The 129,365-nt window shown below is 43.6% G+C and overlaps 1 protein-coding gene across 6 annotated transcripts; it reads left to right on the forward strand.

Moving 5' to 3' along the window:
• Positions 1–2,350: 2,350 nt before the first annotated feature.
• On the forward strand, positions 2,351–119,801 carry MLPH (melanophilin). 6 transcript variants are annotated; one of them, XM_068245334.1, is made up of 18 exons: positions 2,351–2,393; positions 25,564–25,718; positions 39,132–39,353; positions 49,104–49,246; positions 66,076–66,114; positions 68,620–68,711; positions 70,951–71,076; positions 71,266–71,464; positions 77,720–77,865; positions 90,188–90,271; positions 90,354–90,524; positions 100,323–100,499; positions 103,422–103,577; positions 103,677–103,769; positions 107,539–107,631; positions 110,229–110,280; positions 115,842–115,930; positions 116,647–119,801. In XM_068245334.1, the coding sequence occupies exons 2-18, from the start codon at positions 25,609–25,611 to the stop codon at positions 116,668–116,670; spliced, it is 2,016 nt and encodes a 671-aa protein (XP_068101435.1). In that variant the 5' UTR covers positions 2,351–2,393; positions 25,564–25,608; the 3' UTR covers positions 116,671–119,801. The 6 variants fall into 6 exon arrangements, with proteins under 6 accessions (XP_068101435.1, XP_068101434.1, XP_068101437.1 ...); XM_068245333.1 differs by having other exon boundaries at positions 49,104–49,240; positions 77,639–77,865; XM_068245336.1 differs by lacking the exon at positions 90,188–90,271.
• The last annotated feature ends 9,564 nt before the right edge of the window (positions 119,802–129,365 follow it).

Genomic DNA, 129,365 nt, shown 5'->3' on the forward strand with positions numbered 1-129,365 from the left:
CAGATGCAGAATTTCTGCATTTTACATTACAGCAGAGGCGGGACAAGGTCCTTCAGCACCCAAGGCTGAGACACCAAAGTGCGCCCCCCCATCCCTCCCACCCCAGCCTTCACACACTGATTGCTATTAGACTAATAGGTGCCAAAAGGCCCCCAACCTCCCCAACACCTTAATCTCTAGTTATCTGGCTTGCAGTCACTGTCATGTATCCCCTTTTCTTATTTCTTTCTGCTTCAAACACAATTGGGAATGACAGCTGAATGAATTGTGCGCCCCCTCCTACACTGCGCCCTGAGGCTGGAGCCTCTCCAGCCTATGCCTCGGCCCGGCCCTGCATTACAGTAAAAATCCACCGACGTTAATAGCAAAGCCCCTGTAAATTTTCAGGGTTTATTAAACTGAATCTTGTGAACAAAAGTTTTCAAAAAGACATTATAGTTTTTGAGAAAATCGATGTTAATTAATGTCGGGTGAAATTTCCTTGATTTCTGGCGGAAATCCGCCTAACGCACTTGCATTACCGATTTCCGCATTCCGATGCAGAAATGCAATTTCCGATCGGAATTTCGGAAATTGCATTTCCGCGAATTCCGAATGAGCACCCCTAGTTTTAGAGCACTTTAGGCTTGCACTTTAGCATGCAATGTGATTTCTGCCCTTAAAACGCTGCTTTGCGTCAAATGCAGATTTTTTCCCAGGACTTTTGGCGTCTATCCCACTCATCCATACAAAAACTCAGATGCTAGACCCCTTGAAACAACTTTACCATCACTTTTGTGGCCAGCATAAGTGTTTCTAGTTTTCAAAGTTCGCCTCCCCATTGAAATCTATTGTCGTTTGCGCGAATCGAACTTTTGCGGAAGTTCGCAAACCCGCTTCGCAAACCTAAAATCGGAGGTTTGGGTCATCTCTACTCTCTAACCAGCTCCTGTCATCTCAGTTCAAAAATATATTTCACATCCAACCTTCTCTCACTCAGGACACTACTAAACTGTTAGTACTTGCTTTCATAATATTTTGTTTGGGCTATTTTAATATACTGCTTTGTGGAATACCAACTAACAGACTGACACCCCTTCAATCTGTTCTGAACTCCGCTGCTCGACCGGTCTTTCTTCTTGCTCCTCCTCTGCTGCTCCTCTATTTCAAGCTCTTCATTGGCTGCCAATTAACCAGAGGATCCATTTCAAGCTCTTAACCCTAACCTACAATGCTCTCTACAATCTCTCTCCCATGTACATCTCCTCACAAGTTTCCAGATACCACCCCAACCGCAATCTCAGATCTGCACGTAACCTTCTTTTGTGCCCTTCTAGAATCACCCCCTCACTTTCTCTCCTCTAGAATCCCCTTCCAAAGCTCTCCAGCCTTTTAAATCTTGCATTCCCTCAAAACTCACTTTTTTGAAGTTAGGCCATTCCCCATTCAGCCTGAGGCCAAGTTGTACTTATTAAGAAATATAATCTAAAAATAACTGCTGTCAACCCCAGACCCCACGGCGTTCCCCGCCCCGGCCTGATTGTTCACGTGCCATGGCCATGGTGATCTATAAGCGGTGATTGATTTATATGGTTGTTATATACGATATGAGGTACAGTATATACAGTATATATGATTAGGGGATATATATATATATGTGATTCCTGGGGGGGGGGGTGGGCGCGGTGGCACATCCTCCAATGTTTTCTTCACGCAGCAGAAAGTCTAGAACCGACCCTGCTTGTGTTACTTTTGCCACTGTAATTACTATGCCTACCAATTCCATATTATGTACCAGTGCCTATATTTTATGTACCATTGTCTGTATTATGCACCCCATGTTTTACAAATGAATAATAATGATAATAATATCCTGGGATGAACAGACAACGCGTATAATCTGGTAAATAGCATCTGAATTCAGGACCCTTGTGCTACAAGCAGGGTGCTGACCAGTAACCAAACAGCCACTATAGTGCAATGACTATGTAACACAACATGTGAATATCATTACATTTAACTGCTCATTTGCAAAACTCAATTAGTATTGTTGCTTAGTGGCTTGCTAATTTGGAGCAGGATGCAATAATTATTGAGAAGATATGTACTATGAATGATCAAACAGTTGTAAACAGCTGGAGTGTTTGCAGAAATCTATCCTGCAGGCGGTGTAACATAAATCCTGTCAGTTCGCTCCTGTTTTGTATAGAAAAGAATTTCTATACCCACATTGTGCCCATCCCTGCGCTCATGTGATTAGTGGAACAGATTAGAGAGCTGCCTGTGGCTACAGGAGGTGACAGGGAGGGAGGGAGCATGTGACACTCAGGGAAGGTCCTGCCCTCCTGCTTTTAACTCACAGTCTAGTTTCACAGTGTCCAGCCCAGACATTGCTCTCTGCAGCCAGTGGACAGGTAACGTTGCCCTAAACTGAGTGAGCCTATTGCTGGTTTACATGCTTTATGGAATCACTGTACTTTTGTACCTTTCTTTACACTCTACACTATGCAATGCTTTTAATAGAGCAAATGAGAACATTCAATCAATGAAACATCTGTTGGGAGTTAAGTCATTTTTCTATCATCTTTTTTATCAACTTTTCTTAAAAACTTATCAGACATCGAGAAAGGCTTGTTTATCGATAGGGCAGGGGTGACGCAGTGAGCGATTAATGGCTGCATAGAATTGCACTGCATTCATTTATAGCCGCGTTCCAAACTATTTTCAACAAGATTTCTACAAAAATCTCATTGAGGCCCCCTGCACACTGCAAATACGATTTGCAATTCTGATTTATGATTCCGATTTGCGATTCTGATTTTCACTGAATGCTAGAAACAAAAGAAAAAAAACGCAGTGGCAGCATGCAGCCCCTTGCACACTACATGCGATTCCAATTTGCGATTTTGAATCGTTCCTGCATGCTGCATTTTTACTGCATTCCTTCTTGTGTTGATGGCATCCAGGGAAAATCAGAATCGGATTTGCGATTTGCAGTGTGTAAGAGCCCTGCAGGACTTTTTTTAAACGCATCAAAAATCTAAATTGCATGTTAAATTGCATCGGAATTGCATGTAGTGTAAAAGAGACCTGTTGCCTAGTGGTGCAATGCAATGAATGGATCTGTATTCACCAGTCAATTTTCGATCAGGGAAATATTGCTTGTTTATGGATCGAGGATCCGTTGTTTAGTGGATACCTAACTTCAGCCATAGTTGTGTGTCAATGGTGATATATTGTTTCTGTGAACTCCTCTTATAGTGAATCTGGATAGATGGCAGGTCTTTGCATCTTTTGACGTTCATAGTCAGAATGAGGGGAGGATGGAGGACAGAAGGGATAGCATGAAATGTACTGTATGTATATGGTGAGCAGCTGCCTTGGCTGAGATAGTTCAGATGCTGTGTGTCAAACTCAGTGGCTTGACTGTTGCAAAGACAACATGAACGAGATAGACTGCATTCTAGCTTTGTATGTGAAGCAGAGAATGAAACCTTGCTAACTGTCAAAGAATAAATAGTGAGGGAAATTACTGTTTACTGGGAATAACCTCATAGGGGTTTATTTACTAAGGTTGGAGAACATTGGAAAGGGTTAAAGGTCAACTGAAGTGGAAAAAAAATATGGATACTGCCATATTGTTTCCATTTAAAGTGGACCTGTAATCAGAATTTCAAAACAGACCAACGCAATGCTTGTTAAAAATTGTAGGCAAACACAATACAATAATACTAGTTGCCTGGCTGCCTTGGGGGCTGCAGTAGTGTCTGAATTACACCAGAAACAAGCATGCAACTAATCTTGTCAGTTCTCACAATGTCAGAAACACCTGATCTGCATATGCTTGTTCAGGGTCTATAGCTAAAGGTATTAGAGGCAGAGGATCAGCAGGATAGCCAGGCAACTGGTATTGCTTAAAAGGAAATAAATAATGCAGCCTCAGGGGCATTGCTAGCCCCAAACATCAGTGGCAGGTGCACCGAATCTATTCTGGGGTGCCCTGGATGTCCCTCAGGCAGAGTCAGGCAGCGGGCGGCAGTACTCACCTCCAGCCACTTGGTCTCCAGATTCTGCAGACATCTACTCTTCTGGGCATCTCCCCCACAACACCCAGCATGCCCAATAGAGGCACCACAGCACCCAGCATGGCACAACACAGGGCATCTATGTGGGCATACTAGGTGCTGTGGTGTTATGCTTGGTGCTGTGATGCATTTATGGGGACATGCAGGGAGCTGTGGTTTTACTATGGGGCATGCTGGGAGCTGTGGTGTTTCAATGGGAGGCCCGTAGGAACATGGGAGTGACTTCACTAAAAGGTCAGGGAATGCTATGAGGGAACTGCCAGATAACCTGGCGGCAGGCCAGCGCGCCCATCAGAAAGCCAGACCAGCCAGCACATAAGCCAGGTAATTTTGCTTAGTTATGTTTAACCTTCTTACGACTGCGTCACGCCGATGGTCGTGAACGCGGCGGCTCCCCCAGGACCACAGAATGCCAATTGGTGTCAAATCCTGGGGGTGTGATTTGCTAGGGATCATGCATGCCGATGCACGCCCATCCCCGCTTTAATGACGGAGCTCCACTCCATTATCTGTCTCCAAGTGGCAATTGCCGCTAGGAGACTGTTAGATGGCGAAACCGCCGTCTATTTACATGGTACAGCTCTACGATCTATGGCAGCGCTGTACTGGGGACAGCCGCGCCACTCTGCTGTCCCCTGGAGAGGCTTACAAAGTGATTGGCTCTCATGGGCTGATGTCTATGAGAGCCGATCACTGTAAATGGCTGACGGGGGGAAGGAGGGATCTGGCAAAGAAAAATAATAATATTTATTACACAAAAATTTTTATAAAATTAATAAAAAAATAACCACTGCCCACAGAAAGCTCTGTTGGTGGGCAGAAAAGGGGGGATTCATTTGTGTGCACGTAAGTGTGGCTCTGCAGCAAGCCATTAAAGCTGCAGAGCCCTAATTTGTAAAAAATAGCCTGGTCACTAGGGGGTAAAGCCTGTGGTCCTTAAGAGGTTAAGCGACGCTGCCTATTTATGTGATATGCTGTATTTAAAGAAAAAAATTTGGATCAATAGAGAGGCGGACTTCATTTAACATTTTACAGGGCAGGTTTACTTAGACTGCTGTTAAGTTCATGTAAATTTGGCTCCATTCATGACCACACGCATATTCTGGTGCATGGCCACACCCATTTTTTGTCTGGAGCGCCCAAAAGTGCCCCGAATCTCTTAAGGTGGCCATACACTGGTCGATTTACCATCAGATCGACCAACAGATAGATCCCTCTCTGATCGAATCTGATCAGAGAGGGATCGCATGGCTACCTTTACTGCAAACAGATTGTGAATCGACTTCAGCATGAAACCGATCACAATCTGTGGAGCTGCCGCCGCCGCCCGCGGCCCGCCCGCCTGCATACATTACCTTATCTGGCCGGCGCGAGTCCGCCGGTCTCCGCAGTCTTCTTCTCCGCGCTCGGCTCCAGCTTCACTGAACTTCCTGCCGGGGAAGTTTAGACAGTAGAGGGTGCTCTACTGTTTAAACTTCCTGCCGGGACAGAAAGAAGTGAAGCCTGCCGGACTCGGAGCCCAGCAGAGAAGTAGCAGCGGTGACAGCGGGGACACGCGCCGGCGGAACAGGTAATGTATTGCCTCTGTATTGCATCGGTCGGCGGGCATTCGAACGCCGCTATCGACGCACTCCTGACCCGCCAGCGATCGAGCGAAATCTTCCGCACGGACAGGAACGACGGGAATCAACGGGAACGATCGATCACGGTCGGAATTTTGCGCAACGATTTCACAGCACATTCGATCACAGTGATCGAATCTGCTGTATATCGTTAGGTGTATGGGCCCCTTTAGGATCCTGATGGCAGCCTTCATATCCCTCTCACTCCAAGTATCCTTTATGTGATGCAGCAAGTCTTCACTGTATGTTTTTCAAAAGTTTGGTGACAGATGTTTGCACTCACACCTGGGTCTTAATATTATTATGTATTTATATAGTATTAACATATTTCACTACACTTAGAGTACACAGTCATGTCACTTAATGTCCCAAGCCAGACCTCACAATCTAATCCTTACAGTAATTTAGTGATGAGCACAAATTACGCATGATTGTAATTTCGCATCCTAATTCACAATTATGATGCAAAATCGTAATGCTAAATTTCAGGTAAATTAGTAATTTCATTTATAAATCAGGAACCGTAATTTAGCAATTTTGCATCATTTTCGCGTAATTTTGTGCCGACACGCTATCATGAAAAGGAATAATAATTTTTAAATAGTAATTTTTCTGAGTTTTCTCTAAAACTACAAGGTCTTTTTGAAAAAATAAATTGTCTTGTCCCTTCTCCTTAACGTACGTAGCAATTTTAGCCATGATAGTATGTATATATATATATATATATATATATATATATATATATATATATATATATATATATATATATGTATATATAGGGGCTTTGCTATTAACCGGTACTAAATTACACGGAAATGACATAAAAATTAGCAAAATTACAAATGGATTACACTAAATCAGTTAAATGTCCAAATCGTAATTATGAATGGCCGTAATTGGAAAAAATTAATCAAACTTTAGCGTAATCGTAATTAGCAGATTACGATCATCGCTACATTAGTTTCATGTCCTTATCATAGAGATCATAGACCAAAGGTAGCCATTCACAATTCAATCAAAACATTTTATTTTCCCAAAAAAGGTCAATTGTATATAATTCAAGATAATTTTCTTTTCCATAAAAAAAGGAATCGATGTAAAAAATTCTACGGATTTTACCACATTTTTGATTTATTGGCCATGGAGAAAGAGTCTCATAAAATTTTAAAATTTTTGAAAAACTAGTGCATTGCCTTAAAAGGAACCCGAGGTGTGAGACTTGTGGAAGCTGCCATATTTATTTCCATTTAGACAATACCAGTTGACTGACAGTCCTGCTGATCGTCTTCATCTCTTCACACCCATAACCAGTGTATCCCCAAAAACACCTGATCTGAAGGATTGATCCCTTTAGAAGTAACAGTCCGGCGCGCTCTGCAGCTCTGCCCCTCCCCCTCTCCCCCTGCAGGTGCTGCTCCCCTGTAGTTACTCCCCTGTTAGGCTGCAGGAAGTTTGTGCCTGCAAATCCAACAGCCCTCACATGCACAAAACACAATTTACATTTTATAATCCTTTTGATTTGGTGTAAATATGGTAATCAAAAGAGTTTTTAAACTAAATTATTATTTTAATGTAGCGAAGAGATGTTTAGTTTAATAGATTCATTGATATACCTCTTTAAATATTCAGTAAAACTCACATAACATCTGAAGTCTAATGTATTGTCTGATGGAGTGGGGAGATTAGACCTGACCCCGTTCAGGATTAATAGTTTGTTCTCCGTAGATCAGAAAAAGGGGTTACACACCTCTATTAAGGAAGGCGCTAAAAGGATAAAAGTAGCTAAACATTTTAAAAATAGTGGAGGTAGCGGTGCACTTACCTCCTCCAAGTAGACACAAGATTTTATTGATGTTATTCAACAAAGCAGTTTTATTTACATACTCCAAAGTGCAGTGCAACGCGTTTCACAGGATGACCCCATTTCATCAGGCAGTTAGACGGATGCAGGTCTAGATCAGAGCCAAGCGCCTCTGAGACACAGAATTGCTGGAGTGCTGTGACTTGCTCCTTGATTCAATAAACTTTCTGCCTGAGCTTTGCCACAGGAGATGTTTTCTCCTCCTATCCACACATGCGTTCAGAAACCAGCAAGTTGAAAAACAAAACCTTAAATGTAGCTAAGAAAAGTAAAATGAAACCCAATTAAGTTTGGAACAGCTAAACTAAATGGAAAACCTGCTCTAAGATGGTCAAAAGTTATGGTTAGATTAGTTGTATCCTCTTAAAGGACACATCCAAGTAAAAAAAAATAATATATACTTACCCGAGGCTTCCTCCAGCCCCTGGCAGCCGTTATGTCCCTCGCCGCAGCTCCAGTGTCCCTCCGTTGCAGATGCCCACCCTGCCAGGTCAGCATCTTCTACGCCTGCGCAAGAGCCTGGCCTCACTGCTCGTGGTCATGCTCCAGTGGCCAGGAGTGTTCTGCACAGGCACAGTAGTTCTCAACTTCGCAGAAGACTCCAGGCCACGTGAGCACGATCGTGAGCAGCACGACTGCACTTTCGTGCAGGCGCAGAAGATGCCGACCTGGCGAGGTTGCCACCTGCAACGGTGGGGACACCGGAGCTGCGGGGAGGGAAATATCGGCTGCCAGGGGCTGGTGGAAGCCCTGGGTAAGTAGATCTTGTTTTTTTTTACTCGGATGTGTCCTTTAAGGACCATAGCGAGTAGTGTGACATTCTGGTAGCCCTAACATCATTCAATAGTTATAGTAGTATATTAAAATCCTCAATAAACATATCTCAAAAATGGTCCAAAAAATTTACAGGCCTTGATCTCTCATTTAGACTGCTATCGGGTGCAATGGATCCCCTCTTCTCTTAGGCAGTATTTCCCAACCCTGACCTGAAAGCTCACCAACAGTGAAATCAGACATATTCACAGATGAGGTAATTAGTGTCTCCACATTGCTGCCTCTGTGGATTTCCTCAAACCATGCACTGTTGGGGGTACTTAAAGGGGCCCTTTAAGTCAAACAAAAAAATGAGTTTTACTTACCCAGGGCTTCCAATAGCCCCCTGCAGCTGTCCGGTGCCCTCCCCGTCTCCCTCCGATCCTCCTGGCCCCGCCGGCAGCCACTTCCTGTTTCTGTGACAGGAGCTAACAGGCTGGGGACGCGAGTGATTCTTCGCGTTCCCAGACACATTCGCACCCTCTATGCTGCTATATGGTATATGATATATGCTATAGCAGCATAGATGGCGCTATTGTGGCCAGGAACGCGAAGAATCACTCGCGTCCCCAGCCTGTCAGCTCCTGTCACCGAAACAGGAAGTGGCTTAAGTGTCCCTTTAAAGTGGAACTCCACTGAAAATAATGTAATAAAAAAAAGTGCTTCATTTTTACAATAATTACGTATAAATGATTTAGTCAGTGTCTGTTTGTCCATTGAAAAATCTTTTAAATCCCAGATTTACATTCTGACATTTATCACATGGTGACATTTTTACTTCTGGCAGGTGATGTAGCTGCTGCTTGCTGTTTTAGCAGTTGGAAACAGCTGTAAACAGCTATTTCCCACAATGCAACAAGGTTGACAGACAGGAAACTGCCAGGAGTACCATGGTTCTCAGAGTTTTTCGTGGGAGGGGTTTCACCACAATATCAGCCATACAGAGCCCCCTGATGATCCGTTTGTGAAAAGGAATAGATTTCTCATGTGAAAGGGGGTATCAGCTACAGGTTGGGATGAAGTTAAATTCTTGGTCACGGTTTCTCTTTAACCTTCTTGGCGGTAACCCCGAACGTAGTTCGGGGTAAGCCGCCGGAGGGTGCCGCTCAGGCCCTGCTGGGCCGATTTGTTTAATTTTTTTTTTGCTGGACGCAGCTATCACTTTGCTAGCTGCGCCAGCACCCTGATCGCCGCCGCCGCGCGCCCGATCGCCGCTATACGGTGCGGCGCGCGGCCCCCCCCCCCCAGACCCCGTGCGCTGCCTGGCCAATCAGTGCCAGGCAGCGCCGAGGGGTGGCCCGGGACTCCCAATGACGACCCGACGTCAGTGACGTCGGTGACGTCATTCCGCCCCGTCGCCATGGCGACGGGGGAAGCCCTCCAGGAAATCCCGTTCTTTGAACGGGATTTCCTGATCGGAGATCGCCGAAGGCGATCGAAGAGGGCGGGGGGATGCCGCTGAGCAGCGGCTATCATGTAGCGAGCCCTGGGCTCGCTACATGATATAGAAAAAAAATTTAAAAAAAAAAACTGCCGCGCTGCCTCCTGGCGTATTTTTTTATACCGCCAGGAGGGTTAAGGACTGGGTTGGAAAGCACTGCTAGGGATATATTTATTACTATTAAACTTTATTTAAAAAGTGCCAACATATTATGAAGCACTGTCCAATAAATATTGGAGACAATACAACATCAAACAATTTAACACATTACAACATTAAACAATGGTACACAAAATCATTAAACAATGGTGCACAGATTGCGAGTTAGGGATAAATATAGAAGATGAGTCACTGAGTACAAAAGCGCACATGGGGAAGAGGGCCCTGCCGAATATCAAACAATTTCACCTCAGGAAGCTCAATCCGTGCATGGAGAGCTGAAGCCAGTGCCAATCCTCCAGGCAAGTACACCAATCCTGCCGCCACACAGTGCAGAAATTTATCTCACAGAAGGAAGCACGCCGCTGGATTGAACGTGCGTCAATTTATTGCATTTCACGCACACTACATGTTACGGGAAGAGCCCTTCATCAGGTGTGACTTCCTACACCACCAGCAGCTATTTTACCATTTTCACGTGGGTTGTACAGGTGCTGACCACACCCAAGGGCAGGGTCCTGTATCTTAACTCCTAAATGTCTAAACACCCCAGTGTATCTTACATGAAACATTATGGCTTTATATCCAGGTACATCATCAATTTTCAAATAGGCTCACAATCTAAGGAGTGGAGAAGTAGGACACATTGGGTGCGGGTTGGGTGGCAGTTCAATGGAGGGGATTGGAGCTATGAATACATTTGGTATGCCATTGTAAATAGATGGGTCTTTAAGGCCTGTTTGATTGAGTTGAAGTTGGGGATGAGCCTGATGGGTGTCTGAAGGTAGTTCCGTAGAGTAGGGGCTGCTCTGGGGAAGTGCTGGAGCCTCGAGAGAGAGCAAGCAAATGGTGCAAGGGGCAGACATCCTTAGAGTGTTGGAGAAGCAGAGAGAGCAGGTTGGGGACTATCTCTGGATGAGATCTGAGATGCATGAAGCGGGGAGGTGTGGTGCATTGATCTGTATGGCAGGTAGACCAGTTTAAATTTAATTCTGAGGGGGACAGGGAGCCAGTGACGGGACCTGTGAAATGGGGCAGCTGAAGAGGAGAGAAAGGTGGAGTGAATGAGCCCGGCAGCTGCATTCAACAAGTAATTAAAAAAATGTTTTTACATACCACACTGCTGCACATGACAGTGGGTGTATGTATGTTATAAAACTCCAACCTATTTATAATGTAGCAGAGGGTTTTTTAGTGAGAAGCTCTGCTGTAATGTGTAGCTGTGTTCTGCTTCCTCATGGTTTGTATTGCTTGTGTTGGGGTTTCGGAATCAAATGATGTTTGAAATGGCACTGGAAACATTATGTTGTTTCTTCATTAGCCAGTATTTGGAAAACTTTGCTGTAACATTGTTTCAAGAGGAACTTTAACCAAGGATTGAACTTCATTCCAACCAGTAGCCGATACCCCCTTTTCCATGACAAATCTTAACCTTTTCTCGAATAGATCATCGGGGGGCTCTGTATGGCTAATAATGTGGTGGAACCACTCCCATAGTGTGATGTCATCACCATGGTCCTGACAGTTTGCTGTCTGTGAAACTCGTTGCATTGTGGGAGATAACAGATGTTTTCAACTGTCAAGCAAGCAGTATCTCCCTATGTGCATAGAACTCTCAGTAATTAACATTCCGCACATATCACTTGGCAGAAAAAAAGGTTCTCTCCACCAATTATAAATTTCAGAAATGTAAATCAGGGAGAGGAAAGATTGTACAATGGGCAAACAGTGACTAAATAATGTATAAGTGAATATTGTAAAATATAAGCAATTTTATTAATTATGTTATTTTTACTACAGTTCCTCTTTAACCATTTATGCCACGCGGACATGAGCTTCACAGCTGCTACAGCTGCAGAGATGCGCTAGGCATGTCCCTGAAGTTTGGGGGGCTGTGCAGGCGATCGTGCGGGCAGATGCCCGTGATCGCGATGTTGCCCGAAACAAGGGGGATTGGCACAAAAGTCCCCTGTGCCAATACGTACATTTCCACCAAGAATAAACACTGTTTTTGTTCGAAAACTGTTTATTCTTAAATAGAGCCGCCGCGCTATCCGCCGCTTTTTCCACCGCCGATCGTTAGATTTATGAATGGGAATAAGGTTTCCATTCATTAATCTCCCCACAGGCCACCCGTGATGCAGGCTTCCATTGAAGCCTGCGTCACTTCCCTAGTTACAATGTAGCAACACATTGTGCTTGATTCACAAAGCGGTGCTAACCCAGTTAGCACGCCTAAAAGACTTTGGGCGTGATAACTAGGGTGCTAACTGGGTTAACACCATTTTGCAAATCTGATCGCGCGGGACTTTGCGCGGTGTGAACGAAATGTTGCGGTGCGATGAAACCGGTGCACCCGATGCGTCTATAAGGTCGCATGGGGTGCGAATTTGTTAAAGTCGCACCCATGCGACCTTATAGGCGCAGCGGATGCGCCGTTTTCGTCGTACCGCGATGCGACATTTCACGCGCCGCGCGCAAAGTTTTGCACATGGGACTTTGCGCACGATCTCTACTTATCACGCACAAACTGTCTTTAGGCGTGATAAGGGGCTTTTCAAAAGAATGCTAACCGTTAGCACCACTTTGTGAATCAATCCCATTGTTTCCTATGTAGCTTAAAATTACATCTACTGACTTTAGGGAATAAAAAAAATGAATATGAATGTCAAGAGGGCATATTATTATACATTATGGGTTAAAAATTAGCGATGGATGTAAAACTGAAAAAATGTACCTTTATTTCCAAATAAAATATTGTCACCATACAGTATACTAGGGATATCATTTTAATGTTGCAATAACTGGGACAAATGGGCAAATAAAATGTGTGTATTTTAATTACAGTAGCATGTGGTATTTTAAAACTATAATGGCCGAAAACTGAGAAATAATGATTTTTTCCATTTTTACTTGATTATTCCCATTAAAATGCATTTAGAATAAAATAATTCTAAACATAATGTACCACCCAAAGAAAGCCTAATTGGTGGCAGAAAAAACAAGGTATAGATAATTTCTTTGTGATAAGTAGTGATAAAGTTATTGGGAATGAATGAAAGGGAGGTGCACTGAAATGGGAAAATTCCTCTCAACCATAAGGTTGAGATATGTTTGAATACGCAGTCATTTTTCTAGCACCTACATTGCTTAGAATGCTTTGTCATCTCAAGATTCTAGGCAGCTTCAAATTATCTTCCCTTATTAACCACTTCAGCCTATGGATGTTTTCACCTCAAGGACAGAAGCATTTTCCCCGTCAGCACTTCTCCCATTCATTCGCCAATAAATGTATCACTACTGATCATACGTAAATGATCTATGTCTTGTTTTTTTGCCACAAATTAGGGTTTTTGGGGATGATACTTGTTTTAAGTAATTACTTTATTTTCTATGCTTTTTATAGGGAAATACAAGAAAAAAAACACAATTCCTCCAATTCCATCCCCTATAGCTTTAAAATAAGCACTGTTTCTATAAATAAAACCCACACATTGTATTTGCCCGTTAATCCAAGCTATCACAACATTTAAATTAAATTCCTAGTACAATATATGGCGACGATATATTGTTTGGAAATAATGGTGTCTTTTTTTTGTCTTGTGTGAATTGTATCAGGTCAATAATTACAAGCCCTTATTCGCTAACATAACAATAATACAACAGTTATATCCTTTCATGACATACATAGTGAAAAAGCTGAGTCCCTAAGGGTCCTTTTATACTTAATATGTTGGTATGCATTAGTGTGCGTTAGTATGCCTTAGTATGTGCTAGTATGCATTATTCCTTAGCAGTGCATTGGGAAAAAGCTTTTAGTTAAAACGAGTTTAGTGGGAACTGAGCCATAGGAAAACATGGACATTACTTTGAAAATCAGTTTTCTTTCAGTTATACTGTAAATGAGAGCAACTGATTAAGTGTAAAAGGGCCCCAAGACAAATATTTATGGGTTGTTTTTTTTAATTGTTTGTATTTTTTTACTGTGATCGTTTGGTAATGGGGGATAGAGGGAGGGTTAGAAGGGTGTAACACCCGCAGTAATGGCGGCTGCGGACACTCAGGGTGTTTCCGCAGCCGCCTTGCCTTCATGTTCAGGGACCTCGCCCGTGCCTCTGGCGTCTAGTACGCCGACGACGGGTCTGTCGTTTGCACATAGAGTTGCCGTATCGCGCGGAGACAGGACCTTTATGCAGGGAGGAGGCGCGTCAGCTGACCAGCCGGTGGGCTGACGTCAGAGGAGGCTCACGGCACTCCGGATTGGTTGATTGTTGTGGGCGTGGCAGTGGAGTCTCCTCTGCTTCTTAAGTCTTCTCTGTTTACTCGTAACTTGTCTGCTTTTGCGAATACTTATGTGCTAGCGCTCAGACCTTAGATAGTATCCGGTGTGCTTTGATCTGGGAGGAAACCAGGGATTTCACACAAGACTAGGATTGTATACTGTTATTGATAGTCTATGTATGACTCTTGCTACCCTCTGACTCTGCTCTTGCTTATCGTTCCTGTACATCTGCCTATTTGACTCTGTTGCTGAACCCTGCCTGATATCTTACTATTCTCTTGCCTGTCGATTCTGTACTGTGCCTGCTCGCTCATTACTGATCATAGCCTGTCTGACCTCTCTACTCAGAAGTGAATCCTTGTCACTGGTGAGGTGATCTACTGATAGTACCCACCAGCTCCTCTGGTGGGGTGAAGCCAAACTATCAGTTACTGTGTTCTAATAGTACCCACCAGCTCCTCTGGTGAGGTTAAGCCAAACTAATCAGTTACTGTGTTCTAATAGTACCCACCAGCTCCTCTGGTGAGGTTAAGTCTAACTACTCAGGTACACTGTTCTATAAGGACCCACCAGCTCCTCTGGTGAGGTTTAGCTACTATTCTGTTACTGTTGCACCAAGCACTACATACCTCGTTGCTTACCTGCTATACTTGTATAATTGGTGATACTGCAGATCACCACATAATCAGGTATAACGTCTGTATTATGTGTGATTCTGCAGATCACACATAATCAGACATCTGTGTTGCTACACCAATCGTTACAAAGGGATTCACTTTATTAATTTTGTATTAAAATTTATCGATTGTATTTTTACTTTTTCGCAATCAGGTGGCGCTACAAACACTATCCTGGGATACCAGGAAATGTTCCTATTATGAATGGACATGGTCCCTGATCAGGGTTATGTCCATTCAGTCCAGGCACTGCAAATGGATCAGGGATCATTAGTTCCCCTTCACCAGTTGCCACTGCGTAAATGCCGCCGGTAACAAGTGGAGGGCGTGCTTGTGCACACACCTGCCGTGGAAACACTAGACGCGTATATGCCTCCAGATAGACCAGAGCGGCCCCTACCTGGACTACTATGTTCGTCCAGATAGGATTAAGTGGTTAATATAACTCTTTTATCCTTTTGTTATGTGTTTTATTTTATCTGATTTTGTCTAGGTCACTACTGCTTCACTGTGTAGATTTCTATTTTCAAAGTAACAAAAACATTTTGTTAAATATACAAAAATACTCTATAAAATAAGTAACAGTGTTTTAGTTAGCGCTGTTTTAGCAGTCCACTTGACTACTAATAGTATATACTTTTTAAATAGACCTACTTTGGTCGCACCCCAAGTACCAATATGGTGGTTCAGTATAGATCTCCTTCTTCCTGGCAAAATTGGCAGGTCTATGGGAGTTTAGAATTGATGATTTGTATATTCGAATATTGATATCAAAAAGTCAGAGTCATTCATCAGTAAAGCCTCAATTTTATTTAAACATTTCAAAAAAACTAAAACAAACTGTAACTACAACACAATGGGGTTCATCTCCTGAAATGAATATTGGGGAGCCTGAACGAGACATGATATTAGTTTAATTATTCTTTACTGACACAGAACAAACTGCTGACGTCCACAGCATGTAAGCAGTTATAAATAGAACAATTCTTATTATGTTTCATGTAATCAATTAAAATACTTTTCTTACAGTGTTACCTTTCCCGGCTGTTGTTAGGATGGTAGTTCTGGTGTTTAGCGAGAAACGCATATGTTCTGGCTTTATCCCCACCCTTACCAAATTACATAAATGACATGGCTGGGCATTTAGCCACTATTTAGTTATCTGGTAAAACAAACTGGCTTAGGCAAACACTGTGTGCTATTTGAGGAAAAGCTGAAAAACAATATTCACATTACAGCTACATAATGAAGAATTCACTGCATTAGACTCAAGCACATCTGCTCACGCTTGCCAGTCTAAAAGTTGAAATTAAAGGGTACCTGAAGTGAGATGTGACATGATGAGATAAAAGTGTGTTAATGTACCAATGCTGCTTAGAACTATGCTGTGTACCTTATTTTCTTTTGTTCTCACTGTAAGAGTTACGAATACAGCACTTTAAATGACAGTTCCACTGCAGGCAACAAATGACTAATTAGAAGTCCTAAAGCTACTTTGCAGCTAAAAGTGCATACACACGCTATACTAAACTCAGGCGTCTGTGACCACCTCATTTGAGAGTCAAGCCTCCAAACTGTCTCTCAAGAGATCAAGTCCCAATCCCTCTGGAGAACTATTGTGTCTATTTACTTAAGAAACAAAAGTTGAGTGTGGAGGAACAGATAACAAGTTCAATATATGTCACTCTCATGTGAGCTGAATTAGATTACAATTTTGACTGCCTCAGGTAAAGGATGAGGGTAGTTTCTTTAACCTCTTGAGGACCCTGGGCTTAAACCCCCCTAGTGACCAGGCCATGTTTTACAAAAAAGGCCACTGCAGCTTTAAGGCCTTGTTGCAGGGCCGCTCAACTCAGCACACAAGTGATCCCCACCCTTTTCTCCCCACCAACAGAGCTCTCTGTTGTTGGGGTCTGACCGCTCCCCCAGTGTTTTTTTCTTAATATAAATATTTATTTAAAAATAAATGTAGCTATTTTTTTTACTATTTATTCCCCAGCCCTCCCCCCGCCAGCCAATCACTGTGATCAGCTGTCATAGGCTTCAGCTAATGACAGCCGATCACTGCAATGCCTCCCAGGGGGACAGCCGTGTCACACGGTTTTCCCCAGTACAGCGCTGCCTTAGATCGCAGCGCTGTACTAAGTAAATAGACGGCAATTTCGCCATCTAACAGTCTCCTAGCGGTGATCGCCGCTGGGAAGCTGATGGCGGAGCTCTGTCATTCATGCAGAGATGCATAGGCGCGCGCAATCTCCTGCAAATACCCCGCCCCAGGACTTGACACCAATTGGCATTAGGTGGTCCTGTGGCTGGCGCTGCGGTCACGGTTGGCGCCCATCGGCATGACGCAGTGGTAAGCCAGTTAATCATAGATTTTAAACTTTAAATACCAAATAGGACTTTGGGATTCCAGGAAAGTCCTATGTAGAATTAGGAATATTGTTTATCTCATCAGTTTATTTTCTCTTCAGGTTTCTTTTAAGCCTTAGGATAGGTTCACATTACAACAGGGTTGTGCTGTGGGAGGCCACAGCGGAGTTCATATTGCTATCCACCGCACAACTCCCCCTAATTCTCCCCACTCCTCATTCTCCATTGTAACAGACATGCCATATGTAGCTTTGCTCTCTATGACATATTCGACTTCCATTCAGGGTGTGGAACACAGACATAATGGACATGTTGAAATACTGTTGAGTGGACATGTTGAGTTGATTCTATGCTTTAAGTCCTTCGCTTTACAAATTTTATCATTGTATTATCATTGTATAACAGAGAACCTGATCGACATATCAATTGGTCCACTGTGGTCCATTCGGTGAAACGTCCCAATTTCAAGCCAAGTGTGAACCTTTCCTAACTCCAGAAAAAACATATTTCAGATTTGAACATTGTGGAAGGGAAACAGAACATGTATGTTGCTGTCTATAGCCCTCTCTTTGCTCTCTTTGAGCAGAAACCATTTGGAATTATATTACACAAAAAAAAAAATTCTCTGAGTATTCCAGGTAGACGATCTGTGGGTTGAGAAGTCAACAGTGATGCCACAACAGATTTCTAGGATCCCAGTTAAATTGCTGTTCATTTCATTTGATTCTAATGAGAATAAAGGCATTGAGGGATGAATAACAGTTATGAGGAATCTCACAAAACGTTTTCTCATAAATAGCTTTCCGACGCCATGTCAAGCTTCTAATCCAGTTTGCTTTGGAGATTAATGACTGTGCATGAAATTATGGTAAACATTGAAATTCTGGAAACTTCATCCAGAGGTCTCCTGGAGGAGAATCCTTCATTATGCTCCATACAAATATGTCAGGTGTAGGGTGGTCAGATGTGCAGACATAGAATGATCAGCTGCCAGACACTGCAGTCAGAAACTGCTGGTAATTAGAGCATACATGGTTATTTAATCCATTTGTATAAGTTCATTAGGGAAGACATATGACATTTATAATGCACTTTAATCCTGGCTAACTCAAAGCACTTGAGCTGCAGTCACTAGGGCACGCTCTATAGGCAGTAGCAGTGTTGGGGAGTCTAGCCCAAGGACTCTATACTGAATAGGTGCTGGATTACTGAACAGGAAGAGCTGTATCAGAGGCAGAGCCCTTAACCATTACACTGTTCAGCCACATTACTTTAAAAAGGAAAACCACAACAGTAAGCAGTGAACCCCAATACCATTCTGCCTTGGTGAAGCAATAAGTGGATTAAATCCAATGGGGCCAATTACATTTTACCTGAGCAGAGTTGGCCAAAAGCCAAAGTCTAAAAATGGCAAAGTGTTTTATGAAAAGGGTTGTAGGGAAAAGGATGGAATGGAGGGCAACTGAATAAATCTAGACTATAATAGAACTATTGTGTCTATTTACTTAAGAAACAAAAGTTGAGTGTGGAGGAACAGATAACAAGTTCAATATATGTCACTCTCATGTGAGCTGAATTAGATTACAATTTTGACTGCCTCAGGTAAAGGATGAGGGTAGTTTCTTTAACCTCTTGAGGACCCTGGGCTTAAACCCCCCTAGTGACCAGGCCATGTTTTACAAAAAAGGCCACTGCAGCTTTAAGGCCTTGTTGCAGGGCCGCTCAACTCAGCACACAAGTGATCCCCACCCTTTTCTCCCCACCAACAGAGCTCTCTGTTGTTGGGGTCTGACCGCTCCCCCAGTGTTTTTTTCTTAATATAAATATTTATTTAAAAATAAATGTAGCTATTTTTTTTACTATTTATTCCCCAGCCCTCCCCCCGCCAGCCAATCACTGTGATCAGCTGTCATAGGCTTCAGCTAATGACAGCCGATCACTGCAATGCCTCCCAGGGGGACAGCCGTGTCACACGGTTTTCCCCAGTACAGCGCTGCCTTAGATCGCAGCGCTGTACTAAGTAAATAGACGGCAATTTCGCCATCTAACAGTCTCCTAGCGGTGATCGCCGCTGGGAAGCTGATGGCGGAGCTCTGTCATTCATGCAGAGATGCATAGGCGCGCGCAATCTCCTGCAAATACCCCGCCCCAGGACTTGACACCAATTGGCATTAGGTGGTCCTGTGGCTGGCGCTGCGGTCACGGTTGGCGCCCATCGGCATGACGCAGTGGTAAGCCAGTTAATCATAGATTTTAAACTTTAAATACCAAATAGGACTTTGGGATTCCAGGAAAGTCCTATGTAGAATTAGGAATATTGTTTATCTCATCAGTTTATTTTCTCTTCGGGTTTCTTTTAAGCCTTAGGATAGGTTCACATTACAACAGGGTTGTGCTGTGGGAGGCCACAGCGGAGTTCATATTGCTATCCACCGCACAACTCCCCCTAATTCTCCCCACTCCTCATTCTCCATTGTAACAGACATGCCATATGTAGCTTTGCTCTCTATGACATATTCGACTTCCATTCAGGGTGTGGAACACAGACATAATGGACATGTTGAAATACTGTTGAGTGGACATGTTGAGTTGATTCTATGCTTTAAGTCCTTCGCTTTACAAATTTTATCATTGTATTATCATTGTATAACAGAGAACCTGATCGACATATCAATTGGTCCACTGTGGTCCATTCGGTGAAACGTCCCAATTTCAAGCCAAGTGTGAACCTTTCCTAACTCCAGAAAAAACATATTTCAGATTTGAACATTGTGGAAGGGAAACAGAACATGTATGTTGCTGTCTATAGCCCTCTCTTTGCTCTCTTTGAGCAGAAACCATTTGGAATTATATTACACAAAAAAAAAAATTCTCTAAGTATTCCAGGTAGACGATCTGTGGGTTGAGAAGTCAACAGTGATGCCACAACAGATTTCTAAAATCCCAGTTAAATTGCTGTTCATTTCATTTGATTCTAATGAGAATAAAGGCATTGAGGGATGAATAACAGTTATGAGGAATCTCACAAAACGTTTTCTCATAAATAGCTTTCTGACGCCATGTCAAGCTTCTAATCCAGTTTGCTTTGGAGATTAATGACTGTGCATGAAATTATGGTAAACATTGAAATTCTGGAAACTTCATCCAGAGGTCTCCTGGAGGAGAATCCTTCATTATGCTCCATACAAATATGTCAGGTGTAGGGTGGTCAGATGTGCAGACATAGAATGATCAGCTGCCAGACACTGCAGTCAGAAACTGCTGGTAATTAGAGCATACATGGTTATTTAATCCATTTGTATAAGTTCATTAGGGAAGACATATGACATTTATAATGCACTTTAATCCTGGCTAACTCAAAGCACTTGAGCTGCAGTCACTAGGGCACGCTCTATAGGCAGTAGCAGTCAGAGCTGATTGCTATTAGACTAAAAGGCGCCCCAGGGCCCCCAATCCTCCCAACACCTTAATCTCTAGTTATCTGGCTTGCAGTCACTGCCATGTATCTCCTTTTCTTATTTCTCTCTGCTTCATACACAATAGGGGAATAGTAGCTGAGTGAGTTTTGCGCCCCCTCCTACACTGCGCCCTGAGGCTGGAGCCTCTCTCGCCTCTGCCTCGGCCCGGCCCTGGTAGCAGTGTTGGGGAGTCTAGCCCAAGGACTCTATACTGAATAGGTGCTGGATTACTGAACAGGAAGAGCTGTATCAGAGGCAGAGCCCTTAACCATTACACTGTTCAGCCACATTACTTTAAAAAGGAAAACCACAACAGTAAGCAGTGAACCCCAATACCATTCTGCCTTGGTGGAGCAATAAGTGGATTAAATCCAATGGGGCCAATTACATTTTACCTGAGCAGAGTTGGCCAAAAGCCAAAGTCTAAAAATGGCAAAATGTTTTATGAAAAGGGTTGTAGGGAAAAGGATGGAATGGAGGGCAACTGAATAAATCTAGACACGCGAACAATAGATCAGAACACACGTGAAATTCATTTAAAGAACTAGACAGTTGTGATGTGCTTATTTTTTCATGTTGTTTTACTATTGAAAGCACCCAGGAATGAGTACATATTGGCTATATATTGGCTAACCGCCGCTCAGTTCAGGGCGGGGAGAGACAAATGACAGCTCTTCCTGCTGCCGCTAAAACCCCCGACGGCGTTAAATACTATTCCCCCTCCGAGTTGTCGCAACTCGGAGGGAGATGTAATTTGGTGGCTGGCAGCTTACAGAGCCCTCAATTACCGTTACGCGGGGTGCACATCATAGAATTACTGCTATGACGGCGCCAAGCTTCGGCGCACAACGCTCAGCGCCACGCACCGAAATAACCTGATTCGCCTAGGAACAGTATACCCAGGCCAGGACACTTACCAGTGACAAGTGACCACAAGTCAACAGAGACTGCATACTGTATCACAACTCAATCTGCTCAATCTGAGGATGAGACAAAAGACACTTGCAGAAATTGTATCTGACAGGTGATATAGCAAATGAACCACATGCTGCAGGCTTGCTCAACATTAATCATAATCAACCATCAGCAGATAAAAAGTACACTAAACATTTTTTTCCGTGTATTTGGTGTCATATTTGCGCATTAAAGCGAGTCTTTAAAAAGGTTCCCGCGCATAAGCAGATTATCTTTAAGGAAATATTCTTTTATACTGCTTTTGCCAGTGATCTGCCCAATTATAGGCAGCCCCTAATGAGTCCAAGTATGGTCTATCTTATCTGATTCAGTTAAAGTGGGATTACACTCCCAAAATGAAAAGTAAAAGAACATTTGAAAGCATTGCCACACATTCCCTGTGTGTAAAAACCTGTATTTTCACTGCAGCGAGGGGGGCAGTGGGCAGAAGTGCATTACAACCAAAATACAAGGAGACATCAGGTGAGTATCAGAGTTTGTGGTTAGAATTAGGCATCAGTAGAGTTAATATTAGTTGATAGTGTAATGGTGGGTTCAACTAAAGTAAGGAGGTCAGAGTTAGGCATTTGGAATTGGAAGTATATTTTGGCAAGAAAGGGGTTAAGATTAAGGACAAGAGGCTAGGGTCAGGCATCAGGAAAAGGTTAATGTTAGGATGGGGAATGTTTGGGTGAGAGGTCAGGAAGAAGTTAATGTTGTGGGATAAGTTAGAGGTAGGCATTAGAAGGAGGTTACAGTCAAGCCAGAGGTTATTGTTAGGTGCCGTAGGGAGTTTTAGTAAGGGTGACAGAATCAAGTAGACAAACGATGGGTAAGAAATGTCCAAACCATCGCTAAAAAAAGCAACACAGCCTAAAGAATAGCCACAAAATGACACGTATGTGCCTGTAGCTTATTCTACACCATAGTGGCTTCTGTCTTCTGTTACCAGTTTTAGGCATAGCGCAAGAACTTGGGGGTGCATAAATACATTTCAGGACAACTTTCTTGGATGGAAACAATGCCTATAAATAATCTGAACTCTGCAGCATCCTGAACAGCACAGTGCTTGGTCTGTATGAGAACAGTCCATCCCTTGTTGCAAAGGTCCGTTGTAGAGCCTTGGGGCAGCAATGTGCTGGTCAACAAAACAGCAATGTAACTGCATTTTAAGGGCATTAGCCTTGAAGCTTGTGTGACTGGGACGGGTACATAAAAAGCACAGTTCTTCTAATTTGCGTTACTTTGTAAAATAATGAGTCTATTGAAAGGGATGAAAGGAACTGAAGCACATGCTGCTATCATACATCATCCTCCTCATGGTATGACCATCAGCTGACTAAATGAACAGCTATCTCCGTGAATTAGATCACTCTCCCTGGAGACAAATCCATCCAAGTACAGTTAAAGTGGCAGGTTTAATATAAGCTTTTCGGTCTCCGTGTTCCCCAAACCCCCGTTCTTCTCACTCAGGGCCACATCCTATTAAAGGTGATAAGTATCTTGCAGATGCGAGCTACTTATCACCTTGCCATCTCTCACATCCTATTGTCGGTTTCCTGTGTGCGATGGCTGATCGTTAGGGAGCATTACTCAGATGAAAGCCTAAATGATGCTCACTTTTCCCAGGCAATGGGGAGCTCCCCTGGAGATATGTGTGAACTTGCCGAGAATCCGCTACCATCTTCCACCGCTGCATCTGGGGGTTCCCTTTAATAAGGAGACCCCCAAAGCTTCCCGTCTTGCTGCCGAAATCGCCAAAGCTCCCCCTCCCTGGCAGCTGAGCTGTCACCCCTGATTAATTAATCTACCTCTGTTAAACATTCACCACCTCTCACCATAATGACGCTGTCATTACAGTGTATCTATCACTGTAATTACTGTGTATTAGAGATCCCCAGCAAAAGCACCTTTGAATCTCTCGCCAGGGCTCCCCATTGGTCCACTGTCTGGACCATTTACCCGGCTGGAGATACAAAGATGCTTTGCCGTGGCTCTGATACACAGTAATTACAGTGAGAGAAATATAAGATTACAACGTTGTTGCGGCGAGAGGCGGCAAATGTTTAGCAGCAGTAGGTTCATTAATCAGGGGTGATGGCACAGCTGCAAGGGGGGCTTATGTGATGTGCGGTGGCCTCCAGATGCAGCGGCGCAACACATGCGTTAGCTGGTTGAAACCTGCTCTTTGCAGGTCTAAGCTAACACTCATGTCTGACAGGAAGCATCTCTTAACGGCAGCATGAAAAAGGTAATAGGATAGGGTGTAAAGAACTCGCTGGACAATTACTCGCACCCAATTGAGTTCTTTATTGCCTGGGGGGAGGGGGGTGTTATTGCCAATTGGATTAGGTGAAGCACCCATCACCTAATTTCAGAACTTCTCAGAGCCCTGTTCGGCGGGTGCGCACACATCTCCAGGGGAGCGAGGGAGCAGTGCCTAATTTCAGAACTCACATTCAGGCCCTTATCCAATTCACTTTTTCTCCCAGGAGATAATTTAATATTCTCTTCAAAATAACTTGTCAGCCCTCTGCAACTGAAAAAGTACCAAAAGTAGGTGAAAAAGTACTGTCAAAATTATTTTATTACTGTCAAGTATTTTCTTGTTTGCTGGTGTCTTAAAGTGACACTGGAAGCGAAAAAAAAATAATTATGATATAATGAATTTGTTGTGTAGTACGGATAATTAATAGAGCATTAGTAACAAAGAATATAGTCTCATATTTTTATTTTCAGCTATATCGTTTTTCTATAACATGGCATCATTCTCTAACATTTGCAGTTTACACACTACACTCAGCATTCTAAATGATTTCACAGAGCAGGCTAATGACCTTTTGGACTTTCCTCAGCAGAAAAAAACAAAATACAGTGGCAGACACTTGAGATAACAAGCTTCAGAAGACAGAGCTCTCTGCGACTTTGAAAGTTGGAGAGATCAGTGAAGCTCTTTTGCATAGATAACAACTGGAGTTTGTAAGATGCACTTTCTGTTCCTTTGATGCCAACAACTGGAGTTTCTTAACACTTCCTGTACTGGAATCTGCATTAGACTCATATCTCTGCTGCTAATATTTTATTTCTTAGCTGTACTACACATACAAATCATTATATCATAAGTTGATTTTCACTTCAGATTCCCTTTAAAAGGCATTTTATCCATAGGGTGTTAAAATATCACCTAGGAGAAAAAGTAGTAGAAAATGTTAATGGACGGGGACCTCAGTATTTTTCTTATCTTGTTCGTAATATCGTAATATACTGTATGTATTCTAGTTCTCTTCTTCATCATCTATTCATTTCCTGTTTTGAATTTTTTCACAGTAATTTTATCATTCCTTATCTCCAGAGAAAAGTCATGTGGTTGTTACACAAACCATCTAGGTCAAGTCTGACAGCTTATTTCTTTCTAAAACTGTTATACAATGAAGATGTAGAGCAGGCTTTCTCAACCTGGGTTCCCTGGAACCCCAGGGTTCCTTGAGTACTCTCCAGAGGTTCCTTGGCATTTTCCCCTATTGTTGGTGACATATAATAGAGCACATTATAATAGTGGGAACTGTAAAAAAAAGAAGCACTAGATTGGGGGTCAGAATAATGAGCACATTGATAAAAAGCACTAGTATAAGGAGACACTGTATTAGGGGCTAGTGATATGAACAGCCACATCTATTTTTAATGACCATGCCTCCTGCAAAATAAATGTAAGGGTTTCTTGAGATCGCAAAATTATTTGTAGGGTTCCTCCAGGGTAAAAAGGTTGAGAAAGGCTGATGTAGAGAATAAGTCCTTCAAGTACTACACACCTTCTAGACAAAGCTCTTCAGTGACATCAACATTTGTGTCTGTTCCACAGAGATCCTGATCTTGTCGAGAACTCTTCTCTGTACAGAGGTCTATTATGGGGAGAAAGCTGGACCTGTCCAAACTGAGCGATGAGGAAGCCAAGCATGTGTGGGAGGTTGTCCAAAGAGACATCAGTCTACGTAAGAAGGAAGAAGAAAGGATGGAGTAAGTAGACCACAGACTGTGGTATCCATTCAGCAAATTTCTCTGGTGTCGTTAAAGTCTGTTTTATCTCCTACTTTAAAGGACAACTGAAGTGAGAGGGATATGGAGGTTGCCATATTTATTTCCTTTTAAGTAATACCAGCTGCCTGGCTATCCTGCTGATCCTCTGCCTCTAATGCTTTTAGCCATAGACCCTGAACAAGCATGCATCAGATCAAGTGTTTCTGACATTATTGTTAGATCTGACAAGATTAGCTGCATGCTTGTTTCTGGTGTTATTCAGACACTACTGCAGACAAATAGATCAGCATGGCTGCCAGGCAAGTGGTATTGTTAAAAAGGAAATTAATATGGCAGCCTCCTTATACCTTTCATTTTAGTTGTCCTTTAAGGATCTTGCTACCTACTTGCTTTATGCAAACATTCAAGATAGATGATTGTAGCCATTCTAGCGCACTTGTACCGTTAAAAAAAAAAAGATTGAGTTCTGTTACAGTACTGTTTGTGATTCTCTTTTTTTTAACAATCATCTTTTTATTCAGGGTAAAACAGAAGCACAAACAAAATAAGACAAAGTATGAAATATAAGCTGAATCATATTAGCGAACTGGATGAGTATACTCACACAAAATGCAATACATACAGGGGATTCATATAGCCCAATATAGAAATAAAAATAAAGAAGAACATATAGTGAGCTATATGATCAACCCTGTAGAGTCAATAGGTTCACTAAGGAGAGAAAAATGAGTCCAATAGTCTTATCAGAATATAACTGCATACTAAGAACAATAAACAACTTATCAAAAGACTACTGAATGCAGAAAAGAAAACTTAAGATCAAAACAAAAAGTGAATGCAAAAAAGGGGAAGACAGAGTAAACGAAAGGACTGACTGATAAGAACTTGCTATACAAGGAACTCTGATGGGGAGGAAGGAGTGGGAGAAGCAATAAACGCAGAATCAAAGAATCATACAAATGTTGAATATATTCAATAATGAATATATTCATTATATACTGTCCACATGTGTTATAGTGGGGGGAAGGGGTAACACTGGTCATACTTGGTGGGGTAGTTATTATGACTACACGTTAATGGGAGAGTGCCGGAGGGAAATGGTGGCCTCACCTGCTGTAAAGGGCAAATGGGAAATAGTTGCCACATTTGATGTGGGTGGGTGGCTCCACTTGCTATGTGTAAAACAAAGGAGTCCACCACAGGGGAAAAGAGGTTAGGGTGGAGGATCTTAAGGCTCGTACACACGTTCATCAAATCTGCCCAATTGTCCTCTGAACTTGGTCTGTTGGACGACAATGAGGCATGTGTACATGTGGCAAATGACTAGACGAGCAGCTGATAACAGGCAGGTTGCCCGATTCATCCGGTGGATCAACTCACATGACTTTTGGGCTGGACTGTTGGTACCACAGAAAAATTTCACTGAGGGTATCCTCCGATTATTTCATTTTTATCTTGTGCTATGTTCAGAGCCGGGACAAGGTCCTTCAACACCCAAGGCTGAGACAGCAAAGTGCGCCCCTCCATCCCTCCCACCCCAGCTGTCACACACAGATTGCTATTAGATAAATAGGTGCCCCAGAGCCCCCAACCTCCCCAACATCTTAATCTCTAGTTATCTGGCTTGCAGTCACTGTCATGTATCCCCTTTTCTAATTTCTTTCTGCTTCAAACACAATTGGGAATGACAGCTGAATGAGTTGTGCGCCCCCTCCTACACTGCGCCCTGAGGCTGGAGCCTCTCCAGCCTCTGCCTCGGCCCGGCCCTGGCTATGTTTCTATAACTTCAGAGTGCTTTAGGGCTTCTTTAAAGTGATGCTGAGCAGGTTCCAAAAAACAGAATTGGTACTTACCTGGGGCTTCCTCCAGCCCTCCTGGCTCCTCTCCTGGTCCAGCTGGAGGCTCCGATAATTGCCAACTTCCGCCTGAAGTCACCAGTATGAGTCCCCGCCTCTCATGTGAATACAATTGTTGTTTATTATAAACCAACAATACTTGGTGTCTACTTGGAGGAGCTAAGTCCACCCCTACCTCCATTTTTTAAACAGTTTTTAATTGCTGTTATACTACTTTGGCACCTCTGTTATATATCTCAGAATAATATCACTGCAATTATCATGTTACATTTGGTAAGAGGCTTACTTCCTATTAAAGTTTGGTGGGAGGAGGGTGAAGAGGGAGAGAGGGGGGAGAAAGAATGTGCAAGTTTTTTACATTGAGTACCTGGCCACCACTGAAAGCTTCCAGCCTAAACTTTGCAATTCTTTTTCCAAAAATGAAAATGTTATGGAATGCAATTATAGAAAGTGAACCTAGAAAAGGCTTAAAGTAAAATAGATACCCTGTCCCTGTCCATGGTATTGACATGAACAGTGGTGATCCCAAGAACGGCAATAAAAGTGAGATGAGAGTCCTTCCTCTTCCCAACTCTACAAGTACTTTTTCACCTACTTTTTGGTACTTTTTCCATTGCAAAGTGCTTAAATGTATTCTAAATCAAAGATGAAAAATGATCTCATAGGAGCTAACTCAGGAGAAAAAGTTAATTGCATATGGGCCTAAATGTCTTTGTTCGAGAAAAGTACCCACTTTCTGTCAGAAGAGAAAGTGAGGCAAATCTTCCCAAATACACATCCAATTCCATGCTGTGCAAAGTGGAAATAAAACGTGTTTTCTGGACTGAGGATTTAACTGTTGCTGAATCAGTCATTATCCAAGCCCACCCCGTCGTCTTTTACACCTACAAGTTGTGATACCATCTACTAGTAATAAAATATACAAAAAGTCGGTAATAAAAAAAGGTCACACAAACAGTGCAAATAAAAAGTCAATGCCGAGAAAAACTACATTCCAGAGCTTCCTTTTACTTTAAAACTCATCCTACTAGCCAAACACCATAATTACTCCACCTTGTTCAAACCCAAAAAGCAAACAGCTCCTGGAATGAGGTGCACAGAAGTGTGAATCACCCTAAAGCTGAACAGAGGAGTGCCAACACCACACTGCTGCCAGATATTTATTTTACAATATAAATTCACTCTTAAAGCATACCTGAACTGAGAGGTATATGGAGGCTGACATATTTATTTCCTTTGAAACAATACAGATTAAACTAGCATGCAGATCAGGTGCTTTAAATGAAGTCTGATACAATTAGCCACATGCTTGTTTCAGGTGTGTGATTCAGACACTACTGCCACCGAATAGATCATCAGGACTGCCAGGAAACTTTTTTTTTGTTTAAAAGGAAATACATATGGCAGCCTTCATAACCCACTCAGTTCAGGTGTACTTTAAGACCAGTTTTACATCTAATTTTTGTGTTGCGGTGGAGATGCCGCATCCCTCCGCAATGCAAAAATGATTAACATGTGACCCTGTGACAGAGTATGCTGATAGGGTCATAGCGCTGCCCCCCCACTCAGAGACGTACTCCCTGCTGGACAGGAAGTACGTCTCTGGGATTTTCAGGGATCCCTGTGGTATTCCCATCATTCCAAACATGCATGCCGCAATGCTGCCGCCAACCGATTTTAAGTGGTATGTGTCACCCCATTGACTTACATTCCTTTCGCCATGGAAGTCCAGCGGTACCGGGCACTTCCGATGCAACGTAGTAAGTGTGCTAGGTCCCATTGCCTTGCATTGCCCTTGCATTACTCTGTGGTAATACAGTTTTTTTTCAGTTTGTCACTAAAAATAATTCATGTGACATGGGCCTCAGCCCTAAAACACACCATCTTTTATTCTTTTGCTTGTCACAGTTAAAATGATACACCATATAAATAGCTTTTGGGGCACACAGCAGATTGTTAACCACGAGTAGCACCAATGGATTTTTCAAGGCCACTTTGTTTTTCACCAAAAGCAATAGAGTCATTCTTTCATATCAAATCCCCTGGAGTGTCAGAACATTTGATACAAGTCAAAAATGTCACCATTCTGAAAACTAGAGACCCAGATCTACACAGATACTGGTATTGTGTAACATTTGGACTCATGCGGTTTTGCAATAAGAAAAGCAACAAACTGGCAAGTATAACAGATAAATAATTGTTTGCACCTAATAGATTGGAGAATCCGATAAAATAAAATGAACCGTAATCTAAACCAAACTTGTGGTCTCGCAAACACCCAGGACCAACCTCCCCAAAAATTACTGGCAAAGAAATGTACCTGGGACCAAATCATTCAGAAGATACAGGAAGGAGGGAGAGGAAGCCTGAGAGTGAGTCAGGGAAACAGGAACCTTAAAAACGCTTGAAATAGAGCACCCCACACTACCCAGAACCGACCTGCAATAGGGCAATCACAGGAAATATGTAGTAGGGTCTCGATGCCACCGCAACCCCGGAAGCATCAAGAAGGAACCGAGGGATAAAATATATGTTACCTATCAGGAGTAAGGTACCAATAGTACAGTGATTTGATTGGAGTATCTTTAAAAATATTGGACTTAACCAACCATGCAACAGTGTTCCAGCAGGAAGACCACTGAGAGGGGGTCAATTGCTGCCCAAACTCCTGTTCCCAGGCTTACATGTATGGTATAGTAACCTCAGTTGACTTATTAAAGGACACCCAAGGCGAAAATAAACTAATAAAATAAACAATTGTATCTATCTTCCTTCTCCTAAAAATGACTTTTAAAGATATTCCACAGTTTTTTATTTTATGTTTTTAATACTTTTTAAGTTTTGACTGTTTTATTGTTTTTGCTCAATGACACATTAATTGAAGTATGCCAGAGCTAAAATCTATGAACTATTGGCCCTTTTTATCTCTTTCCTGCTCTCAGGTGCCATTTTCTGCTAGGAAAGTGTTTTATAGTTAGAATTTCTTATCACTGAGGGTCACACTGTAGTCACTTCCTGTCTGAGTCAGGACTGAGTCAGCCACGAACATACCTGATATTCAACCCTTTAGGCAGAGAAAGAAAAAAAGGAACACAGCATAGTTATTTGTGTGCTAAGCACTGTACACACATGTCTATCTCATCATGTCACGTCACCTCGTCACCTCGGGTATCCTTTAAGTAAAAGAGAATATAATGCTGAAATCCCTTTGGCCTAGAAGTTGCAAAATAAAATAGTTTTAAAAGTGGTAAGCTCCAAAGAAGGAGGGGAAGAGAACTGTGCCTGGTAATAATGTCTGATTTGGCAGTACTGATAGGCCTCCCTCAGAGGAGCATCTCTGCCAAACTGAAATTGTTGAAAAGAAATTAGCATACCCCTCATACAGAGTAGGGTAATAGGCAACAGCCAAAACATATACAATAATTTCGGAAGGATAATTACATTATATATATATATATATATGTGTGTGTATATATATATATATATATATATATATATATATGTGTATGTATATATATATATATATATATATATATATATATATATGTTAGATTGAGTTTGTCCCTACCTAGGTTTTATGTGACATGAGTCCAAGTTTTAAAATACACCAAAATGTATTCTGCAGCTCGAGACGGTTAAAATAATACAACATATGCCTCACTTAACAAACAAACTGTTAGCGCAGCAGCTCCAGCTGACTATCTTTGCATTCATACACTCTAAGGGTAAAGGTATAGCCTGCCCCACTCTCACAAAGTTTGTATAGCTTGACCCCATATCGTGAGCATTTATTGGTTTCCCAGCCTGATTCCCAGCCTGCCGTGAAGCTGAATGAGGGTCTCGTCTTTAGCAATGTGCTTTCTTGGCATATAGACTTCTCTAAAAAAGTAATCAAGGTGACTCAAAAGAGACCTTAATTTAAAGAGGCAGTCATGGGCTGGGCCATCCTTAGGCAGGTGTTGAGAATTATCATTAAAAAGCAGGCACTTCAGCAATTCATATCGTCCTTTGGTCATAGTTGCTGCAAAGAGGTGTGTGCTGAGGATAGGATCCCTGGACATGCAGTCTCACAGCTGTGCTTTTTGGTAAGGCCCATTCTGAAGGTCAGGCCAAGAAAACTTTATCTCAGGCACCTTAGTGGGTGCAGCGTAGTTGGCTGTGATAAACTGGATAGCATAGAGTTTTGTCTGCTCCACAATATACTTGTGGTGCCCATACATCTAGTCGATGATGAGCAGATTCGACCAAGGGGCACATTTCTCTCTGATTGAATCTGATTATTACTATTATTATTATTATTATTGATTTACAAAGCGCCAACATATTCCGTGGCGCTGTACAAAGTAAGAAACAAACATGGGGTACTTAAGACAGACAATGGTGTACACTAATATACAAGATACATAACTAGTGACAAAATACAAAAAATGATACAGCATACAGAATACAAAATACAGAAGTGGTAATGACAGTGATAAAAGTAACATGATGAATAAAATGTATAATGATTTCCAAGACACAAAAGGGGGAGAGAGCCCTGTCCTTGCGAGCTTACAATCTAAAGGGAATGGGGGGAAACAAGAGGAGGGGTAGTATACGATAAAATATATAAAGGCAGTGTGTTTTAGGATACCTAGTAGGAGTGCAATTTGGTCTTAGGACAAAGGGAAGTGGCTTAAGGTAGCACATTTGCTTGTCGGAACAAATGAGTTTTTAGAGAGCGTTTAAAAGTAACAAAGGTTGGCGAGTGACGGATGTGTTGTGGGAGGGGATTCCAGAGAAGGGGTGAAGCATGTGCAAAATCTAGTAAGCATGAATGTGAGGACTGGAGGTGCTTCTAGAGGAGGACAACAGAAGATCGTGTGCAGATCTGAGATTGCGATTGGGTTTGTATCTGGAAATTAGTGAGCATATGTACCGGGGAGAGAGATTGTGGAGAGCTTTGTAGATTAGGGTTAGGAGTTTGAACTGGATCCTCTGGTTAATTGGCAGCCAGGGAAGAGCTTGACAGAGAGGGTCAGCAGAGGAAGATCGAGAAGAAAGATGAATGAGATGAGCAGCTGAGTTCAGTACCGACTGGAGCGAGGCCAGTTTGTTAGAAGGTAGTCCACAAAGTAGTATGTTGCAGTAGTCCAGACGAGAAATTATAAGAGCATGTATTAACATTTTGGTTGTCTTGAGTGAGAAAGGGACGGATGCGAGATATATTTTTGAGTTGGAGATGGCAGGAGGCAGGAGCTGGTTATGGAGTTAAGATGAGGAATAAAAGAGAGAGAAGAGTCGAATATTACCCCAAGCACCGTGCTTTGGGAACTGAAGATATGGGAGTGTTATTACATATAACATTTATAGTTACTTCAGGCAGAGAGGTGGCCAGAGACGGTGGGAAAATTATTAGTTCTGTTTTACTCATATTAAGTTTTAGGAAGCGAGAGGACATGAAGGAGGATATAGCAGACAAGCAGTCAGGAACACGCTTGAGGAGGGAGTTAAGGTCTGGGTCCGAGAGGTACAGTTGTGTATCGTCTGCATACAGGTGAGTGACTAAAGAGAGATCTATCGGCTGACCATACACCACTGGCTGATTCCTAATCAATTTCAGCATGAAATCTCTTGGAAATCGTCTGAGTCCGATAAGTCCGCCGCCTCGCTCATGCCCCTCTTGTGTATAAATGTTGCCCCCATGTGTGCATTTATAGATTACCTGTCCTATGTCGCCCACTGTGCAGTGCCCATCCGTCTTCGGAATCCAACGCTCTTCCGATAGCTCTATACATGCTGCCGGCATATAGCATGTGGCGCGTGTGTGATGTCACACACACGCCATGTGCTACATGCCGGCAGCATGTATAGCGCTAACGGAAGAGCAGAGATTCCGAAGATGGATGTGCACTGCACAGTGGGCGACATAGGACAGGTAATATAAATGCACACATGGGGGCCACATTTATACACTGGGGGAACAGCTCCAGAGGTTTTGTTGCATTCATCACTCATCCCAATATCGCTTGCTGTTACTGCCGCTCACCCGATCGACCACGATGGCCCGACATCTTGCAGCTAGTGTTGGGCGAACAGTGTTCGCCACTGTTCGGGTTCTGCAGAACATCACCCTGTTCGGGTGATGTTCGAGTTCGGCCGAACACCTGACGGTGCTCGGCCAAACCGTTCGGCACACATGGCCGAACTAAGAGCGCATGGCCGAACGTTCCCCGAACGTTCGGCTAGCGCTGTGATTGGCCGAACGGGTCACGTGGTTCGGGCCCGAACGCGCTCTGATTGGCCGAACGGTCACGTGGTTCGGGTAAATAAATACCCGAACCACGTCATATCTCCGCCATTTGTCTGTGGGTTTAGCTTTGGGTAGGCAGGCAGGGTAGTTCGCTCTCCAGCCACGCTAGCCAGGGTCCCCCCCAGTCATTGTGTGTCGCTGCTGGGAACAGTAGTACACTGCTCGCTCAGCCACACTATATATAGCATTGTTTACTGCCACTGTGTACCTCGCTCAGCCACGCTATATATATAGCATTGTGTTTTCTGACACTCTGTGTACACGGCTTAGCCTGACTAATATAGCATTGTGTGTACTGCCACTGTGCACCTCGCTCAGCCACGCTATATATAGCATTGTGTGTACTGCCACTGTGCACCTCGCTCAGCCACGCTATATATAGCATTGTGTGTACTGCCACTGTGCACCTCGCTCAGCCACGCTATATATAGCATTGTGTGTACTGCCACTGTGCACCTCGCTCAGCCACGCTATATATATAGCATTGTGTTTTCTGACACTCTGTGTACACGGCTTAGCCTGGCTATATAGCATTGTGTGTACTGCCACTGTGCACCTCGCTCAGCCACGCTATATATAGCATTGTGTGTACTGCCACTGTGCACCTCGCTCAGCCACGCTATATATAGCATTGTGTTTTCTGACACTCTGTGTACACGGCTTAGCCTGACTAATATAGCATTGTGTGTACTGCCACTGTGCACCTCGCTCAGCCACGCTATATATAGCATTGTGTTTTCTGACACTCTGTGTACACGGCTTAGCCTGACTAATATAGCATTGTGTGTACTGCCACTGTGCACCTCGCTCAGCCACGCTATATATAGCATTGTGTTTTCTGACACTCTGTGTACACGGCTTAGCCTGGCTATATAGCATTGTGTGTACTGCCACTGTGCACCTCGCTCAGCCACGCTATATATATAGCATTGTGTTTTCTGACACTCTGTGTACACGGCTTAGCCTGACTAATATAGCATTGTGTGTACTGCCACTGTGCACCTCGCTCAGCCACGCTATATATAGCATTGTGTTTTCTGACACTCTGTGTACACGGCTTAGCCTGACTAATATAGCATTGTGTGTACTGCCACTGTGCACCTCGCTCAGCCACGCTATATATAGCATTGTGTTTACTGCCACTCTGTGTACACGGCTCAGCCAGACTATATAGCATTGTGTGTACTGCCACTCTGTGTACACCGCTCAGCCAGACTATATAGCATTGTGTGTACTGCCACTCTGTGTACACGGCTCAGCCAGACTATATAGCATTGTGTGTACTGCCACTCTGTGTACACCGCTCAGCCAGACTATATAGCATTGCGTACTCTGCCAGTCAGTGTGTATATTGCTGGGATCAGTAATACTCCACTCACCGCCAACCACTATATGAGCTCACCATGAGTTCCTCAGAGACCTCCGCTGTGAGCAGCACTCCCAACAACAGCAACAGCCAACGCCCCACGCAAGCTATAGCATCCACTACAGCAGCCAGTGGTCAGCAGCAGCCCTCTCCGGAGGAGAATGTTGTGTCCATCGGTCCGTCGCCAGAACGATTAATGAGGGCTGCCATTGAGGAGATGATGGGGCCTGATGTGGAGGAGGAGGTCGGGCTCAGGCCAGCATCCCAAGTTAATATTGAGGACGATGAGGGGTCTGTGTCTGGGGATGTTGGGGTGGCAGAGGTGGTGGGTGGGTCAGACTCAGGAGAAGAGTTGTATGATGAGGATGATGATCGGGACCATCTGTATGTGCCTCAGAGTCCGACCCCGGAAAACATGTTGTATCGTGTGTTTAGGTACTAAAATCTGCGTTCCCACTTCCCAGTACTGCCTGCAGTGCCCGGGTCCACGGATCCATATAATTTTTTGGGCAGCACTATCAAACTGTGGTACTATGAGTGAGTTGCCATGGTCCTTCTGTGCTGCCTGTCACACTCACCGTCTGTCTGCAGATGGATTGTTCAACACAGCTACGCCATCTGACATGTAGTCCTGGACCTTGACCATCTTCTCTAGGCGATTGGTGTTGGAGGACGTGGAACTGCCCGATTGCTGTTCTGTGGGCTGCTGCATGGGTGTCAGAAAATGTTCCCACTCCAAGGACACTGCCAATACCATTCCCTTTTGGGCACTAGCAGCAGCTTGTGTTCTTTGCTGCCCTCCTGGTCCTCCTGGGTTTGCTGAAGTCAGTCTGTCGGCGTACAACTGGCTAGAGAAGGAGGAGGATGTCAATCTCCTCTCTAAAGTCTCCATCCTCAAGGGCCTGCTGGAATTGTTCCATTTTTGACCTGTCTGACACTTTCTTCAATCAGTTTTTTAACATTGTGTTTGTATAAACTGGGTATAAACCCAGTAATTGGTGTTGTCCAGATTCCAGAATAATGAATAATAATGAATAGTGAATAATGCGCGGGCCGCGTTCAATGCAGTCTAGCATGAATTGAGCCATGTGTGCCAGAGAGTCCTGCCAGACTCCTCTATCTTCATGTTCTTGTAAGAGTTGTGATTGTTGTGATGCACCATATTCGTCACCAGCATCACTTTCTTCCTCTTCTGCTGTCCTTTCCCGCTAAATTGTGGAAGTCCAACGTGCACCGCTCTGTCCCTCGGCAGTGGGGGCATCCAATTCCTGCTCCAACTCCAGCTGTTCCTCGTCCTGTTCTTTGTCATAGCTGGGACCAGCGTTTCCTGAGGCAGGTTGCCTGATGTTGGTATCATCACGCTGATCGTTTTCATCTTCAGAATCCCCCACTTGCATCATGCCAGCGGTTTCCATCTTCAACATTGATTTCTTCAGTAAACACAGCAGTAGTATTGTAATGCTGACTGTAGAGTTGTCACTGCTCAGTCACGCAACGTGGATTGCTCAAAATTTTGGAGGACTTGGCAGAGATCCAACATGGTGGCCCAATCAGATCCACAGAAGCTTGGTAGCTACTAGCTGCTGGAATGCGCCTCGGCACTGCGCAAAAGCGTGCTAGCATGTGCAGCGTAGAATTCCAGCGCGTAGGCAGGGACATCACCCATGGAGCGATGGTGCGCTGGATTGAAGCGCTCCTGCATCTCTTGGTGAGTCCTTCAGAAGCGGTACTGGACTTTTAACAATGTTTTTTTTTTTTTCCTTCAACAGAAGATCTGCCACGTTGGAGTGAGGAGGACGCCGCCGACCCCGACACCAAGCTGAACCCCGGCGAACTCCAAGCAGAGGATCTTCAGGAACCCTCAAGGCTTTGAGCAAGCTGAGGAGGATCAGCAGTCCCGACGAGACCTCTCCTCATATGCGACTGAGTGCAGTGGAGCTCCCCAGAACAACCTCTCAGTTGTCACTTTGTCACTGGTCACTTTGTCACTTGTCACTTTGTCACTTGTCACTTTGTCACTTGTCACTTGTCACTTTGTCACTTGTCACTTTGTCATTTTGTCACTTGTCACTTTGTCATTTTGTCACTTGTCACTTGTCACTTCTCACTTTGTCACTTGTCACTTTGTCATTTTGTCACTTGTCACTTTGTCATTTTGTCACTTTGTCATTTTGTCACTTTGTCACTAGTCACTTTGTCACTTGGTCACTTGTCCAGATGATCTCGGTACACCTCCTGAGATTCAAATTCCTGCACACATTGCTCTGGGATTTGGGTGTGATGAATGATGCATCTAACTGGCCACCGGAGGCAATTAAGGCCTTCAAAACATTGAAAGCAGCTTTCTGTTCCGCCCCCATTTTGCGTCATGTTGAGTTGTTGACGTCATGTTCATCCTCGGCCTCGCCTTGCATTTCAGTGCGAGGTGCATTTTCCACAGAAAAAGGTTGTGAATCCGGGCACAACATTTGTGGCTGTTCCATTGACCTTTCACAGGTAGAAGATTGTGGGGGTGGGAATAGCTCCTCCGAATAGCCCATTGTGTCCTGAAAACTACTCATTGCATTGCTTTGCGCACACATTTTTTTGTCCTCATGCAAGGCCTGAGTTGCACCTGAAAGCGTGGCCTTCTCCTCCTGCGCCTCCTCCTGTTCCATCACGTCTGCTGCTGCTGGGTTAGCGTTGACGCCCGGTCCCTGTTTATTGAACCTCTTATCTTTATTACATTTATGACTGCATGGCGGTAAAAAGCATGCTATCCGCACGCTTCTTGTCCTCATGCAAGGCCTGGGTTGTTGTGTCTCAAAAAGCATGGCCTTCTCCTCCTGCGCCTGCTCCTGTTCCATCACGTGTGCTGCTGCTGCTGGGTTACCGTTACCGGTCCCTTTTCCTGGAACCTCTTCTCTGTATTACATTTATGACTGCATGGCGACAAAAAGCATGTTACCTGTGCAAAGAAACATGACATTTTCCACATTTAAAAGACAGTTTTTCCTTTGAAACTTTACAATCAATTTTCTCAAAAACTATAAGCTCTTTTTCAAATATTTTTTTTCCTCTTGTACCCACTCCCAAGGTGCACATACCCTGCTAATTTGGGGTATGTAGCATGTAAGGAAGCTTTACAAAGCACGAAAGTTCGGGTCCCCATTGACTTCCATTATGTTCGAAGTTCGGGTCGAACACCCGAACATCGCGGCCATGTTCGGCCTGTTCGGCCCGAACCCGAACATCTAGATGTTCGCCCAACACTACTTGCAGCATGTCCGATCTACACATATGACCAATTTCGGCCCAAAATTAGTTGTATTGTCGATTGGCCATGCTCTTGGCGGCACCCACTTTCATCCAGCACCAACTTTCATCCAAGTCAAGAGATGTATGGCAACGTTTACGTGGGCAGAGAAAACGTGACGTATACCTGACTGTCTGTACACAATCTATGTAGAGTGTTATACAAATAGCATAACTCATATTATAATTCAAATGGCACAATAAAGAGAGCCTCTGAGGACGCTCAATAGTCGTCAGGCCCGACACTGCTCCCACCTGACCCCACAGCACTTGAGGAACCTGGTAGGATTTACACCATACTTACTCCATGTGTTTGGAAATGTCTTTTGTTGGAAGCCACAAACAATAAAGTTATTTAATTTGGAATGCAACAAGTGCCAAACATTCTTTTATTCTTCAACTTGGATATAACTCATATTATTTATGCAATGCTTTCATTTTTTGTTATACTGTCTATGCAAGTAAATATTATCATAGTTTTGCGAATGCATCCCAACCTTTGTTCAGCACTTGTTCTTGGCAGGCACATTTTTCTTTTTTGCTGTGTTACCTGTGATGTCCATCCTTTACTCTCTGCTTTCCAGGGATCTCAAGGAAAAGCTGGATAAAGAGAGCAGTAAAAGAGAGCTGCTGGCCAATCAGAGTCGCCTGAACAGCACTCACTGCATACACTGCCTGCAGCCATTCCAGTTCCTAATCAACAGCAAGCGCCAGTGCAAAGACTGCCAGTTCTTTGTATGCAAAAACTGCAGCCGCTACAACAAGAAGGAACAAGGCTGGGTGTGTGACAGCTGCAGGGCCACAAGGTAGGTGACATTTGTATTATCAACAACATTATTCAACTATAATAATACTAGTAGACCTAAGCCCTTTTAAAACAGGCTCTAGGTCTGTGTTGAAACCCCGCCTCCCTCTCCGACCCCTCCCCTCCCCCCTTCCTTCCCTCTCATCCTCCCCTGTGACTGCCGCCACCGCCGCACAGTCACCACACACGCGAATGCCCGTCGTGCGCGCGTCCCTTCTGGCCCCATCCTCCCTCAGCTCTCCTCAGTCTCTGCGTCCCTCCCTGCACATGCGCAGTAGCGAAAAACGGGACACACACACACAGTAAGTGTAGGGATGGGACGCAGAGACATAGAGGTTTAATTATAGAGGATGCAGGGCCCAAATGCAGTGAGAGTTTTCATTGTAAAAATTTGCATTGGTATTGAAAGCAAAGCAATTTTAATGGAATCATTTCCATTGAATGTGTTTTTTGTATTTAGTTCCAAACCCCCAAAAATCTAACAGCTTACTGCTGATTTTCATACCACGCATCCATCTCCCATGTGATTATTGAGAATTACGCTAGACCAGGGGTGTCAAACTGAAATACACAGTGGTCTGAAATTGAAAACTGGGGAGAAGTCACAGGCCAACCTCGATGTCTAGTGGCAACCTCCTTCCCCTAAACAGTTTCCTGGTGTTTAATGCCCCTCCCTCCCCATACAGTTTCCTGGGGTCTAATGCCTCCTCTGTATAGTTCCCTGGTGTCTATTGGCCCCTTTTTTCCCTATACAGTTTCCTGGTGTCTAATGGTCTCCCTACCTTGCACAGTTCCCTGGTGTCTAGTAGCTCCCCTATACAGTTTCCTGTTGTCTAGTGGTCCTCCCTCCCTCACCTATATAGTTCCCTGGCATGTAGTGGGTCTTCTCCCTTCACCATGTGGCTTCTTAGTGTCAAAGTTTAGCCATATTAGCTTAGTGCTCAGGTGCTCGTTGGCCACATATAATGAAAAGTAGGGGAAACCACTTGGGGCCATATTTTATTGCACTGTGGGACAGATTTGGCTCTGGGCCAGAGTTTGAGATGTATACACTAGACGCATGCAGAAAAAAAAATTGCATAAAGGTTTATATAAAATAATGCTAAAATACACATAAGTAAAAACACATGAAAAATGTCCTTGTGGAAATGTGGGATAAATCCAGACTAACAATTATGCTACTTACTTTTTTAACAGTTGAAAACCTACGATCAAAATATGAAATTATGATATAAAAATGTAAAACTGAAATCTGTTTGCCCATTTAGATACAAATGTTGTATTTATTTTTAAATATATATATATATATATATATATATATATATATATATATATATATATATATATATATATATATATATATATATAACAAAGGTTACATTTTTATTTTTACAAAAATGTATTTATTTTCCACAAAAATGTATTTTTAGTACAAAGGCAAATGGTTCTAATCCTCAAATAATCGGGACTTGATTAAAAAACATCCAGTAGCAGCATCACGTTATCTTTAATTTGTAGCACAAGATCACGTCATGACTGATAATCACAGCAGAGTAACCAGGAGACAATCCATCTATTAAATTGAACATGAAGTAAAAATAAACTTATGAGACAATTCATTGTATGTGCACTACGGGGAATAAATAAAACACTACTAACATAGACACGAGTCTCATATTTTTATTTTCAGTTTCATGGTTTTATTTTTAAGATAATATCAGACAGCTACTGTTTAGAAACCACGTTCTGTCTTTTTAAGTTGAAAAAGAAGCAGAAGCAATAACACTTTGAACTTTCTGGCAGTAAAACCTTATCTGCCGTCTTACTGACAGATAACAGCCTTTAACTTCTATTTATTTTTCAGGAAACCAGCTGAATTCAACAAGCTGTTCAACAAACTCTTTTGCATAGATAAAAACTCAAGTTTTTAACGCTTGCTGTACTGGGAAACAAAAAGGGACTTCAGACATTTTGTTTGTAGGGCTAGCACTATATGTACCTGTGTTTATCTCATCATGTCTCCTATCACTTCAGTTACGCTTTAAAGTGGATCCGAGATAAACTTTTACTCATTAAGTAATTGTGTTCCTTTCATATAGTTTATAGGGTATTCCTCAAGCCAAATACTATTTTTGTTTTGTTTTAATACTCTAATTCCTTATAAACTAAACAAGCCTCGCCCAGAGCTTTTTCACAGTGCCATGGCACTGTAGCAAGGGCTTATGGGAGCTCAGACTGGGCAGGAAAAGGAGGAGATTACTAGCCAGAGATTTCAGAGGCAAAGAGAAGGAGGGAGGAGGAGAGGGGACAGAATTTACACACAGGCAAGCTGATAGCATCTCCAGCCCTCAGCCTGTGACAATGTGACAAACAGAACATGGCTGCCCTCATTGTATCACAGGAATAAATAATCATAAACTTTTGAAGCTGTTTGCAGCTAGATATGCTGTGTAAACTATCTAAACTTTAGATAAGATATATAGACAAGTTACTTGTTATAGTTAGTTTTTCATCTTAGATCCACTTTAAGTATCCAGTCCTTAATATACAGTTGCAGCTTTACAGTGCTGAACTTATGGTGTGCTTCCCTTCCCTTTAAAGTGCCCCCCCCCCCCCCCCATAGTATTTCTCTTCTCTGTAGTGGACCCAACTTGAAGCTGCCTCTTTATTATGGCTTCCTTCCTAGTGCCCCTCTATGATCTCCCACCTTGTGGATGACAGGTGGTTAGTAGGTGACTCGATTGTATAACTCTAAGAGCTGAAAGGAACACCACCCTTAACCACTTTTGCCTTTTGGACATTGTTGATATGTCGAAAAGGCTGCTAATGAGCTGCTGCGTGCTGCTGCGCGCTCCCGCGTGCACCCAAGTGCTACTGTGCCCGATGGCTTTCAGAAGCCACGATCTTTCTAAAGAAAAAAAAAGTTTCCCATCCTCCCTATACTTCCAGGAAGCGAGAGCGCTCGCTTACAGGACTAAAAAAATTTTTTTGACTGTGGCCAATTTGTGGCCAAATAGTAAAACTACGTCTACATACATTTTTTTTTAAATAAATACAATTTATTACATTTAAAATTAACTCTTTACCCCCTCACACTCCCAAAAATACCCAAATAAATGTTTTAATTAAAAAGAAATGACAATAAAAAAATCAAAAACAAAACATAAATAGTTACCTAAGGGTCTGAACTTTTTTAATATGCATGTGAAGAGGGAATATTACTATAATTTTTTAAATTTATAATCTTGTGATGCAAAACTGTGTAATGCACCTTTATTTTCAAATAAAATATTGGTGTCATACATTGTGATAGGGACATAATTTAAATTGTGTAATAACAGGGACAAATGGGCAAATAAAATACATGGGTTTTTAAATATGGTAGCATGTATTATTTTAAAGCTATAATGGCTGAAAACTGAGAAAAAATATTTTTTCCATTTTTTTTCTTAATATTTCCGTTAAAATACATTTAGAAAAAAATATTGGGGTAACCCCCCCCCCCAGGACCGCCTAACGGCAATTGCCATAGAGTCCTGGGGGCGGAGATTGCAGGGGATCTCTTGCTGCCAATGTGCGCGCATCCCCGCTTGAATGATGGTGCTCCGCTTCGTCATCAGTCTCCCAGCGGCGATCGCCACTAGGAGACTGTTAGACGGCGAAACCGCTGTCTATTTACATTACACAGCGCTGCTATCTGCGGCAGCGCTGTACTGGGGCTCAGCTTTGTCACTCGGCTGTCCCCTGGGGAGGCACAAGAGCAATTGGCTCTCACAGGCTGATGCATATGACAGCCGATCGCTGTGATTGGCTGGCGGGGAGGAGGGAGTAAAAAATAAATAAATGGGGAAATGTATTAAAAAAAATGCAAAAACAAATAAATAAAAAATAAATAAACATTGTGGGAGTGATCAGAGCCCCCCAACAGAAATCTCTGTTGGTGGGCAGAAAAGGAGGGGAATCACTTGTGTGCTGAGTTGTACGGCCTGCAGTGAGCCCTTAAAGCTGCAGTGGCCTGAATTGTAAAAAGTAGCCTGGTCACTAGGGGGGTGTAAGCCTATGGTCATGAAGTGGTTACCGTGACCCTGAGATAAACACTTATAAAAGATGTATACATACCTGGGGCTTCCTCCAGCCTCCTCTGCACCGTTCGCTCCCACGCCATCTTTCTTCACCTCCTTGTTCTCCCATTATCAGCCTTGATAGCTTGGTAAGTACTACTGCTCAGGCGCAGAACGCTCCCAACTGCAAGAGCAAGAAGGGGGGCGCACAGCTACACCGCGCATGCTCTGACTTGCGAAACTTACGTGGCTGCTAAAGGGAGAGCGAGAAGGCAGCGGAAGACGGCGTGCGGAGGGGTCTGGAGGAAGCCCCAGGTATGTATAAATATTTTATAAGTGTTCGCCTCTAGCACACTTTAATTTTGCTGCTACAACAATACTGCTTATATCTTTGACATAAAATGCGCCTACAACAATCACGCCAAATACTGGTCATATCTTTTAAAAATTGCAGCTACAATGATCTCACTGGATATCATCTTTGATGTAAAATGTGACTCCAACAATCATGATAAATTCCGGTTACATCTTTCAAAAATTATGGCTACAACCATTTCACTGAACACTGTGGTTAAAGTTAGGCATCACCTTGGAGGGGGGTGGTGAGGGAAGGGGTTTAAGGCACCACCATGGGGTAGTTAAGGTTAGGCACCACCATGGAGGAGGAGGGAGTGGTGGTTAAGGTTAAGCAACCCAATGGGGGGGGGGTTGAGGTTAGGTGCTGGGAGGAATTTAAGGTTAGGCACCACCATGGGGGGTAGGGGGTTAAGGTTCGGCACCACCATTGGGGAGTTGAGGTCAGGTATCAGGGGGATTAAGGTTAGGCACCACCATGGAGGGTTAAGGTTGAGGTTAAGGTCATATTCTAATAGCGGCTACATCCAGTGCCTTTTGTAAATGGAATCACTTTCATTGGCTGAAAACTGGCACCTATTTATAAACAAAATCCTGTTTATTGGCTACATCCAACACCCTTTTATAAACAAATAAAGTTTATCGGCTACATCCCGCACACTTTTATAAACAAATCATGTTATCAGCTACACCCAGCACCCCTTTAGAAAGAAAATCACTTTATTGCCTACATCCGGCACCCCTTTAGAAACAAAATCACTTTATTGCCTACATCCGGCAGCCCTTTAGAAACAAAATCACTTTATTGCCTACATCCGGCACCCCTTTAGAAACAAAATCACTTTATTGCCTACATTTTTTCCAGGTGCTTTTTTACATGTACGCAATGGGAAGAAGCCAGCATAAAACAATAGGTGCATGCAAGAAAAAAGGGCACCAGGAAGAAAGGGCCCAGCTGGATAACGAAATGGCACCGGTGTATAACAAAATCTTAATAACAATAAACATCGTTCATGAACTTGGTTAACGATAAATACCATTTTAAAAACAGAAGAGATAATAACGAAAAGATATAAACGTTGAAAATCGTTACGTAATTCAACAATACAGCTTAACCCAACGCTACTCTCACACAGAACCCTCCCCTGGTGGTGCCTAAAACTAACCACTCCCCTGGTGGCGCCTAACCCTAACCACCCCCCCTCCTGCCGGTGATGCCTAATCCTAGCCACCGGCCGCCCCTGCCCCATGGTGCCTAACCCTAACCACCCCCCGTGGTGGTGCCTAACCCTAACACCCGCAGTGGTGCCTAACCCTAATCACCCCCCAGGAGGTGCCTAACCCCCTGGCCTTGCCTAACCCTAACCGCCCTCGGGGTGGTGCCTGGCCCTAACCACCCCCTTGGTGGTGCCTAACCCTAACCACACCCCTTGTAGAAACACCCTTTTACACATAGAAATGATAATATGTTTGATAACGTAAAATCTGTATATACAAACTAAATAATATGACAAAAAATATAAAGTTGAAAGCTCTAAAATGATAACATACTTAAAAAAACGTTAATGTTCTAATGTTGTTAACGATATTTATTGGGCGCCCTTTTTTCGCTGTACGAATTAACGATAATTGCATTACACTCCATGGCAGCGCCCTTTTCGTCCACTAGCCGCCGGCGCCCTTTTTTCCTGCTACCCAATAAGTTACCAAGAGATGTTGATACAAGGATTAGGGATAAAGAGAGCTGTGGCATAGGATGGAATGGAGTAGGATCCAAGGCCCAAATAGTGAGGTTAAGAAATTACAGAGGAAAATCTTTATTCACACATAACTGTGCCAGTCACCATGACATTTATTTATCTATCTACCAATTCTGTATTACGTACCCGTGTTTGTATTATGTACTGTGTTTTTTACTGTACTTTGTACAGTGCCACAGCAGATGAAAGCTCTATTTAAATCAATAATAATAATAATAATCATAACAATTACCAGGCCTGCCCCTAATCTTTCTCTGTGCACCAATGTTGGTGGTGGAAGACACTAATACCTAAGTGTTTCTATGCAAAGATGTAAAGGAGCCAAACCTCATGCACTAACAATGAATGTTTCATAAATCCATTAGCAGCTTCAATAGAGTTATCTCCTTTGAGATAAGTACACTGCTTTTGATCTCAGTGGGCAAAACATTTGTGCTGTAATTTCTTGGAATGCTTTGATCTCTCCCTGCTAACAGAAAATGCAGAAACTGAACTCATAAGTCCTCTATTATTATCTCACACTGCCCCCTAGTGACAAGTGGCCATACATACACATTACAGCAGTACTATTTAGTAGCAAGCAAATGTAACAAATAAAAAATGTGCTAAAATTATTTTGTCTGTAGCACTTGCAAGCCTCTAAATAAATTGGCTCCCAAAGGGTTAAACATGCACTGAATAGTTTGCATTCTACAGATAAAATGGAGCGTCATTTTTGAGCTTGTCTATTGTACCGTAAACATTCTAAACCTGGAATGTGTTATCAGGTTTTGTGAAAAATGCTGCCACATTACAAACTCCACTGGATGGGTACGGTTAGCCAGACGTTTACTCACCCTGTGCAACCTCTCGGATGGTTGTAGGAATTTATAACAAACATTTGAGTTACTGCATGCTTGTATGATTCGTAAACATCCCGGTTCTAGGGAAGTCAGTGTGTGTTTCATTCTGCCTCTTAACCTAGAAATAAGATACAGTCTCTCTGGTTGATTGGAATCACTTTTGTTATATGGATCTCAGTAAATCTGAAAGCCGTGAGTCCAGTTCTTCCAGTTGTAAAGTACACAGTGCAATGAAAGAAACTTACCTATGTAATAATAAAATTATCACATAGGTAAGCTTTGAATACTTGTAGATCTGCTCACAGCACATACTATATGTAAATGTATCCTGCCACAAATTGAACATACTGTGAGTTTGTAGCTACAAAAGAAAAAGCCATGTACAGTTAGGCCACGATTCACTAACCAGCACTAAGTGTTAGCGCCGGAGTGAAAAGAGGCTTTGCGAGCGCTAAGCAGCTGTTCGCACAATAATGTGCGCCGATAATGCCGATTCGTGCACTAATCAGCCTTTAACCACTTGCCGACCGCACGCTTATACCGTGCGTCGGCAAAGTGGCAGCTGCAGGACCAGCGACGCAGTACTGCGTCGCCAGCTGCAGGCTGATTAATTAGGAAGCAGCCGCTCGCGCGAGCGGCTGCTTCCTGTCAAATCACGGCGGGGGGCTCCGTGAATAGCCTGCGGGCCGCCGATGGCGGCTCGCAGGCTAAATGTAAACACAAGCGGAAATAATCCGCTTTGTTTACATTGTACGGCGCTGCTGCGCAGCAGCGCCGTAAGGCAGATCGGCGATCCCCGGCCAATCAGCGGCCGATGATCGCCGCCATGTGACAGGGGACGTCCCGTCACTGGCTGCACAGGACGGATAGCGTCCTGTGCAGCCTCGATCGCCGGGGGGGCCAGGTAGGAGAGGGAGTGGGAGGATTTCGCCGCGGAGGGGGGCTTTGAGGTGCCCTCCCCCCCGCAACACCCAGGCAGGCAGGAGAGATCAGACCCCCCCTGCACATCATCCCCATAGGGGGGGAAAAGGGGGGGCGATCTGATCTCTCTGCCTGCAACCTGATCTGTGCTGGGGGCTGCAGAGCCCACCCAGCAAAGATCACTCAAAACAGCGCTGGTCCTTAAGGGGGGGGGGGGTAAAGGGTGGGTCATCAAGTGGATAAAGTTGCATTGGGTGCCTCTAAAAGGTCGCACCGATAACGTCGCACTAGGTGCGACCTTTTAAGCGCACCCAATGCAATTTTATAAGCTGATTAGTGCACGAACGGTGCGACGATAATGTCGCACCACGCAACGTTATCGGAGCTCCGCGCAAAGGCTGGCACAAAGTACCTAGCGCCCTACTTTGCGCACACAAGAGCTTTAGACGCGCTAACCGGCATAGCGCCGGTTAGTGAATCGAGCCCTTAATACCAAAAATCACGATGAGTAGAATTTTCACACCCTCTACTGCAGGGGTTCACAGTGAGTAGATGGCGCTCTACCAGTAGATTGCAAAGGACTGTATGGTAGACCCCGACCATATTACATTTTCCATTCTGTATACACAATTGTGCTCCTAAAATTGTACATAGGTAGATCATTTTGACTTGCTAATTTTGTAAAGTAGCTCACAAGCTGGAAAAGTGTGGGCACCTCTGCTCCACTGTGTCAGTGAGAATAGGGGAAGGATTTGGTCATCTTTGCATTATTCATTTATAAATTATTTCATCAATCTTTACCCATTATAAAATCTTTCCTCACCCTCATTTATATTCTTAAAAGCAAACCTGAAGCAAAAATAAACTTATGAGCGAATGAATTGTATGTGCTAAATGTACAGCTAAAAAGTGGAACATTAGTAGCAAAGAAAAGAGTCTCATATTGTATAAGTACAGGAAAAGTTAAAACACTTCAATTGTTATCTATGCAAAAGAGCTTCTCCGAGCTATTCGGCCCACTGGGTGGAATACAGTCCTGGTTTCTGAAGCACGTAAACAGCCAAGAAATAGTGAGAGACAGCTTAAGATAAGGTTTTACTGCAGGAAAGTTCATAGGGCCTTTATTTTTGCTTTGTTTTATAGCTTAAAAGACAGTGTGGTTTTAAACTAATCCTGAGCAAAAGCTTATGATCAAAATCAGATACTTACCTTAAGAGAGGGAAGCCTCGGGAACCTATTGAGGCTTCCCTCACTACTCCGTTGTCCCCCATCATTGAGCATGGCTCCCCTCCTGATCGGGGTCATGCTCATCCCCTGTCACATGTGTGACCATGCAGGAGCCGTGCTAGCCCGCCTGTGCATACGCACTAGCTTTAAATCTATCACAGGTTGCGTCATCTTTACTGCTTGCAAGATGCATCACTGCAAAATGTTTGCATGTTGTGTGTTCTAAAATGAGCAGAAACAACACCTTGTCTCCCAGAGTGCACTGGGCCAGAAGGCTGTGTGACCTCGTAGCCTAGCCTAAACATCACTGGTAGGGCAGGGTTACATCCCAGAATACAGTAATATATAAATACAATAAGTGTTTCTGGTGCTGAAACGAGGTCAATTAGGATAAAACTGGGAATCCTGAATAATGTATTGGTATCCATGCCGTTACCCCATGCAGCAAGACCCCCAAATACAGCATAATCAATGATTACCGCAGCATAGGACTGCACCAGTAGCATGTGTGTATAAACTTGTGCATCAATGGGAGGTTTATTATTTTTACATAGATGACTTATAAATTCTCTTGTAAAAATCACAGGATGGTGAAAATTGGATCCCATGACTGGTACTATGACCACGTGCGCTCTCGCTTCAAACGATTTGGTAGCGCCAAGGTAATGCGCTCACTGTATATGAGACAGCAATCAGATGAAAAGGGGGGACCCAACATGCCAGGTGGGAGTAAGTTTTTTCTTTATATCTTCTCCAATGCATCTGTATCTCAGTTTTGTTGGATACTTTGTGGCACTTAAGCAACATTTTCTGCACTGGTATTACTATGGCGTCTTAGCCAAGGCAGCAGCTTATATGCCTGTATATTGAAAAAAATCTCTCAAGGTTGCTAATTATATGTGAAGTGCTCAATACCAGAAAAAGTATAATTAGTATATCAATATAGTGCAAAGCGAAAGCACAGGATAGCAATAAAGGTTCAGAAAACAGAGAAATGAATTGAATACATTTATAGCAACCAAACATAATAAAGGATTCTATCCCCCATCATTGAGGAAATGGCAGCATACAGGTCCTTCTAAAAAAATTAGCATATTGTGATAAAGTTCATTATTTTCTGTAATGTACTGATAAACATCATTTCATATATTTTAGATTCATTACACACAACTGAAGTAGTTCAGGCCTTTTATTGTTTTAATATTGATGATTTTGGCATACAGCTCATGAAAACCCCAAATTCCTATCTCAAAAAATTAGCATACCATGAAAAGGTTCTCTAAACGAGCTATTAACCTAATCATCTGAATCAACCAATTAACTCTAAACACCTGCAAAAGATTCCTGAGGCTTTTAAAAACTCCCAGCCTGGTTCATTACTCAAAACCGCAATCATGGGTAAGACTGCCGACCTGACTGCTGTCCAGAAGGCCATCATTGACACCCTCAAGCAAGAGGGTAAGACACAGAAAGAAATTTCTGAATGAATAGGCTGTTCCCAGAGTGCTGTATCCAGGCACCTCAGTGGGAAGTCTGTGGAAGGAAAAAGTGTGGCAGAAAATGCTGCACAACGAGAAGAGGTGACCGGACCCTGAGGAAGATTGTGGAGAAGAACCGATTCCAGACCTTGGGGGACCTGCGGAAGCAGTGGACTGAGTCTGGAGTAGAAAAATCCCGAGCCACCGTGTACAGGCATGTGCAGGAAATGGGCTACAGGTGCCGCATTCCCCAGGTCAAGCCACTTTTGAACCAGAAACAGCGGCAGAAGTGCCTGACCTGGGCTACAGAGAAGCAGCACTGGACTGTTGCTCAGAGGTCCAAAGTACTTTTTTCGGATGAAAGCAACTTTTGCATGTCATTCGGAAATCAAGGTTCTAGAGTCTGGAGGAGGACTGGGGATAGGGAAATGTCAAAATGCCTGAAGTCCAGTGTCAAGTACCCACAGTCAGTGATGGTCTGGGGTACCATGTCAGTTGCTGGTGTTAGTCCACTGTGTTTTATCAAGGGCATGGTCAATGCAGCTAGCTATCAGGAGATTTTGGAGCACTTCATGCTTCCATCTGCTGAAAAGCTTTATGGAAATGAAGATTTCATTTTTCAGCATGACCTGGCACCTGCTCACAGTGCCATAACCACTGGTAAATGGTTTACTGACCATGGTATTACTGTGCTCAATTGGCCTGCCAACTCTCCTGACCTGAACCCCATAGAGAATCTGTGGGATATTGTGAAGAGAAAGTTGAGAGACGCAAGACCCAACACTCTGGATGAGCTTAAGGCCGCTATCAAAGCATCCTGGGCCTCCATAACACCTGAGCAGTGCCACAGGCTGATTGCCTACATGCCACGCCGCATTGAAGCAGTCATTTCTGCAAAAGGATTCCCGACCAAGTATTGAGTGCATAACTGAACATAATTATTTGAAGGTTGACTGTTTTAAAAACACTTTTCTTTTGTTGGTCGGATCAAATATGCTAATTTTTTGAGATAGGAATTTGGGGTTTTCATGAGCTGTATGCCAAAATCATCAATATTAAAACAATAAAAGGCTTGAACTACTTGAGTTGTGTGTAATGAATCTAAAATATATGAAAGTCTAATGTTTATCAGTACATTACAGAAAATAATGAACTTAATCACAATATGCTAATTTTTTGAGAAGGACCTGTACAGCATTCCTCATGCTAACTTGCCTTGCTACCATTAGGTTTGATAACTATAACGTCATTCATTTCTCTGTTTCATATTTTCTTGCACGACCACTCTGTGTTACACAGTTTAGTTTTGCCGTCGTTTTACACTACATTATACTGTGTAAGGCATGCCTGTTTTCATTAGCCGCATATCTGGATATTTTCCGCACGGGATTTTGGATGCAGAATCCCAGCCTACTAAAATCAATAGGCTGCGATTTCCGATGCAGAGGGTGTGGTACCAATGGAGTCTGGGGACCTCCTCTTCCAAAGGAGACAAAAAAATGAGACAGGGACACCAGGAGCCCCTGATAGTATAGTACGTCCAGGGTATGGGTCAGAATGCTCACAAGAATAGGTTGCAAGACCAGCAATCACAGTGTAACAGCTGGTGAGGAAAGCCCATCCTCACTCGGGTTCTTTAGTCTTTGTCAATGTAGGTCGCTCTCCAGAAAAAGAATAAGGGGTGTAAGGGTTCCAAGGAAAAACATACACGGTCAACACCCCGAGCTGAGGGGGCTAGCGTGGGATATTACTGGGAGGGAGGAGGCGCCCCAGGGTGTGATGTGTGAGAGTTGGAATGTCAGCTGGATAAAACATAAATAAATAGGCTTAACTCTAAATGAAGGGGGTAGCCCAAATAAATTAATAACATTTTTAATAGAAATCAGACACTTGAATGATAACGCATTTCACGGATCGCAGTCCGCTTCCTCAGATCAAATAACAAAAATGTCTCCATACTAGTGTTTTGCAAGCAGGGGGCGCCTCTATGACTCATAGAGGCGCTCCCTGCTTGCAAAACACTAGAATTGAGACACTTTTGTTATTATCCCTTTCATACATCACATCTTGGGGTGTCTCTTCCCTCTCAGTGGTTTCAGATGCAGGATCCCAGCCTTTAAATATCAGTAGGCTGCATCCAAAACTGTGTGTTGTCCCCAAAAAAATTGTGCCAGCAGCATTTTTCCGGAGGCTGCGTCCGAATCCCTATAGCCATATATGGCATGGCTATAGTAATATGGCTGCAGCGTGCCATGGAAACAGACATGGAAATAGGCCTTCTTTGAGCATTTCATACAACACAATAATATTTGTAAAGAACTTTTCTCCCCATAGGACTAAAAGTGCATAGATATGTCTTCAGCCAATACATAGTTGCAGGGTAGACTGTGGAGGAAATAGGCAGGTGTTTATAAATGCCAGACTGAACAGGTGGCTTTTCAGTTCGGTCACAAATGCTTCTAGGGATGATCCAAATTGAGTATGAAAGGGAGTTCCAAGGTGTAGGTGGCAGCATGACAGAAGGCTCTGGCTCCAAAGGTTTTAAGATGGACTCTGGGAGTGACCAAGTTATTAGATACAGCACCATGGAATATGTTGGCCCTTTAATTAATTAATTAATTAATCAATAATAATAATAATCCTTTTGATCTAAGATTATGGGAGATATTCTTAAATTGCAGCAAATCCTTCAGGTATCCTGAGTTCAGATTATGCAAGGATTTGAATGTCAATAAGCAAATCTTAAATAGAATCTTCAATGTATGTGTAGCCAGTGGAATGCATGGGCGTAACTACAGGGGAGCAGCTCCTACTACTACTTCACTTCCTCTAATAAAGGGGTCCATCCTTCAGATCAGGTGTTTTTGTAGCTACACATGTTACGGGTGTGAAGGTTATGATGCCCGCACTTGTTTTATGGCTCTTGTAAGATGGGCTTCCAGGCTGTGAGGGTCACCAGGGTAAGGCAAGAGTAGCAGCGTAAACATCGAAGGGCCTCTTTAAAGTTTTACTGAGGGCCCCATGGTTTGTAGATATGCACCTTATGGAATAGGTGAAGGTGTTATGTGGCAATGGTGGGGTTGGCTTGATAACAGCCTTGCAGTGGTGTTACTAGTGTACTAATTACAGATGGTGCAAGTCTTTGTTTGTAAGGCCAATGGATACATGGATGGCCTACACAGTACTATACCGTACATGCAGTACTGCAGTACTAGATTATAAGATTTTCTAAAAACAGTATGCGCTTAGGAAGTCCACCTGATAAAAAAGAATGCACACGTAGTTCACGTTCTCAAAAACTGCCTGTGTAAAGCAATATATGGTAAAACAATCAAACTAAAGGTGGCCACTAACGATCCAATTTCTAGCTAGAGTTGGGCCGAACGGTTCGCCTGTGAACGGTTCCATGCGAACTTCAGTGGTTCGCGTTCGCGTCCCGCAGGCGAACCTTTGCAGAAGTTCGGTTCGCCCCATAATGCACATGGAGGGTCAACTTTGACCCTCTACATCACAGTCAGCAGGCCCAGTGTAGCCAATTAGGCTACACTAGCCCCTGGAGCCCCACCCCCCCTTATATAAGGCAGGCAGCGGCGGCCATTACGGTCACTCGTGTGCTGCCTGCGTTAGTGAGAGTAGGGCGAGCTGCTGCAGACTGTCTCTCAGGGAAAGATTAGTTAGGCTTAACTTGTTCCTGTCTGGCTGCATACCTGTTCTGTGAACCCACCACTGCATACCTGTGCTGTGAACCCACCACTGCATACCTGTGCTGTGAACCCACCACTGCATACCTGTGCTGTGAACCCACCACTGCATACCTGTGCTGTGAACCCACCACTGCATACCTGTGCTGTGAACCCACCACTGCATACCTGTGCTGTGAACCCACCACTGCATACCTGTTCAGTGAACCCACCACTGCATACCTGTGCTGTGAACCCACCACTGCATACCTGTTCAGTGAACCTGCCACTGCATACCTGTTCTGTTCAGTGGACCCGCCACTGTATACCTGTTCATTGAACCCACCACTGCATACCTGTGCTGTGAACCCACCACTGCATACCTGTTCTGTGAACCCACCACTGCATACCTGTGCTGTGAACCCACCACTGCATACCTGTTCAGTGAACCTGCCACTGCATACCTGTTCTGTTCAGTGGACCCTCCACTGTATACCTGTTCATTGAACCCACCACTGCATACCTGTGCTGTGAACCCACCACTGCATACCTGTTCTGTGAACCCACCACTGCATACCTGTGCTGTGAACCCACCACTGCATACCTGTTCTGTGAACCCACCACTGCATACCTGTGCTGTGAACCCACCACTGCATACCTGTTCAGTGAACCTGCCACTGCATACCTGTTCTGTTCAGTGGACCCGCCACTGTATACCTGTTCATTGAACCCACCACTGCATACCTGTGCTGTGAACCCACCACTGCATACCTGTTCTGTGAACCCACCACTGCATACCTGTGCTGTGAACCCACCACTGCATACCTGTTCAGTGAACCTGCCACTGCATACCTGTTCTGTTCAGTGGACCCGCCACTGTATACCTGTTCATTGAACCCACCACTGCATACCTGTGCTGTGAACCCACCACTGCATACCTGTTCTGTGAACCCACCACTGCATACCTGTTCAGTGAACCCGCCACTGCATACCTGTTCTGTTCAGTGGACCCGCCACTGTATACCTGTTCAGTGAACCCGCCACTGCATACCTGTTCTGTTCAGTGGACCCGCCACTGTATACCTGTTCAGTGAACCTGCCACTGCATACCTGTTCTGTGAACCCGCCACTGTATACCTGTTCTGTTTAGTGAACCCGCCACTGTATACCTGTTCTGTTTAGTGAACCCGCCACTGCATACCTGTTCTGTTCAGTGGACCCGCCACTGTATACCTGTTCAGTGAACCCGCCACTGCATACCTGTTGTGTTCAGTGAACCTGCCACTGCATACCTGTTCTGTGAACCCGCCACTGTATACCTGTTCTGTTTAGTGAACCCGCCACTGCATACCTGTTCTGTTCAGTGAACCCACCACTGTATACCTGTTCAGTGAACCCGCCACTGCATACCTGTTGTGTTCAGTGAACCTGCCACTGCATACCTGTTGTGTTCAGTAAACCTGCCACTGCATACCTGTTCTGTGAACCCGCCACTGTATACCTGTTCTGTTCAGTGAACCCACCGCATCAGTGCGCATACCTGTGCAGTTAAGTGAACCCACCTACCTACGTGAGTGCACGCAGTGTGATATACCACTCCGTGCATACCCGATATGGACAAAACAGGTAGAGGAAGAGGTAGTGCCAGAGCCAGAGGAAGGCCACCCGGCAGGTCTGCGCGAGGTCGTGTAAATGTAATTTCGTGTGGACCTGGCCCACAGTACAGTGCTCGGAAGAAGGCACGTCCCATCACCTCCCAAGATTGTCAGGACGTGGTTGAGTATTTAGCGACACAGAACACCTCATCTTGCTCAGCCACCAGCGCTACTACTAGCACCACTTCCACTGCATTTGACACTTCGCAAGAATTATTTAGTGGTGAAATCACTGATGCACAGCCATTGTTGTTACAGCCAGATGAATTTTCACCAGCTCATATGTCTGAGTTACGCGGCAACACTATGGATGTAACGTGTCAGGAGGATGAAGGACCTACTGATGGTGCAAGTTTGGATTTGTCTGAGGCAAGCGAAGCTGGGCAGGATGACTACGATGATGACGGTAATAGGGATCCTCTGTATGTTCCCAATAGAGGAGATGAAGAGGGGGACAGTTCAGAGGGGGAGTCAGAGAGTAGTAGGAGGAGAGAAGTTGCTGAAAGAAGCTGGGTAAGCTCTTCGTCAGAAACAGCTGGTGGCAGAGTCCGGCACCATGTATCGCCACCTATGTACAGCCAGCCAACTTGCCCTTCAGCATCAGCTGCTGAGGTCCCCATAGTGCCCACATCCCAGGGTGGCTCAGCGGTGTGGAAATTTTTTAATGTGTGTGCCTCAGATCGGACCAAAGCCATCTGTTCGCTCTGCCAACAAAAATTGAGTCGTGGAAAGGCCAACACTCACGTAGGGACAAGTGCCTTACGAAGGCACCTGGAGAAAAGGCACAAACAGCAATGGGATGGCCACCTGAGCAAAAGCAGCAGCAGCACACAAAAGCAAAGCCACCCTCCTTCTCCTCTTCCTCCTCCATCAGGTGCATTATCTGCTTCTGCCGCTTTCTCCCTTCCACCTTCACAGGCACCCTCCTCCACTCCGCCTCTGCCCTTGAGCGGTTCCTGCTCCTCTGCCCACAGCAGCAGTCAGGTGTCCGTGAAGGAAATGTTTGAGCGGAAGAAGCCAATTTCGGCCAGTCACCCCCTTGCCCGGCGTCTGACAGCTGGCGTGGCGGAACTGTTAGCTCGCCAGCTGTTACCATACCGGCTGGTGGACTCTGAGGCCTTCCGTAAATTTGTGGCCATCGGAACACCGCAGTGGAAGATGCCAGGCTGCACTTATTTTTCGAGAAAGGCCATACCCCAACTGCACCGTGAAGTTGAGAGGCAAGTGGTGTCATCTCTTGCGAAGAGCGTTGGGTCAAGGGTACACCTGACCACGGATGCCTGGTCTGCCAAGCACGGGCAGGGCCGCTACATTACCTACACAGCCCATTGGGTGAACCTGGTGGTGAACGATGGCAAGCAGGGCGCAGCGGACCAAATTGTGACACCTCCACGGCTTGCAGGCAGGCCTCCTGCCACCTCCTCTCCTCCTGCTACATGCTCTTCGCTGTCCTCCTCCTCCTTGGCTGAGTGGCAGTTCTCCTCTCCAGCTACACAGCCCCAGCTCCGCAGGGCCTATGCTGCATGCCAGGTAAGACGGTGTCACGCCATCTTAGACATGTCTTGTCTCAAAGCGGAGAGTCACACTGGAGCAGCTCTCCTGGCTGCTCTTAAGAAACAGGTGGATGAGTGGCTGACCCCGCACCACCTGGAGATAGCCAACGTGGTGTGCGACAACGGCAGCAATCTGCTTGCCGCTTTGCATATGGGGAAGCTGACACACATACCCTGCATGGCACATGTCATGAATCTAGTGGTTCAAAGATTTGTGGCAAAGTACCCTGGCTTAGCGAATGTCCTGAAGCAGGCCAGGAAGTTCTGTGGGCATTTGAGGCGGTCTTACACAGCCATGGCACGCTTTGCGGAAATTCAGCGCAAAAACAACATGCCGGTGAGACGCCTCATTTGCGATAGCCCGACTCGCTGGAACTCGACCCTGCTCATGTTCTCCCGCCTGCTAGAACAGAAGAAAGCCGTGACCCACTACCTCTACAACTTCAGTAGAATGAAACAGTCTGGGAAGATGGGGATGTTCTGGCCCGACAACTGGACACTGATGGAAAATGCATGCAGGCTCATGCTGCCGTTTGAGGAGGTGACCAACCTGGTGAGCCGCAGTGAGGGCACCATCAGCGACTTAATTCCCTACGCTTACTTCTTGGAGCGTGCTGTGCGTAGAGTGGCGGATGAAGCTGTGAATGAGCGTGACCAGGAACCGTTACGGCAGGAACAGGCATGGGACCAATTTTCATCAGACCCAGCTGTTTCCTCAACACCTGCGGCAGCACAGAGGGGGGAGGAGGAGGAAGAAGAGAAGTCGTGTGCAGAAGACGAGTCAGACTCAGAGGATGATGAGCAAGGTGTTTCTTTGGGGGAGGAGGAGGAGGAGGAGGGGACAGCGGCAGGAGAACAACCTCAGCAGGCATCGCAAGGGGCTTGTGCTGCTCAACCTTCCCGTGGTATTGTTCGCGGCTGGGGGGAGGAGGTTGACTTACCTGACGTCACTGAGGAAGAGCAAGAGGAGATGGAGGGTACTGGATCCGACTTTGTGCAGATGTCGTCTTTTATGCTGTCCTGCCTGTTGAGGGACCCCCGTATAAAAAACCTCAAGGGGAATGACCTGTACTGGGTGGCCACACTACTAGACCCTCGGTACAGGCACAAAGTGGCGGACCTGTTACCAACTCACCGGAAGGTGGAAAGGATGCAGCACATGCAGAACCAGCTGTCAACTATGCTTTACAATGCCTTTAAGGGTGATGTGACGGCACAACGCCCGCAAGGTACCACTGCCACTAATCCTCCTCCCGTGTCCACGCAGTCAAAGACAGGACGCTCCAGCGATCTCATGGTGATGTCGGACATGCGGACGTTCTTTAGTCCAACGCCTCGCCGTAGCCCTTCCGAATCCACCCTCCACCAACGCCTGGAACGGCAGGTAGCCGACTACCTGGCCTTAAGTGTGGATGTAGACACTGCTGTGAACAGCGATGAGGAACCCTTGAACTACTGGGTGCGCAGGCTTGACCTGTGGCCAGAGCTGTCCCAATTTGCCATCCAACTTCTCTCCTGCCCTGCCGCAAGCGTCCTGTCAGAAAGGACCTTCAGCGCAGCTGGAGGCATTGTCACAGAGAAGAGAAGTCGCCTAAGTCACAAAAGTGTTAAGTACCTCACCTTTATCAAAATGAATGAGGCAAGGATCCCGGAGGGCTGCTGCCCGCCCCAAGACTAAGTCAGTCCCCGCACACACAGCATCTCTGCCTGCACGCCGTGTGACTGGCTGCCTGGCCTGCCCCAAGAAGACTAAGTCGCTCCCAGTCCCTCCACACAGCATGTCTGCCTGCAGGCCGCTTGACTACCTTCTCCGCCACCACCAACAGGGTCCGGGACTCCAGGCGGATTGCTGAATTTTTTAGGCCGCTGCTAGCAGCGGCCGCTGTAATAATTTTTCTGGTGCGTGTACATGACTGCCTAATTTTTCTGGCTGCACTGCGGGCAGCTGCAACAACAAAAGAAAAGGCATGTACATGCGCCCATTCCCCTTCGTGATCATTACCTTGCCGTGGTGAAGGGGCTTGCGTATCACAATGAAGCAATGACCGGTGCCTAGATGAGTGTCTCGGGGGGCACACCCACGATAATAAGGTCGTTGCCTCATTGTGGTCAGACCAAATTTGATCAGCTGGACAGTCACTGTTCTGTCATTCAGCTACATCAGCCAGGCGACCATATGGGCTGTAAAGCCACCAAAACCTGCACTCTCGCCATGGTGCGCACCAGTCCAGCACGGCCGTCACTACACAAACAGCTGTTTGCGGTGCGTTACACGGTGAGTTTGGTGTGTCAGTGTGAAGCAGTACCTTAATTACACTACCTGATTGATGTATACACATGCAAGATGTTTGAAAGCACTTTAGGCCTGTCATTTAGCATTCAATGTGATTTCTGCCCTTAAAACGCTGCTTTGCGTCAAATCCAGATTTTTCCCCGGGACTTTTGGCATGTATCCCACTCCGCCATGCCCCCCTCCAGGTGTTAGACCCCTTGAAACATCTTTTCCATCACTTTTGTGGCCAGCATAATTATTTTTTTTTTCAAAGTTCGCATCCCCATTGAAGTCTATTGCGGTTCGCAAACTTTAACGCGAACCGAACCTTCCGCGGAAGTTCGCGAACCAGGTTCGCGAACCTAAAATCGGAGGTTCGGCCCAACTCTATTTCTAGCGAAAAATCGTTCGAGCGATCAGAAATTCTGATCGGAAGTGAAATATTGTAATACATCGTTCACTACACCATCAACGAACCAATCTTTGCTTCCAATCTATCACAACCAACAAGAAAAATTCAAATTTTGGTTCGGCGAAAAAATTCATTCGGACCACATTTTTTTCACTCATACATAATCGATTGTGTTTACCAATTGGATTATTTACAACCAATCCGATCAGAATTTCTAATCGCTCGGACGATTTTTCGCTAGAAATTGGACCGTTAGTGGCCACCTTAAGATCGCGCACCTAGTATCAAGATAAAGAGATACACTATCTTACAGTCTGACTGTAGCCCAAGAAAATCCAAAAATCGTCAAGGCTGGGTTCACACTGTAATAGATTGACACTTGTTGTCTGTCGATCTCCAGATCCAGACTCTCACGTCATATACAATAAAAAACAAATAAATAGCATCACATAGCGTATAACTGCCAGGACCAATCTCCAAAATCCTTTCCTCTGTCTTACTCTTTCACCAAAAACCTCCACCAGTACCCCCGCCTCCCCCCCCACGTGCCCGCACTCACCCTAGAGACCTCCAAAATATCCGGAGGCAGGAATGACAGTGTTGGGGGATAAAGATCTAGCAGGCAGATACTCAGATGCCACTCTTCTGAACAAGTTACTGCAACTAAAAGCGATCATATAGTGTAAAACCAGCGTTTAATTCAAGATAAAAAAGTATTGCACTCACTAGAGATGGCCCGAACCTTCGATTTTCGGTTCGCGAACTTCCGCAAAAAGTTTGGTTTGCGCAAACTTTCGCGAACCGCAATAGACTTCAATGGGGAGGTTAACTTTGAAAAATAGAAACACTTATGCTGACCAGAAAAGTGATGGAAAAGATGTTTCAAGGGCTCTAACACCTGGAGGGGGGTATGGCGGAGTGGGATAGACACCAAAAGTGCCTGGGAAAAATCTGGTTAAATTGCAGGCCTAAAGTGCTTTAAAACATCTTGCATGTGTATACATTAATCAGGGAGTGTAATTAGAGTACTGCTTCACACTGACACACCAAACTCACTGTGTAACGCACCGCAAACAGCTGTTTGTATAGTGATGGCCGTGTTGGACTGGTGCGCACCATGGCCAGAGTGCAGGCCAGCAAACTAGCCAAGTACATCTGTAGGTAACTTTCCTTGCATAATTTTCATAATAGCCCCACTCATTTGGACAATTTGCTCTGCTCAAAAGCTTCTGAGTTCTGTTTATGATGTTTTACATTTGGTTTCTATCAGTGCTGAACTAGTTAACCTTAATTTTATCACCTGAGTTAGGCAAAAAATATTGACTTTGTTCACCAGGCAGCCAGTGTGCCCCCTTTGTAACCCCCCCCCCCTCCCCCCCCCCAAAAAAAACCCTTGAAGCTGGAGTGGCCACTGGACATTAGCCACTGCTAGGTAACGCACGCTACGCTGCCACTAGCGCGTAGGGTGCAGGGAGCCTCATCAAGTCGCAGTGATTCACTAGCGCATGTAACAGTAGCTTACTCGCGCTGTTATGCTGCGCTATCATTAGTGAATCAAGCCCATAGTGTATATTCTTCTACAGATTTAATTTTTGGTTCTGCATCAGTTCCTGTAGTGAGATCCATTTTGTATGTAATGTCCTTGTTCTTTCAACCTCCCCTTTGACTGCACGTCAGGTAGTGAACTTTACTCTAGTAGTAACCTTGGCTTTTTACCATGTTGGAGCCAGACAGGTCCTTTTTTCATCATCATCATACCCTTCCAACCACTATAGTTTTACATGCGATACAGAGTACAGACCTGAAGGGTCACTTAAAGCAGCATTCCTGCCTGGCAATTGTCATAACAGAACAAACGAAGCATTGTGAATGAAGGCAGAGGTGGTGCTCTCGGCACTGTCAAACGTTCCCCCATGAAAAATGAGACTTGTATTATGTGTTGTATGATCTGCACTTGAAGACACACACACATATATTAACGTACATATAAGTGCTTTCTTATGTGTGTTTCAGTGCTGATCGTAATGGAAAAAGCTACGCTTACGGATCATTACGCGTAATTTTACGCTATTACGCATTACGAAATTACGCTTACGGCATAGACATTCAATTTCGGTACATGTCTGTAATTACGCATTGCCCTTACGCAATTACGCGTAAGAATACCGTAATTCAAGTTGTTACGTTATAGGCTTACGCGTAAATTCCTACTAGCAATTAATGCGTAAGGTCATGCTGCCAAGCGGAAAAGTTGACGCATGGATCAATGTTAGGTAGCCGCCGACTTTAAGGGTTAATAGCAAAGCCCCCTTAAGTGCTAAGAGCCTCAAATTTGGAGAATATATTAAGGAGATCAGAAGGAATAAGAGGGAAATTTTTTTTTTCAAAAAGACCTTATAGTTTTTGAGAAAATCGATGTTAAAGTTTCAAAGGAAAAATAGATACATTTAAAAACCTGCCGACTTTAACGGTTAATAGCAAAGCCTGCTTAAAATTTAGAAACACCAAATTTACAGGGTATATTAAGGGGATCAGTGGGAATAAGAGGAAAAAAATTTTTTTCAAAAAGACCTTATAGTTTTTGAGAAAATCGATTTTTAAGTTTCAAGGGCAAAAATGTCTTTTAAATGCGGAAAATGTCAGTTTTTTTTGCACAGGTAACAATAGTGTTTTATTTTCATAGATTCCCCCAAGTGGGAAGAGTTTTACTTACTTCGTTCTGAGTGTGGGAAATATTAAAAAAAAACGACGTGGGATCCCCCCTCCCAGACCTCTTTAACCCCTTGTCCCCCATGCAGACTGGGATAGCCAGAATGCGGAGCACCGGCCGCGTGGGGCTCCGCACCCTGACTATACCAGCCCGCATGGTCCATGGATTGGGGGGTCTCGGAAGGGGAGGGGCAGCCAAGCTTTCCCCTCCCCCTCCGAGCCCTTGTCCAATCCAAGGACAAGGGGCTCTTCTCCACCTCCGATGGGCGGTGGAGGTGGAGGCCGCGATTTCCTGGGGGGGAGGTTCATGGTGGCATCTGGGAGTCCCCTTTAAAAAGGGGTCCCCCAGATGCCCACCCCCCCTCCCAGGAGAAATGAGTATAGAGGTACTTGTACCCCTTACCCATTTCCTTTAAGAGTTAAAAGTAAATAAACACACAGACACTTTGAAAAAGTATTTTAATTGAACAAAAAACATAACCACGAAAAAAGTCCTTTAATATTCTTAATTAACCATTAATACTTACCTGTCCCTTTAAAAGCCAGTTCCCACGCAATATCCTCGGAAATATACTAATCAGTTACAATGTAACAAAGCTATTACAATGTAACAACTTTGTTACTTTGTAACACCACCGCACCCGACGTCACTCGCCGCCACCGCCGCGTCTGCGCTGACCCGACAGAGCTCTGAGCTATATAGCTCAGAGCTCCCTAAGCATCTTTGTATTTGGGCTCCAAGGAGCCCCATTGGTCCTTAGCAGACCAATGGGGTTCCTTTAAATCAGAAGGAACCCCATTGGTCTGCTAAGGACCAATGGGGCTCCTTGGAGCCCAAATACAAAGATGCTAAGAGAGCTCTGAGCTATATAGCTCAGAGCTCTGTCGGGTCGGTGCGGGACGCTAAGTCCCCGCCGCCTCCCGCTGTCCTCCCCGCCTCTTCCACATGTCACCCACATGTCACCCACATGTGGGTGACATGTGGGTGACAGATGTGGGCGGGGCTGACAGCGGGAGGCGGCGGGGACTTAGCGTCCTGCACCGACCCGACAGAGCTCTGAGCTATATAGCTCAGAGCTCTGTCGGGTCGGTGCGGGACGCTAAGTCCCCGCCGCCTCCCGCTGTCCTCCCCGCCTCTTCCACATGTCACCCACATGTCACCCACATGTGGGTGACATGTGGGTGACAGATGTGGGCGGGGCTGACAGCGGGAGGCGGCGGGGACTTAGCGTCCCGCACTGACCCGACAGAGCTCTGAGCTATATAGCTCAGAGCTCTCTTAGCATCTTTGTATTTGGGCTCCAAGGAGCCCCATTGGTCCTTAGCAGACCAATGGGGTTCCTTCTGATTTAAAGGAACCCCATTGGTCTGCTAAGGACCAATGGGGCTCCTTGGAGCCCAAATACAAAGATGCTTAGGGAGCTCTGAGCTATATAGCTCAGAGCTCTGTCGGGTCAGCGCAGACGCGGCGGTGGCGGCGAGTGACGTCGGGTGCGGTGGTGTTACAAAGTAACAAAGTTGTTACATTGTAATAACTTTGTTACATTGTAACTGATTAGTATATTTCCGAGGATATTGCGTGGGAACTGGCTTTTAAAGGGACAGGTAAGTATTAATGGTTAATTAAGAATATTAAAGGACTTTTTTCGTGGTTATGTTTTTTGTTCAATTAAAATACTTTTTCAAAGTGTCTGTGTGTTTATTTACTTTTAACTCTTAAAGGAAATGGGTAAGGGGTACAAGTACCTCTATACTCATTTCTCCTGGGAGGGGGGGTGGGCATCTGGGGGACCCCTTTTTAAAGGGGACTCCCAGATGCCACCATGAACCTCCCCCCCAGGAAATCGCGGCCTCCACCTCCACCGCCCATCGGAGGTGGAGAAGAGCCCCTTGTCCTTGGATTGGACAAGGGCTCGGAGGGGGAGGGGAAAGCTTGGCTGCCCCTCCCCTTCCGAGACCCCCCAATCCATGGACCATGCGGGCTGGTATAGTCAGGGTGCGGAGCCCCACGCGGCCGGTGCTCCGCATTCTGGCTATCCCAGTCTGCATGGGGGACAAGGGGTTAAAGAGGTCTGGGAGGGGGGATCCCACGTCGTTTTTTTTTAATATTTCCCACACTCAGAACGAAGTAAGTAAAACTCTTCCCACTTGGGGGAATCTATGAAAATAAAACACTATTGTTACCTGTGCAAAAAAAACTGACATTTTCCGCATTTAAAAGACATTTTTGCCCTTGAAACTTAAAAATCGATTTTCTCAAAAACTATAAGGTCTTTTTGAAAAAAAAAATTTTCCTCTTATTCCCACTGATCCCCTTAATATACCCTGTAAATTTGGTGTTTCTAAATTTTAAGCAGGCTTTGCTATTAACCGTTAAAGTCGGCAGGTTTTTAAATGTATCTATTTTTCCTTTGAAACTTTAACATCGATTTTCTCAAAAACTATAAAGTCTTTTTGAAAAAAATTTTTTTCCTCTTATTCCTTCTGATCTCCTTAATATATTCTCCAAATTTGAGGCTCTTAGCACTTAAGGGGGCTTTGCTATTAACCCTTAAAGTCGGCGGCTTTTTTATATTATACGGGAGCGTAATATTACGCGATTACGGCAGACTGTGTAATTTCAATGGGAGTTTACTGTCTTACGCGTAATTTGTTACGCGTAAAACGTAACCCACGGTCTACGCGTAATTAATTACGCGTAATACCGTAACCTTACACGTAACGCTTACGGTGCATTTGTAGTGAATTACTATGCGTAATTACGCTAATGCGTAATTTCGGCCCAGCACTGGTGTGTTTACATGATTACTCATTGGTTTGGTATTTCCTCCTTTGCATACCTCTTCTGTATAGTCTCTGTGAAGGTTGTCCCCTGTTCAAGTCAGGATATATCCACAGAAAATAGGACAGCTTTTACTGGACACCTTTGTGTGTTCTAGGAGACATTTCACCACTCCTACAGAGCAGCTTCATCAGTTCTAATAAGGTTGAGGAGCTGTCCAGACTTTTTCTAAGTACAGGTAATCTTCCTGAAGCTAAACTATTGGCTGAATTCAAGTAAAGCTGAGATGGTGGAACAAGTTCAATTGTATTTACCGTACCTAATTGTTTCCTCCCGATCCGCTTCGTTGTGCTGCAGTGCCCCTTCAAAAGATCACTGATTGCGCATCAATGGCCCAGGCCACACACCTCCATGACTGTGTTCCCGGGAAGTTCTGCTCATGCACACTTTAGGTGTTTACGAGTGCAATCAAGGAGACGCATGGCCAGTGCCGCGCAAGCGCAGTGATCGGCATCTGGTCAAGTTGGCTAGCTTTTGGAAGGGCACAGTGGTACAAAGGAGCAGACCAGTAGGGCTGGAAGAAGCCCCAGGTAAGTTCCAGAACTGGATCAACCACAAGGCAATTCTAGGCAGTTCCCTAGGGCCTTGGGAGAGTCTAGGGGCCTGTTGGAGACTAGTCTCCACCAAATCATACTAAAAAAAAGCTAGATGAACATCAGTGGTGGGCAAAAACTGCTACCCTGCCAAGGGCCCCATGTTACCTTAATGTATTTCTGATTAGAACTGGAGAGGCTGCTCTTTAGGTGTAATGAAATGTCTATTACAACAGAAGAAAGGTTTCCTCTCTTATTCTCCTGTACAGTAATAATTAACATTGGAGTACGTAAAACTGACTGCCTTTGATTGTTACTTATGACAAAACCATATTTCAGGCGTTCTTCAAAGATAAACATTCATCTAATCAAGTTTAACTCATCTAATTGTTATTCTGTATTGCAATATATATATATTTTACAGGACTTCAGGAGAGAGTTTACAGCCTCCCAGACATTAGCAGTAAGTAACCTTTCAGAGATGCCCAGGGGCGTTGCTAGGATCCTTAGAGATTTGGGGCACTTTTGGGCACTGCCTTCGAAAAATTGGTGTATCCATGCACCAGAATGTGGGTGTGGTCATGGGTGGAGCAACATTTGCATGAAATTAACAGTGGTCTAAGAGCTGTGGTGTCTATATGGTGATATCCTGGGAGCTGTGGTGCTTCAATGGGGGCATGCTGGGAGATGTGGTGCATCAGTGGGGGTATGCTGGGTGCTGTGGTAAATCAATGGGGGGTGTGCTGGGTGGAGTTGAGTACTGCCACCCACTGCCTGAGTCTGCCTGGGGGACATTTGGGGAACCCCAGAATAGATCCGGGGCACGTGCCACTGATCTTTGGGGCTAGCAACGCCCCTGGAGATGCCTATATTCAATAAACCTGTGTTATGCCTTCTCCTTGTACAAATGCAAACTTGTTTTAGACTAGTCATCAATGTCCAACTCCAGTCCTCAAGGGCCGAGATCCTCACAAATTGTTGGCACAGCTCAAATTACCAGTAATTGATGGGATTGAATCAGGAAAGGTCAGCAAAAACAGGGGTAGAAGCACCAAATGCATAAAAAGCTTATAAAGCTACAAAAAATAGCATAAAAAGGAGAGGCAGTATGAGCCTTACCTCTCCTGAAAATATTGGACTAGTCTAATGGAACTTTCCATTACAACTTTTAATGGAACTTTCCATGAGACTGGTCCAATAATAAGGCTCATACTACCTCTTCTCTTTATGCCATTTCATAGCTTTATACGCTTTTTTATGCATTGGGCACTTCCACCCGTTTTTGTTGAACTTGTTAGGGCTAGGTTTACAGTGGTCAGTTGCATAACGCATGGGTTATGAGTGTGAACTGTGATGGAGAATGGACATAGACTTCAATACAAAAGCCTACATACAGCGAGTCAGAATAACATGATCAGTTACAAAGCAGTACTGTAAACAGGCCCATAGAATTATACGGGCGGTGAGTTAACAGGCATTCTGCAACACAAGTTATTCTGCAACACAACTGACTGTGAACTAGCCCTAAACCTCTTTAAAGGTGATAGTTTTTTAGTTTTAATCTAAAGAACTAGGAGTGTAACCACCCATTTCCTGTATTACAGACCTGAAAAACCATGCGGGGACAGTTAATTTCCCATAGGCTTTGACAGTGGTTGCAATGATTTGCAACCCTCCTTTGTAAATATATATATTCATAGAAAATGTGCTACACCGAATACAATGGGATTCTGCACCATTGGGCTCCAGGTCTCCTTTTGTCTCCTCGACGAGCCTGGGGTTCGTCAAGTAGAACACATTTCTCCCTTCCTAAACACTGGCATGGACACAGCCCTGCCTTGAGAACTTGAATTGGACATCCCTGACTTACGTGTACCTCTTTCCATTCCTTGCCTACAGCTTTTTCTAAAGAGAACAGCGGTGACTGGCGAGGAAATCTCATTTCAGATAGTCAGCTGACGCCTTTGTAAATAGTCCACTTTAAGGTGCTTACAGGGGGCGCTTACAGCCTACACACTGACAACCACTTCTGTCAGCTGGGCTGGGAGACAATATCAGTCTCATATCTGCAAATACCTCAGTGTGTATTTCCACTTACTTGGAATGGCCAGTTTCGCTTCACGTAAGACCAGGATGAACCTTGCTAGCCTATTATTATTGAATATTGTTTTCATAATTTCCAGAAATTTCAATGCACACATTGCATTCATAAGCCTCCCTGGGGTTTCAAGGGCAGTGTACAGTTTCATGGTTAAAAAATAGAAACCGCATTCTGTTACAAAAACTAGTGTATGCATGGGCTGTGGTGGTTACCCACATTGGATTTCCTTGCAACAGTAGCGATGGTAGTTGCTAAAAATCTTGTTTGACCACCACAAAAATGTCTGAAAACCACTAAGTATGGTTTCCATACCATTTGCACAAACAACCACTAATGTATAAAGACCTACATGTCCTCCCTTCATCTGCCTGACTTGATTCCACCGACCACAGCCACTTTCCTATGCAAGTCACAAGAATACATTCCTAAATGAATGGTAACTCTCTATACTGTTATACCCTCTGTTTGATAAATCCGTAGCCTAACGATGTAGTGAACAGTCCTTTAACACAGGAGTGATGGAAAGAGCTTACAACACAGGAATTTTGGGTGGAATGTGGGAAATGTACCCCAATAAGGCTTAGCTTCCACACATAAGTAGGACAGACAGGTATGCCTAAAACTGCTGCATACAGGAGAATTACTACAGGGGAGCAGTACACACTTGTTTTATGACCCTTGTAAAATGGGTCCCCAGGCTGTGAGGCTCACCAGGGGTAGGCAAGGGAAAGGGTGTGAACACAAAGTTTTGCTGTGGGCTTTCATGATTTTGGTGTTACGTCACTGGTTGCATAGCTTCAGTGTCACTATGGGTACTTGTGTATGTGAACTTTACTGATCTATTTCTGCTGTTGTATTACTTTTAAGGAGACTATCTGTCCCAAGCCAGAGCTGGGGTGTTTCCTGATGATGATGACGATGATGTGGTGGACAATGCAGAAGCTCAGCGTTACAGTATGGTAACTATTCTGCTGCTGGTTATCCTGGCTTACCTCTGGTAAATTCAGAGGGGTAAAATACTAATGGAGATGAGCACTGAAGGCAGTGGAGCTGCAGGTACATTAAAGGGACTTCCGAGCACCTCTCATGGGCATGCCTTTAAGCGAGACGACTTCCAACAAAGTCGTGCTATGACCCCTCTGGAGGAGCCTCTTGCAATGGCCATGCGTGTCACTTCCTCTTTCTACTTCATTCAGTGATGCACTTCTCTAACAGAGAAGACAGGGGTGACCCGGAAGTTATAACATAGCCAAGATGGCAGCCGTGATTTTTAAATTGAAATCGAACAAAAACTATTTGATGTAGAATGGCGATCCAGGTATAAAATGAAAGAGGAGAGCACAAGCTATAGAATGGTACTGGTCAGAGTCTCTAGGCATTTTTTGAGCATTTGAGCTTTATGTTAAAAGGATAGGATATCAAGAATATCATATACCAAATGCAGTGCTATCCAGTTCTCTTACAAATTCCTGTTTTTATTTTCCTTTAGTACTATTGAATTTTCATGAAAATACAATTGCACAAGGAAAACCTATGAACGCTCAAAAAATGCTTTGCTGTAAATAGAAAAAAAAATGTGATTTGCAATGGAAAACATGTGTGATGCAAAAACAATGTGATGCAAGTGTTTACCTATGTAGAATCTGAATGCCGTCTCATCTAAGCATAGAAAGAAAATAAAGTGGACTACAGACAGCGAAAGTTCAGGCTTATGAGCAGATAACGGATCACAGATATGCATATCTTAAAGACTTCAAAAATGAAATTAAAAAGCAGCTGAAAAGACTCATACCCAGGGACGTAACAATAGACCTTGCAAGGGATGCAGCTGCAGGGGGGCCTCGTCCTGAGAGACTGACAACTAAGGGCAAGGAGAGAAAAAACTTTCTGCTCTCTGCTCATTTGTTCTAATGACTGCATCTGCTCTGCCACTGATAAGGAATCATACAAAGTTAGCAGACAAAGATTTGTAGACAGTCCCTATTCAGTGTTCAGCAGGGTGTTGTGTACAGTGTTGTTGAGTGCATGCAGTGCATGCAGGGCTTCACTGCTGTCTGTTTTTATCTGCATGTGGATAACACATTCAAGTGTGCACTAGCCAATTGAATAACATTGGTTCTCAGTTTACCTGTGCAGAAAGTGTGTGAGTGTGTGCGGGGAGGGGGGCTGGGTTGGCGGGAGGGGGCCCCATCCAAAGTTTTGTAGGGGGGATGGCCAGTGATTTCTAGTTATACCCCTGCTCATACCCTTAAATTGCCCATATGTTATTCCATGTTTCTAGCAGATTCGGTCATTATGCCAGAAACTGATACCACAATTTGGCAGACTGATTGTAATTTCAATTGATTTCCGAACTAGATTAGTCAAAACTATTGATTGTTTTGGACGGGAAAATCTCGGTCGAAAACGAGCATTTGAGTGCGCCCCGGTCAGTCTCCTGGCATCTAAAATGTGCTACCTCCAGGCTGTGCAGAGTGTTGCAGCAGAGCGTATGCTCCCATACCCCCCTACGCACATCCTCCTATGTCCTTTGTCTTCTTTAAATCGCTGCATGGTGATATTCACATTTAGGGCCTGATTTACAAAGCGGTGCTAACCCAGTTAGAAACTTTAGGCGTGATAATCATTGCACCACTCTGGTGAAAAGCCAGTTTAGGCGTGATAAATTGCAAAGTCCCGCACGCAAAGCAGCGCCATTAAACTATATGCAAAGTGTACCAGACTTTGCTAGCGCAAAACTTTTGATCAGCTGTGCACTGCGGTGCTATTGCTAACCCAGTTGGTGCTATAGTTATCACGCCTAAACTTATCACGCCTAAACTTATCACACCTAAACTTATCACGCCTAAACTTATCACACCTAAACTTGTCACACCTAAACTTATCACGCCTAAACTTGTCACACCTAAACGTATCACGCCTAAACTGAGTTTAGGCGTGAATGATAAAGGGCTTTTCACCAGCGTGCTACCTGTTAGCACCGCTTTGTGAATCAAACCCTTAGACTTCAGCCTCAAGATCACAGAAGACTTAAGTATCAGAATGGAGATCATTTTATTGCATGCGCTTCTAATTTCTTTCTGTGGTGAAGATAAAAGAGCACTTTGAGTAATGAAACTGTATCTGTCTGACAATCATCTTACAATATTCTCTGCATCTTCTTATTATGTTACTTCTTAATGCTTTTATCTTTTGAAGATGCGCAAGACGAAGCGCCTGCTCTCTGTCCATCCATTTGACTTTGAGAATGACTCTGAGTATTCGGCTCAGTCTCGCAGACAGTCTGTGCAGCTCTCTCCTGGTCTAGATCAGGATGTTTTCCAGGTATCTCTCGGATTCTGGGTCTGTCACTGATTTACTTTGCTTCACTTTGATTGCCAGCATGGTGGGTGGGCTATATCGCTTTGGCAGTGTGGATAGAGTACTATAAATAAGCACATGTACAGGTAGACCCACTACCATTAGTTTGTGAGACGTCACTATGTTAATGAATGAATCTTCTGTGTCGTGCAGTCCTTCTCTGAGTTCACCACTACTGGAAAAGACGTGGCCCGGAAAGAGTCTCTCATTGCAGAGGCCGAACTGGCTTCTGTGTTCCATCATCTGCTTCAGGATCAGGGACAAGGTATGGCCAATCCCGAGCAAGAGTTCAGCACTGAAGTCCGTCTTTTAGTCAACCGACGCCGGAGTCTTGACAACATCCGAAGGCCCAGTAAGTTATAAAACTCTGAAGATGGCAATTTTTCCATACATCAAATCATATTACCGTATAGAATGGTAATGAGATTATCCAGCAAATTGTACTTTGTTTTCTTTATATTTGGCTTGTTATGACTTAGAATGCATCATTTAGTCTACAGCAAATTTCTATATGGCCCCTCCTCTCCCATACACTGGGTATGTCATGGGTAGCAGTGTGGAGTATCCTTGTTCATTAGTGCAGCATATACAGTAAATGAGCGGGCAAAGACAGCAAAACTTCAGCGCAGTTTAAAACAAACCTGTGATTTTGCTATGAGCACATTTATATACTCACCTCAGGAGGGGGAAGCCTCTGGATCTAAAAGCAGCTGTAGTGGCTGGATAGTGTAGTGGCTGGATAGTGTAGTGGCTGGGTAGTGTAGTGCAGGGGAGGACTGGGACCTTTTGGCCTGGGGGGACAACACAAACTAGAGGCCCGTGTCACGGCATCACCAGCCCAAAGCCATATCTTTCTTGTGTGCAAATCTTCAAATTGTGATGACTAACAGCCCCAGCCACACACACACACACAATGTACCTGATGCCTAACCCCATTTCTCCGCACAATCTACCTGTCTGTGTCTGATGCCTAACCTTAAAGGAGTTATCAGTTTTTTTTTTTTTTATGAAAATAAGTGCTACTTACCCAGGGCTCGTCCAGCCCCAAGCTCCCAGCATGTCCCTTGCCGCAGCTCTGCAGTCAGCTGTTCGCTGCCGCTGCCTCCCAGCCCCCGGCGATGACGTCAGGCCGACTGCGCCTGTGCGAGCGGCGCTGTCAATCACCGCCACATGGACCAGAGCGTACTGTGCAGACGCAGAACTACTGCGCCTGCGCAGTACACTCCAGTCCACGTGGCGGTGATTGACAGTGCTGCTTGCACAGGCGCAGTACAGGCCGACATCCAGGTCGGACTGGTGCCATCGCCGAGGACTGGGAGGCAGCGGCAGCGAATGGCTGACTGCAGAGCTGCGGCGAGGGACATGCTGGGAGCGTGGGGCTGGAGGAAGCCCCGGGTAAGTAGCACTTATTTCATTAAAAATGCCTGATAACTCCTTTAAACAACCCCCCCACACACACACAAACCTACCTACCTGGTGATGCCTAACCCCACTCCTGCCCACCCACCATACAAACTACTTGTCTGACACCTACCCCCCCCCCCCTCCAACTACCTGTTTGACAGTGCCTAACTGCCTGCCTCCCCCCTCCCCTGCCGCCAATCACACCACAAGAAGAAAAAAAACGTTCCCCCTCAGGCCAGGGTCAGAATGGGGATGATTATCACACAAAAAAAAACTCAGAGGGCACTGGCCTGGGCAGAGAATTGAATTTGACAGCAGTAGCAGGCAGGCAGCAAAGTGTGAGTAACTCAGTGACAAGAAGGGAGAAGAAGTACAGAAACAAAATTTATAAAAACCACCTTCTCCTCTGGCGACCTGGACCCGACCTCCTCTATCCTCCTGTCTCCTCAGTCCTACACCTCCTCCTCCTCCACAGCAGCAAGCAGCTATTGGTGGCATCTCCGACTCCCAGCCCCCAGAGTGTCCGACTCCTCCAGCCAGGACAGCCAGCCAGCCACTCGTAGCCGCAGCTCCAGGCCCCCAGCCCCCCCAGCACAGAAAGCTGAAGAGTGAGACAGCTCACTCCGACGACACCTCAGGCACAGCAGCACAGGGGAGGACTGTGCCCGACTCCTCCAGCCAGCCACTCGTAGCCACAGCTCCAGGCCCCCAGCCCCCCCAGCACAGAAAGCTGAAGAGTGAGACAGCTCACTCCGATGACACCGCAGGCACAGCAGCACGCGGCAATGGCTTAAGGCGGGGGGCGGAGTCAAGCATGGTCAACCCACTGGGCCGGAGAGGACCTAAGCTATTTGTGTCCTTGTGCTGCTCACATCCACCGCAGGCGCAGCCACGCACAAGGGCACACCATGGCCGGCCACCTCAGCCCCTTCTCTGATTGGATACTTCAACTTGCCGGGAAATATCGCGCGAGGTTGCGATCCCCACTGCGAACCTGTCACCTGTGGTATGTCTGCGGCTGGCCCTAATTACTTAAGATTCGGGCGGCCCGGGGGGCAATTGCCCCCCGTCCCCCTGGGCCAGTCCTCCCCTGGTGTAGTGGCTGGGTAGTGTAGTGGCTGGGTAGTGTAGTGGCTGGATAGTTAAGGGCTTTACCTCTGAAACAGGAGACCAGGGAATCTTGACTTTTCCTGTTGAGTAAGCCCGCACCTATTGAGTAAGGAGCAAGACTCTCTAACACCGCTACTGCCTGTAGAGCGAGTCCTAGTGGCTAAAGCTGTGGTACTGTGAGTTCACCAGGAAAAAAGCGCAATATAATTTTTTTTTGTCTTGTCTTTGTCTAAAAGCAGCTTCCCCCCCTCCAGGAGGCATCTAGGGTAGTCTGAAGGTCGTTCCAGAAAAGATGAAAAACACAGAGACCCCCAGAATCCTCTATAGTGTTGTAGTTAAGTACACCAGGTATATCAATAGGTATAAAGGAGAGATACCCACAAACGTGGGTTTCAATACCAACAACCACAGTAAAGTGGCACGTGAGGAAAGCCCATCCTCACTTGGGTCCCTTTATCTTCTTCAAGACAGATGGGCTACACTTTAAAAAAAACGACTGAAAGTTTTAATTGAACTAAAAATGTTGTTCCCCCCTCCTAAAAAGGGGGTGAATGATAGATTAGAGGCCTCCAAAAGGACACATTGGCTTCGATTCACTAAAGCGTGCTAACTTAGTTAGCATGCCTAAAAGCTTTGGGAGTGCTAACTACAGTGCTAAGTAGTTAGCACGCCCAATACTTTTATTCATCGCGGAAAAGACGTTGCACCGGGTGCGATGAATCGGGCACACCCGGTGCGACATTTTCTGCGCACCCACTGCGCCGTTCAATGCACGCTGTGAGGCGCTAAACTTTGCTCGTGCTAACTTAGCGCATGAAGCTTAGCGTGATCTAAAGCCCTTTAGGCGTGCTAAGGGCCTTTTCACAGGCGTGCTAACACTTAGCACGCTTTTCTGAATCGAGCCCATAAAGTGTGTAGGCAGTGGGCCATTTAGTTGGTGGGAAATTGGCAGAATACTGCACCAACAGATGCTGGCTGGGTATAAAATTGTTAGACCGTAGGCCCTTTCGACCGGTACATAAAAAATAGCGCAGTAATAAAATGGCGCATGGTGAAGCTGTTACTGAAATGTTCATAGTAACGTTATTTAAGGTTTTAAAACATAAAATGTTAAATGACGTTACTATGAATAGTTCAGTTCACATCAATGTGCTGATAGTAAAATATCGGTAGGGTTTACTGATATTTTACTGTCTTGAAAACAGTGGGCGCTCCATAAGCAGCAGGGGCAGGACTGAGTTACCTGAGCACCCATCACTCTGCTGCTTGTATTGAAGTCCCATGGAGCAAGCAGGCTTGGGAGCATGAGGATTGCGGCTCAGGCAAGTGCCTGTTGCCGCAATGATTATAGAGGCAGGACTGTGTGCCCATAGTTGCAGTGCTATTACCACTCCCCCGCCTGATCAGAACTCCTATGGAGCACAGTACAATCTGGTCAGGCGGGTGAGTGGTAACAGCACTGGAACTATGGGCTCTACACAATTGGAGGGGTTAAAAATAGGTTGTAGGTAGCAGATACAGATTGGCTGTAAGCTTACAGAAACAGAACTCCTCAGGCCTATGGCTGCATGCAACCCATAAAATGGCTTCCTGTGCCAACGCTCCATGTATATCTCTTTGTGCCTCCTGTTTTTGTTACTTGACCGCCTATTCACAGCTTGTTAAATCTTCCATTGCTGGAACACTTTATAACCTGTTAGCCCCTCAGCATTTAAAAATGCTTCTGTGTCTTTAACTGTTTGTTCATGAAATTACAGTGTAAAGACACATGTGAAGTGTGCAAAGTGTGCTACAATGTTTTTGTCATCTGTTTATTGCAGTGAGCTGCCTAACTGCAGCAAAAAATGGAAAACAATGGAACAAAACTCCTCAGGCATTTGTAATATATGTTAAAGGACAACTATCAAATATGGTGTTTTAGCTAAAACTCCTGTAATACAGAGAAGAGCAGCATAGGGAAGAGAAATAGTTATCATTTATTTATTTTTTCGCCTCTATTACCTACTGTTCGATTCAAACAGGGTGCTATAGTAGCGGAGTCGGCGTATAGAAGCAGAAGATTCCATTAGTGACAGGGGAAGCCGGTATTTGAAAAAAGCTTCAGTGTGGCAGTCTAAAATAGTTGCTTCCCCCTCACCGCTGTGCAGAAGCATTAGTGTATGAGGAGAGAGAACTTGCTCTCTCTCTAGGGCAGAGACAGCATCCAGGACATGTGTGCACTTAGGATCCTTCAATCGACTGTCTGCCATTGCTAAGCGGTGGCAAACAGCACCCCCTATGCCAGCACTGGTGTGCTCAAAGTGCACAATGTCTGTCTCCTCACTGCAGCCTCCTGTGGAAGCACAATCTACATAGGTTCTTTTTACATTTGCCTTCTGAATGATAAACTGTATTCCTCCAGCATAGAGGTTTGCCATTGCAAACTTGTCTGCCTAAGCAACACGCACACATATGCTGGACGCAGTGGCCCCTATTTAATTCACTTTTTCCCCTAAGTTTTCTCCTAGGTGACATTTTCACACCGAAATGGAACAGTAGGTAATAGAAGCAAAAGAAAAATGACAGCTATTTCTCATCCCTTTGCTGCTCCTCTGTATCACATGTGTTTTGGCTAAAACCTCATCTTTGATAGTTGTCCTTTAATGTTTGTAAAATCAGGTCTAAGCTTCAAGGGGGCAATATGATGAAAACAGTACAATTTTAAATGCATATGTATACATACAGTACATATAAAATGTAAATGTGTTCCGGAGTAAAATGTATTGTAAATGATTCTTACCTGTTACTGACTGCTGAGGCTCCCCATATTATATATGGATGGGGATGGATCTTCTTTGCTGCTGCAGCAGCTGTTCTTGTTTGGATCAGAACCTCCTGCATAATCTCTATTGCTTGTGTTGGTCCTGACTCCTGTTACCAGTGAGAGTGAATGGGAGCCAGAACAGCAGAGGTACAGGCAGTCTGCTGCAGCTGCAAAGACACCACTGTATTGTGCTAGTTTTAAACTCTATTTGCATTGCTTTGTTCTAACCTTGCAAGCTTATATGAAAATGAATGTGATATTAGAATTACATAGGGGAATAGGCAGCTGAGTGCAATACTGCCACCTAATGTCTCTTTTGTTCTAAGCTGCTCTACCAACCTGCCTAGGTTGCCTGGTTGATGATCCTGCTCTGCCTTTGGGGGCCGGGGCAGTGTGAGCATCACTACTTACCTATGGGGTGCTGCTCCTCTGGCCCTGGCCTGTAAGGCATGTACAGCCTTCTCCACCCAACTTGCTGCAGTAGTTCCCAGCAGTGTCTCAGGCGCGCACGCAGCAGTGCATGCAGTGAGATGCAGTCCGTGGATGCTAATGCGGCATGCGCACGAGACACTGTGGGGAACTACACAATTCAGCCAATGCGGCTGGAGGAATGAGAAGATGGCACATCCCATACAGGTCAGGGGTTGGGGGGGGGGGCAGTACCCAGTAGGGAAGTGTGGTGTTAGGCTGCCATCAGAGAAATGTGCGGGTCCCATACAAAGCCCACTTCATGGTCTTGTAAAATGTTGGGCTTCCCACTTAGGACCCAATACTGGAGTACTGCCTATTGATGGCTGGTGGTACTGCATTCCTGGTATCTGTAACCTCCCAATGTAATAAAGTGGAAAAACATATTTACATATACGTAAGATTTGTGAGAATTGTGCATACCTTGTACAGGTTGTGAGAATTTTGCATACCTTGTACAGGTTGTGAGAATTTTGCATACCTTGTCACACATAATTTTTTGAAATATGATTCCTAATAAATATATAAAAGTCATACTCTAGCTATTTTGAAGCACTGGCTTATATTGTATCTGTATTCCATAAAAGCCTGACAGAAGCCTTCTCCACCTTCCCAAAACTTGAAAAAACGTTTACTTTCACTTTATTGAATGTCCCATATCTTCAGACTTCACTTATTAGTGTAACTTTTATGAGTAATGTCTGATTTTCCGCCGCTTCCCTTCCCTACCTTATCCTCCAGACCTTCCTTCTTTACCAGAATCCCAAATAAACTCTCCCTTCCCCGATCCCCAACTAACTCGCACCCGCTATCTCCCTAAAGGCAGCCCTTCCCGTGTACCCAAAGGATCGCAGTACTCCGGGGATATGGATACTTCAGATGAAGAGAGGGGTGCGGCTCCCAAAGCTCCGCCCAAACGAAGGAGTCGGGCATCTTCTCAGGAAAACGTGCATCATTCCGGCCCTCAGGTAATACTAAAACCAATGATAAATAAATTGAAGCCATCACTTCCAGATAGGAACAGGTTGTGAGAATTTTGCATACCTTGTCACACATAATTTTTTGAAAGATGATTTCTAATAAATATATAAAAGTCATACTCTAGGTAGGAGTTCAAACATAGAAATAGTTAAATCTACCGATACCAATAGGCGTAAGTGAAATGTCTCTATTGTTGAAAAAATCAACCCAATCGGGTCAGGTGTGCATTTCAAAGATTTTGACAAGCAATATTTCAGATTTCCTACCTTGTTGAAGGAGCAAATATAAAACCGCCACCTTAGAGACATCCTAGCAGCACAGTAACATTTTAGTCATAATATCTTTGTAATTTGATTTCTATAATTAAATTAAAAGGTGCTTCAACAAAGTATTACTTTAAAGGACATCTGTCACGAAAATCTTAACATTTAAAATACATGTAAACATATGCAGATAAGAAGTACATTTCTTCCAAAGTAAAATGAGCCATAAAATTCTATTCTCCTGTGTTGCTGTCACTTACAGTAAGTATAGAAATCTGACATTACCGACAGATTTTGGACTAGTCCATCTTCTCATAGGGGGGTTCTCAGTGTTTTCTTTATTTTTAAAAGCACTTAGTGAATGGCAGTTGCTCCCTCCAACTGCCAAAATAGTGTGCAGTGAGCAGGGAGGCTGGCCAGCATCTTTATATAAATCTTTTTCAGGGAATGTCTTTATAAAGAATAAAGGCCATGCTGAGAATCCCCTATGGAGAGATGGACTAGCCCAAAACCTGTCGGTAATGTCAGATTTCTATTACCTACTGTAAGTGACAGCAACATAGGAGAGAAGTAATTTATGGCTCATTTTACTCTGAGAGAGATGTACTTCTTATTTGTATGTGTTTTACATTTTAAGATTTTTGCGACACTTCCTCTTTAAGGGTCTGCACACTTATGCAACCAGCTTATCGTACATTTTTTATTTTCTAAATTTTTCCCATTGCAGATGTATTTGCTTTTTAGTTGCATTGCACAGGTTACAGGTCACATTACGGGAGGTAAAATGATTTGTTGTGGTCTCCTTTATTTTTATACCACAAAAACCCAACAATTTCAAGGACCACTATAGCGGAAAAAAAAAAGCATTTAAAATCTAACAGAATCGACAGGTTTTTGACTTGTCCATCTCCTCATGGGGAATTCTCAGGGTTTTCTTTGTTTTCAAAAGTATTCCCCAAACAGCAGTTTCTACTTCTGCCAAAATAGCAAGATACTGGTCAGCCTTCCTACCTGCTTACACACTATTTTAGCAGTTACACTTAGCAACTGCTGTTCAGGGAATGCTTTTGAAAACAAAGAAAACCATGAGAATCCCCCACGAGGAGATGGACTAGTCCAAAACCTGTCAATTCTGTCAAATTTTAGTTGCTTACTTTTTTCACTGTAGTGGTCTTTTTACATGGGTGTGTACACTTTTTATATGCACTTTAAAGTGACATGTAGTTTGAAGAGATAAATGTGTACACACAGACCCAATCCTGCCTAGAATTTACAACTCTTTAATGCTTCCTGTTCTCACTGTAGCATTTAACAAACCGTTTATCAAACCAAGGTTATAAATCACAGTTTCTTTGCAGTCATTGAAGTTAAGACTTCTCTTTGATAAATAACAGTGGAGTTGCTAGGATCTGAAGAGATCCGGGACACTTTTGGGCACTCCAGCTGGAAAATGGGTGTGGCCATGCACCAGAATGTGGGTGTGGTCATGGGTGGGGCCAAATTTACATGAACTTAACAGCAGTCTAAGTAGGCCTGCCTAGCAAAATGTTGTATTATGTCCCCTCTCCATTAATACAAACAAACCCCCCCCCCCAAAATGCAGCATATCACATAAATAGGCACTTAAACATAACTAGGCAGAGTTACCTGGCTTCTGTTCTAGCAGTACTGGGTTCCTGCTTATGTGACATAAGTGCACTCTTTTGACCTCAGTCGGCAGAACTCATTGTGCTGTAAATTCTTGGAATGCATTGATCTCTCTATCTACTAGCAGACAAAATATAGAAACTAAAAGCAGAAGTCCTCTATTGTTGTCTCACGCTGCCCTCTAGTGACAAGTGGCCATAAATACACATTACAGCAGTGCTGATTAGAAGCAAGGAAATATAACAAATAAGAAATATGAAATGTGCTAAAATAGATTGGCCTGGAGCACTTGCAAGCCTCTAAGTAAGTTGGCTGCTAAAGGGTTACAAAGGCAATGCAGACAGGCCAGTCATGGTACACTGAATAAATGCTACAATTTACACCAGCCAGTTTGTTTACACTTGCTATAAGCTTTGTGCCGTAAGACAGATTATTTCTTATTGGTTAGTATGGGTTTCTAAGCTTTCTATACTCGCTTTTAATTAAGTTTTCGATGGAAGTTTTTTAGTATTTTTTAAAACCTTTGTACATGTAGCTGGCACAAATAATGTTTGCGTCACGGTGAAGCTAAGTCGCTCTCGATCCTTTTCAGCATGACATTGTCAGAATGTAGCCCGAGCTGTTCTGGTCAGGATGAGTTTACCAAAGATGCAATTAGTGTCTTTCTATTCTCTCTCTGCCTGTTAATTAGAATCATAGTTCAGGTTCACTTTTGATGTAAATGATTTTCTTTTCTCACTTCCCTTTTAAGTCCTTTTAGTTCTTTGTAAAATATTGTTCATTATATTTTATGTGTCTTGTCTTTAGAAACGAGTGCCTCTCAGGAGGAAAACACACCTTAATGGGTGACTGTCATTAGATAAGTTCATTGATGAGCTTTTGCACAGAAAAAAATATCCAAATGACCCTTAACCCTTACTTTTATTATTATCCTTTGTTTATAAAATAAATAGCAATTTGCTATGCAGTGCTGTACATTGAACAAGAACTGTACATTACAGTTGTAGAGCCAACAATCACAAAAACATGACATAGGAGGAAAGGAGCCCTGTTTCCAAAAGAGCTTACAATCTAACATCTGTTAGCTCTTTAACAAATCCAGAATAATGATACTCAGGGCAAAATGACTCAAGGGGATAAGAAGCATTCCTAAAGATGTTGATACACCAGACAGCACTTGAATTATCCTCCTAAGCCTTTTTCTTCTCCATGTCCCTGTCATACTGCATCATCAGTACTGCATCATCATGCTGCAAAAAGAAAAAAACTGTTGTGGCCTTACTGGCCTACTCCCTACAGATATGATTGATGGCAGTTGGCAACTGCAGGTGTTTAGTGGTTGTGGCAGGACCAGGGCCGGGCCGAGGCATAGGCTGGAGAGGCTCCAGCCTCAGGGCGCAGGGTAGGAGGGGGCGCAGAATTCATTCAGCTGTCATTCCTAACTGTGTTTGAAGCAGAAATAAATAAGAAAAGGGGATACATGGCAGTGATTGCAAGCCAGATAACTAGATATTAAGGTGTTGGGGAGGTTGTGGGCCCTGTGGCCCTCTTAGTCTAATAGCAATCAGTGTGTGACGGCTCGGGTGGGAGGGATGGAGGGGCGCACTTTGGTGTCTCAGCCTTGAGTGCTGGAGGACCTTGTCCCGGCTCTGGGCAGGACGGTGTTGTCTAATTTTTATACATCTAAGTGGGTGACAAACACCCACTATGCATCATATGTAACATTTATTAACCATGTGGTAACTGCACAGGTGACAAACATGTGTTCTATTGCTATGCTACTGGCTGAACTACACAGTTGCCACTCAGCAACTGCAGGAAAGGATGGTTTTCAAGCATTCTGGGTTAAGTATGCTTAAAAGAAAAGGAAGAGCCATAGCAAGGCAAGAGTGTAACACTGACAGATAGATAGGCAGGTGGCTGACATTGGAAAATCCTATCAGTGGCTGGCATGGGCTGGACTCAAAGAAAGCACTAATCGTGGCACAAGACCCACAGAAGCAGTGATCTACTACACTAGTCAGGATTCAAGGTGTAGGCTGTGCAAATTCAACAGAGTGGCGAGGTGCAAGGAAAACTGTACACTGAACAATTCAACAGAGTGGCAAGGTGCAAGAAAAACTGTACACTGAACAATTCAACAGAGTGGCAAGGTGCAAGAAAAATTCTGTACACTGAACAGTATGAGCTAGAACCTTCAAAATCCAGATTACACAGAACCTCAAGGAGGTTCTAAAATCTACACAGCTAAAATCCTGGTGGACTTCCAGATCTAGATGGACAGACCTGTCCAGAGACTGGCCTGTCAACCAGATATCCTGGTTGTAGAGAAGTACCAGAAGACAAGACTGGTGATAGATGTGGTAGTGCCAAGTGGAAGCAACATGAAGGAGTATGAGAGATGGAAAAGAACTTGGGTTTAAAAGAGAAACAAGAGAGGAGGTGTATGCATGTTTTACATGTCATTTTGGATTCTAGATTCAGCATGTAATACACATGCTCCAGAGGCAGTGGCGTAGCAATAGGGAGTGCAGAGGTTGCGAGGCCCTTGGGCTAGAGGGGCCCCATGGGGCCCTCCCTGAACTGCAGTATTATCTCTTTATTGGTCCTGTGCTGAAAATAATCACTTCTATAGATGCTTTGAATAGTAGTAATCCTTAACAAACTGTTCCCCATCCCCTTCTTGCACCTCTGACACTGTGGTTGTCCTTGGCAGGTTTTGTTGCGCCATATCAATTGTTATGTATAGAATGCTTGGGGGGCCCAATGTAAAACTTGCATCACAGCCACTAGCTCCATAGCTATGCCACTGTCCAGAAGTACTTAAGTTGACCTCATGGGGTAGTTGAATTTGTCACAATCGATTTTCATTGAAATTCTGAGATGAAAAATAATAAATCATAATACCAGGGCCCTGTTGATCTTGGCACCGGTGGTTGGTGTGAGTGCTTCCAGAGATGGAGTGTAAGTGACCACAGGTCTTCACCAGATAACCCCAGAAGGGATTATGGGTCATCGTCCCTAGTGGGAGGCAGACTGGTGATGGAAAGAACAGGAGGGGGAACCACGCAGTGTGGTAAGGGCAAGACAGACTAGACAAGAAGGACTGACTGGAAGGAAGGACTGGCTAGGTGGACAGGAAGGAAGGACTGACGGCAGTGACGGGATAGATAGTAAGGATCTACTGGTACACCATAATGTGCAAACTGGAGGGATATACTAACGGGATAGACTGGAGGGATGGACTAGCAGGACGGATAGGCTGGACAGACTAGATGAGAGGGCTGGCAGGTTGGACTAGAACAGAGACTGACTGGACTGGCGAGACTGGCAGTACTGGCAAGACTGACAGGACTGATGAGACTGACAGTACTCTCAACTGATAGGACTGGTGAGACTGTTAGAATGGTGAAGCAACAAGCCGGCGCTACAGCTATCACAACACAATCCTGGACCAGGGATTGAATATCCATGGTCATCATGACCGTGCTGTGAATCCACCCCCAGCAATGCACAGAATAGGAAGTACGAGACATGCCGCACACACGGTTCTTAGGAGTACACCAGGCAAGAGACAGCATCCACACTGAGCTCCAGGGACAGTAGACGCCGTACAAGAAGACGAACCTACAGCTGGATCGTCCAGGTAGGGAGTGAAACACATATATAAACAAGCCTCAAAGCATATTAGAGCTAATTAAAACATAAATGACTGTTTAAAGGTAGAAAGTATGGGGTGTCTTGCCATCTTGAAAAAGAACAGAGACAATGGGAGCTCAAATAGCGCAATATGTAATGATCAACTGAAGGAATATAAAGTATAGTGCTACACACAAAGGTGGGTTGCATGAGGGGCAACTGACTGATTGAGGCAAGTGGAGATATTTACCCGGCTCCACTCTGGGTTTCCAATGGACTGGACACGGTCGCTCTCTTTGGAAAAGGACACTTGCTTGCCTCCACAATGTTAACCACCATGTGGGGCTCGGAAGGACCCCTCCAAATTTGAAAGTTGTGGGTGTAAACAGCACAATTGAGGGAAAAGGCGTCCAAGGTTTATAAAACAAGTTTAAAAACACTAAAATCGAGAAAGGGCAGGTGACTTACCTCAATAACACCAGTCACATATGTCAATAAAATGTATTACCTTGGGCAATTATATATTATTTTGGAGTACACCTATCTAATATGTGTGCAGCAGAAAGTATTTGGGTGATGCAGCCCACATTTGCACATACTTCTTTATTTCTTTAAAAAAGGGTAAATGCTGTAATACTGTAGTGTTGAGAAACACTGCTGAAGATGACGAGCTGGCATAAAGTAATTTCTGCTGCCACCTGGCGGCCAAGTATAAGATTGTTTCACATGTAAACTGATTCACCTACCAAATGCTGTATTGTTGGATGTAATTACACGTTTTTATGAACAAGAAAAGTGTCCCTTACAATTCATATAATGTATATATTAATGTACCTGTAATTTATTTTTAAATACTTTTATTTTCTTTGCTTACAATCTGTTTTGAATGATCGCTTAAATCTTCAGTCCAGCCTTCCATTGTAATGGTAAATTTGCATTACTTAGCAATGTACTAAGTTTGTGCATTGCATGTCTATAGTTTTTGCAATAAATATATTTAACCACTTCACTACTGAGGGGTTTTTCCCCTTCTGTATCAGAGCAATTTTCACCTGTAAGCGCTCCTTCCATGCATTCGCCTATAACTTTATTACTACTTATCACAATGAAACAATCTACAGTATTTATTTATTTTTTGCCACCAATTAGGCTTTCTTTGGGTGGTACATTTTGCTAATAATTTTATTCTAAATGCATTTTAACAGGAAAAATACAAAAAATCATTGAAAAAAATCATTATTTCTCAGTTTCTCAGGCCATTAAAGTTTTAAAATAACACATTCTATCATAATTAAAACCCACACATTTTATTTGCCCATTTGTCCCAGTTATTAAAGTGTTTAAAATATTTCCCTAGTACAATGTATGGCACCAATATTTTATTTGGAAATAAAGGTGCATTTTTTTTTCAATTTTGCGCTCATCACTAATTACAAGCCCATAATTTTATAAATAACATTACAATACTCTTTTGACATACATATTAAAAAAGTTTAGTCCCTAAGGTAACTTTTTATGTATTTTTTTTTTATTTGTCTTTTATTATATGCATAAAATTTATATGGGTACTATGAGAGTGTAGGAGGGAAGGAGTTCATTTTAAATGTATATATGGGTTCTTTTTATTAAAATGAATAATTGTAGGTTTAATTTTACTAGAATGTCCTCGCAGATTATTTCCTATTCGCATACTATAAGTACGTGAATAGGAAGTAACATGTGGACGTGTTCCTGACACATGGACTTAGATTAGTGAATGGAATAAACAAGCTTATATCCAGGCACATCGCCTCTAGTTAGGACATTAAATAAATGATTAGGGAAAGGGAGGTGCTGAAGGGGGTGTGGCTAGAAACAGAAAAAATCAATTAACCCTTCGCACACTCACATGCAAATGTTCAAACTAATGCATTCACAGATTTACTCATCCAGGCACAACTGTTATCCCTACAGCTAAATTAAAAGCCAGGGTTTTAGTTCACAGAAGAATGCATTCTTATGCTTAGTCACCTATACTGCGCAGAAGTACCCAGGTAAACATAGGTGTCCTAACTCTAGCCCTGTAACATGCATAGTGCAAACATGCAAACACAATCATTGCATCAAACCTATCAATGGATTAGGAGCACACATCCTAACTTCCTCTCCTGGGAAAGGTGAGTTCCCATTCAATCATCTTCCCTCTAACGGGTGGTGGCGAGTACCCATGTAGGAGCTAGTGCAGGTTTGAGCGGTGGCCATCCGCCGCAAACAGACGAATATCTACGTCCCTGAGCAGGAACTGAAGTCCTGCAGGACGTGGATATACCGTCTGTAACCACTTAAGTGGTTACAATGCAAGCCTGTGCTATTTGTCCACAGAACTCCTCTTTGGATGATCTAGGGCAGAGTGTTAAACTGAGTCACATAAGGAATTATATCTATAGGAGAAAAGTGCTACATCTTATGAGTATGCTAGACAGAAAAGTTGTCCATGTGTTGGAGCTTCCCCTTCTTCGTAGTCACAAAAAAACAAAGAAGGGGCAGATGATAATCCCAGATGATAAACCTCAAAGAAAAGGCCTCACATAGCATAAAACCGTATTACATTTATTGGAATGTAAACACGCTGCTTTTAAAGAGGAGGAATTTGTAAGAGCAAAAATGTTTATATTACAATAAATATAATATGTTTTTTTTTTATATGAAAGGCCTTTTCTTTGAGGTTTATCAGGATTTTGAAGAGAGTAGTTTGGAGGAGAAGCTTGCTTTAACTAGAGTGATAGCCTTGGAGGAGGGGGACAACCCAAAGCATCCTAAATGTGCTACTAGACCTGAGTGGAGGTCTTACAATTTGGTGAGTGTTAGCTCACAGGGTGTGGTGGCGGTTTTGTACTGGTGTGAATATTGTGAAGTTGATGGAACACAGACCAATGTGCATAGAGGATCGTTAATGTTGTAATAGGACCTTTTGATGAGCTATAACCCCACGGGACTTTCCATTTATTGTTTATGCGCTACCAGCTCAGTTTCTAGGGGCGGGTTCAGGCGTGCAACAACCCTGAACGGTGTGAGGGGAGGGGGCGCTGTGGTGGAGGCGGGAGCCGCGGCCACACAGAGACACAGTTGCGGGGAGGGGGGCCCGACTTCGCCCTTTCTCTCCCTGGGGGCCCCCCTCCGTGCTCCCCCCTCTTTGCAGAGTAAGCGCAGAGGGAAGCATTGTAAGATCAACTCACCTCACTTCCCATTCCAAGCACTGCTCACTTGCCACTGGTCTCTCTCGCCGTCTGCATAGCCGCTGATACACTCTCTACTTACTGCTAATCAGGAAGTAGAGGGTGTATACGTGGCTATGCAGAAGGAGTAGACGAAAGACTAGCGGCTAGGGAGCAGCACTTGGAAGGGGAAGGGAGGTGAGTTGCTCATATGAGGCTTCCTGCTGTGCTTACTCTGCAAACAGGGGGGAGCACGAAAGGGCGCCCTGGGGAGAGGGAGGGAGAAGTCGGGCCCCCTCCCCGCGGCTGAGTCTCTGTTTGGCCGCTGCTCCCCCCTCCATCACCTATAGGGGGGCACCTATATCTAGCTAACTTATGCTGGCTGCACCTATACCTGGCTACCTATACTGAAGGCACCTATACTTAGCTAACCTATACTGGCTGCACCTATACCTAGCTACCTATACTGAAGGCACCTATACTTAGCTAACCTATACTGGCTGCACCTATACCTAGCTACCTATACTGAAGGCACCTATACCTAGCTAACCTATACTGAAGGCACCTATACCTAGCTAACCTATACTGGTGGCACTTATACCTAGCTAACCTATACTGGCGGCACCTATAACTAGCTAACCTATACTGGCGGCACCTATACCTAGCTAACCTATAGTGGCTGCACCTATACCTAGCTAACCTTTACTGGGGGCACCTATACCTAGGTAACCTATACTAGCTGCACTTATATCTAGCTAACCTATACTGGCTGCACTTATACCTAGCTAACCTATACTAGGAGCACCTATAGCTAGCTACCTATACTGGGGACACCTATGCCTGGCTACCTATTCTGGGGGCACCCATACCTGATTACCTATACTGGGGGTGTGGTATGGGTTCACGAGTCCAGGGGGGGGGGGGTGCAATTTTTACACCCCTGCCCTGTGAGCAATTTAGCCTAGAAACTGTCCTGTGTGCTACCTTATAGGGGAATTAATCACATAACAGGCCAAAATGTAAAAAAGAATCTTAATCATGGGTCAAGTTATTTTTTAAGAAGCTGTCATTCATTTACTGCTTACAATGATGAACATTTGAAGCTCTTTAGGGCCACACAAAATGACACGGAGGGCCGCATTCAGTCCGTGGGCCTTGAGTTTGACACCTGTGATCAAGAGCTTCAAATCCAGGTGGCTGGATAGAGTACTGGTTAAGGGCTCTGCCTTTGACATGGGAGACCAGGGTTCGAATCCTGGCTAGGTCAAGTACCTATTCAGTAAGGAGTTCAAGGCAAGACTCCCTAACATTGCAGGGTGGCCTCTTGAGCGCGTCCCAGTGGCTGCAGCTCTTGAGCGCTTTGAGTCCGACAGGAGAAAAGCGCTATACAAATGTTCAGATTATTATTATTATTATATTATTATATTATAAATGTGCATCATTGTAAATCAGTAAATGACAGCACACTACCTTCCCATCCAGATGAGCACATTGTTGACAGTGCTCTGGTTAAAACATTGTCAGTTTGATCCAGGATACAGCAACAAACCATGAGACCCCTCAGCAGAATTGCAGATTTGATCAGAGAGGGATCTATCTGATGTTCAAATCTGCTGTCCAATCTGCACACAATCTGTTGTTGCCACACATCTGCACAAAGATCTTCAACAGATTTCAGCATAAAATCTATTGGGAATCTGTGCAGCCACCTCTGCCTGCTGGGTCCCCAGGTTTCCCCCATGAAATATGCACCCCCTCGGTCAGTGGTGAGTGTTGCACCGTAGTTTTGGCTCACCTGTCTGCCGATGCACCTCCTCCTGTGTCCCATGTCTTCTCTCCATTGCCACCGTGTCACTTGTACCCCGTGACACAGTGACACATGCGTGACCCCGTATGTGCCGTCAGGTCAAATGGTACAGGCTCTCTGGCCGCAATGGAGAGAAGACACGGGGTACAGGAGGAGGCACGCCAGCAGACAAGTGAGCCAAAACTAGGCTGCAACACTCACCACAGGCCCAGGGGGATACACATTACACATGGGTCATCCAGTCATCGGAAAATTAAATGCCAATACCACGGCACAACCGACTGAGCCCTTTTCGAACATGTAGAATCAATCATTTTGATTGATTTTGCCAGAAATCGATTGAAATGGCGATCAGGCAGCCACGTTGCAGCATTGATCTCAGCCAGATTTCATCCTTATAATCAGATCTGTGGGACATCGATGCTGCCAATAAAGTTATGTATATGGGCACCTTTACTTTTGTTTAACCTCATCCATGAGCAGAGCTATTTAACATAAACACAGATACAGAAAGCAAAGGAGGAGTAAATTATGAGTTAAAGTATACCTGACCGAAGCACAGCTAGATAAGGTAAGTACTGAGGTATGTTTATGCTGGATCCACATACATAGTTGGTTGGATTGAAAAAAGACACACTGTACGTCCATAGAGGTCAACCAGAAAATGTGTTCCTATGGCAACACATTCCAAATTTTAATCACTTTTACTGTAAATAACTCTTTCCTACATTGATGAAACTTTTTTTCACCATGTGCAGATCATGTCCTCTAGCCCTTTGCACAAGTCTAAGGACAAAAAGCTTACCTGCCAACTTTTAAATCTATTCTCTTAATGGGAGGAAACGGTGGGGGAAGAGAAGGTAATAGGAGGATAATGGGAGGGAACATCACTACAGAGAGAGAGATACATTATGAGTTAAGTCAGATAAGGAGAGATCAATCCTGAGCTAATTTACTGTATAAGAAGAGTTAATTCAAGAGAAAAACTTTGTGAATCAACCTCATTGTTTGCAGAATCATCTGGGTGCTTAAAGTAAATGGGAACCGCATTTAAAAAAAAATGAAGCAAATACTTACCTAAGGAGAGGGAAGGCTCTGGGTCATATAGAGCCTTCCATCTCCTCTCCCGGTGCCCTCTATCCTGTGCTGGCTCCCCCCCAATTCAATCCCCCGCCAAAAGGGTATTTGGAATTCTTCGGGAGCCGTGTCCTCCCAAAGACGTGCGGCTTCATACTGCACAGGCGTGAGCGTGCAAGAGAGCGTGCTTGTGCAGGCGCAGTACAGGGCCGCCCTTCTTCAGGAGCACTCGGGCTCCCTGAAGACTTCTGAAGCCTCCTTCGGCCGGGTAAAGCAGTATTTGACTAAATTAGTCAAATACTGCTACCGGGCGAGCCAGCACCGGAACGACGGGACCAGGAGAGGAGCCGGAAGGTTCTATAGGACCCAGAGCCTTCTCTCTCCTTGGGTAAGTATCTGTCTCATTTTTTTAAATGCGGTTCCCAGTCACTTTAATGGACTTTATACTGATACTGGCAATGGTACTGGTAACAGACAGTTCTGGTGGTGGGCTTTTTCCTGATACTGCCATCTACAGTAGTAATAGATAATTCTGGTGGTGGGCTTTTTCCTGATACTGGTATCTACAGCAGTAATAGATGCTTCTGATGGTGGGCTTATTCCTGATACTGGCAATTATAGTGGCAATAGACACTTCTGGTGGTGGGCTTTTTTCTACATGCTGCTCTTTCTTCTTTCGCAGATCTCTGATCTCACCAAACGCATGTCGGCCATTGAACGCATGTTAAACCGCCTAGAGCAGAGAATATCTGTACAGTCTGATGAGGTAATATCAGTACTTTATTAAGAGCTCCAGAACAGGAGAAGACAAGATTTATTCTATAACTGGACTCTTTTCATTCTTCTAGTCAACAAGTCACGGGGTGCAAACAGATGCTGACCTGGAGGAGGAAACATTAAAAAGGAAGATTGGAGAACTTGCCAGTAACATCAGTGACAAAGGAGGATCATCTGATGAGGAGAAGAGCCCAAAAATCAAATCCACAATTAAAACCTCCAATGAGATTTCCAGTCAGAATGTAAGTCTAAGGGTAGAAAGAAGGAAGAGACTTGTTTATGGTTAAAAATTACCTCGTTTTTTTAATGTTTGGGAGCTTAAAATCATGGCTGGAATCATACTTTTTCCTTCCCTAGGCCAACCTTTCTGTGGTCCCCTTTCCATGTCCAGTGCTGACCTGTTTGTATATAGCAGCCCCCTCCCACTCCATGTGCAGCCTCCTCCATGTAGAGGAGATCTTCTCTGACATGTATAGCTGTGTGTAGAATTGTAGAGGTTTGGCCGCAATCGTGGTGGGCTTTCACTCTGCACTCAGGCGCTAATGCTACATACTCACGGGCAACATTTCTGGCCTGTCACTAGCACACAAGAGCGTGTGCGCAACAGGCCGGCGACAGCTCGTCGCCAGGTCCCTCCGCATACACACGGCGGAGGGACCTGGCAACTGATGCAGCGGAAGCTGTCGCTGTTGATCCTCCCCCCGCCGGAAGTGCAAGGTATTCCCTGCTTGTTGCTTTCGCTAGTCCTCATACTCACTCGGACTAGCGACAGTTGCGGCGGAGTTGCGGCGGCAACTGTCGCCAGGCGATTGACCGCGCCAATCGCCTGGCGACATCAGCGACGAGCAACGGTTCGGCGCGTGTTGCGGCGACAATTGTAGCCCGTGAGTATGGGCCATCACACTTACATCTGGCTTTGTTTACAGCTAAATTATCACCTAAGTGTGGGTAGCTTTCAAAATGTGAGAACTGAAATGGGGAGCTGTAGATGGAAAGCAAACATGGTCTATTTAGAATGTAGCCAGTTTAAGATATAATTCTCTCATTTGCCACTTACAATTGGGCATGTGGAGCACCAAGAACAAGAAAACTTTGCAGCTTTTAATCGGGTTTCCTGAATTTCACATACTGTATATATCAAAACATAAAACTCAAAGGATCTAACATAATAAGGTAGGTGAAAAGAATCAGAATCAGAATCAGAATCAATTTATTTTCGCCAAGTAAGTTTGCACCTACAAGGAATTTGTCTTGGCAGTTGCTTAACAAACACAAACAAAAACAATACAAGGACAGACAGTGTGAATATTACAAGTTAATATTCACACTGTCTATCCTTGTATTGTTTTTGTTGTCCAGAGTAACCAATTAGGTTTCAGCTGTTGATGAAATAAGGTTTTTGAGTGACTGCTGTGAGCAATGACTCCACCTTTAAGCTTCTTTCACACGGGCAACTGACAGGTGGTGAACTCACGGCCTGTCAGCTATTCTCAGCGTTGTAGCTTAGGAGCTTTGGGCCCCAATGCAAGTTTTACATTTGGGACCGCTCAAGCTCACTATCCTCTATAATAAAATCCCTGTATCCCTGTGTATGCCTGTCTCTATGTAGCTGGGTCTGTGCTTTTTGCTACTGCGCATGGACACAGCACAGACAAGTAAAAATAAAAAGACACCATTTGAAAACAAAAAACATAGTTACCTTATGTTACCTATTACTGTTAATTTTGCAAATAAAGACTTGTAATTAGTATTATAGTATTAAAAATCACTGAGCAAAAAAGAATGCACCTATACTTCCAGATAAAATATTAACGCCATACAATGTATTAGACCACAATTTAAATGGTGCAATAACCAGGACAAATGGGCAAATACAATGTGTGGGTTTTATCCACAGCAGCAAGTTTTATTTTAAAATGCATTTAAAATAAAATAATTCTTAGCAAAAGTTACACCCAAAGAAAGCATAATGTGTGGCAAAAAAAAATATGTAGATCATTTCTGTGTGATTAGTAAAAACAAAGTTATTGGCAAATGAAAGGGAGGAGCATAATGTGAATGTGGATGGGAAGTGGTTTGAAGAAAATAAATGTCAGCCTCCATATTCCTTTCACTTCAGGTGTGCTTTAAGATACAGTACTAAGCTAATACATGAGCCAAAATGCTGTTTTAGCAATCTTTAAAAGCAGATTACAAGCAATGGACAAACATATTACAGTACGTGATAAACTGCAGTATGGGAGATATGGTAATGCATTTCCAGATATATACTACAAATACAATATGTAATGACAACATGGAATACTGAGTAGATTTACACAAACACTATGATGTTATGTTTTTCAATGTTAGATTTCTGTTGGTGTTGAGGTTGTCAATCTTTTGAAGTTTAAAGAAAGCACAGCCCAGTATGCGGCTGCTCCAGTGCTCTATAGCTATAACCTGCTAATGGGAGCTTTCTGTCCCACTAGTGAGTACAGTACAGTTAACGATGTTTCATGAAGATCAAAGTGCCTCTTGAGCTGGGTTCCAAGACTAAAGCTGAGAGCTCTCCAGGAGCTGTGCCAACACTGGCAATTACTGTTCCACCAATCCTCTGTTCCCCCCCATCTGCAGCACCCTCTCATCCATTTATCATGACACATAATTTGAAGGCTGAGTGTCAGGGATAGCTGCGTCTGTATCAGACTAATGGATCTATTTAGTTGTTGTTAAAAAAAAAAAAGTAGTGTAATATGTTTGTTTCTATCTTTTTTCTTATCTTGATGCTATTGAGTTACAATAAATGATGGATTTACTTGACAAACTTTGCAGTGTTAGTGTACTTATACTGAAGCATGTTTACAAAACTTAAAATGGGTGCCTATTCAATAATGCCAAGTACTTTATTACTCACCATTTTTAAGATGTAGGAAAGTCAAGCTCGATATACAGTGCCTTGAAAAAGTATTCGGCCCCCTTGACGTTTTCCACACTTTGTCACATTACTGCCACAAACATGAATCAATTTTATTGGAATTCCACGTGAAAGACCCATACAAAGTGGTGTACACAGGAGAAGTGGAACGAAAATCATGCATGATTCTAAACAATTAAAAAAAAAAACTGCAAAGTGGGGTGTGCGTAATTATTTAGCCCCCTGAGTCAATAATTTGTAGAACCACCTTTTGCTGCAATTACAGCTGCCAGTCTTTTCGGGTATGTCTCTACCAGCTTTGCACATCTAGAGACTGAAATCCTTGCCCATTCTTCTTTGCAAAACAGCTCCAGCTCAGTCAGATTAGATGGACAGCGTTTGTGAACAGCAGTTTTCAGGTCTTGCCATTCTCGATTGGATTTAGATTTGGACTTTGACTGGGCCATTCTAACACATGGATATGTTTTGATTTAAACCATTCCATTGTTGCCCTGGCTTTATGTTTAGGGTCGTTGTCCTGCTGGAAGGTGAACCTCCGCCCCAGTCTCAAGTCTTTTGCAAACTCCAAGAGGTTTTCTTCCAAGATTGCCCTGTATTTGGCTCTATCCATCTTCCTATTAACTCAGACCAGCTTCCCTGTCCCTGCTGAAGAGAAGCACCCCCAGAGCATGATGCTGCCACCACCATATTTGACAGTGGGGATGGTGTGTTCAGAGTGATGTGCAGTGTTAGTTTTCCGCCACACATAGCGTTTTGCATTTTTGCCAAAAAGTTCCATTTTGGTCTCATCTGGCCAGAGCACCTTCTTCCACATGTTTGCTGTGTCCCCCACATGGCTTGTGGCAAACTGCAAACGGGACTTCTTATGCTTTTCTGTTAACAATGGCTTTCTTCTTGTTACTCTTCCGCAAAGGCCAACTTTGTGCAGTGCACAACTAATAGTTGTCCTATGGACAGATTCCCCCACCTGAGCTGTAGATCTCTGCAGCTTGTCCAGAGTCACCATGGGCCTCTTGACTGCATTTCTGATCAGCGCTCTCCTTGTTCGTAGAGATGAGCGTAATGACCTAATTACGATTTTGCGAAATTTCGCGTAATTAGTGTAATTACGATTATGGCCGTAAGTACATAATCGTAATGAAGAAGGATTTCGCGAAATTTCGCGTAAGCGTAATTTTCGCATTACAGTCGTATCATGCCGTAATTTCGCATTAAACGCTACCGTAATTTCGCGTTAAACCGTAACGCTCCGTATAATATAAAAAAGCCGCCGACTTTAAGGGTTAATAGCAAAGCCCCCTTAAATGCTAAGAGCCTCAAATTTGGAGAATATATTAAGGAGATCAGGAGGAATAAGAGGAAAAATTTTTTTTTTCAAAAAGACCTTATAGTTTTTGAGAAAATCGATGTTAAAGTTTCAAAGGAAAAATGTAAACATTTAAAAACCCGCCGACTTTAACGGTTAATAGCAAAGCCTGCTTAAAGTTTAGGAACACCAAATTCCCAGGGTATATTAAGGGGATCAGTGGGAATAAGAGGAAAAAAATTTTTTTCAAAAAGACCTTATAGTTTTTGAGAAAATCGATTTTTAAGTTTCAAGGGCGAAAATGTCTTTTAAATGCGGAAAATGTCAGTTTTTTTTTGCACAGGTAACAATAGTGTATTATTTTCATAGATTCCCCCAAGTGGGAAGAGTTTTACTTACTTCGTTCTGAGTGTGGGAAATATTAAAAAAAAACGACGTGGGGTCCCCCCTCCCAGACCTCTTTAACCCCTTGTCCCCCATGCAGGCTGGGATAGCCAAAATGCGGAGCACCGGCCGCGTGGGGCTCCGCACCCTTACTATACCAGCCCGCATGGTCCATGGATTGGGGGGTCTCGGAAGGGGAGGGGCAGCCAAGCTTTCCCCTCCCCCTCCGAGCCCTTGTCCAATCCAAGGACAAGGGGCTCTTCTCCACCTCCGATGGGCGGTGGAGGTGGAGGCCGCGATTTCCTGGGTGGGGGGTTCATGGTGGAATCTGGGAGTCCCCTTTAAAAAGGGGTCCCCCAGATGCCCACCCCCCTCCCAGGAGAAATGAGTATAGAGGTACTTGTAGTACCCCTTACCCATTTCCTTTAAGAGTTAAAAGTAAATAAACACACAAACACATAGAAAAAGTATTTTAATTGAACAAAAAACATAACCACGAAAAAAGTCCTTTAATATTCTTAATTAACCATTAATACTTACCTGTCCCTTTAAATAAATGATCCCACGCAATATCCTCGGAAATGTTCTATCAGTTACAATGTAACAAAGTTATTACAATATAACAACTTTGTTACATTGTAACTACGCCGCACCCGACGTCACTCACCGCCGCCGCCGCGTCTGCGCTGCAGGACCCGACAGAGCTCTGAGCTATAGCTCAGAGCTCTCGAAAGCATCTTTGTATTTGGGCTCCAAGGAGCCCCATTGGTCCTTAGCAGACCAATGGGGTTCCTTCTGATTTGAAGGAACCCCATTGGTCTGCTAAGGACCAATGGGGCTCCTTGGAGCCCAAATACAAAGATGCTTCTCAGAGCTCTGAGCTATATAGCTCAGAGCTCTGTCGGGTCAGTGCAGGACGCTAAGTCCCCGCCGGCTCCGCTGCCCTCCCCGCCTCTCCCACATGTCACCCACATGTCACCCACATGTGGGTGACATGTGGGTGACAGATGTGGGCGGGGTGGACAGCGGGAGCTGCGGGGACTTAGCGTCCGTGCAGGACGCGTATGCGGCGGCTGAGCGGCGAGTGGCGTCGGGTGCGGCGTAGTTACAATGTAACAAAGTTGTTACATAATAACTTTGTTACATTGTAACTGATAGAACATTTCCGAGGATATTGCATGGGATCATTTATTTAAAGGGACAGGTAAGTATTAATGGTTAATTAAGAATATTAAAGGACTTTTTTCGTGGTTATGTTTTTTGTTCAATTAAAATACTTTTTCTATGTGTTTGTGTGTTTATTTACTTTTAACTCTTAAAGGAAATGGGTAAGGGGTACTACAAGTACCTCTATACTCATTTCTCCTGGGAGGGGGGTGGGCATCTGGGGGACCCCTTTTTAAAGGGGACTCCCAGATTCCACCATGAACCCCCCACCCAGGAAATCGCGGCCTCCACCTCCACCGCCCATCGGAGGTGGAGAAGAGCCCCTTGTCCTTGGATTGGACAAGGGCTCGGAGGGGGAGGGGAAAGCTTGGCTGCCCCTCCCCTTCCGAGACCCCCCAATCCATGGACCATGCGGGCTGGTATAGTCAGGGTGCGGAGCCCCACGCGGCCGGTGCTCCGCATTCTGGCTATCCCAGCCTGCATGGGGGACAAGGGGTTAAAGAGGTCTGGGAGGGGGGACCCCACGTCGTTTTTTTTTTATATTTCCCACACTCAGAACGAAGTAAGTAAAACTCTCCCCACTTGGGGGAATCTATGAAAATAATACACTATTGTTGCCTGTGCAAAAAAAACTGACATTTTCCGCATTTAAAAGACATTTTCGCCCTTGAAACTTAAAAATCGATTTTCTCAAAAACTATAAGGTCTTTTTGAAAAAAAAATTTTTCCTCTTATTCCCACTGATCCCCTTAATATACCCTGGGAATTTGGTGTTCCTAAACTTTAAGCAGGCTTTGCTATTAACCGTTAAAGTTGGCGGGTTTTTAAATGTTTACATTTTTCCTTTGAAACTTTAACATCGATTTTCTCAAAAACTATAAGGTCTTTTTGAAAAAAAAAATTTTCCTCTTATTCCTCCTGATCTCCTTAATATATTCTCCAAATTTGAGGCTCTTAGCATTTAAGGGGGCTTTGCTATTAACCCTTAAAGTCGGCGGCTTTTTTATATTATACGGAGCGTTACGGTTTAACGCGAAATTACGGTAGCGTTTAATGCGAAATTACGGCATGAACGAAACGCGAAATTTCGCGTTGAAAATTACGCTTACGGTATTTTCAATTACGATTTTAATGGCAATTTCGCTACGCTAATTTCGCATCGTAATCGCAAATTTCGCATGCGTAATTATAGTAATGCGAAATTACGAAAATTTCAGCTCAACTCTACTTGTTCGGTCTGTGAGTTTAGGTGGATGGCCTTGTCTTGGTAGGTTTACAGTTGTGCCATACGCCTTCCATTTCTGAATGATTGCTTGAAAAGTGCTCCGTGGGATGTTCAAGGCTTTGGAAATCTTTTTGTAGCCTAAGCCTGCTTTAAATTTCTCAATAACTTTATCCCTGACCTGTCTGATGTGTTCTTTGGACTTCATGGTGTTGTTGCTCCCAATATTCTCTTAGACAACCTCTGAGGCCATCACAGAGCAGCTGTATTTGTTCTGACATTAAATTACACACAGGTGCACTCTATTTAGTCATTAGCACTCATCGGGCATTGTCTATGGGCAACTGACTGCACTCAGACCTAAGGGGGTTGAATAATTACGCACACCCAACTTGGTGCAGTTATTTATTTGTAAAAAAAAAATGTTTGGAATCATGTATGATTTTTGTTCCACTTCTTACATGTGCACCACTTTGTATTGGTCTTTCACGTGGAATTCCAATAAAATTGATTCATGTTTGTGGCAGTAATATGGCAAAATGTGGAAAACGTCAAGGGGGCCGAATACTTTTGCAAGCCACTGTATATAAGTTATTTCACAATGTGAAGCGGTCCCTGCTTAATCTCTGCTTAAATATTGTGCATTGAAGTCCTCCCCACAGTTTTAAGCTTGGCAGATGCAGCTGATCGTGGCAGCCCAAAGCAATAAAAAAGGGCTTATAGGGCTATCGGACTAATTGGGCGCTGCCATAGGCGCCAGTGTAAAATATCGGTGTTTGGGCCACGGAGCTGAAATTTGGGCATCCAAATGCCGATATTTTTAGGCACCTATAGCGCAAGAGTATCAGGGATCACAATCGAATCAGGCGGATGCAAAAGGGACAGTGCAGACGTGCAATAGAGGTAAACTTACCATCCCGTTTTCTATTCACTGCAAGTGGGAACCTAGCATTACTCAGTTCATTTTGAGCATGTCACCACTTTTGTTACAATGTACCTGATGTGGGTGTAAACTATGTAAACCTAACATATTCCCATGTACTTACACTGTGAACTTTCTATTCTTAATGCCCCATTTACACTTAATCAGTTGGTACGCATTTTTTCTTCTTCTCCATAGCCGTGCATTGTGAAAAATCTTTCAGTTAAAACGCGTATAGTGTGAACTGTGTCATTGGGAAACATGGGCATTACTTTGAAAATCAGTTGTCCTTTCAGTTATAACTGAGAGAAACTGATTAAGTGTAAATGGGGCCTTAGGCTTAAAGAGAACCTGAACTGAAAATAAAAAGTCAAAATAACCATACACAGGTCGTACTTACCTCCTGTGTAGTCTACTACTCTATTTCTTCCTCCTCTCCTGTGTCCCATTTGTCCACTGTGATCAATGGAATTCTCCGTCCTCCATTTTAAAAATGGCCATTACCTCGTAACAACTTCCTGGTCAGCACACTGTTAAACTGTAATATCGCCCACTTGAGCCATAGGGAAACATAGACATTACCTTGCACATTCAGTTGTAACTGACAACTGCTGATATGTAACTGACAGCAACTGGTCTATTTGAGTTCTGACAAAATCTTGTCAGAACTGGAATGGATCACTGTAAGAAGAAAATGGTGAGCTTCTGAGAGGAACTGACAGTGAGGTTAGTATGTAATATTATTTTGCAGCTATGTCATGTGTTTATTTTAAATATTTGTACTCGCTTCAGGTTCCCTTTAAACCCCATTCATATAGTTGAGTAATTACCCACTGTAATTGGACAAATCCAATTTTCAAAGCAGCTAGCCAGAACTTTACTTTAAATGCAGTGCACCCACACCTCTCCACACTGCGACCCCAATCTCATGAAATTGACCTACGCTCATAAATCAGTAGAGTCCATACTGTATTGGTAATAATAAATTATATTTTCATGATGATCTCTTTCAACTCTGAATAAGAATATTGCTGCCATATATAGTATGTATTTGCTGAGCCTGTGTCATTGTTGAGGAATTGGAAGCTGAAGAGGGAATAAACTTTTTAATTTGTTGTAATTAGATTACTTTAATTGAATCTGAATTACATAAACAGATAGACACATGCTGGATAATCTCCAGTTGAGACTGTCATTCCACACCATCTTGGCCGAGAATCTAGCATACATACAGCTGCCATCAACATCGGTTTGTGACCCAGCCCTTGATGAACATTAAAGTGAGGAATGAGCCAATCAAGCTGGTACTTACCCTATCGTTGGAAGCCACTCGCTTGTGTGTGGCCCTATCATTCTCTCTTCCCTTTTCCATTCACAGTACACCCGGCTCAGGTACCTACACAGTGCTTGTCTCACAAAAATTCACCCTAACGACTGAATAATGATTGTTACAGGTGTCATTCATTCAGCATGTGTTCAGGGCTTAAGGTAAATGTATCATTGACTTAGCTAACATTAACCAAGATGTAAACCCAACAATGCTTGTGTCCTACAAATTATTCTTTTGGACAACTTTGTGTAAAGAAATGCTTTAAAATGTAATGATGGCCATACACAGTGGACAAATCTAACAAGTCATTGTACTCTGTAAATATGGAAGTAATCAGATTGTTCGATGAATGACCATTCCAATAGCCGTATATTCATGTGTTGCATGTTTGGGGACATCGATAGCTGAAAAACATCATAACTTTCTTTCAGTTGTCCTTCACTACTGAATGCTTGCACACATGCACACTATGTTGTTGTCTGCCAAAGTCAACAGACAAATGCTTCCTAATAACAGCTTACAGTATATCAAAAGTTTTCAAACTTGATACATTCCTCATACCAAGGATGAACAATTAACACAAATGGTCACAAACAGTCATTAGACTTAACATACATTTGACAGTGGACAAACAATCATATGTTCCACAAGACTTCATTTCATGCCCTACATCTACTGTGTATGGCTAGCATTAGAAAAAGTATGACATGTGCAACTGAAAACTACTGATAGCATCTAGATCTAAACCGCCAGAAGAAATTTTGATTGGACAGCAACTTCTCCCATCTGCAGAGAACAGCGGCTAATGCTCTCTGTGACATCACGTCCAAAACACTGAGGACTATAAATGCCACCGAAAGAGCCATTCAAGAGGTCCTAGGGGTTAAAAGTCAGCAGCTGACAATACCTTGCAGCAAGCCAGGAGACCACAGCAAGGCACAGATGGAATTCGAGAACTTAGAGCAAAATGTAAGAAAAATGTAAAGATAATACATTGTGGAAAGACTTGGGACCTTATTCAATTTACTGTTTCTCCAAATGTTCTCCTTGAAGATATTTTCACACCTAGTCAATAACATGCCTTTTAAAGAGACACTTAGGCAAAAAAAAAATTATGATATCATGAATTGGTTGTGTAGTAGCGGTAATTACTAGAACATTGGTAGCAAAAAAAATATTCTCAGATTTTTATTTTCAGTTATACAGCTTTTTTTATAACATTGCATCATTCTCTAATACTTGCAGTTTACACATTACTCAGCATTCTAAAAGTTTTTGCAGAACAGGCAGTGAACTTTTGACCTGTCCTGAACTGTTTTCTGCAAAAGAAAAACACAATACAGCTGAGATAGCCTAATCCGAAGTCAGAGCTCTCTATGACTTTCAAAGTCAGAGCTCAATGGCTATTTGCATAGATAACTGGAGTTTCTTAACTCTTCCTGTACTGGAAACAAATGTTAGACTTATGTCTCTGCTCCTTATGCTTTATTTCTTAGCTCTACTACACAACCAATTCATTATATCATATTTTTTTTTTCGCTTCCGTTTCTCTTTAAGCCACCAACCAGCAAGAAAATACTCAGAATAATTTTGGCAGCACCTTGTCACCTACTTTTTGGCACTTTTTCAATTGCATGGTGCTGAAAAGTTATTTTAAACAGGATAAGATGAAGAATGATCTTCTAGGAGAAAACTTAGTAGAAAAAAAATAATTAAATAAGGGCCTAGAAATATAGTCATACAAGGTGGCCATAATAACTATCTTACTTTTCTAAGGCTCCTAACACATAATAATGGTCAATTTAGGGATATGAAGAGATAAAGATATTCTCGTGTACATATTAAAGCCCAAACTTTAGAGATTGTTGGTATTAATGCATTTTTATGCCTTTATTTTTCATCTTTAAAGCAAACCTGAAGTAAAAAAAAAGAATTATGATATAATGAATTGTGTGCGTAATATGGATAATGAATAGAACATTAGTAGCATGGAAAAGAGTCTCGTATTTTTATTATCAGTTATATAGCTTTTTTTTCCTTTATAACATTGCCACTTTTTCTCATGAGATTTCTCCTAGGAGATCATTTTTATATTCTCTTTCAAATAACTTTTAAGCATTTTACCATTTAAAAAGTACTCAAAGTTAGTGAAAAAGTTCTATCAAAATTATTTTGAGTATTTTTTTGCTTTTTGGTGGTTTAAAAGGCATTTTATGATAAGGTTTGAAAATATCACCTAGGAGAAAGGTCGGGAGAGAAAGTTATTTGCATATGGGCCCATAGTGCCATATGCAATTCACTTTTTCTCCATAGTTTTCTCCTAGGTGATAATTTTAAACGTGTCAATAAAATGCCTTTTAAGCCATCAGAAAGCAAGAAAATACAAAAAAACAATTTTGATAGAACTTTTTCACCTACGTTTTGGTACTTTTTTAGTTGAAAAGTGCTGGAAAGTTATTTTAATTTGAAGATGAAAAATTATCTCCTAGGAGAAATCTCAGGTGAAAAAGTGAATTGCATATATTATGGCCCTATATGTGTTAAAACGGTGCTCAACATAAAAAAAGATCCGACCACAATACAAAATCCGCAATTCATAGTAACCAATCAAATGTCTCAATAACTTCTTTACAGTAAACTGACATCTTATTGGTCCCTTTAGCTTGAAGCATTTAATGTGCTTTATGTGTTGCGCCCTGAACTACTTTAAAGCCATTGCCCACTCTTTTTCTATGTAATCCTTCTTACTCCCATTCATTAACCTAACAATTGACACCATGCATCGAGCAAACTATGACAATCTTTCTCACCTATTTAGGTCCAACCATCTGTCTGAACACTACCCTCTCCCATAACCTAACCCCCACCTACCTCCACTCCTCATTCCAGGAACCTCCACACTAATCCAACACCAGCACTAGTATTCACTGTGTCTCTGCTTCACATGCCATGGTAAAGGAACTCCCCCCACCCCACTGATAGACTGGGGGGAGGAGGTCAGTGGCTTAATAGCCAAGTGTTCCTTGTATTGGCAGCCAGGAAAGAGTTGGTTGGTGTTATCATCATTCCCCTTCCTGAAAGGGACAGTGGGGTGCCAAACCACAGTGTTGATGTGGTGGTCCTTCTTCAAAAGCCAACAGAGTTCTGGTCAGAAGTCCCAGCTTGGTCACATTACTGGAACATTGGTGGTCTGTACGAGTATAACAAGGATTTTTAAGGAGGCCTCCTTATAGTTAGTTTTTAGTGGGAGGGCCAAAAAATGTAATACATGTAGGTTCTAATGACAAACACCTTATATACCTATGACAACAGCAAAAAATGCACAAAGTCCAGATTAAGCTATCCTGAAATGTAGGACTTGGAATTAAAAAGTAATCTCTTACATCTGAAAATATGCAGCTGTAAAATGCCAACTTTGAGTTTTATTCTGCCTCAATCTTCCAGGAAATTGAGTGCAGGTCAACTTCAGTTCAATATCAATTGATTATATTTTACTAGAGTCACTGTCCCATGTCTTTAGTTTCAGTTCTAGTTAACCTTGGCATATAGTTTATGGAGAATTTTACTAACAGTGCTAACATATTATGCAATAGTGTTTCCATAAAGAGAGCTGGTTGTGGTGCAGCCTAGAGCACCCTTGGGTAAGAGCACTTCACTACCCTAGAGATACAGACCATGGATGACCCAAACTAAAGGTCAATAGTGTAGATGTTGCCACTGCCATCCAGAGATAAAGTGGTACTGTATATAATGTATACAGTATACATATTATTTATGATGCGTATTATTTCACCATGCACGCTTTCATTTTACCATATACAATGTAGTGGTTCACCAGGAAAACTAAAATCTATTTAATGCCTGTTCCTCGTCTCTTTCTTCTTGTTTCAGGTGTACATGGCAGCAGATAAAGCATACGGTTTAGAGAAGAATCTGCAAGAGCTGGAGGAGAGAGCCCGGAATAGTGGGACCACCGATTCAGAACTCTCAGAATTGGAAGTAACCGTGGCCTCTGCTATGGCACAAGTACAGCAAACTGAGAGTGAGGTGTGGCTCAAAGCACTGGTTTACTGAGAAAGCTTTACCATCTTTTGACCTCCACCTGCCCACTTTCTGCCTGTAAACATTTGTGGTTTCTTTATTTAGGTGTCCGATATTGAATCCAGGATAGCAGCTCTCAGTGCGGCAGGACTCACAGTTTCCCCTTCAGAAAAGCCCAAAAGGAAGTCCAGCCCACGGGTAAGATATCAAAGACACGTACACAAAGACTGTCACAGCTGCCTCCACTAAACTGAACAACAACAACTTTATATCAAAATAATATAGAACACGGGCACAAAAATAGCCCCTGTGGCCATGGAGGAAGGTAGGGTGGCCACGAAACCGTGGAGGCTTTATTCACCCTTCCTTAATCCCACTTCGAACCTTCAGCTTCCACTGTGGCTCCCCTCTACCTTAACTTTCAGAGCAGCACTGCAGAGTTTTACATACTTTAGTGCTGAGTCTGGCCCAGTGCACACCAAAAACCTATAGCAGATCTGCAAAACGCTAGAGGTTTTTGAGGCAGATTTCAGAGCAATTCTAGGCGTTTTTTGGAGAGTTTTTGTGTAGCACATTTCAAATATTATTATAATAAAGCTGTTACTGAACAGCTTCTGTAACAAAAACGCCTGGAAAACCGCTCTGATCTAGCGTTTTTCAGACCGGTTTTCCACTTTCCTATACTTTAACATTGAGGCAGAAACGCCTCAGAAATCTAAAAAATGCTGCAGCCCCCGAGTTTGCGTTTGTGGAAAAAACGCCCCACTCTGGTGTTCACCATCCCATTCACTTTCATTAGCCAAGCGGTTTTCCCCCTGCAAGCGTTTTAAAAACCGCTCCAGAACCGCTCTGGTGTGCACCAGCCCTCTGTCTGCTTTCCTTTTCACTACAGCCACACAGTGTAGGAAACCCATGGAGGTACACTGTACAGCACATGGGTGTAGAAAACAGTAGGGCAGGCTAACTTACCCTGGAAGTAGGTAAAATATTATTTTTTATTTTTATAGTGCTGACATCTTCCGTAGCTCTGTTCATAGTGCAAAATTTTACACTTCTCCACTGTGCTATCGTATAATATGGGTAGAGGGTGCCTGGTAGGGTCACTTGCTAGAATGGAGGTTGTTTTATTAACCGCATTTGATATGGGGGGTGGAGAGGGGTGGTCTACTGGCTACACTTGCTGTGAGAGGAGTAGGATGTCTATACTGGCCACACTTGCTGTGGGAGGAGTAGGATGTCTATATTGGCCACACTTGCTGTGGGAGGAGTAGGATGTCTATACTGGCCACACTTGCTGTGGGAGGAGTAGGATGTCTATACTGGCCACGCTTGCTATGGGAGGAGTAGGATGTCTATACTGCCACACTTGCTGTGGGAGGAGTAGGATGTCTATACTGGCCACACTTGCTACGGGAGGAGTAGGATGTCTATATTGGCCACACTTGCTGTGGGAGGAGTAGGATGTGTATACTGCCCACACTTTCTGTGGAAGGAGCAGGATGTCTATACTGGCCACACTTGCTGTGGGAGGAGTAGGATGTCTATACTGGCCACACTTGCTGTGGGAGGAGTAGGATGTCTATATTGGCCACACTTGCTGTGGGAGGAGTAGGATGTCTATACTGGCCACACTTGCTGTGGGAGGAGTAGGATGTCTATACTGGCCACGCTTGCTATGGAAGGAGTAGGATGTCTATACTGCCCACACTTGCTGTGGGAGGAGTAGGATGTCTATACTGGCCACACTTGCTATGGGAGGAGTAGGATGTCTATATTGGCCACACTTGCTGTGGGAGGAGTAGGATGTCTATACTGGCCACACTTGCTATGGGAGGAGTAGGATGTCGATATTGGCCACACTTGCTGTGGGAGGAGTAGGATGTGTATACTGCCCACACTTGCTGTGGAAGGAGCAGGATGTCTATACTGGCCACACTTGCTGTGGGAGGAGTAGGATGTCTATACTGGCCACACTTACTTGCTACGGGAGGAGTAGGAGGTCTATACTGCCCACACTTGCTGCGGGAGGAGTAGGATATCTATACTGCCCACACTTGCTACGGGAGGAGTAGGATGTCTATACTGGCCACACTTGCTACGGGAGGAGTAGGATGTCTATACTGCCCACAATTGCTACGGGAAGAGTAGGATGTCTATAATGGCCACACTTGCTGTGGGAGGAGTAGGATGTCTATACTGGCCACACTTGGTACGGGAGGAGTAGGATGTCTATTCTGGCCACACTTGCTACAGGAGGAGTAGGATGTCTATACTGGCCATACTTGCTACAGGATGAGTAGGATGTCTATACTGGCCATACTTGGTACGGGAGGAGTAGGATGTCTATATTGGCCATGCTTGCTACAGGAGGAGTAGGATGTCTATACTGGCCACGCTTGCTACGGGGGGAGTAGGATGTCTATACTGGCCACGCTTGCTACGGGGGGAGTAGGATGTCTATACTGCCCATACTTGCTACAGGAGGAGTAGGATGTCTATATTGGCCACGCTTGCTACAGGAGGAGTAGGATGTCTATACTGGCCACGCTTGCTACGGGGGGAGTAGGATGTCTATACTGCCCATACTTGCTACAGGAGGAGTAGGATGTCTATATTGGCCACGCTTGCTACGGGAGGAGTAGGATGTGTATACTGGCCACATTTGCTATGGGAGGAGTAGGATATCTATACTGGCCACACTTACTTGCTACGGGAGGAGTAGGATGTCTATACTGGTCACGCTTGCTACAGGAGGAGTAGGATGTCTATACTGGCCACGCTTGCTATGGGAAGAGTAGGTTGTCTATACTGGCCACACTTACTTGCTACAGGAGGAGTAGGATGTCTATACTGGTCACACTTCCTAAGGGGGGGGGGGGGAGTTATACTGACCAGGGCAGCTTGCTAAGTGCTTTCTATGTGGCCGTTGCTATCTTTAGCTGCCTATGCTGGAGACATATAAGAAAAACACTTTACAAATGGTAGCTCATCCATTCAATTGCACTGCCATTAGGTGCATTCTCCTACTGCCAGTGGTCTTGCCATATTTGTAACAGGAAACTAGAAAACGAATACATTTTATTACAGGCAATAAAAAGCTGCAACACACCATGGAGGAACAGTAGAAAGCTGTGAGACATAGTCATGCTTACTATGGCTCCTTTTCTCCCCTTCACATTCTCATCCCTGTCTAAACATCTCCAGGTATGCAGCAACAATGTCTACAACATGCTTTTGTCATACAGGCTTCAAGTGTATAAGATGACAGAAGCAAAGGAGGCACCAATCCGCTGCTTTGGAAACTTTAATGGGCAACACACAACAGCACAGAGAGTGCAGAAATCAGTAATAACATACCGGCCTGATAGCCATTTCATAGATAATACTGATAACAGCAGTCTCTAAGGATGTGGAATTTTCCATGCAACGGCTTTCAGGCCGGTATCTTATTGCTGATTGCTGTACTATCTGTGCTGGTGTGTGTTGCAAATTAAAGTCTCTGAAGCAGTGGATTGGTGCCTCGCTTGCTTTTCTCAACTTATGGTATATGGACTGTCTTGTTCCATGAGTGCACACCACAGGCATTACAACTATACACTGTGGCCCTGCAGTGCATTTGGTTGCCAACTCATCAGTTAATCTTCTGCTCATAGGGTTTAAAGCGCCTAGGATTCACTAACTGGTGGCAGGAAAGTTTCTGTCCCAGACATAAAAGTTCGACCTATCCTGCACGGATTCAGTAGTCATTATTTGAGTGTGGTAGGGATGAGCATCATGAAAGAAGGCTAAAATTCCAAAGGTTTTAAGGTGGAATCTAGGGAAGACCAGATAGTTGGATCCCGTTGACCGGAGTTTGCGGTACCTTGCCTTATGTCATTTTCCTGTCTAATGCAAATACTTTGGATAGACTAGATTTTCAAAATGTACAGTACAAATATAATGGGTTTTTTTATATTCTATATTTCAGGTTACTGCCTCCGCTTTATCTCGTAGTACAGAACCCTATTTACCTTCATCTCCAGAATCATATAGTATGACATCAACACCCAGTGAACTAAAGGTTAGCAAATGCTGTACAAATACTAGCATTGTCAAGGTCTGTGTGTTTGATTATTATGGTATGCTGCTGACTATGCCCTCTGCATGTTTTACAGTGAATTATACATTTCAGATATTACTCTTTAATCTGAGTCTGTTTAAGAGTGAAGAAGACCACTCTGTCCAGCCTCCACACCACTAATGACCAGGCATTTCTATTACACAAATGCATCTGTAAGCATGTAGCTATGGATCAGGTCCTGCCAATTCCTCTATCTCTAGTGGTAGGGAATTGTAGAGCCTAAGGAATGAAGGAAACCAGGAGCCTAATGGTGTAGTATCGTTAGATCAGGAATAGAACTGAGAATCATGAGTAGTAAATACAAAAGTGGGTTGCAATCCTGCAACCACCGTATGCACATATGGGAATGTAACCGTTCCCATGCGGTATATCAGATCCTCCTGGGTCCGGATGGTTACTCTCCTCCTTGGCTCCTTCCTACTTGTGGACATCCACAAATAGTGCAGATGAATACCTCCAAAGAGTTGACGAAGACAAAGGGTTTTGGTTGTTGGGGAGTTGCCCAAAGATATGCATAATCTGGAGTGGGTTACTAAACAGGAAAAATGTGTTTTGAAAAGAAGTACCTTACCTCTTACGATGACTCAAACAAGTATTAGGAAAAGGAATCTTTAATACTAAAAAAAAAGTTATAGACATTTTTTTGAATATTAAAGATTCATTTTCCTAATTCTTGTTTCTTGCTTGAGTCATCCTAGGAGGTAATATACCTCTTTTCAAAACTTTACTGTTTAGTAACCCACTCCAGATTACACATATTTTGGGTGCCTGCAACACCCAAAAAAAACCCCATCTGCAAACAGCAAGCACAGCAAAGAACATATTAAAAAATAAATAAATTAGGTAGTAGCATTTTAGACGCTCATGTATATTTCATGAGGTTCTGGGCAGTAGGATCAGTACTACTGCAAGTAATATTTTTCAGAAGAAAGCCTTTGAAGACACCTTCCTCACTTCAGGTTTCCTGCAGCCCAACAGAATCCATCCAAAGACTGGCTCTGTGAATATAGGTTGATATATGTGAAGTATATAGCGTATATGTTATAGTCAAGGCAAGCTTTTGACATGTGCAACCTTGGTGGCCATGCAAGGCACCATAAATGAAGGAAAGGAGGAAAAGGTGATCGAGGTGGAAATTGTCAGCGAACATCGTTAAGGGACCCTGAAGTGACATGTGACATGAGATACAAATGTGCAGGCCCGGACTTACCTCACAGGAGTCTATAGGCACAGATGTCCTGGCACCTTAGACTTCGCCCTCCATTAATCTACAAACCCCCACAAAACTGCACTGCAAGTGTGCTGGCTGGCCCAGCTGTCACATCTCCCTTACTTCCCTGTCCAGCGTAGGTAGCCATAGGTGCCACTTAGTATTAGGTAGCCAGAAGTACCCTCAATATTATGTAGCTAGAGGTGCCCCAAGTATTAGGTAACTAGAGGAACCTCAATATTAAGTAGTTAGTGCTAGATCTTGTCAGTGGAATGTCGAGAGCAGGGTGAGTAACCTCTCATCAGGACTCTCCATAGGGAACGAGGGAGGGAGGCACTCTGGAAGGGGAGTGAGCTGCCTTTCCATCATCAGGTGCCTGTAGGCACATGCCTACAGTGCCTTATGGTAAATCTGTCCCTGCACATGTGTATGTTCAGTCCCAATCCTATATAGAACTAGTGTCCCTTCATTCTCTCTGTAAGGGTTACGAATCCGGTGCTATAAATGACAGATTCTCTGCAATCAGAACAGTGTAACTCTCACTGTTAACTAGAAAGAGGTTATAAAACTCCTGTGTGGCTGAGAAAAACACATGAGTGCAATGGAGCGAACAAACAGTTCAATATTGAAAGATCTGTCTGAACAAAATAAACATGATTTCCTTGAGCCCATCAAAACTTTAAATGTAGATTTTTAACCTTTAACCCTTCTGGCAGTCACACCGAGCCAAGCTCAGGCCAGAAAACCGCAGGGGCTTATTTAGCTTGGCAGAAAGGAGACTGAGAGGTGACCTGATTAACATTCGTATATAAAAAAACATCCAAAAGCAACCTAAAAATTTGGCAAAATAGCTTTTTATCAGTAAAAAGGTGTTTTATTTGCATTGAAAACTGCCATTGTAATTTATTGCATAGCTGATGTATTTATATATTACAATGTATCCAGTGAGAATGAGACACTGCCAGCAGTGTTTATATTATGTTGTTTGTTTTCTTATCAGCTACTATTGTAATCACTTCCTCAAGTTTGGCAACCACCCTAAGCTTCCCACTGAAGAAGAAACAGCTGTGTTTAACTGTTTGAATGCTGTTCTGCTACCAGTTTATTTTTTCTCTGGTAGTACCTTTTTTGCTGTAAAGAATTTTTTAGAGCATAGAAGAAATGCTACGTTTCATATCACTTTAACTTTGAAGAGAATCCACAGCTATGACTGCTAAATGTAGAAAGATGTTACTTGATGTGTACTTGATGGACACATGTATTTTTAAGACCTAAATAACTATGAAACTATGTAACAGTTATTAACCAGTTGTATCTGAACATTTAGGTTCTGTCGATGCAGGAGGCACTTAGAAAGAAGTTTACCAATGAAATGGCAGGTAAGTGTATGAAAAATGTTTCTGTTGTATAGTAAAGCATTTCATTAGCTCTGTGTATCCTTCTCTTCACTATTCAGATGTGGAGATGGTCAATGAGATGCAAATAGTTCTGGCTTGCATCCAAATTGAATGCAAACTGTATGCAGCTTAAAACTATGCCAGTCCAGTGCACTTTCTGCTTTTTTTCCAAAACTGTGATTTGTCGTTTTTGTACAGTTGATTCAGTGAAAGTTTTACATTAACATTATCCTAAGGGAACCACAATATCTGCATACATGTAAATAAGGGCCAAAGTCATTTGGATGCCAGAAAAAGCCCCTAGTAGAATATTAGTAAAATTACCTATTATCTTTTGTTGTTTTTCTGTCTCTCACAGCTATAATTAACCTACCATTACAATTATACTCAAGATATAGATAGATAGATAGATAGATAGATAGACAGACAGACAGACAGACAGACAGACAGACAGACAGACAGACAGATTAATACAGGCCCTGGGCCATATACAATTATTTTTTTTTCTCCTGAGTTTTCTCCTAGGAGATCATCTAGAATAACTTTTCAGCAGGGCCGGGCCGAGGCATAGGCTGGAGAGGCTCCAGCCTCAGGGCGCAGTGTAGGAGGGGGCGCAGAATTCATTCAGCTGTCATTCCTAATTGTGTAGGAAGCAGAAAGAAATAAGAAAAGGGGATACATAGCAGTGACTGCAAGCCAGATAACTAGATATTAAGGTGTTGGGGAGGTTGTGGGCCCTGTGGCGGCTCTTAGTCTAATAGCAATCAGTGTGTGAAGGCTGGGGTGGCAGGGATGGAGGGGCGCACTTTGGTGTCTCAGCCTTGGTTGCTGGAGGACCTTGTCCCGGCTCTGCTTTTCAGAACTTTGCAATGGAAAAAAAGTACCAAAAAGTAGGTGAAAAAGTACTATCAAAGTTATTTTGAGTATTTTTTTTTTTTTTTTTTTGCTTTCTGCTGGTTTAAAAGGCACTTCATTGGTAAGTTTGAAAATAATAAATATAAAGAGAAAACTCAGGAGAAAAAGTTAATTGCATATGTGGCCGAGTGTCCCACTTAAAGCTGACCCTTGAAAGTGTCCTTCCCAGGTGCCCACACACAATTCAATAGTTCGTAACAATTTCAAAGAGTCATTTTCCAGTAGGACATCCTGGCCCTTATTCAATTCACTTTTTCTCCCTGAAGGTTTCTCCTAGGACAGTGGTGCCCAACCTTTTTTTGCCCGAGGGCCGCACGTCATATCAAGATAAATTTCGTGGGCCGGAACACATGCATACAAAATTTAATGTAAATCTTTAACATTTTTCTAGTAACAGCTAACATGGAAGCTGGTGTTGGAAAAGGAAAGAAAACGATAAACCAATAATTGTTGTACTCACCATTTGATGCCCATTTTCTTAATGCACTTTTGATGGACGTGGTTGTATAAATAGTGCGCATCACCGGACTTTGAACAGTGGATTGTGTGGTAACTTGTGACTAAGGGGATTGTGAAGCGCAACCTGTGGGTGCTGTACGGGGTTTCATTTTCTTAATGCAACTGAGTCCAGTGGTACCTGGGTGTATGTGCAAAGGCTTTGTGGGGATCCACCCACCCAGCACAGGTGCTGTGTGAGCTGCTGGTAGTTGCGGCCTACTATTCAGCAGGTTCTTAATTCATCTGCGGATGAAGGTCAGACTCGGAGCGCTGTGATGTCACTGTCCCCTGAGATCAGGAGTGATGTTACTTTCCCCTGAGGTTCTGTGGCCAGAGCAGTGGCAAACAGTCAGGGAGAGGAAAGGTGAGGAGCTGGAATCCTGCTCAGGAGGATCAGGGAGGATCAGAGATTGCAACTTAAGAGGGCTGCGGTGTCATGAGGAGAGGGATTAGGGATTGCGTCATAGCTACAGCTGATATACACTGCCTGAGTAATCCTGTGTCTGCCGGCAGTGAAGAATCGGGGATTGCGTCATAGTTATATACACAGTGAAGTCCCAGTGAAGTCTCTGCAGTAGCACTAGTACTGAGAGACCGTCACCACCCATTGGTTGATGCAGGAACCACCCTCCAATAGGAATCAGGCAGTGTATATCAGCTATAGCTATGACGCAATCCCCGATTCCATTGCGGGCCGAAGGTTGGGCATAGCTGTCCTAGGAGATCATTTTTGATCTTTTGTTTAAAATAACTTTTCAGCACTCTTCAATTGAAAAAGTACCAATAAGTACAGTAGGTGACAAAGTACTGTTACATTATTCTGGGTATTTTCTTGCTTGCTAGTTGCTTAAAGGGTATTTTATTGATAAGTTGTGAGAATATGAGCTAGGAGAAAACTTAGGCGAAAAAACAATCGAATAAGGGCCCCTCGTTTTTTTTTTTTGGTTTTTTTTTACTTATAGTAGCAAGAAACCATTGTGCTCTTATGTGATATGAATGTTTGGAAGTTGAGTAATATGCAGGTGGATCAGATTCATTAATACATCAAAGGACTACTGTTAATACAAATAAAAATAGTATCCTATGCAGTAAAGTGCTCAGTCTTTCTTTTGATGCTTCAAGTGGACTAATGTGGTTACAGCCATCTAACTTGCGATCAGAGATTAAATTGGGCAAAGGCAAATTGAGAAGGCTACGTATTTTTCTAACATTTGTATAGTACTTTTCTCCTGTTGGACTCAAAGTGCTTGAGGGCTGCAGCCACTATGGACACTCTAAAAGGGCCACCCTACAGTGTTAGGAAGTTTTGCCCAAGCAGGGCCGATTCTTGTATAAGGCAATGGGAATCACGTACTTCAGGCGGTGGCAATTACAGAGCAATTAGAGGGCAGGCAAGCTGGCAAATGTACACAGCATTATGCAGATCAGAGGCTTGCGTGCAGGGTCTGTAAAAAAAACAACAACAAAAAACTGTCTTCTCTCTCCCCATTGTACTAATGGCTGTATTTGCACAATTGTTATGTATAGAAATGTTGAGGGGGCCAAATGTAAAACTCACACTGGAGGCCACAGCAGCTTAGTTAAACTAGTAGTCTGTTTGTACAGTATGCACAGTCAGTGCAGCCTAAAGGCAGCCATACACTGGTCGATTGCCACCAGATCGACCAGCAGATAGATCCTTGTGTGATCGAATCTGATCAAAGAGGGATCTATTGGCTGCCTACACTGTAAACATATTTGAATCAATTTCACTATGAAATCGACTCACAATCTGTGGAGCTGCCGCTGCCGCCGCTCCCAGCATACATTACCTGATCTGGCCGGCGCGGTCTCCGCTGTCTCTTCTCTGCTCTGGGTTTCAGCTTCACTTTACTTCCTGTCGGGGGAAGTTTAAACAGTAGAGGGCACTCTACTGTTTAAACTTCCCCCGACAGGAAGTAAGTGAAGCTAGCCGGAGCCCAGCGCGGAGAAGGACCCACGGGGACAGCGGGGACACGCGCTGGCGGAACAGGTAATGTATTGCCGCTAGCATCGGTCGTTGGACATTCAAACACCGGTATCGACGCACTCCTGACCCGCCTGGCAATGGAGCGAAATTTTCCGCACAGAGAGATCGATGGGATCTATCGATTTTGGGAGGAAATTGGTCGATCACAGCAGATTCAATCACAGTGATTGAATCTGCTGTCTATCGGTGGGAAATCGAGTAAGTGTATGGGCACCTTAAAGGAAAGGTTCAGGGAGGGTGGAGAAAAAATAAAAATCAATTTCCACTTACCTGGGGCTTCCTCCAGCCCGTGGCAGGCAGGAGGTGCCCTCGCCGCCGCTCCGCAGGCTCCCGGTGGCCGACCCGACCTGGCCAGGCCGGCTGCCAGGCCGGGCTCTTCTGCGCTCCAAGTCCTGGTACTTCTGCGTCCCACGCCGGCGCTCTGACATCATCGGACGTCCGCCGGGCTGTACTGCGCAACAGCTGCCTGTTGGATAAATTTAGCTTTTACTTTTTCTGCCTTCTCTGCACCTAAATTTGGATCTGAAACTTCCCTAATTCTGTTTGCTTCTCTTTAATCTCTCTATAAAAAATCAATCTAAAACCTATTACTGTTTTAGCCTGTTTTAAACCCAGATAATTAATTCTCTTGACTCATACTTTTTACTCTGATGCAAAATGTTTAAATATGGCTAAAAATAGACAGAAAAGTCTGACCGGTAAAGCTTTAATTAACCTCTCTAGAGAACTCCAATTTTTAAAAAGGTTTATGTCACTAATTTTTGTCATATGCTGACTGGCTTTACTGTTCTGCTTTACTCTACAATGCTTTCTATACCGAAAAAACCCCCCACAAAGTTAAAGGGAACCTGAAGCCAGAGTTGTATGGAGGCTGCCATATTTATTTCCTTTTAAAGAGAGTCTGAAGCCTTATAAAATTGCTCTTTTTATTTAACATTTATCTTCTGCACTATCACCATAGCTAAAACACCACATCCCCGCAACAGAACGCTGTATTTAAACCCCCCAAATCCCGGGGCAAAAATCCACGACTTTCAAAGTCGTGGATTTTGCTGCCCGGGGAGGCAGAGCTTAGCGCTGTAGCTCTGCCTCCATTAGCGTCAATCCCTGCTAATCTCCGCCTCTCCCCCGCCCCTCTCAGTGAAAGAAGACTGAGAGGGGCGGGGAGATGCGGCAATCAGCAAGGATTGACACGAGTAGAGGCAGAGCTGCAGCCCTAAGCTCTGCCTCTACCAGGAAGCGATCCCCGCATTTTGCCCAGGGGATTTGGGGGGTTTAAATACAACGTCCTGCCGCGGGGACGTGGTGTTTTAGCTATGGTGATAGTGCAGAAGATAAATGTTAAATAAAAAGAGCAATTTTGTAAGTCTTCAGACTCTGTTTAAGGAATACCAGTTGCCTGGCATTTTTGCTGATACTCTTCCTCTAATACTTTTAGCCTTAGACCCTGAACAAGCATGTAGCAGATCAGATGTTTCTGACATTTTTGTCAAAGATCGCAGATTAGCTGCATGCTTGTTTCTGTTGTGATTCAGACACCACTGCAGCCACATAGATCATCAGGGCCAGGAAATTGGTATACCAGGCAATTGGTATTGTTTGAAAGGAAATAAATATGGCAGCCTTCATATCACTCTTGCATTAGGTTTCCTTTAATACAGAGAGTTTTCAAAAACTGTAATGAAAAATTGCTAACGCGTCATCAGAGGCACCAACCAAGTTGGTGCCTCTGATGATGCATTAGCACGCGAAACGGCTGTCAGGCCATACCTATCCCCCACTGCTATCTGCTGTATGTAATGCCAGATTGAATCAAATAAAAGGCGTGTTAAAGGCACAGTGTCTCGCTTTTCTTCTCCTTCCGCATTGGTTACAAGTCTTTGAGCTGCACGTGGCTCCATATCACCTGTGATTCTGACCTTTCCTGACACATCTGGTGCCAAGCCTCCCTCCTTTACACAGCACAGTGAGGAGGTAGGCCAGGACAGCTGATCTAAGCCCAGAGGGAGGGACGGCCTACCACCCCTCACAGCTCTTCTCTGATTAACTCATATTGGTAATAAAGACATTTCATTGACCATCTCTATTTACTACGTTCCTTTATTTTTTTATGCCTTTTCAGATGGTTTTGACCGAAATGCAATTTATCGAGGCTCCCTGACACAGCGCAATCCAAATGCAAAGAACAGGAAGGCCAATCCCAGCTTTGCTGTAAGAACCAGATATTACTGATTAATGGGTGAAAAAAACAGCTGAGTATACTGTATATTTTTAGACATTTCAGTTCATAGATATTTTGGGGGTAAATATAATATGTTCATTAGCCCAGGGATGAGTCACTGAGAGCAGTACTTGACGATGTCTTTTGATTAGTCATTGCATGTAAATAGGATAGTGTGTTAGGGCTCGTTTCCACTGTTGCGACGCGATTTCGGCCGCATTCCGACGCTTGTAAAAACGCATGCGGATGCGTTTCCGCATGCGTTTTTACCCGCGATTTCGCGTGCGATTTCGCATGGCAGGGTGCCATGCGAAATTAACCATGACACTGCCAGGGCAAAATAACATTGAAAAGGTGCGAAATCGCCCGCGAATTCGCGGGTAAAAACGCATGTAAAAACGCATGCGTTTTTACTATTAAATACATTAGCGGCGATTCGCCCGCATTCCTGAGGCACGCGAATCTGCACGACCCTGTCGTGCAGATTTTCCCCGCACAGAAAAACGCCGCCGCCGCCGCACACGTGGAAACAACCCCATACAGTAACATTAAGTATGCGAATCCGCATGCAGTGCCCGCATGCGGATTCGCTACAGTGGAAACGAGCCCTTAGTAATGGTGGACAGGTTTGAGAATCACTTCGCTGAACATGTATATAGACTAGGTGATTAGAGAGAGGAATAATTATATTGTATTTGACTTACAGAAGCCTGTTCTCAGCCAGAGATGAAACAAGAATCTTTCCTCTTGACAAGTTTGATGACATCACCTTTATTACGTCCGTCTGGATTTCTACTGAAGCTCAAGAACAGCTTATGCACCCATATATAAGTCTTCTGTATTATAAGACTGGGAAACGCACAGCTTGCTATCCAAGTTCATTTTTAGGATTTCTATAGGTCAAAAATAGTAAACACTGCAATAACCGAGTATGAGAAAATTCTAGGACCACATACAGTATCGCCAACAGAATAGTCATCAATCCAATGCAAACTCACAGAGCAGGCTTGAAACTGATTAGTGGCTAAGAGGAAATAAGTCCACTTTTTAGCAAAGCTGTGTTCATAATATAGCCATAGCTGGCCTAATCAATGCAAGAGGTGGTATAAGGGCCATTTGCAAAAATCAGAATCTGTAGAAACATCATAAGAGGTTGATTTTGCAGACATTTTTGAATATTTTAGCATTCAACCGCCCCTCTCTGATCTTCATACAATAAAGAGCAAGGTCTGCATTCAATTTACTTTTCCTCTTTTTTTACTAGGTGATATTTTCACACCTACTCAATAAAAGTGAATTTTTAGCGACCAGCAAGCAAGAAAATACTGATTTTGACAGTACTTTCTCACTTACTTATTTTGGTACTTTTTCAATTGAATAGTGCTAAAAAGTTATTCTAAACAGAAGATTAACAATTATCTCCTAGGAGAAAACGTAGGAGAAGAAGTGAAATGAATGAGGGCCCAAGTCTTGTATTTCGTTGTGTTCACAGGCCAGGCTGTTTTTGAACCCAGTAATCAACAATTAGAGAAGCTTGACGAATGTAACATCATTATTCTTGCTGAAATATTTACCTGCCTGTGTGGCTTTGTTTACAATTACTCCTCAACATAACATTGAAAAAAATAGGAAAGAAAAAAACATACAAAGCCTTATTCAATTCACTTTTTCTCCTACATTTACACCTAGGAGATAATTTTTCATATTTTTTTAACCTCTCTGGCGGTATGGTTATTTCATTTTATTTATTTTTATGCACCCTTTTAGACCCTTAAACTGCAAAATAATCATGCAGCCAGAAAGCCTGCAGCAGCCCTGGGATCCAGCGCTGCAGTTCTACCTCCGTGCTCTGGGTAGCACTGTAACCCTATAGTGAGATCGCCAGCTGTTGTCATAACAACAGGCAGCGATCTCACCAGGGGAATGCAGAGCCTTGGAGGACAGGAAGAAGAATGGCTCCCAGAGTTTGGATCTCCGGGTAATTGAGTTGAAAAACCTGCTGCGCGCCATTACTCTGCATCAACCTCACGGCGGTCACCACGAGTCTGGCTCGGAGTTACCGCTGTGAGCTGTGGATTTCCAAACCCGAGCCTGACTCGGGGTTACCGCTAAGGAGGTTAAAAATAACTTTTCAGCACTCTACAATTGGAAAAGAAGGTAAAAAAGTACTGTCAAAAACATATTTTCCTGCTTGCTGGTAGCTTAAAAGGCATTTTATTAATAAGGTATAAAAATATCACCAAGGAGAAAATTTAGGAGAAAAAGTGAATTGAACACAGTAGTCTGAAAGTGAAGAATGCCATTTCAGTATAGCAAAATACTGCCAAGCCTAGTAGAGCAATAATCATTACAATGCTGCTGCTTTTATCATTTTTAAGACATAGCACAGAGTGTAAAAAGGTTACACTGAAAAATGTAGTTGTTTGTAGTTTCTAATATTTCTGTATCAATGCTATATCTGTGTTTAAGAAAAATATATATTTCCAATGTAAAATACTACTGAACTTGTCCTGCGTTGCCATGGCAACTTATGCATTGCTAGATGCTGGGGGAGGGGCTGTGTAAATGTTAGTATTACGTCATGGCCACATGACACTCCACTTCCTTTCAGGCTACTAATATTTTCTTAAAGGACTTACGAGGCCATAATGGCTAAAAAAAGCCAAGTACCTTTAACCACTTCACAACTGAGGGGTTTTACCCCTTCAGCATCCAAGCAATTTTCACCTTTCAGCTCCTTCCATTCATTTGCCAATAACTTTATCTCTACTTATCAGAATGAAATGTGTTAAATGTGTTTTTTTTTTATCACTTATTAGGCTTACTTTGGGTGGTACATTATGCCAAGAATTTTTTTATTATAAATGTTTTTTAATGGAAAAATAAGAAAAAAAATTGGAAAAAAAATCCTTATTTTTCAGTTTTCGGCCATTATAATTTTTAAATAATGCATGCTACCGTAATTAAAATCCACGTAATTAATGTGCCCATTTGTACCAGTTATTACACCATTTAAATGATGTCCCTATCACAATGTCTGGCTCCAATATTTTATTAGGAAATAAAGATGCATTTTTTTCAGTTTTGCATCCATCACTAATAAAAAGCCCATAATTTATAAAGTAACAGTATTATACCGTCTTGACATACATATTAAAAAAGTTCAGTCCCTAAGAAAACTATTAATGCATTTTTTATAATTGTAAATTTATTTTATTGTATTTTTTTACAAAAAAAATAAATGTTGGTAACTATTGGGGAGTGTGGGAGGTAAGGGGTTAATTTAAAATGTAAAAACAGGTCTTTGCATTTAAAAAAAGTACTTTTAGATGTAGTTTTACTATTTGGCCACAAGATGGCCTCAGTCTTTTTTTTGTTACATGTCCTGTAAGCGAAATATGTATGCTTACAGGAAGTGTACTGAAGATGGGAAACTTTTATTTATTAGAATGATCGTGCAGCTTCTCATAAAAGGCGCCGATAATTGCTACGGGGACTTAGATCAATGATTAGGAATTGCTTTCCCATTCATTGATCTCCTGGCGGGCAGATGGCAACATGAACGAGCGCACAAATAAGCGGGATACAGCAGTGGTAGCAGCGGGAGTACGTATATTTACTCCCCTGGGCGGTTAGATGAAGTCTGCAGGGGAGTAGATATACTGTACTGGAGCTGTGAAGTGGTTAAGATGTTTAAATGCATGGAGGACGCCGTCCGCGCCCTCCGTGCAGTTCCGCCGGGTCCCCTTCCTGTGATCGCCCCCCATGCCGATCGCGACCCCACAGGCCGGGTCGGGCTCTCGTTCCGCTCCCAATATGGCCGCTTCCTCTGGCCGCGGCTGCGCAGTCCGCCTGGCCGCTAGTGCGGCTGCGCAGCTCTACGGCCAACCCCCCGAACCACGCACTGTAGCGTGGATCGGAGGGGTTGGCCGTAGAGCTGCGCAGCCGCACTAGCGGCCAGGCGGATTGCGCGTTGGCCGCTAGTGCGAGGACGGCGTCCTCCGTGCATTTAAACATCTTAAAGGTACTTGGCTTTTTTTAGCCATTTTGGCCTCGTAAGTCCTTTAAGGTAGCTATTCACAGTACATTTTTTTAAATATTTATTTTCAGTTTGAGAAATACAGTCGATTTTTCTGATTGACTGTAACATTTGAAAAATCTGACTGATGTATATCCCACGTGCGTTCTAATTTTTCCCCAGTTATGGAAAATAAATGATTGAAATCTGTGAAATAATTGCTTGGGTCTATCGATCAAGAAATTGACATTTTATCCTATACCATTCAATCTTCTGAAAAATTGTTCCACCACTCCCGATCCAGTTTTACAAAAACAAAACAAAAAAACAGGAAATTCTAATTGAGATAAAAAAAAGGCTTTCAATTTTTGTGTACAACCAATCATTATCAACCAATTACCATACAATCTGATTTTTTTTTTTTTTTGTATCGTGTGTCGCCACATTTACAACTATTCTTCAGGTCAGGTTTTAATACTTTGCTTATTGTGTTAACATATTTTATATGTAAATCTGTGCCTAGAGCCTTGTGTTAAAGTAATACTGGCCTCTGCTTTTGAGGTTAATATAGCTAGAGAAACCAAAGAATATTACTGCTGCACTCTGGGTATACTATGGCGTACGTAAATGTATGGCGCTGGTGAGTTGGGTGCAGGTTGAGCCAAACGACGGCTCACCCTGCTGCCGCAATTGCCAGAACCCCAAATTACCCTTGTGCGGTGTGTGTACTATAGCATTAGTGGTGCCCAGCTCAGGCACCAAAACCACCTGCTTTGATATTATGTGTCTTTTTAGATGTATAGCTGTTTTCAAAACCTTTTCCTTTACCTTTACCTTTTCACTGCATATCACAGGCTCAGTACACTATACTGGTATCATGTACACATTTCTTTTCCTTCCACTAATGTTCATATACATATAGCTACTGCATCTGCATTTAGCAAGATTTGGTATCTGCATTCAATTAACATAATTTGACTGGTTTGCATCTGTAGGCAACAGCCAATTAGTGATCTGCTAATGCCATTCACTTTTTTTCTAGATTTTAGGTTTTTAGGTTTTTTTTTGCCAGAGCTGCATATTAGTCAGAGATAGCAAACTCCTCGGGCAGTACAATGATTGTATTATCCAGGCTCATGCTTGAAGCACCACTATGATGAAAATGTTTAAAATTTAAAATACACATGTACACAAGCACACAGTATAAGATGTGCAAGAAAGGACAGTCCCAGTGTACAATGCACTAGAAATGACTTTTTATCTATGTTGCTGTCACTTGGAAGCACTTCCTGGAAAGGACCTTACTGCAATACTGAAGCAGTGCCCGAAAAAAAAAATGAGCGAGATACTCACCAATGGAGAGGGAAGGGTCTAGATCCCATAGATCTCGTTCTTCCCTGTCCACTGGTGAAGTTCTGCGCCTTCCGGAGACCTCGGCAGTCCTCGGAAATACTTGCTTCCCCGAGTACATCTGAAGATGGGTGTCAATAATTCCGAGTTGATGCAGGATTATGCACATTTTTATGTACATTTATACAGCTTAAAAGTGGTCCAAACAAATACCGCCAAGATGGAATTCAATTGGTCCATTTTCAAGCTATGTAAATTTCCATACATAATTTGCATAATTCTGCATCAGCTTAAAATTATTTACATCTCACTGATCATCCCTACTGTCAGCACTACATTATGCACTGTTGTACAAACTGGCATGAAAACCATATCAATTCTGGTTGTAAGATTATTTACATTATACAGATAGTATCCATGTTTGAAAGGTAAAATTTTATGTTTTGCCTGGAGTTTGTAAATCTGAATTGTAATGTAGTTAACACAATGCATAAGTGATTTGGCAGTAAAATATTTATGTATTGAAAAATTGTGTGACTTTTTTTGGGTCATTGTTTACTGGATTGGAGGGCGTGCGCATGAATTGGCGCGGAGACAATATATGGCTTATCCTGCTACTGCACAAGTTCCCGGCGGCATAAATACTATTCCCCCTCCACGTCCATGTGGATAGTGGGGAATCATATAATTCGGCTTCCAGCTATTGCTGGAGGCCGAATTATAGTGTTTTAAGAGCAACTTCGCTGAAGTTACTCACAGCCCTAATTCCTATTATGGTCTATGGTGGCACCGGCTGCGCCGAAATCTCCTGTGCTGTTATTACAGCGCTCAATTGGAAGGTACAGGAGATCACAATGGCCATACCAGGTATTCTAGTATGGCTCTACATTTTTTTCTTTTTTGTCCCAACTGGATCCTGAGAACCAACCACAATACCAGCACTTTGAGATGTGATACAAGAGAACAAATTATTTCACAGGAGGCCCTACAGGACTAAACCTATTATGTATCCAAAAAAAAGGGGCACACAATAGCCTCCTAAAATGTAACGTTTATTGATCACTTAAAAACAATAGAAATGTACAAGGTCTAAAACAGTAGAACACTCCAATAAGAAAGTGCACCAAGAGCTTCGTAATAAACTAAGGGAATGTCCTTGATGATCTTTACCCACTCATGCCAATGTTGATACTGTAACGAACACTGAGTGGGAATGTCGCTATCTAGCCATATACACTGTCAGGAGTATTGGTCTGACAAGGCAATGAGGAGTAAGGTGCTAGGCCTACAGTCCAAGGTAAGTTGGGGTGGATAAGACTCCCCAAACCGTTAGGCAAACTTCCCACACCCCACTCCTAAAGTGTACAAGCTTAATTAGGACATGGAGCTTAATTAGGACATCAGGACATGGAGTGCTCAATATATACAGTGCAAACAGAAACTGTATATATTGAGCACTCCATGTCCTGATTAGTCCCTCAGTTTCTGGTCTAATTAAGCTTGTACACTTCAGGAGTGGGGTGTGGGGGAGTTTGCCTAACAGTTTAGGGAGTCTTATCCACCCCCACTTACTTTGGACTGTAGTAGTAGCACCTTACTCCTCCTTGCCTTGTCAGACCAATACTCCTGACAGTGTATATGGGTAGATAGCGGCATTCCCACTCAGTATCCATTACTGAACCAAGCACAATAGACAGTCAGTCTTCGGTTGCAGTAGTGTCAGAAAAACACCAGAAACAGGCATACAGCTAATCTAGACAGATTTTTGTTAGAGATATTTGAAAAAATTTTTAGTGGCAGTGGATCAGCAGGATAGAAAGGCAATGTGCCTTGTTTAAAAGGAAATAAATATGGCAGCTTTCATATCACTCTCACTTCAGTTGTCCTTTAACCACAGAAGTCAGCGGCTCAGCGCCATTGACTACAAAGCAAGTTCACAAAACTGATTTTGCAATGTTGTTAAACAGTCGGAAGTTGGACAAAAATCTTGCAAGCACACCAGCGACGATTTCACTCATACCTACTAATACTATTGGAGTCTTTCAATAGAATTTCCACAGCTGATTTCATAATTGCTGAAGGATGGCAGAGAGCCACCTACTGGTGGGAAACATGCAGCAATGTCCAGGCACATGCCATTCACTGGTAAAATGAGGGACTGCAGAATAATGCCTGGGTTGTAGAAAGCCAGAGCAAACAGTAGATGCAGCCAGCAGGTCAAACAGTTAATTGCACAACACCTAACATAAACAGTCTGTCACCCACTAGGGTTGGCAAGACATTGTGCCTTGCAGGGGGCACTGGTACAGGCCAGGGTTTCACGTAGACCTCACCCCACAACCTGAGATAGCCTGTGTCAATAACAGGTAACTACATTGTAACTAGGGGAGAGATGGCAGCGCATTCTAAAACCAGGCCCCATTGATTGACTACCAAAAGACGCGTGCAGAGCCCTCTAGAGGCAACATACTCACCTTGTATTCAAAACAATGCTAAACTATGCACTAAAACCCTAACCTCTGATAAAAATGTAATGCAAACATAAAATATCAGATGGGAGCAGCTAGCCATAAGGTAAACTGGACAGCAGTGTAACACTGTAACTAGAACTAATGAAGTGTTCAGTGAACACTTTTGAAATACATTTGAACACTGCATCTCTCCTTATGCTGGGAATACACAATACATTTTATCGGCAGATTTACTGGCCGATCAATTTTTCGATCGTTTTTCCAATCGATTTCCATTCACGTTTATGAGAAAACGATCAAAATCAGATCGGACCTGTCAGAAATTATCTATCGAGTCATCTATCTGCCACAAAAACTTATGGTGTATTCCCAGCATAGTGTAGTATATTGTGAAACAATCTCAGCCCCTCTTCCCTAGCTTATCGGGTGGCAGAAGAGCACAATTCTCCTTTAGTACTGGGAACAATGGATTCCTTACATAGTCTGTTGCTACTCACAGTCATGGACTTCCCTTTTGACAACGAGAATAAGTACTGTGTGAACCCTCTCTTTGTTTGTATTGATATGGCCAATCAAAGACCAGAGGGCACATTTACAATACACACGAGCACATCAGCTGCCAGCATGCCCACAAGATAACAGTACTAATAGGCAGTGATGCTCGGATCCCCCAATCACGAATTCGAGTGAGTCCGACCATGGCAGAATTGAAATCTGGATATGCTGTGATCGTGATCCGGATTTGAATCGGAGCTCCGAATTCGACTCGGATTTTAGCAGTGATTACATGTAGAATCCGAGATCACGGCCGTGATCACGAGCCAGATTTAGACCATGATCAGAACTCCCTGCACCACTCTGCATGGGGGGAAGGGAATTGACTGGCCACCACTTCCAGGGGTGCTCAGAGTTCTATGAGAGGGCACCTCCATGACCTTTTTGCGGGGCCCAGGGCACTGATGGTACACTCCTGTGGAGCACCAATACCTGACCACATCCACCCCCTCCCTCTTCTCCAGCACATGGAGCAGGTAAGCAGGGTGAGCCCTGTGCTCATGGTGAAAGACTAGCTGGTGCCTCTTTCCAGTTTCTCCTTGACTGCTTCCTATAGGTGATGATGGCACTGAGTGAGGAGAGCAGCAGCACTAAGTGAGGACAGCTCCTTCCTCATCACATGGCAAATACCTGACAACACCCTCCCTCTTCTCCATGCTATGGGGCACATGGAGGAAGTAAGTAGGGTGAAATCTGCACTCATGATGAAACACTTGCTGGGGTCCCTACTAAGTTTCCTCTTGGCTACTTCCTGTGAGTGAGGATGTTGAAAACGACAATCGCACAGGAAATCAATTTTTCAAGCCCAGCAAGCCAAGTACTAAAAATGAATAATGTAAAAACTGTTTATGTCTAATGCAATAAACTGTGTGCATTGCAAAATATGATCTTTTCCACACAATATACATTACAAACACACACCTGAAGTTGGGCATTAAACTGCTGTGTTATGCAGATCTTGTCAATGATTTTTTCTTTTGTGTAAGCTCCAACTGGCCAATGGGGGGGGGGGGGGGGGGGGGTGAGAGGTTAGCGCAGAATGCCCCCTTTAGGTCTGTACAGTTTTCTCACATAATTTTCTCCGTAACCGCAATAGCACCATGTAAGCCCTCAAGAGCACTTCATGAGGAAACAAGGCAAGGCAGAGACAGAGGAAGATAATCAATGTAGGTGCAAATGAACTCATAAGGAGGTGTAACGTCCATCATAAATGCTTGTTAGTACAGAGGATGAGAAAAGTCCTAGCCCTTTCCATTCTTTATTAGGAAGTAAATGGAACTTGAAAAGATAAGAGTCACATGTGAGTCATTAAAAGCTACTGCTAAGAAGAAATTAACATAATGGTTTGAAGGGCTAGGCAGGTTGGAGAGGATGTAAGTTGCAACAGAAGGGCTGCTTCTGACGTCAGGTCTCACATAACTTATATATATCCATGCAGAGAATGGACCAGTCAAAGAAGGACAGCTGGGGTGACACTGCCCCTGTCGAGGAAAAACTGTGAGTATGATGGGGAAATATATGATGTTATAGCAAAGTAGAAGAATATATATTAGTAGTGAGTGGAATATGGAAAGTGTCTTTTGTAACTTAATTTTATATTTACTACTTGCCCTGCTGTTGAGTACATCCTCTGTCTCTAATGTCTTCTGAATCTCTGCCCCTGAATGAACACAGACATAAGTCTGTATCCACTGACTGCATGCTTGTTGCAGGGCTGTGACATTACTGAAGCTGAAACACCAGCATGACAGGCCGGCATTTTGATAACATAGTAAAAATGGCAGCGTCCATTTCCTCCTATTTCAGGTTTAATTTAAAGGTAACCTGTAGCAAGAATGATATGGATGCTGCTTTCTTCTTTAACTTTAAGAATCTAATACCGCCTGAAACACTAATCCATGCCAAGTATATAGATGAGGTATTCTGACTGTAATCCAATGGACCAACGTGACAGCATGTTACTGGCATATTTAAAGGGGAAAACAGAAGTCAGTTATCCTTATCCACTCACCTTTAAAGGGTTCCTTTAAATATGAAGCATTCACATTTAATTCCTCTGCAAATGGAAAAAAAAATGACGAGTTTAATTCTTCTTATGACAGAAGACTGAGACAGGCAAACCAGTCCTTTTGTGTTTTTATGACAGGATCTCCAATGTGTGGTGATAATGTCTATAAATATTCATGGCTTTAATAACTATTTTACTTCAGGAGAAACTGTCACAACTCTTGTGTAATGGAGACTGCTGTCAGAAATAAGTGATGATGATGGTAGATTATCTAAAGCAAGACAAACACTGTTAGATATTTGAAATAGACTGGACTTTAGATAAAAACATAATTTCCACTTTTCCAGCAAAAATGTATTAGAAACGATGGCTCCTTATACAAAATGTCTGATCATTCTGTCAACTGAACTTTCATGGGGAAAGGTTTTTCTTCATGCAGTTGAATGTAGTGGAGTGCTGTGGAGGGGAGTTGGAGATGCACCCTGCATTGGCGTTGTAGTGCATCAATTGCATTGGCAGTAGTACAAATGATATAACATCAGATCCTTGCTGAGTTCAGATCTAACATCATGTGGGTCAAGGTGTTATATATGGTCAATATTGGGTAGATATCAATCATTTGGAACCATTAGATGGAATGCATGGAAGTCAAATAAAGTAACAGGTACTTCTGATTAATATTTGATGCTTTTTCTAAGCTTTAAAGCTCACCTGAACTGATCTACAAAATTACTAAGCACATATAACGGTTTGTATTCTTACCTACACATACCTCTGAAGAGTTGTCCTTTCCACTTGGCTACCCCTGTCTCGCTTTGGTCTGCGCTAATGGATCCTCCAACTGGTTCCCAGCCACGCAGGTCCGCACATAAACTCCTGTCAACTGGGCATGCGGGGGTTTAGGAGTCATGCATACCCAGTGCATAGTAACAAGTGTATCTGAACTGGGCATGCGAAAGCTCTCTACCGGGCATGTCAAAAGATAGCAAGCGCTTGTGCACAAGAACCTGTTTTCAATGAGCATGTATGGAAGTGAACTGCACATGCCCAGTGAATTACACATGCACACCAACGAGGGTGCTTTTGGTCCGATGACAGGAAAGAAGACACTTGGCCATGGGAACAGGGGGACCCAGGTGGAAACAGACACCTCTGTGTTCATGTCAGTAGGTAAGAATACAAATAAGTGAATGTGGTTTGCAACTTTTTAGATGAGTTAAGGTTTGCTTTTGAAAAGTACTTGAAGGATATAAGTCTGCACAGGACAAAACTGAAAGAGGACTAAACTTCAGACCTGAAATTATATATTTAGTTATTCCCCCTTTAAGCTAGGCAGACACTATGCAGAATTTTGAAGTAAATTAGAGGTCAGATCAAATGCAAACATTCCCCTGCCAAAAACAAAACTTTAAAGAGGCAGTAAATTATTACCCAATTTTATATTATAGTGAACCTCCGGACTAAAAATCTACTCAGCAGAACTGAAAAGGCTTGGTGTTTCTTTAACAGTTTCACAGCATCAGAACTTTGTTTTTCTTACCAAAGCATCATTTTTAGCTGCATTTTTAGCTAAGCTCCGCCCCATCAAAGAAAACTGCCCGGTCTTTTTTTCCCTGATGCTGTGCAAAGCATGATGGGATTCCCTATGCTGTTATTCACGTTGCCTAGCAACTGGGAGGGGTGATCAGGACACATGACAGTTGGAACTGTGTCTCATGCTCCCTGTCACCTCCTTTCAACCAAAAAGATGGCTCCCCTCATGAAATCAAACATTTGCCTGTTCTTTTAAAACAGGGTGGGTAAGAGATTATATTACCTAACTATATTACCTATCTATTTTAATTAACATAACTAATGTAACTTAATGACAGTATGTTTGTTTAGGCTGAAATTCCTCTTTAACTATCCTAGTTTCAGAGTGAGAAACAGTTCCCATATCTATAAGTTGCTGTATATTGATATATAGCCCCGCCCTCGCACTGATGTCGTAGCCTTGGCTGTTTAGCTATGTGAGAGTCTCCTCCCAGAGCATTCTGGCTGACCAAGTATTATCACTACTCGCTTCAGAGTACTGAGTTGACAAATATTCTGCAAAGCTGCACCTGAGAGCACGAAAGATGCTGTGACAAATTTCAGAATGTAAATCAGGAAAAGGAAAGATTTTACAATGGGTTACCATTGACTAAATTATTTATAAAGTAATATTGTAAAAAAAAAAAAGAAGCAATTAATGTTATTTTCAGTATAGTGCGTCTTTAACCTGTTCGTGACCGGTTGTAGTTAAAACTATGCTGCACTTGTGACTACCTAAGCCTGATGCGGTGTAACACCACCCGATCCCATGCACAGGACACAAAGGCGCATCCCCACCAGCACAGAACTCAGCTGTCTAAAGACATCTGAGTTCCATATCTCAGTCAGGAGCCGTTTTCTTTGGCTCTTGATCATTGTGAGCCAATCACAGTGATTAGGAAGTAAAAAGGGATCTGGTTCTTAAAGGGAACAGAAGCTGCGGTCCGAAATCAGTTAAGAGGTACTTGAGGTGTGAGACCTATGGAAGCTGCCATATTTATTTCATTTTAAACAGTAATAATTGCCTGTCAGTACTGCTGATCTTCCTGGTCAGTATTGCCTGAATCACACCTGAAGCAAGTATGCACCTAATTCTGCCAGATTTGTCATACACATCTGGGCCTCGATTCACAAAGCGGTGATAACCCAGTTATCACGCCTAAAAGACTTTAGGCGTGATGACCTTTTCACCACTGAGTTATCACCGATTTTTCCTGCTCTTCGCGCGAAGTTACCGCGCGTAAGCGCGTTCGCGCGTGAGAGCGCGCGCAAAGTCCCATAGGGCTTAATGGGAGCTTCGCGCGAAGCGTCGGGTGTTGCGCGCGCACTTACGCGCGTACGCGCGTACGCGCGTACGCGCGGCAACTTCGCGCGAGTTTCTACTTATCATGCGTGATAAGGGCCTTTTCACCACGGTGCTAACACTTTGCACCGCTTGGTGAATCGAGCCC

The sequence above is a fragment of the Hyperolius riggenbachi genome, chromosome 7, assembly GCF_040937935.1.
Source record: "Hyperolius riggenbachi isolate aHypRig1 chromosome 7, aHypRig1.pri, whole genome shotgun sequence".
Lineage (NCBI taxonomy): Eukaryota > Metazoa > Chordata > Amphibia > Anura > Hyperoliidae > Hyperolius > Hyperolius riggenbachi.

What these genes read in the sequence shown, in the direction of transcription:
- MLPH (XM_068245333.1), top strand. Translation starts at nt 25,609, where the DNA reads ATGGGGAGAAAGCTGGACCTGTCCAAACTGAGCGATGAGGAAGCCAAG. An exon ending in GGGGGGACCCAACATGCCAG is followed by an intron (nt 49,241 to 66,075) that starts GTGGGAGTAAGT and finishes TATATTTTACAG; the next exon opens with GACTTCAGGAGAGAGTTTAC. An exon ending in CAACACCCAGTGAACTAAAG is followed by an intron (nt 107,632 to 110,228) that starts GTTAGCAAATGC and finishes CTGAACATTTAG; the next exon opens with GTTCTGTCGATGCAGGAGGC.